The sequence below is a fragment of the Furipterus horrens genome, unplaced genomic scaffold (assembly GCF_987537825.1).
Source record: "Furipterus horrens unplaced genomic scaffold, mFurHor1.1.pri manual_scaffold_2, whole genome shotgun sequence".
NCBI lineage: Eukaryota > Metazoa > Chordata > Mammalia > Chiroptera > Furipteridae > Furipterus > Furipterus horrens.
This window is the reverse complement of record NW_028327172.1, coordinates 73,850,602-73,994,780: the sequence shown is the minus strand read 5'-3', so window position 1 is coordinate 73,994,780 and position 144,179 is coordinate 73,850,602. Positions and strand designations below refer to the sequence as shown.

The following is a 144,179-nucleotide window of genomic DNA, read 5'->3' as shown; positions in this document are numbered from 1 at the left end:
TTACTTATTCAAAGTATGCACTCAGATTAAATTTAAAAAATTTAGCCATATGTAGTCCAGAGAGATGTATATAAGACAAATTATACAGATGCTAAAAATAAAGACATTTAAAGTTGTCAGACTGTGAAAAAAACAAAACCCCAAAGTTATAAATTAAAGATTAATATGAAATAGTCATGATTTCTATTAAAATGGTCTAGAAGAAATAAGAAAAGAAAGAAGGAATGAAGAGGAAACAAAAAGTTAAAATGAAAGGATAAAAAGAAATGTAACAAGATTGGCAAAATATTCATAATTGCTAAAACTTAGAATTTGTTATATTACTTCTTCTATTTTTGTGTAGTTAAAAGTTCTAAAAAGGGAGGAACATAAGAATAAATAAAGGAGAAATTGACAAAAATCTAGGAGAATACAATGAAAAATGGTACTAACAAAGTTATAAAAAGATTAAATGGAAATTTAAAGATTAAATTTTCTTTTTTAAAGTATATTTTATTGATTATGCTATTACAGTTTTCCCAGTTTTGTTTTCTCCTTTGCCCCCCTCTCTTCAGTACTTCCATTTCCTCCAGCAGTCCCCTCTGCTCTTAGTTCATGTCAATGGGTCATGCATATAAGTTCTTTGGCTTCTTCATTCCCTTTACTATTCTTAATGTTCTCTTGTTTACTTTGTACCTACCAGTTATGTTTCTTGATCTCTACACCTTTTCTACCATTCTTCTCCTTCCCTTTCCCCACTGATAACCCTCCCTATGACCTCCATATCTATGGCTCTGTTTCTGTTCTAGTTGTTTGCTTATATTGTTTTTGTTTTATGATTCATTTGTTGATAGTTGTAAGTTTGTTGTCATTTTAATGTTCATAGCTTTGATCTTCTTTTTCCTATATATGTCCCTTTAACATATCACATAATAAGAACTTGGTGATGATGAACTCCTTTAGCTTTGACTTGTCTTGGAAGAACTTTATCTGCCCTTCCATTCTGTTATTCTTGCTTAATAGAGTAATCTTGGTTGTATGTCCTTGCTTTTCATCACTTTGAATACTTCTTACCAGTCCCTTCTTGCCTGCAAAGTTTCTTTTGAGAAATCAGCTGATAGCCTTATAGGCACCCCTTTCCAAGGTAACACTGATTTTCTTTTGCTTTTTTTAAGATTCTCTCTTTATCTTTAGCCTTTGACATTTTCAATGTGATGTATCTTGCTGTGGCCCTCTTCGAGCCCACCTTGTTTGGGACTCTCTGTGCTTCCTGAACTTGTATGTCTATTTTTTTTCACCGAATTAGGGAAGTTTTCCTTCATTATTTTTTCAAGTAAGTTTTCAATTTCTTGCTCTTCCTCTTCTCTTTCTGGCACCCCTATGATTTGGATGCTGGTACGTTTAAAGTTGTCCAAGAGGTTTCTAAGCCTCTCCTTGTTTTTTATTTTTATTTTTTATTCTTGTTTCTTCATTCTCTACTGGTTGATTGTTTATTTCTTTCTTATGTTATAATACATTGATTTGAACCCTGGCTTCCTTTCCTTTCCTATTGGTTTTGTGTGGATTTTTCTTCATTTAACTTAGTGTAGCCTCCACTTCTTCCCTTATGCATTTGCTGTACTCAATCATTTCTGTGAGCATCATAATCACCAGTGTTTTAAACCTTGCATCTGTTAGGTTGACTATCTTCCTGTCACTTAGTTCTCCCACAGGAGTCTTGATCTGTTCCCTCTTTTGGACCATATTTCTCTGTCTTCTCAACTTGACAGCCTCCCAGTGTTTACCTCTGTGTATTAGGTAGAGCTCTCACATGTGTTATACTGTAAGGGATGGAGCCTTAGGTATTCTCAGTGCTGGGCAACCAGTTCCACCACCTTGTTGTGCTGTATGTGAGGGAGGGGTCAGAGAGGGAACAATGCTGCTTGCTCAGCACTCAGCCCTTTTCCAGTCACTTCACCTGCTTCCCATATATGACTGGTGCCCCTCTAGCTCTTGCTTTGGTGATGGTTCCCAGAGTGGGTGTGTTTGCAAACATTCTAGGACCATGAGGGCCCTCTAAGTGAACTCTTCTGAGAGACTGTCAGTTTCTTCTGTCACCCCAACCCCCACTGGTTTTCACAGCCAGAAGCAATGAGGGTCATCTTCCCAGCACTGGAACCATGAGCTGCATGGACTGTCCTGGGGCTGGGATTGCTCCTCAAGTGTCCCTCCTGATTTTTAGTTCTGCTGGAAGGCTGCAGTTGCTACCTTGCCACGTCCACCTCCACTTCACCTCTGCCACACTGTGTCATCTCCGCCCCTCCTACCTGGCTGGGTGAGTCTTAACTTCTTTAAATCTTTGGTTGTTAGACATCCATACAATTTGATTTTCTGGCATTTCTGGCTTTGTTTGTTTGTTTTGTTTTGTTTTGTTATGAGGTAGTTGTACTCCTTATGGTTGTACAAGAAGGCGTGTCTACTAACACCTCCATTGTGGCCCAGGACTCGATAATTTTCTAGTAATATAATAAATTTCCAGGAATGACTTAAGAAGAAATGGAAAACTTATTAAATAAAACCTATAACCATAAAAAGTCATGAAATCAGTAGCCGAAAATGTCCTCCAATACTTCAAAAACATAACCAGGACCACATCCCATAGTTGAATGGACAAGTTGTTGTGAACCTTAAAAAAAAAGGTATCTAGAAACACAGGAGACTTCCAGCCAAGAAGGAGGCCTAGACTGACACGCTTCATCTACCTCCACAACTAAGAAGGACTACAACTACTGCAAAACCAGAAATAACCAGAAGTTCCAGAAAATAAATGGAAGTCCAATGTATGAAGTTATAAAGAAGTGGTGCTTGTCTGAATAGGTAGGAGGGGTGAAGGTAGGGAGGAGAGTTCAAGCTGTGCTGTCCGCGGCAGCAGCAGTGACAGAGGCAGGACAGCGGTAAGCACAGACACCTGTATTTAAGGGGAGGTGAGAAGCACCTGGGGAGCACCCCACGGTTGCAGAACAGACCCATCAGCTTGTGATTCCAAAGTCGGGGAAGGCAGACCTCCATTGCCTTGGACTGTGAGGCCCAGAGTGGGTGGGGACAGAGGAGGAGGTTCCCAGTCTCTCAGTGGAGAGTGAATGGCAGGAATCCATCTTGGACCCCCACCCCAGCAGAAAACGCCACAGCGTGGTGAGAAGGGTCGCCTGGTTGTGATGAGTGCATGGGGCTCTGCCCCCTATAGCATAAGAGGTGTGACAGCCCTGCCCAGGAAGCAAAGGTAAACACAAAATGATCAGGATGGCACAGATCATGATAGAGTTCTGGGTGGCGCAGCTGACCAGACAGCAAATATCTAATCTAATGAAGCAGCATATAGGAAACCTTTCTGAGGCTCAGTTCAGAGGTCTGGTTATAAAAATGCTTACAGACCTAAGAGCAGATCTTAAATGAGATGGGGAAGGGCTGAAGGCTAGTCCTGCTGAAATGAACAAAAACACATACGAAACTAGTGGTGAGGGCAAAAAAACCAGGGATCAAATCAACAAATCGGAACATAGGGAAGGAACAGACCGTCAACCAGTGCAGAAAGAGGAAACGGGAAGTGAGGAAAATGAGGAGAGGCTCAGAAACTTATCGCACAGCTATAAGCGGGCCAACATCTGAATCATAGGGCTGTCAGAAGGTGAAGAAGAAGAACTAGAAATTGAAAAATTATGTAAAATAATAATGAAGCAGAACTTCCCTAACTTGGGGAAGGAAATAGACTTACATGTCCAGGAAGCACAGAGAGTTCCAAAAAAGCTGGACCCAGGGAGAACCACACCAAGACATATTATAATCAAAATGTCAAAAAATAAGGATAAAGAGAGATTCTTAAAAGCATCAAGAGAGAAGAAGAGAATTACACACAAAGGGGTCCTAATAACACTCTCAGCTGATTTCTCAAAAGAAACTCTGCAGGCAAGAAGGGACTGGCAAGAAATATTCAAAGGAATGAAAAGCAAAAACCTACAACCATGATTACTCTATCCAGGGAAGCTGTCATTCAGAATAGAAGGGCAGAGAAAGTGCTTCCAAGACAAAGTAAAACTGAAGGAGTTCATCAGATCCAAACCACTGTTATATGAAATGTTAAAGGGACTTGTTTAGATAAAAGAGGATCAAAACTATGAACATTAAAATGAAAACTGTATCACAACAACCAACAGCAGAAGATAGGGAATCTAAACAAAGGCAAACTAAGAAGGCAACGAGAGTGGGAAAAGAACTATAGGTATGGGGAACATTTTTGGGGGAGGTAAGTAGGGAGGAGGAAGGGGGCAAAGGGTGGGAGATGGTACAGGAATAAAAATCATAGTAGGAGGGAGTGGAGTAGACAGGAAGATGTTGAGAAGAACTATATGCACAACCAATGGGCATGGACTAAGGGCGGGGACAACTGGAGGGAGGGGGATCAATGGGTGCAGGGGAACAAAGGGGAAAGAAAATGGGACAACTGTAATAGCATAAACGATAAAGTATATTAAAAAACATAAAAAATAAAAAAAAATAAAAATGCTTTGACCTATTTAAAAAAAAAGTATCTATTTAACACAAACTGTTTTAGAGGAAAAAATAAAATAAAACCTACCTATCAGTCTAGTATAATCTGGATGCTAAATCTAAAAAGGTTGATTGTAGAACTTGGATCATACACCAAACTTAGATCACCTATTTTATCTGGGGAGGTAAGAAGGAGCACAGAGTTGGAAATTGTGGTTCAATGAGACCTCAGCTTTATCTATAATATTTTAATTCTCTTTTTAAATAAAGACATGAAACAATATTACAAAGATATTAAGGATTGTTAAACTGTGGAAGGAACATGTTATTTTTTTATATTTCTAATTTTTTAAATTTTCTCAAAAAACATCTACAACAAATTAAACTGCTGCTCAACTTCAGCAGCAGAGAAAAATCATCCCTTTAAAGCATATTGTGTGCCAATTGTCAGACTAAGTCAGTTGGGAAGACTGGAGTGTGCTATTCACATTCTATTCACATGAGTGAAATCAGTGGTGTATAGGGCTATATAGATCGCAGAGGTTCATCCATCTCAGCCTTGAGGATCAGGGAGTGTGATGCTTGAATCAAGTATCATTGTGAATCATCAAAAAAAGGTGGGAGGTGTTGAGGTGAAGGGGAAAGAAACTTACAAGCAAAGGGAATGACATATGCACACATGGAGAGAACACCTGAAGAATCACAATTTGGGATTGCTAGAGAGGAGGGCAATGAGTTTAAAAGGGAGATCATGAAAGTCCTTGCCTCTGCAATGGAAGATTTTGAGCCTAATTTCGGAGCTACAGGAAACCATGGAGATAAATTATATGCAGAGTGCAGAGGAGCCAGTTTCTACTATGGCCCCAATGGAAAGATAATTGATAGAAAGGATGACGTGTTGTATTATCTGTCCAAGGACACTGATGGACCAGGGCCTCAGCTTGATCCTCAGCTGTATGTAGTGCTGCATTTTAAGATATGCCAGCACATGCCTTATGTATAGCTGGAGCAGGCCAGATTAAAGTTGATTTTCTCTGGGAACCTAGACACCTCCTGAGAGATACTTCATCCTAAGAAAAGGAAAGTTTGATATAGTATGAAATCTTAGAGGTGGAAGGGAAGAAGTGGATTTGAGATGTCTATTAATTCTATGCATTCCCTTGCTCAACTACCCTATGAACTCATGTCTGGGAATACACTGGTGTGATAACTAAGAAATAATTCTTTGGTACTCCTCACCAGGGTGAGATATACAGAAAGATGCATACTTCCTCACCACCACTCCTCACTTTACTCCAGAGGTAGGTGCAACTTTGGTACCTCCAATGGTCAGAAGCCGTGGTACCCAGCAGAGGAAGCTGCAGAGGAAGGGATGTCTTATGTTGGTACTCAGTGGGAATGATTGATATGTGAGTGCCTGGTGAGTCCTGTAACATCTAGCAAAAGAGGAATAAAATGCAAGAAGAAGAAAATGTTAGCATGTTGGACTTTTTTAACACAAAAGGTGTATCCCCAAAATGACATAGATATAATTGGCTTGAGGTATGAGGGCCCCCTTTTCAATTATACACTGGCAAATGACGGCAGGAACCGGCACAAGGCAAGCTAAAGAGTAGTCCTGAACCACTTCCCCAGATACGGTGCTCAAATCCGTGGACTACTAGCCCTGGCAACTCCATATTCACCTACTGTAAAAGTGTAAAAGGTTAGGTTACTCCTCAGGCTGTAGAACAAGTGTCTAGTTGCCCTCAGAGACAGCACATCTCTCATCGAAAAGGAAACCTAGCCTGTAGCTTGTATCCAGCTAATCTTCCACATTGCTGCATCTAGTCACTTCCATTCTCTTATTACTTTCACAGACAGCAGAGATAGATTTTCATGGTTCTCCATGGCACTGTTCTCTCTGCTTTAATAGCCAAAGGCTAAAGCTAAATGAACTCCACAGAGAATAATAAGCAATTTTGTCTGATTCTTATTATTCTTGCTGAAACTGCAATGGTGTTATTCTGACTGACAGATTTTCAAAAAAGATTCATTGAAAATACCCTCAATCAAATTCACTAAGGAACAGAATGTTTCAAGTGGGTCTGTCTGGCTAGAATCTCCCTGAACGGTTTGGTAACAGCACCTCAAAGGATGGCTGAATTCTTATTTCCCATGAGAAAAGTAAAGCCAATCTGAAATCTGAGAGTGTTTTGAGGACAGATGGTATTAGCCTAGTAGTAAACCTATTTTTGGCTGCTTCTCCCCTCCCTGCCCCCACAATAGCTATGTTTAATGTGCTGAGAGAAAGCTGTTTGCTTGCAGAATTTTATTATAGAGCAGAAATATACTTGTTCCAGAGAAGAGGAATTAAATTAGTTCTAAGTCAAATGATGTTCACAGGTTTCACCTTACCAATCCAAGACTGAAAAGGGTTATTATAAAAAGGACTCATACAATTTTTTCTGGTTCTTGCTGCACCTATTATGCAAAACTGCATGCCCCATCATGTTCATCCTGATTATTTCCCGAGACTTCAGGGTGTGCTGCCCATGTGCTCACCCACAAGTACTGTTGGAGAACACATAGTGCCTGCCATTTTCTTGCTCTTTAGCTCAAGCTCCTCTCTGCTGCTAGTTAAGGCCTGCACAGCTTGAGATAAACATCGAATAAATCTTAATCAGTATTTCTCCTTCTGCCAGGCTATGTGACACTTCAACAGGATGCCATTACATTGCTAGTTCCACGGATGGGCTGAGGTCCATGACAAGGCACAGAGAGAGGAAGGAACTCTCTCTCCTGGTCAGCATTACATCCTGTTGATCGAGGTTAATTTCTGAAAGAGTTATGGAATTTTTACCCATAGCTCTCTCTCCTCCTAGAACCCAGACCCCAAGCTATAGAAAAGTAGGATGGTAATGTGGGGGTACAGTGGCCACAAGAACGCGCCTCTTAGATCTGACTGCATAGTAATTGAGGTGGACCAGGTGCTGTGTTCTGAAATCGTAATCACATTTGAACAGAGGCTATGCTTTCCATGAGTGACTCAATCCTTGGGAGACATAGGACACCTCTGACAGGTGACTCTGACTTGAGTTTTCCTAACATACTTCTCAAACTTTCCTTAGAACTGAACTGCAGTCTACAATGTTTCTACCCAATCATCTTTTTTCCTCTTTTTCTTGTTATTTGATGACTCTCTCAGTTTCTCCCTTCTCTCCATATATTTTCCTCACAAGCATTTCCCCCAATAATACATTTTCCTTTTGCACATTTAGTCCTGTCTTGGCATCTGCTTCTCACAGGACCTGGAATAACACAATGACTTTGTGTTAAGTGTAATGGAAAGACTATCTGTTCTCCCTGTTGCTGAACCGCATGTATCTTCTTGATCAATTTCCTTTTGAGTTTTCTCTCCCAGGGGGCTTCTAGGTCCTTTTATTAGTAGATTTGATATTGACCTCAACTTCCCCTACTCATGTTTACCAGGCACACTCAGACATAGCCAGATCTCAGCAGGAGATGTGAGCAGATGGAGGCTCAAGCCAAGCTCCTTGTTATATACACACTAGAACAATTATTATTATTCTTCGCTGGTTCGATGCACAGCTAGAGAAACAAAAGAAATACAAGAAACTATTCCTCCTTTGAAATTAAAATCCAGTTAGGGAGACAAAAATCACACTTGTGCCACAAGTGGTTAAGGATACCGATAATAATCATTAACTTTTCAAAGAAAGGGAGAGGAGTTCAAGAAATAAGGGTTTCCTCTTTCTCTGGCTTTGTACTTTTGAAATAATGAAAGAGAATACCAGAAAGTTGTTTCTTCCTGAGCAGCTTCATGACCAGCTGGATGTGTCGATGTGAAGGTGAGAAAGGCACCTCGATCATCACACTCATTGCTGTGGTGTACAAGAGCTTATCGCCTTTCCTGAAGGCCTTGCTGAATTCTCTCTCCCACTGCGTCACAGATGTGTAGAATTCATGGACTGACATGAGGTCTTCACTTTGAACTTCCCAAAGAATTATACCTAAGAATATATGTGGTGGTGATGGGAATGGAGGAGATGAATTCCAGTTAGATCTTCAATGCCAATGTCAGTGTAAATGTTTTCTTGACATTTTTGGCCCTTGGCTAAATTCTAGGTTAATAGGCATAGAAATAATGTCAACGATTATTTAGTATGTTCTCTCGATGACGGGCAAAACACCACCTTGAAAGAAAGTTGATATGGAATAAATACTGTTCAGTAATGGGAATTGCTCACAGACAGGAAAGTATCAGCACAATTAAATAAGGTTAATTGACAGGGATGATTTTGCTTTGGCATTGAGGTTTGAAATCTTGTTATTCTTAGTTTCTTAAATGAGAGACAGATATGTTGATATTTTAAAATTTAGATCTTGTTTTTATTTTCTTTTTTATTGTATTTTTTTCATTACCATTTATCCCCCATACCACCCTCTCACTCCTTAATCACCACGCTGTTGTCCATTTCCACGAGTCCTTTTTTTCTCTTTGTTCGATCCCTCCACCCCTGATATATTTTTTAATGGATTGGCAAATCCTCAGGGTTACACTCTCCCTTAGGCCTTTGAATAGGTGTCAGGTGTCTCGGGTGGCTTGCATAGTTTTCTGGAGAGGGTTCTGTCAAATTAATGACAAGCTAAATTACTGATGTAATTCCATTCTCTCATTACATCACTGGCTAAACCACTAATATGCAGAAGCTTCTGAAGTCTCTATCTGGGAATCTGTCAATGTACTGGGCACAATAGCCCCTGGTATAATTTTGGGTAAACTTAAACAGGGCAACCAAAGAGACAAATTGAACTGACTCATGAGTAAGCAACAAGATTTTACTTCCAAGTTACATTGAAATTCACCAATTCAACTAAATTGACAGATTGGTGAACTGTTATGTGATATGTTAATATTTTCATATTATAGTTAATGTTTTAATATTATAGAGCTAATTCCTAGTCCTACATGTACAAAATAAATGCTTGTCCCATAAACCCAACAGAACACATGGTATAGTATAAATAATTTGATTCTACATGAATTAAAAAAAAGGGTTTTGCAAGTATCCAATTCCTTTACCAAAAATATTGATATCTTGGAAATTTGAGATTGTATTCATGTTGCAATTTCCAACATGAATAAAAATGTAACATAAAGGTTTTTTTCCCCCTTTAGGTGGTGAATTAAAGATAATTAAAATTTTATTTAAACTTTATATTTAAATTTTTTTTTACAATACATCTTTTTAATTGGACAAAAAGTAATTTTGAGTGGTTAAAAAAGGGACAGGTGTAGTTTGGTGACTAGGAAAACATTCTTAGCATTTGAAACAATCTGGCAAGGGCTTGGAGGCAAAAGACAGAAATATGACTACATTCAAAGAGTTTGCCAGATGGCAGCAAGTAACTGCCAGTGTTCGATTTGGCTATGATTATTATATACTATTTGTCACTTCAGCAAGCTATCTTTTTACAGGGCATGTGACAACAGAATGTTGTTTTAAGATTACCCATCATTGAACTTATTATATTGAAATGAAGAAATGGAATGGGAAATCTTTCAGTAATGTCTCTGAGGCATGAAAATTTTGTTTGTGCATTCTGGGAATGAAATATTTCGATTGACCCTAACTGGGAATTCAGAAGAGAGAGTTGCTCTGTTACTTATAAAGAAGGCATTTACTGAGCAGACACAATTTTGGCGGTCAGGTTTAAAGTGCTTAACTGATGTGCTTTCAAGTCTAGTTAAACACTTCAGAGGCTCTTTTTACCTCCACATATCTGGAACATTGATTACAAACTCATCTTAACAGTCTCGTTTTAGTCAGTACTTATATTTGAAAGTTACACAATTCTATTTTTTTCCAATATGTATTCTATAATTCATGTTTTTCACTCGTTTTCCTTCTACCTCCAATCTATTCAAATGACTGAGTTTTGCTGTAGGCTCTTGCTGCTGTATTAGTTTACTGACAGTGATATATAAACCATGGCCTTCACAGCTGTTTAGATGAAACTGTATATTAATGTGTAAACTTGCAACATACAGCTTAGCTGCAAAGGTGTGCAAAGCAGGTGACTGAGGAGATAACTTTCAGGGCTTGAACTGAAGTCAGTTTTGAAGGAATTAAAGATGTCTGTTGAATTTTGGTGTGTGTGTGTGCAAGGCAAGAACTCTTCACAGTGTAAATAGCTAAAGATGTGGGTAGTAAAATGAAGCCCCATTTTACACCCTCACAGGCTGAGTATGGGGAGCAGCCAAATGCAGTCCTGTTTGTTAACATTAGTTTCTCATTCTTGCTTTATGATGTTTTAAAACATGTTAGAGATATTCATGAAGATATAAAGATAAAATTAAAATAAAACCTGCATTACTTGTGACAAAAGTCAACTGGAAAGAAAAGATTTTAACTGGCAGCCAAAGAAACAGTTTTAGTCAACATATTCCATGTTCCCCTAAACACAAATAGCCTGAAACCTTTGGAGGTTGTTCCTTTGAGATGTTTCATCAGTGATGTCACAGTGATTGCCACCTCTCTGGGGCTACTTTAGACCCTGCACAGACTCCAGGACTCCACACAGCTCAGCCCAGGAGACGAGCAGGAGTTGGAGCCTGAGTCAGAGCGAGAGAGAGAGAAAGAGAGAGAGAGAGAAAGAAAGAGAAAGAGAGAGAGAGAGAGAAAGAGAGAGAGGGAAAGAGAAGCCTACCACAGCAGGTATGTTCTTGATGCTCATCAGGGAATAGTGTGTGTGTGTGTACAAGCTGCAAATGAAAAAGGCAGAGAATGTTTACATTTCTTAATGAAATAAGCAATGCTTATTGTACGCAGTATTTCTTAAGCTATAAAGGGACTAATATTTACTCTCGTTTTCTTTTTTCACCTCATGATATGCATTTTCTCCCTTCCTCTTTAAGAAAATAATTTTTATATCATGGAGGAAAGTCATCTTCTCAAAGTCTTCATGCAAAGAAAGTCAATGTCAAGCAATTTATTCAGAGTGTTTTTGGTTTTTATTTTATCCATATGACAATCATTTTGGATCATATAGTGTAATCTTGACTCCAGGGAAAATTTAAAATAAAGCCAAAATTGTCTTTGTGGCTTCACAGCAGAAAAATCAAGTTTGCTGATCTGAATTTCTGCCTAACTTTGGTATAGATGTGTGTGAAAGTTAAGTTCAAGTTCACCCCTTACAAAAAGCATGCGTTGATTGAGTTGGATTCATTAGAAATTATCACCTTAACTCTTTGTTTTGTTCATTTAAACTATATAAAACAACAAATATTTAAGTTCACCATCAAAGTACAAGGAAGAATAAGAGGTGAATTACAGGAAATAAAGAAGTGTGATGGGTAGCATTTCAATTCAGAGACTACTAAAAAAATGTAAAGAGTACATAAAATATACCATTTGACAATAATTATAAGGTAACACCTATATAACTATCACCCAGATCAAGAACAAGGTTATTGCCAGCACCCCATAAGTTCATTCCTGGTCATCCCTGCTTCTGCCCCACCATATGTAATCACAGTTTTGATTGTTGAGATAATCTTGTCCATGCTTCTCTTTATATTTTTATCATCTATGTCTGCATTCCTAAACAATATGATTAAGTTTCTTGTTTTTGACTTTATGTATAGATGGAATCATATTCTATGTTTCTTTTGTAAATTCTTCTTTCACCCAACAATTATATTTATGAGATCTACCCATTTTGTTGACTATTGTTACAGTTTATATATTTTCTTAACTCTATAGCATTCAAGTATATGAATATACCACAATTCATCATACATTCTACTGTTGATAAACATTTGAGTTGTTTTCGTCCTGGAGATATTGTGAGAACATTGCTGTGAGGATCCTTGTGGGAGCATCCTGGCACATATGTGCTTGAGTCTCTAGAGTAGAGGTGAAATCGCTGGATAATAGGGAATGAGCATTGTCAACCTTGATTAAAAAATGTCAAATTGTTTTCTCAAAGTGGTTGAAAATTTACACTAACTTTGTTTAGCCAGGGCAGTTAATTTTAGTAATAACTCACTCTTGTAAGTACTCCTATGGACTAATCACAATTCTTGCAACTAGTTCCAGTCCACTAGTTCTACCTCTGCCTCTAACTTATTTTGCATCATTACACAATGTAACCTGTCTCTAAGAGCCAATTTATTAGCTATAATCTAAGAGATAAAAATCACAATAATACTTGCCTGAGTTGTTGTGAAGGTCACAGAGTTGTTATGAAGGTCACATGACCAAAGTGGTGGACAAATTTCAATAACATTTTCCCAGTATGTTCTTGTTGGGACACTCTCCATGATTTCCTTTATTTAAGAGATTAACCTAAAGCAGATTTGCTGGGACAGTTATTTTGCCATCCCTGAATTGTTTTGATCATTAGAAACAGTGTCATATTTTTTGCATATCTCTGATTTCTTCAGAAGTTTCCCAGATAAATGAATGTTTGGACCAGGATTTGATTTTATTAATAAATTCATAAGGAAAAGTCTGTGATTCTCATGCCTATGCCTCCAGGCTCCCTGATTGGATTCATCACCTTCCTGTTCCCTTCTGCTCTTGTGTACTTTTTTACACATCTCTCTACTTCTTCTTTTCCATCTCTTTTCTTCTGTTTACTTTCTACATCAAGCAAGTGTTTGTATAAAGATTTTCATTGGCAATTTACTATATCCTCATGTGGAGGCCCAAAGATGGGTAAGAACAAAAAGGAAATAAAACCTAAATCAATCATCACTGGCCCTATTTTAAATCAAGATGCAACAACCTACTGGTTGACACTCTTTGATTTCAACTTGTATGTTATACAAACAATTAAATGATATGAAAAATGCTTATTCAGCTGGTTTATACAATTAAAAATTTTATCCAATAATAATACAACAAATATAGTAATTTCAATTATAAGTCAGTCAGGTTAGATGGTTAAAAATACTAGTCAGGCTAAAAGCTTGCTAAGAACAGTTTCTGTCCCCTGAACTCCCACCTTTGGCAAACAGAAAAACACCCCTTTCCCCTAAGCTTTTCATTCTATAGGCCACTTTTATCCTCAGTATCTAAACTATTATCTTCATCTTTAAGTTCATTTGCTTTGCATACACAAAGTGTCAATTATGCCACATCACTGAAGGCAATATTTTGATTGACTGCATTGCATATGTTCTCATAGTATGATCTCCTAAGTGTACTATATGTAGAAACTTTAAAGATACCATCCCTGCTCTTTGAAGTGTTTACAATCTAGGCACATCCTAGACCTGACTAAAAATAGCTGGCACAAGCCCTTGTTGAAATAGAAGCAGCCATGTGGTTAACACTTGCTCTTTGGATTGAGTGCTCGTTACATGAGGGACTTTGGTTTGACTCCAGGAGGCTCTGTGCCCAATGCAGTGCTTATAAAATAGCAAACAGATGTTGAAACCACTTCATGCTTCATTAGATAGAGACCTGTAGCAGCCTGAAACCTGTAAAATTATGATATTCTACTTCTATACATAATTCAAAGCAAGAACAATAGTAAAACATAACTTTTTTTTCTGTTTTGGTAACTTTGCTGGCTGGTATTCTGAGTTAGCAGAGCAAGCATACACATACACACAAACACTGAGGTTGGAGAGAGAAAAATGTAATATTTTGTATTTTATCAAAAGTGTCAATACAGTCATTACAGGGAAAATATCAGGACTATATTGGTTTTTTTGACATCAGGCAGAACAGACAGTCTATTTGTACTAGGATTCCTTGGAGAAACAGAACCTATAGGATGTTTGATTATCTATCTATCTATCTATCTATCTATCTATCTATCTATCATCTCTCTCTCTCTCTCTCTCTCTCTCTCTCTCTCTCTCTCTCTCTCTCTCTCATATTTTAAATTGGTTCATGTGATTGTGGAGGCTGGCAAGTCTAAAATCTGCAGGGTGGGTGGGCAGGCTGGAGACCCAGAGAAGAGTTATAGCTGTAGTCCAAAGATATAGTCTGGAGGCTAGAACTCTGAGATCAAGGTGTTGAAGAGTTGATTTCTTCTGAGGCCTCTGTCCTTGGCTTGCAGATGACTGTCTTCTCCCTGTCTGCTCATAGTCTTCCCTCTGCACATACCTGTGTTCTAATCTCATCTACTTATAAGGCTATGGATCATATTGGATTAGGGCCCATTTTAATGACCTCATTTTAACTGAATTACCTCTTGAAAGACCCTATCTCCAAATACAGTCACATTCTGAGATATTGGGGGTTAAGACTTCAACATACAGATTTTGGGGGGACATAGTTCAGGCCATCACACTGTCCTCTTCCACAGTGTTTCTATTTCCTTTGAGGAAGGAATGCTCATTCATTTCCCCATGTGCTCTCTGCTACTTTCTGTTAGGAGGTGAAGACAAGCAGGAGGTCTTTGGTGCGTCCTTAGGAGTCTGCCTTTGGTTCTTGCTGAGCCACTCGGAGAATGGAGCGATCTGGTCGGGAGCTGTGTCTCAACTTCACCATTGTCCTGGTTACGGTCATCATTATGTGGCTCATCGTGAGGTCCTATCAGTGAGACGGCATGCCACTCTCCTGGAATTGACCACCACACTCCAGAGCTGCCTTCCGTATGCCCTGAGGCCCCACTACTGTAATGGGATGCCCCGCGTGGTACCCCAAGGCACTTCTGACCTGCACACACAGTTCTGAGGTGCCTCCCATGTTAGGATCAATGTGTGTTCTCTAAAGATGCTGCTCTCAAGGGCTGCCAAGTGTTTGCCAGTGAACATTAGATTCACTCCCCAACTTAGATAAGCCACAAGGTTAAAATGAAACTGGATTTATGATGATGTAGAATTATAAAAAGCCCCTAATCTGTCTTACCACATATCCCTTCCACCCACTCTGTCTGCAACCAAACTTTAAATCATCCCTCCAGAAGAAAGAAATGTTAGAGGAAGTCCTTGTCAGCCCCTGTCACAGTTATCATGTGAATAAAGTTAAGTCAACCACCAAAATGACTTTTAGAATTTATTTTAGCTTCTGTTTGTGATACTGCATTTGACCCTTGGCTGGGATTGAAGTGACAAATGTTACTGTATTTCTAGCATTTGAGCTAAGCCAAGATGCTCCAACTGCTGAAGATTTGAAACTGAGTCAATTAAGAGTGTCACATTTCAAATAATTCCGTTGGCTCCGTGCTCCTCAAACTTTCCTTCTAAACTAGTCTCAAGGGCAAATGAAGAATAAATCCATTCCACTAAGGGGCCAGGGGCAGAGCCTGAGGTGTCCACTAATAGCACAAAATTTCTTTGAAGTCTGTTATCTTTAAAATTCACAAGAAATGTATATTCTATCCTATAATAGCTCCATGTTTGTTTTAATATAAATACTTAAAATATTTACCACTAAGTAAAAGTAGAATATGAGTCATGTTCCATGTTTGGTTATTGTCATTATGCAAATAGTTAGTCATTAATAAACCACCGTTATAACAAGGAGGAAAATAGAAAATACAAATTTACATGAATGTTTATAAAAGAGACATATGAAATATACATTTCTTAAACATGTTGCTAGAACAGCCCACATAAACAAACTAAATTTGTTTTTTGTGCCAATTCTGAGGTAACCATGGAGAAAGGAAATTTTGTCAACCTTACCTGTCTGAGCACACTCCTGAAGGTATCCCTTGCTGAGAAGCAGCCTATCGTGGTGGCAAAGCCTACCAGGCACTGTGGTTCTCAACTCTGGTGCATAGTTTATGCACTCAGGGGTAATTTTTCAAAATACTTATGCTGGGTCTCACTCAGACCATTTAAATACAAGCTAAGGGAGTAGAATTCAAGTACAATATTCCCTCACTTATCGTGTGTATTATGTTCTAGACCCCCCGCCGCCCACGATAGGTGAAAATTCGCAAGGTAGGAACCTTACATTTATTTTAGTATTTATATATATTTTGAGGCTTTATAAACCCTTCCCACACACTTATAAACCATTCCCAGTCCCTTATTAACCTTTTCCACACTTTTATAAACACTACTAATGTTCTTAAACATATTCCACACCCTTAAACCTATGTAACTTTAACAACATATGTATACAGTACCACAAAATCCTGCAATATAGCAAAAAATCAGAGATAAATAATTAAATATAATACTTTAGAAAATCCCGCGATACAGTGAGGCCGTGATAAGTGAACCACGATATAGAGAGGGATTACTGTATCTGTATTTTTCCAAAGTCCTCTAGACTATTGTATTGTATAGCCAGAGTTGAGAATCACCAGTACCTATCAGTACTTCTCAAATTTTGATGTGAGTGTGAATCACTAGGTTTCTCTCTCTCTTTTTAAAAAATTTTATTTATTTATTTTTAGGGGGGGGAAGGAGGGAGAAAAAGAGGGAGACAAACATGAATGTGTGGTTGCCTCTCATGCACCCTCACATGGGGACTTGGCCTGCAACCCAGGCAGGTGCCCTTACTGGGAATTGAACTAGCAACCTTTTGGTTCGCAGGTTGGTGTTTAATCCACTGAGCCACACCAGCCAGGGCTAGGAGGTCTCTTTTTAAGTGTAGATTCTGATTCATTTCTGATTCTGATTCAGTCTGCACTGGGCCTGAGATTCAGCATTTTAAACAAGCCTCTAAGGCAGCGGTTCTCAACCTGTTGGTCACAACCCCTTTAGGGGGGTTGAACGACCCTTTCACAGGGGTTGCCTAAGACCATCAGAAAGTGCATATATAATTACATATTGTTTTTGTGATTAATCACTATGCTTTAGTTATGGTTGGGGGTCACCATAACATGAGGAACTGTATTAAAGGGTCACGGCATTAGGAAGGTTGAGAACCAGTGCTCTAAGGGATGCCAATGCTGTGGTCCTTTGTCTACCCATGGGTTAGCACATTAGAATCACATGGAACTTTTAGAAACCCAAGCTTGAGCCTTATTCCCAGGAGTTTCTAATTTAATTGGTATGGTGGTGAATCTGAGCATTAGTCTTTTTCAGGAGGACTCCAGGTGATTCTAATGTGCAGCCAAGATTAAGAACCCTGACACTATAGTTAAAGGAAAAAGTGTCATTATTTTGACAGGTTTCCAGCCAAAGTTGGGAAATAGCAGTATACGGTCTTCAATGTCTTGTTCCTAGTTTCAGACCACACATGTGGCTTCAGGTCCTGTGGCAGATGGTATTAATCTTTTCCTCAGAAAAAGACAAAGCAAACAAAAATAAACGTCAGAGAACCTACTGGTGTTTGAGAAGATGTATGTTAGGGAGAGGAATGAACAAAATGAGTGACATTCCTTTCACGTAAGTCAGTTCTCATGCCAACATTTACAGGTGTCATTTATTGAATATACTGCCTATGAAGTACTGTAGTAGGCACTTTCTATACATTATGCCTATTTAGCAGATATGAGAACAGAGGATCATGAACCTCATTTACATAACAAGGTGTAAATGGTGAAGCTAGGATTTAAAAAAGCATCACCTTAATCCCTGTTGGGTACTGCATACAAATTATGCTTTGTTAGAGATCTCCAAACCATTTGATTATGTTTTTACCCTTTAATGCTTCAGCATTCTAAGATAGTCTAATTAGATAAAGGTAACAGTTGTAATTCTCTATGTAATTTCACTTTGTCAGTCCTCACTTCCTTTCTTCTACCTTTCTCTTCCTAACTTCTGTGATCGGATCTTCTGATAGGACCCATTAACAGACCACATTATGAACTACCTTTTCAGGTAGGACATTCATTAGCAATCTCAGTTGTGTGGCTAGCAATGATGCCTAATTTCTTCCACATTCAGGAGTCCTAGTCATGATGGCTAATTTCCAGTCTGACTTATAAATCTTTTATGTATAACTTTCCCTGGGACCTCAGGGAACAGCATGAAGAAAGATCCAAAGGTCAGAGAACATAAGAAATTCAGGAAACCGAAAATATTTCTATAGATGAAGTATGCAGTGCCTCTCCAGCCACTGGCAGAAGTTATGCCACACAAGGGCAGGTGTCAAGATTCTGACTGCATCTGTCTGATTTCCAAGTTGGACCACCTCTGGAATCCCTCGCTATCCTGTCTCACTCACTGGAAGGGACCGCCTGCCATCAACAACTATCCAAATGACATTTGAACTTACACAGAGCTTAGACACTGGGCCTTGGAACACCTGGCCGCCTTTATCCATAGCAGCCATGTCAGTTCCCCCCACTTACTGTGTTACCCTTTGAGCGGCTCTCTGTTGAGTGATGGTCTCTTTTTGCCACAAGCCCTGGGCTGCCAAGATCCCAGTACATCTTAAAGTTGAACTGCTCATACTGTTACAGAAACAGGGGAGTCCAAAAATCCCCAGAGTTTGCTGCTGGGGGATGGGGAGAAGTAAGCAGCTTTTCAAATGCTTCCACATGCCTGAGGCTGGTGGCTACTGTCTTTCTTATGCAAATGGCTTTAATGCATCCAAAGCCTCAGGCAGATGGGAGGAGTCTTGAACCAGGGGACGGTATGGAAAGCACACAGAGCCTACGTAAGGTTCTGTGAATGGTCAGAACTGTTTGCAACGCCCACTGCGTCAGATGACGCAGTCAGGGATATATAAGCAGCTGCAGACATTTTAGCTCAGACTCTCTCAAGCTCTCGTTCAGGCTCTGGCTCTCACTGGCGCTCTGGCTCTCGCTCTGGCTCTCTGGCTCTCGCTCGTGCTCTCACTCTGAGACACTCTCGCTCTCTGACTCGGGTTCTCACTCGCACTCTGGCTCTGGTGCTCTGACTCTCTGGCGCGCTCGCGCGCTTGCTCTCTCGCTCTCGCTCTCTCGTGTGCTCCCTCCACGTGGCTTGGTGAAGGGGCCTTCTCCATGTGGCTTGGAGAAGGGGTCTCCAGGCTGCTTTAAGAGGCTCTTGCCATGCAGTTTTGAGAAGGAGAGAAGATCCACGCGGTTTGCAGGAAGAAGGCAGTTTGCAAGGAGGCTGAGAATCCAGGTGGTTCTGCATTGAGAGCTGGAGGGCACCACAGCACAGAAAGGACCTCCCCAATCAGATTGAATGATTGGCAGCTGCTGGTAAAGCTGAACTGTGTTTGGAAAGTAGGGAAACAGTTTCTCTGACTTTCCTAAAACTAGCCTGGTTTGGAAGGGGGGGAGGCAAGGATATGTGTTTGTGGGTATTTTAAAGAGCATAAGACTTAACAACAGAAATCCGCAAATAACTAAATCTATATAACTGTTAAATAAACAATTCTTTTTCTTTTCACCAAACTCTGGTATTGAGAGTTATAATTTTGGCGGCGGGCAATCGGGCCCCTAACTAAAGAGCCCGTGGGTTTGTTTTCAACTGGAGCAGCCCATGGGTTCTGTAACAATACTGCAATGCCAATAAAACATCAAAATTTTAAAAAGAGGTTATCTTGTATTTCTAGTTTAAGCTTTTCTACCAGTCTTCCCAAAACTCATACTAAATTGGACATCCTTTGGAATATCTATTTTCTTACACTGAGAAAACACACGAGGTTTTACCAGCACCATATCTGGTTACCAACTCCTCTTCCAAGGACCACCCGCCATGTAGTTGGTCTTATAGGCATAAGAAATTATCCAGATAATTCACACCCAAGCCATGAATCTAAGAGCCCCAAAGAACTCCCACCTGCTCAGCTTCCATAACCACATTTCCCTTTCTGCTCCATTGACCCAGACAAGGGTGTGTGAAAATTGTCATAAAATGGTAGTGCTTCCATTGTACTCTTTTAATTTGGGGCTGTCAATCAATCTAGAAGGCATTTTAAGGGGATAGCCCTCTTTCACTTCTATTATCTTCTTATTGCTTAGCTGTCCCTTTTGCTTCTCTGACACAGAGTTCTTTCTGTCATTCTCACTTGCTTCTCCAACCATTTGGGCACATGACACTTGCCATTCTTATTTGGGATCCCAGAGTCTTCCTCAGGAGGTGGGGTGTGTCTGTTACCATCTTGAAATCCCACCCAGAAAGTATTTATGGGCAAAATAAATTAATTGGTTATGCTCCCCTTTCCTCTGAATAATTTATACCTGTCGTTCTCCTAGATATATTTTATTATTTTTCTGCTTTCAGAATCTTTTAAAATAATTTTGGCACAGAAGACCCTTTATAGCTGACCCATGGCTGCCTGTAGCGTCTCTTTTGTTTACTTGTCCCACATGCCTGACCCAACCCATCTTTTCAACCATTTTCTACTATTTTTAGTTTTCAAGTATGCTGTACTGTGACCTTGCACATCTATTCCTTTTGCCCAAACTTTCTTCTCTTTCTTTTTCTGGCCAATTCACTTGCTATTCCCAGAGAATTCCCTTTCTGAGCCTCATGCATAACTTGTTGATAGCACTTGTTATATTGTATAGTGTGTTTGTGTGTCTGTCTCATGTTTGCTTCTTGTCTATGAGGACTCTCTTCAATGCTAAGTTTTAGTTCCTAGCTGGTTTATCATTAGATAAGTATCTATTGAACATATCAATAAATGCTTGGCTAAGTATATGTTTGGAATAGACATGTACTTCTTTTTCTTTTTTCTGTTTTTGAACCCTCACTTGAAGATATATATTTATTGATTTGAGAAGGGGGAGAAGGAGGGAGGGGGAGGGAGAGAGGAAGAGAGAGAGAGAGAGGGAGAGAGAAACAGAAAAACATCTATGTGAGAGAAACATGGGACAGCGTTCCAAACAAGTGAGCCACCTGGCTAGGGCAACATATACTCACTTCTATGATTAGGTACATGATCTATGCTTACCACAATATAATAAAGAGCAGACACAAAATCTGCAGTTCTAAAAGTTCTATTACATTAATGAGCAAGCCAAACCTTGTAAACTTCAGGCAGGAGAAAGAACTTTCCTGAATGCAATTTGCTTCTTTATAAAATATGCATGGTAGTGACTTCTTTTGATCTGTCTCTATCACCACTGTGAACAATTTGACAATGTTTATGAATGACTCATCAAAGCCCAATGTGTAGAGCATATTATTCAGTTCATTTACAAACAAAGTTATACTGGAAAAATTCCCATTTTTCAAGATGCGTAAAGTTAGGATTAAATTTCATTTATAAAAAGACAATTTAAGCCCTGGCTGGGTTGCCCAGCTGTTTGGAACATTGTCCCATATACCAAAAGGTTGTGGGTTTAGTTTTCAGTCAGGGTACATACCTAGGTTGTGGGTTCGATCCCTAGTTGGGGCATGTAAGGAAGGCAACCTATAGATGTTTCTCTCTCTCTCTCTCTCTCTCTCTCTCTCTCTCTCTCTCTCTCTCTCTCTCTCTCTCTCTTCCAAATCAATAAATGTATCCTCTGGTGAGAATTAAAAAAATAAAAAAGATATTTAAACAAACCTTATTACGCTCTTACTATGTGTTACAAAATTATTTTACTTAATTCTCTTTAGTCTTTTGAAGTATTTATTTTTATTCCTACCTTAAAAATGAGAAGACTAAGGCTCAGAAAAGACAAATAACCAGCCCCCAAATACAGAAATAATAAAAGGCAGAGCTGAGAGACACATTCAGTTCTTTCTAACCCAGATAAGGCAGAGCTCTTTCCAATCAGCAAGGCTGCTCCATTATTCTACCAGATAAGTGACTCTGTGGCAGAAGAATATCCCCTTACTTTGGGCCAAAAGTGCCAAAGATATGATCTATATCAGAGGCCTCCAGGCAAATCCATACTTTAATCTCTCTACAGTTCAGTCATTATGGGGTGTGCAGTTTACACAATTCTGTTTCCCAGGAGTTTGAAACAAAGCCCTGGAATCATCTGTTCTTTGTTAGTCAACTGAGCAGTGCTAAGTAGGGACAAGGATATTGATGGTATTAAGCTGTCTTCAATATGTCAGTATTATCGAAAGGGATGGATTAAGTGGAAATAACAGCTCCATCTACAGCTTTGGCTAGCTAGTCATACACGCTTGCAGGAATTTGTCACATGGAGATGTTTTCTTCTCACGTTTGTTAGATCATCTTAAACCATTGAAAGAAAAAGCATAGTCTTTGAATTTATAGACCGTAGTTCGCTTACTAATATGTAACTTCAGACAAGTTATTAAATTTTTGTGAGTCACAATTTCCTTCACTATAAAAATAGAGAATAAGGAACAGAATAGAGAGCCCAGAAATAAACCCAGGTCTATATGGTCAACTAATATTTGACAAAGGGGGAAGGAACAACAAATGGAGTGAGAAGAGTCTCTCCAACAAATGACGTTGGGAGAACTGGACAGGGACATGCAAAAAAATGAAACTAGACCACCAACTTACACCATACACCAGAATAAACTCAAGATGGATCAAAGACTTAAATGTAAGCCGTGATACCATAAAAGTCCTAGAGGAAAAAATAGGCAGGAAAATTTCAGATATCCCACGTAGCAACATTTTCACTGATATATCTCCTAAGGCAAGGGAAATAAAGGAAAGAATAAGCAAATGGGACTACATTAAACTAAAGAGTTCCTGCTCAGCAAAAGAAAACATCAGTGAGATAAAAAGGGAACCAACCATATGCGAAACTGTATTTGCCAATGATACCACAGACAAGGGATTGATCTCCAAAATAAAGAATAAAGAACTTGTATGACTCAACACCAAGACAGACAACCCAATTAAAAAATGAGCAAAAGACCTGAACAAACACTTCTCCAAAGAGGACATACAGAGGGTCCACAGATATATGAAAGAATGCTCAACATCACTAGCCATCAGAGAGATGCAAATAAAAACCACAATGAGATACCACCTCATACCAGTCAGAATGACCATCATCAACAAATCAACAAACAACTTGTGCTGGTGAGGATGCGGAGAAAAGGGAACCCTAGTGCACTGCTGGTGGGAATGCAGACTGGTGCAGCCACTATGAAAAAGAGTTTGGAATTTCCTCAAAAAACTAAAAATGGAACTGCCTTTTGAACCAGCAATTCCATTGCTAGGATCATAGCTGAAAAATCCTGAAACACCAATTCAAAAGAACCTATGCACCCCTATGTTCATAGCAGCACTATTTATAATAGCCAAGTGCTGGGAACACCTAAGTGCCCATCTGTAGATGAGTGGATCAAAAAACTATGGTACATTTGCACAATGGAGTACTATGTAGCAGAAAGAAAGGAAGAACTTCTACCATTTGCAGCAACATGGATGGAAGTAGAGAGAATTATGCTTGACGAAATAAGCCAGGCAATGAAAGAAAAATACCTTATAATATCACCTATTACAGGAGACTAATGAACAACACATACAAATGAGCAAAATTGAACCAGAGGTATGTAAACAAGGAGTAGACTAACAGTAACAATGGGGGAGGTGGGAGAGAGAGAAGGGGGTAAGAAGGGAAGGGTCTAGTCAAAGAACATGTATAAATGACCCACAGACATGGACAACTAACTGGGTGGGGACTGACTGTGGGAGAAGGGGTGGGCAGGGTGCAGGGAAGCAATAGGGAAAAAAGTGGGACAACTGTAATGGAAAAACAAAAAAAAAAATTTTTAGAGGGGGGAAAAATGAAAATATAAAGAATGGAAATGCAAGTTCAGTGAATATTAGAAGGACAAGGATTTTCCTTCACTCTGTATATTTTTCTCCCTATCTGATCCCTCCAGAATTTGGCATTCTGAAGAAGTAAGTAATGACATAAGTTTCTTTGCATAAAACTAATAAGACCAGTTGTTAATAGAGGTTTTTTTGATCAAGACTTTGACTGGAATGTTATGCCTAAGGGAGATATGCTTGGGCTCTGGTTGTTACCAAAAAGCCTTGAGGAACTAGCATTGACTTTCTTTTTATTTTATTTTATTTATTTATTTTTAATGTATTTTATTGATTATATTGTTACAATAGTTCCAATTTTCTCCCCCTTACTCCCCTCCACCTAGCATCTCCCTCCCCCAGCAATCCCCCCCCAAGTCCATATCCATGGTTCGTAAAAAATAACTATCCCTCCCTCTCAGATATTAAGACCCTTTATAATCTTGTAAAGGACAATGGGCGAAGGTCTCTGGCTCCTCTAGCTGCTTCAAGCTGGACATGGTCATCGTCCTACCTACCCTTGGGTCCAGAAATCCCTAATAAGAGTTGGGGTGTGGAGGGGAGGGTGGCCTTCCCACATGGAGCATTGACTTTCGAAGGTAATAAAAGACCATGCGTAAAAAGGCCTGGTACCTGGGTTGGTTGTGCGGTCCACAGCAATCTTTCCAGGAAAGGAATGAAGGTTCCTTTCCTGAAAGATGGCTAGAAGGGACTTTAAGGCACAATGGAAAACCTGAAGGACTTAGAAAAGACAGGTGTTTACAGGCAAGGCTGAATGGCAGGTATGTGGCTCAGCTTCTGTGCCCTGAAGGGCAGACTGAAGGTCACCCTAAATGTTCCTTGTGTAAGTTCCAGCAAAGCAGAACTAAAGATTATAAGTGATCATTTGCTGCTCTTGTTGTGTTTATGCAAGTGAACAGAATAAGTTAAAAATGGACTTAATGCAGTCCCTTTAATGACAAGGAGGGTAATCTTAAGGAGAAAAATTGTGATTCAAAGAAAATCACAATGCTTAGTGGTAGACTATAAAATAGTGCAGCTAACCGTCTTTAAAGTTTCTTTTCATTTAAAGTTTGTTTTCATTTGAAAGTTAAACTATGTCTGTGGCATCAGTAAAGATGTTTAACTTACAGGCAAGAAGAATGTCAAATGCCTTGCAACTGGATGTCTTCCCAATAAGACAGTTTTGTAGGTTTAGAGACTGGTTTGTGGGTTATGTTGCATAAATTAACATGTGTGGCCCTGGCTGCTATGGCTCAGTGGATTGAGCATTGGCCTGCGAGCCAAGTGTTGCTGGTTCGATTCCCTGTCAGGGCACATTACTGGGTTGCACATCAGGTCCCCAGTTGGGGGTGCGAGTGAGAGGCAACCACACAGTAAAAAAAAAAAAAAAAAAAAAATTAACATGTGTGTTCTGTTTTCAAAGGGCAAAAGCCTATGATCTCATTACTTAAGTGATTGTCTGTATGTATAGGCCTCACTTAATCCTGTCTGCATTGTTGCCTCCTGAGACTCAACAGTTTGGCTGAACTAAGTGGTTGGGTTGGTAAAGAATGGGGTGGTTTGTGGGCTTCACTTTGAAACTGGTTTCTCTTTCCTATCCTAATGGATTGGACAGAAAGGGCCCAGAGGTCTGAGAGGGGGGAAACCTAAAATATTTCCCTCAGCCCAAACTAAGTATAATGGGCAAAAGGGTTTTGGACAGGTGAGATGTGCCTGGCACACCTTCTTCCAAAGAAGCCATTCTTTTTCCTAATGTGGGACATTGAAAAATTAATACCTGCCTTTTGTCATCTAGTGGTTATGGATTAAATGTCTTTTAACCCTGTTGCCAAATCTGTTGACCTCAGATTACAACAAGGATTCCAGTCTATTAAACCAAGCATGCCGTTGTTCGGAGACAGCCAATTGACCTGGAGTCTGCAAGACTTTTTTCTTCCCCATGTGGGAAGGCCACCCTCCCCTCCACACCCCCACTCTTATTAGGCATTTCTAAACCCAAAGGTAGGTAGGATGATGACCATGTGCAGCTTGAAGCAGCTAGAGGAGCTTGAGACCTTTGCCCATTGTCCTTTATAAGATTATAAAGGATCTTTATTTTATATTGTTACTTAACAATAACAATATTGTTAAATATTTTTTATTTTTTATTATTAAAAATTATTTAAAAGAAAAAGAAAAAGAATAATATAGAAAAGAGTGAAGCCAGAGAACTTGTATGTGTGATCCATGAGCATGGACTGGAAGGTGAGGTGGGGAGTGGGATTGCTGGGGGAGGGGTGGTCCTGGGCAGAGGGGAGCAAAGGGGAAAAAATTGGAACTATTGTAACAATATAATCAATAAAATATACTTAAAAAAAAGAAGAGAGAATAAGCCCTCGCTGGGTAGCTTAGTGGGTTGGAGTATCATCCTGTACACCAAAAGGTTGTGTTCAATTCCCAGTCAGGGCACATACCTAAGTTACCAGTTTGATCCCTGGTTGGGGCACATAAGGGGGGCAACCAACTGATCAATATCTCTCTCCCCCTTCCTCTCTCTCTAAAATCAATAAACATATCCAGAGAGAGAGAGAGGGAGAGAGAAAAAGAGAGAGAGAGAGAGAGAGAGAGAGAGAGAGAGAGAGAGAATGAATAATACTTTCTTTGTAGGAAGAAAGTTAGATAGATTAGATACTATTTAAATAGCCTGTGTTTAATTACATAACAGTGCCCAGCAAGTAGTAAATACTCAACAAATGGTAGTTAATATTACTATAACATAAATAAAGTGTCTATGATGCTCAGAACATAATAGGCCCTAAAAAGTTAAGGATTGTGGGTAATACTGTACCAGAACCTATGGGCTGCCCCGACTGAAACAGAACCCATGGGCTGTTCGTTAATAGCGACCTATTGCCTGCTGCTAGAAGCATAACTCTCAATACCAGAGTTTGGTCAAAAGAAAAAGAATTGTTTATTTAATAGCTATATAGAGTTAGATTATTTGCTGATTTCTGCCATTAAATCTTATTTTCTTTAAAACACCCACAAAGACACAGTTCTACCTCCCCCTACCAAACCAGGCTAGTTTTTGAAAAGTGAGAGATAGAGTATTCCTACTTCCCAGGCACAGTTCAGTTTTACCAGCAGCTCCCAATCATTGGATCCTGATCCGGGAGGTTTTGCCTGTGTTGACATGCCTTCCAGCTCTTAATGCAGAACCACGTGGAGTTTCCAGCCTCCTTGTAAACTGCATGGAGTTCTCCCTTTTCTTTCCAAGCTTCATGGAGTTCTCCCCCTTCCTTGCAAACTGAGTGGATCTCCTCTCTCCTTTCTCAAAGCTGCATGGAGGTCTTCTCCTTCCTGTAAACTGCGTGGATCTCCTCTCCTCTTCTCAAAACCGCATGGAGGTCCTAGCTAAAATGTCTGCCGCCTATTTTTAAACCCCTGACTGAGTCCTCTGACACAGTGGGTGTGGTAACCAGTTCTGACCATTCACAGAACCTTGCATAGGTTCCGTATGCTCTTTCTGCACCATTCCATGGTCAAAATCCCTCCCATCTTCTTGGGGCCTTGGAAGAACCAAAGCATTTGCATAGCTGAGACACTAGTTACTATCCATAGATATGCAAAGGCATCTTAAAAGCTGTTTCCTTTTCCCCATCCCCCATCCCGCAGGCTCTGGGGATTTTTGGAGACCCCCCACTCTGTAACAATACTGTTGCTGATTTTTCAACGCTACCCTCTTTTAAGAGGAAAAATAAAATGCTGCGTAAGTTGTGGGTTCCTTTTTCCTTTTTTGAAAGCAGGGGGAAGAGATAGGAAAATCACATTCTTTTACTCCTGAAGAGAACAGTGTGTTTCTCAAAATGCAAGGACCACTTGAATTACAACATTCAAAACATTTATTCAATTGCAGATTCCTGTATCAACCACAGACCTACTGAAATGGAATCTCTTTAAGAGTGGGTCTGGCTTACCACATTATAAACCAGCTCCCCTGATGATTCTTATGCTCACCAATGTTTGAGAACCATTACTCTATAGCATCCTCCAATACCAGCCCTGGGATTTGCATTTCTAACATTATCAAGGATTCTGACACAGGTTGGACTAAGTTCACATATTTTCACTTTCTTGAAGGGATCACAGAGTTCTCACCCCTCTCTCTTGAACTACAAATTTATATTCTTCTACTTTCTCATCTCTCCAGAGAAAGCCCTCCTTGTACTCTCCCCGCCACCCTTATTTCTGGTCAGTTTCCACCCTGAATCCATAGATTCTCTCCCAAACAAGTTTGCTTCTTTGTACAAGGACATTCAGACCTTATCTATAGCTACACTTGATAAATTTTCTTAAACGTGAGGTTATATAGTGTTATTAGTTTGCATCCAAGAGTTCTATTTTGATAGATTTGCAAAGAAAATGTTGGAACTGTCATTCAAATTTAATAGTTTTAAAAACATTAAATATTAACAGGCCTTTCCAAATTAGGTTCCCATTTGACTCTCACCTTTTCCTAGCAGCCAGGCTGCACCCCAATATTGAAAATCAGCATAAAGCAGTCTTTACTTTAGACCTCATTTAAAAAAAATTCAGAACTTGACTACTTTCTCCCTGGGTAGGTGAAGTGAAAATGAGTTTTCTCAGCAGCAGCCAGTCCGCGGGTCTGCACCACGTGACAGCGTCCGGCAGCCACGCTTCCAGGCTCCAGCCCATTTGGTCTGACCCGGATCCAGCTGTGAATTGCTTCTCTTCCAAGCACTTAGCCACTTTACATTCCTCTGACATAGACTCAAAAAGGCCATGGAGGAAAAACAAGTGTCTATTTTCAATACATGCTGTGTCTGCAATGATGGCAAGCATCGAGATACCCACCACCCACACACGCACATACATCTTGCCAAGTCCCAAGTTAATTTATCTTCACAATGGCAAACTTTTCAACTGTTCAGAGGTTTCATGTGGTTATCTGACAATTTAACATGAAAACTCCGTCTGTCCTTTTCTGCATCCCCCTTGAATTTTCTATCTTCATCGAAAATGACAAGGTATTCAGAGTATTTTAAAATAAATTTTGAGATTGCTTGTGAGTGGAAGGGCTCCACTTGGAACCAGGTGATATTGCACAGCCCCTTTTGTGAGTCAGCACCCCCGCCCCCATCCTGTCAGAATGACTGGATCACAGCCATATTGCGGAGTACTAGAGTAAGCAGGAAGCTAAGCTTGTGAGATTTGATTTTGTCACATGTGATAATGGCACAAAACCTTGATTTTGAAGATGAGTGACAGCCGTATGCCATCTAAGAGACTTCCAACCTGAGATACGTAAGGCATTGTACTGTATGTCACTGACTTTAATGGTGGATTTGGACTAGTTCATTTTGAATGTCACTTATGAAAGGTTATACCTGACATTTAGTATTATTGATGATTGGTCTCTGAGTCATAAAACATTCTCTTGTTGAAAAAGATACATATAGTAAAATATATTTTTCTTAAAGATCTCTGTGTTTGGTTCCATATTCTCTTTTTCCTGGTATTTTTAATGTCCCAAATATGCTTATTCTGATACCATAATGATTAATATAAACTTTCAGTTGAGGCTGTATTTAGCCTGCAAATTAATCCCCCAACATAAAAGGGCATTACTTCCATATATAGAAAAAAGGTAAAGCAAGCCCTGTGCTTCAAACCTAGCTTCACAAACCTCATGACCACTCATCTATGGAGTTGAGAACAAAGGTATATCTGCTGGGTAAAGCTAATGTAATGGTACCTAATGGAAAGGCATATATTTGATAAGCACTATTTTTTATTTGCAGTCCAAAACTGGCAACTGTTCTGAATATTAGGTATGATGACTTGAAAAAAGATACCAGGGGAACTTCCAGTCAAGATGGAAGCTTAGGCAGACATGGCTTGCCTTCTCCAATAACCACATCAAAATTACAACTAAAATATAGAACAGCCATCACTCAGAACTGTCAGAAACCGAGTTGAATGGAAGTATAACAACTACAGAATTAAAGAAACCACATCCATCCAGACTGGTTGGGGTGGGGTGGGGAGCACGCAGATGTGGAACGGGCTGGTCCCTCACCCATGTGTGGTGGATAAAAATTCTGGAGGGACATCTCAGGAGAAAGGAGTCCCAGTCCCACACCAGACCCCCAGCCCAGGGTTTCAGTACCAAGAAGGTAAGTCCCTACAACTTCTGGCTGCAAAAACCAGTGGGGATTGAGTTGATGGAAGAAACTTCTAGAGCCCTAAGCAGTTCCTCTTAAAGAACCCACACATGGGACTTATCTACTCAGACTCACTCCCTGAGCTCCAGCACCAGGTTAGCAGCTTGAAAGGCACCAGTGGCATACAGTGAGGAACTGAAGTGTCTGGCATCAAAGCAAGCAGAGGTCATTTTCCCTTTTCTAAATCATCCCCTCCAATAGAGCTGGCAAGCTGGGGACATATCTAAGACTCTACCAACTTGGCTAACACTGTTTGCCCCACCCTGGAGATACCCAGAGACTCTGCCCCACCCAACTTATGGACCCACCCAAGTTGCTTTTCCATATGAATGACTGGTGTTGGCTCATGATTCACAACTTCCTAAATCCTCTCAAGCAGCAGTTGGCCTCAGCAAGCCCCAGGGCCAGCATTAGTAGAAGCCAGTCTAGAGTCACAACTTGGCTTTGCCTGGGAATCTCCAAGCCCAGCACAACTAGCAGTCATCTCAGATTGCTTTATAGCTCAGACAGAGTGGCTCCAGGTAAAACACAGCTGGGGACTGATCTTGCCCTGCACCACCCAGGAAACCCCAGAGCCTGCACACTAGGTAGATGGCTACAGACCATATCAGAGCACCATCACCCTGCCTCTGCCCAGCTGATCCTCCACAGAGGGTGAAAGTTGGTGGTCAATGGTCACAGCCAGTCCTTGTAGCTGACTTGCTGGGGTAAATCCCTCCCGTTGACCTGGCAACAGCAACCACGGCTAAACTACAAGAGGAGGGTGTACTCAGCCCACATGAAGGGTGCACCTCAAGTACCCAGCTTGGGCAACAGGGGAGGCTGTGCCACTGGACCCTATAAAACACTTACTACATTAGGCTACACTACCGAGGCACAGAGTCAAAGCAGCTCTACCTAATACATAGAAACAAACACAGGGAGGCTGCCAAAATGAGGAAACAAAGAAACATGGCCCAAAGGAAAGAAGAGATCAGAACTCCAGAAAATAAGCTAAATGAAATGGAGATAAGCAATATCCATTTAGCCCCTGTAGCTCTAGCTGTGTGGTTAAGGTTCATGGAGTAATACAAGGAAGGAGTTTGGGAGTAGTTCAGTCTATATGTTTTAATATGGTGAAAACCTTTGACTTACAGAAAATGTAGAATCCTTTCAGATGAAAACTTCACATTGGATGGCACCCAGTGATGGTTCATAAACTTGACCACATACTGTAGGCACAGGGTTCAAAAGAAAGGCAGGAGAGATAGCCCTACAATAATTTGGAGCTGATTTCAAATGGAAGATATAATTGTCTTTACTACCAGACCTCCAGTAAGGTTTCTGGAATGTTTCAGCTAGAGGAAACTTCAAAGACACTTGATTCAACAGTGAAGTTTTATAGATGGGAAACAGGCTCAGAAAAGTTAAGCAACTACTCATGATTTTTAGTGGTAATGCCAGGGTGAGGGGCCAGATCCCCGAATGTTTAGGCCAACATTTTTCAACAGGCAACTCTGAATAAATGGATTCCTTTACTGGAATCTCTCGTCAAAGCTCTCAGATGGCAAGAGAAGGGCAAAATCTAATTATTTTAGGCTGTGGCCCAAAGAGTTTATTTTATTTCACTTGTATACAACTGAAAGTGCATGATTGTGTGGCTCCTCGTGTCCAGGTTTCTCTGGCTATGGGCTGCAAAATATGTTGGCACTTCATTTTGGGTAGATGTCAGGCACCTCTACTTCAGATTCAGCTTTCTAATTAATAGTGCAGTTATCTGCAACAGGGGTTTCAGGGGTGCTGGAATCAGACACCTGTGGAACCTTTCAGAATCCTTCTTATGGTTATTTAACAATAAACACTTTAGCCTTCAAGGCTGAAAGTGGAAAGAAAATTTCAGCAGGGGTTAAAATTTCAGCTGTGAGGAAGAATAAATAACACCTATGACCTCTGGGATTTCCTGCAATATCTTTGGATGGTTTCCCTGAGACTTTCTTTATAACTCTCAGATGCTAAAACCAGCTGCTTACAGATAACTTTCCCTACTCTCAAGGAACATGATCTAAATATGAATCATCATAGGCACAAAGATCTTGGCTAGAAAATCTTCCTAGTGACACAGTGTCCTATTCCCTGAGAGGTGCCAAGGGAATTCTTTCCAAAGTGTCTTCCTCAGAAGAGAGGCAACAGGGTGTAGTTGAAAAAGCATTGGCTTTGGTAACCATTAGACTTAATCCTGACTGAAACATTTATTAACTGTTTGACCTATGACAAGTAAAGTCTCTGAGCCAGTTTTCTAATCTAAAATTGGAGATAGTGTTACTTACTTCAGAAGGTAGTGGAAAAAGTAGGAACAGTGCATATAAAGTATGCAAACATAGTAGATTCTAGATAAATTATAACTTGCAATTATGATTTTTAGATTGAATCTGATTACTAGAATGGAGCACCATCACCTCTCTCTCTAAGGTGAGTTTTGAGAGTGTAATGTCTCATCAAGTCTCACACACTGATTAGTGCATGTGTGTGTTGGGAGCTAGGAGTTTGGTTGAGAGACAGCAAGAATAGTTGTCATGAATATTCCTCCTTATTCTGTTAAAAACATCTTTATGATCTAAACAAGGTATAAAATCTAAGCTAAAATATTTTGTTTCTTCTGAAAACAAATAACATGATGGTGGCATCTATAAAACAAATAACCCCATGTATAACAAAGGGGAGGGGACAGTACCCTTGGTTAAGGAGGTGGCCTGGAATAAGCCTTTGGGTAAACGTTCTAGCTTTATCCAGACTGTTTGACCCAGATGTGTGAACAGACTCATACACAGCAGAGGGCGCTCCAGTATAACACAAGAACCCAGGACCACTGAACCCCTCAGATCATTGGATTTGTGCTTAATTCTTACACATCCGGTGATATCTGTTTAACACACATCTGGTGAGTGTTTACTATCTGCTAGGCACATGTAAGCATTAAGCACTTCAGGCATAATGATGAATTTGGCTCAGTTCCTGCTAACAAGAACTTATATGCAGTTAAGTAGGGGGAGAGGCCAGTTTGTGCTAATTGGAAGTAACAACTGCTGACATTTATTTCCCACTTACATGTCAAGGGTTTTCCTTGATAATTTCATCTTTCTTCATAAGATTTCTTCAAGTTAGTTACTGTTATCATGGCTGGTGTGAGAAGTGCTGTAATTGAGGAGTGACAATGGTTAGAAGAAATAGAAAAGGCTTAACTCTATCTAAGGGAGCTAGGGAAAGAAATAAGGTGACATTAGCTATTAACTTGTTTGCCTTTCCTCAAGTGTGAACTGACTGAGTGCTGATTGTTTTGCTCAGTTTCGAAACTTCAGTGCCTAGTTTTAATTAATATCTCATTAATGAAAGAATGATGTTTGAACTAAATCTGGAGTGATGAGTAGATTTAAAAAAAAAACAGGAAAGAGAAAAGGGCCTTCTAGGACTGACAAAGGCAGTGAGACATGATTGTGAGACACTCAGGCAATGTCAAGTAATTTGGGTGAAGGAATATCAGGGTACAAGGTGGGGAGTGGGAGAAAAAGCTGGAAAGCAAGTTGATGTCTCAGTTAGCTAGTGCTTTGTGATAAATCATGCTAAATGGAGTGGCTTAAAAAATAACTATTTGTGATTGCTTGTGGGTGTATAGGCCAGTTGTGGGAATCTGCTGATCTGGGCCAGACTTGGCTGATTTCACCTTATCTTGGTCATATCTCTGCGGTGACCTGATGGGTAGGTTGGGGGTTGGCTTGCCTAGGATGGTTTTGTCCATACATGTGGTGTTGGATGGATGCTGGCCAGCTGGGTAGAGGTGATTGGGCCATGTGTCTCCCACCATTTAGTAGCCTAGCTTGGGTTTGTTCATGAGTAAGGGGCAGGATTCTAAGAAAGTGAGTGGAAAAGTGGGCAAGGCCTCTTGAGACCTAGTTTTGGTATTGTTACTCTGGTACTTCTGCTACACTCTATTGACCAGAGAAAGTCACTAGGCCAGTATGAATCCAAAGAGGGGGGCAGACTCTACCCTTTGCTGGGAGGAGCTGCAAAGTCAAATTGCAAAACCTGGGGAAACAGGGATGAAGAATTGAAGACATATTTGCACTCAATCTATTGCAGTTGATGTCATATAACGAAAGGTTATCATCATATGAATACCAAGTATGGACTTTATTTTGTAAGGATGGAAAGCTTTAGAAGGCATGGCATAGATTTGGGTTTTAGAAAGATATCTCTGGTATTGGCATGATACAAAGTTTGGAGGGAGGAGCAATTAAAGGCAAGGTGCCTCTGAGGCAGCTAGTGCAACAGTCTAAGATGTGGGCTTAAGTAGAAACGGCAATATTTCTTTACTTTAGTCTGCCAAGTTAGATCAAGACCACCTCTTTTATTCTCTGCCCTCATCAATTCATTTTGCCTAGAGATTTAAGGATTTGAATTTAAATATATGGGCTTATAAATTAACTTAGATGGCCTCTAAATTTCTTTCCTATGTTAAGTTCCCATTCTTCCAATAAGAGGCTCATTTATGATTGTGCCAAATGCCTTGAAGACAAAAATATTATCTAAAAGTTGTTATATATACATATATTTGCATAAAGGAAATATGGGTAGTGAGGGATCAAGGAAAATTTTTAAACAATGGAAAAACATGATGATAGTTTTCCATTGGGAAGTTAAATTTCACAATGAAGAGTAGGATAGATTGATGGGAGAAGGTTGTGGTGGTGGAACCATTTGGAACCCATAGAAATAGTTCATATCTGAATTCATAAGGCCTGAACTAGAAAGGGCAAGGAGACCAGCACTGGGAGTGGGAGAGGTGGATTGTTTCTATTAAGATTGGAAGGAACTTGGAGATTAACTGGATGTGGAAGTGGGACAAAAGAGAGGAAGAGTTGAAGATAAGTTAATTGATTAATGTCAATCTTCAATCTGAGTCATTATATCTCCAAGATCATATTTTATAAAAATTAAATTTTGTTTATAAAAGGAAGACCTATTCATGGAAAATACATTTATTTATTTATTATTTACTTATAAATTCCTCCGATGAGGATATTTTTATTGATTTTAGGGGGGAGAGAGAGAGAGAGAGAGAGAAACATCAATGTAAGGAAGAAACATCAATCACACTCCAAACAGGGATTGAACTTACAACCTAGCCATGTGCCCTGACTGGGGATCAAATCTGCAACCTTTTGGTGTATGGGACAATGCTTCAACCCACGGAGCCACCCATCCAGAGCTTGTATTCATTTACTGAACAAATATCTAAGGAGTGTCTCCTTTGTACCAGTCACTGTTCTGGGCACTAGGAATATAGTAAAAAACAAAATGAAACAAATTTCTGCCCTTATTGAACTTACATAGAGAAAAGGAAGGAGGAAAACTAAGGAAAATCACCCAGGTCCTCCATCCTGCTTCAACTTAAATTTTTGGAGTGTCTTCATTGTTTTATTCCTTCGCCTTCTTTCTCTCTTTTTCTCCTTCTCTCACTATCTGTGTGTATGTGCCTGTATATATGTTATTTGTTTAGCAGCCTTTGATCACTAAGTAAACATACTGCTTTTCTCATTTAAATTATAGTATAATATTTTTCTTTCTCATGTTAGTGTCTATTTTTCTCACTGTTCATACTACCTGTGAATCTAGGCAATGTCTGTGCTTCAGTTGTAGAAATAAGATAATGGTAATACTTCCCTCATAGAATTGTTGTGAGGGCTGAGGTAGTACATTTAAAATGCATATTGTAGTGTAAGCATTTAATAAGTTTAGCTATAAATATTTTTGTCGTTAATATTTTAAAACATTATTATTTACCACTACACTGCTTTTAATTATTTACACTACTTTCATTTTAAAGTAACACTAAATGAACATCTCTTTATATGAAGCTCCCCTCCCCCCCTACCCCCCAGATTACATCCTAAGAACTGATTCTTAGAAGGTGAGCTACCTGGTTAAAAGTCACAAATGTTTTTTGGGTTCAGTGGCCTCCTGATTTGATTTTTGGGGGTTGATTGCCTACACAGAGTAAGCTGACTACTTGTGAATCTCTGCATTACTCTGTGTGAAATCACAGAGATTCTGGCACGACTCTAGAGATGCTGAGGTGAAGATGAAAATTATTTAATTTCCTTTCTATACTCTTTTCATACTCTTTCCTTCATTCATTCAACTATTTTGCAGAGAACTTGTGTAGTAGACACTGTGTGGGGTACTGACTAGGTGAGAAAGCCCAGCTCCTGCCTGGAGTAAGCTTGAAACTCAGAAGCACAATTATAATTCAGTGAAACCGTGATGGCAGGACAGGACATGAGCTGAACTGTGGGAGCACCAGAAAGCCCCCACAATCCAGATGTGTGGTTTCAAGGCTTTCTGGAGGAGATAAAACTTAAGTTGAGGCAGGTAGGAGAGTTAGTAAGATACAGACATGAAATTGATTCTGCCATTGTTACTGCAGTGCAATCCAAGCAAACTTTGACTTCTCGGAGGCTCAGTTTCCTTATGTATAAAATGTGAATGATTTGGCTGCTTGATAAATTGTTGTGAAAGGCATAAAGAATTTATTGTAAAGTACTTGAGTATATAATGACAATAGCAAACAATTATGTAGCTCTTATTAGACATTTTTCTCTTTCAATATATTATTGCATTTCTCAGGCAATTATCCTCAGGCAAATAACTCATTGAATCCTCATAACAACGTTATGATATGGATGCTTCTATTACATTCATTTTCCAAATGAAGAAACTGAAGCCAAAAGTTTTAGCAACTAGCTTGTTATATACTTTATAAGTAGATGGACTGGAATTTTAACCTGTGCTTTAAGCTGCTACCCTATATGCTCTCCATAAAAAGTGCAAAAAATAGTCAATTATTATTGAAGGAGGAAGAGCACATGATGCAGAGGAAACAGTATGTAAAGGGACAGGAAGTAAAAGACAGTATAACACCGACTTACATGTAAGACTGGTTCTGGTCGAATATTGTATCAGTTAGGATTCTCAGTTACCAACAACAGACACTGACTCAGAATAGCTTAAACTAAAGGGAATTTATTAGTACGATGTCAGGGAGCTCACATAGTAAATGGGAGGCTGAAGGACTGGCTTGGAAACATGTAGAATCTATGAAAACCCAGGGAAAACTCAGTAGGCATGTGGGAAAGGAACAGTTAGTTGAGCAAGACCTAGAAGGAATAGCACCCCACCCTCACCCAGCTGACTCAGATTCAAAGTTCTCAATGAATGCCTTCCCAGCTAAGCTTAGTAACCTGCATCAGCTTTGCAGCCACCCCCCTGGCCAGGAGAAGGAGGATCTGAGTCCTTCATCTTCTATTATGGAAAATGGTTTCCAAGCATGTCCCTCTTTCCAAACCTGCATGTGGGTGAGAGTTATTTTCCTGCAAGAAAATTGGGGTGTGTTTAGGTTGGGGATGGGTGTTGGGAGCTAAATAATGTGGTCTACTATATGTGTTAAGAGAGCAATAACAGGTGATATTGAGGTAGCATTTCTTACATCAACAAACATTGAGGTATTTATTTGAACACCAAGGCTTTGCATTCCAAGGAGAAAGTAAAGCCATTTTATTATTTTCGCACTTTCAGAAAGGTAGAGAGAGGCCTCATTACACTTAGGAGATTCAAAACATATCTGGAAAAAGATAACAGCCAAAGATTATTCTTTTTCATCCTACATTTGAAGCCTAACATGTATCTCTCCCTCACTCTCAGCTTTTAGAAGACTGCTTGCTAGTTTTTGCTCTCCTCTTCAAGCTTCCTGGTGAAGAGCTGATTCTTGGACCAAAATTAAGGTAGATGAAGTATTGTAGAAATCATATTTTCTGTTTTACAGTTGAGTTCTTCTCATATAGAGTTGGAGAATTTTAGAAGAGAAGAAAATGTTAGAGATTACCTGATTTATTCATTTTATAAAAGATGAGGAAATTAAGATGCAAAGACATTTAGTGGCCTGCCCAATGCCAAGTGGAAGGAAGCAAACCCCATGTCCCCTGATCTCAACTCTGCTTTTCTATTCTAGCACACAGTCATTAAATAATTTTTTTCAGAGAAAAAAAAATGGTTTGCAATGTAACTGCAATTTTGTAATGTAAATTTGAGCTTCTAAATTACTGGGGATTATACTCTTCTCATTTCATGGAAAAAAACAGCTCAGTTTTTCTCCTCCCTTTTCCAGTTTCTACCATGCTGAGCTCCTGCAGCTTGCCAGTGTGTACTTGATCACATCACAAGGATCATTGTGTTCTGCTCATTTCACAGATATGAATCTCCTCTCCTCAGCTCCTTTCTCTTTGCCTAAGGGCCCAGACCACTGCACCACCTAGTAATATTTACATAAATGTGCGAATGGAAACTTGGAGGTTGATTGGTTTGATTTGTCAACCACTGTTTTTTGCAACTTCTGCCTTTCAGTACTTCTTGCCTTTGCTTCCCAGGACCTCAGGCTGCCAGCATGCCCACTGTAGCAACCTACTCAGGCCACAGTCAGGTGTCCATCTCTTTCCTGTTATCTCCCTAAATACCCAAATTAACCCATTAGTGTCTTGGACTTTGTTGCCTTTACTAACTTTGATGATCATAGTAGACATAAGTGGAGCACGTGTGATATTGTGATTTATGAGAAATACATGTGGTTATTATGTAATCAAAATATATTTCTTGTATATATTTGGTCTTCCTCCACAATTCCTGGCTCACAGCTGGGGGGACTCTTGGAATTTCATAAGTGTAGAGCAAAAAAGGTGTCTTTTGTTATGTTAATAAGTTGACTTTTGGAAAGCCTCTAAGGATGGGAGCTGGTTGCCAATAGAACCAAGCAGGTGATTGAAGTTCAGTCCCACTCCTGACCTATGGGGAGGGAAGAGAGGCTGGAGATTGAATCAATTGCCAGTGCCAATGATTCAATCAATCATGACTATGTAACAGAGCCTCCATAAAAATCTAAGAGGGTAGGTTTCAGAGAACTTCCAGATTAGTGAAGATGGGGGGGAGAGTGGTGCACCTGGAGAGGACATGAAGCTCTGCACTCCTTTCCCCATGCCTTGCCCTATGCTCCTTTTTCATCTGGCTGTTCTTGAGTTATAGCTTCTAACAATAAACCGGTGATCTAGTAAGTAACATGTTTCTCAGAGTTCTGAGAGCCTTTCTAGCAAATTAAACCCAAGGAGGGGGCTGTGGGAATCTCTGATTGATAGCCACCTGGTCAGAAACACAGGTGCCTTGGGTTTGAGGCCGACATCTGAAACGTGTGTGTGAGTGTATGTGTGTGTGTGTTCAGGGGTGGGGGCAGTCTTGTAGGATTGAACCCCCTAACCTGTAGAATCTGATGCTATCTCTGGGTAGACAGTGTCATAATTAAGTGTCCTAGAATTGTTTGATGGTGTCAGGTAAACCCTCCCACCCATATTGGAATTGGGTCCAGGAACCTTAATTTAGATTGTTTCAAATACTATTGCTGCATTATAAACCGCCACAAAACTTACCGGCTTAAAACAACAACCACTTATTATTTCTCATGAAGCCATGGCTCGATTGTTTTGCTGATCTGGCTAATCTTGGCTGGGCTTGCTCATGTATCTGCTGTCAACTGGCTGATCAGCTGGGGCTGATTGGTCTAGGATAGCTTTAGCTAGGACATCTTGACTTTGCTCCACATGGTCTTTGGCCCTCCAGCAGGCTATCCCAAGCTTGTGTCAAGTTTGATATTTTCTCATTAGCAAAAGCAAGGCACAAGGCCAAGCCCAGTGTCAATGGGGAGGGCAGAGAGATCAGATTCAGGAAAGTAAGAAAATTGCAGCTCCTAGTACAATCAATCTAGGACAACACCCAAGTTAAAATAACTTTGAAACTATCCATTCTGGTTAGTTTTTATATATATAAATAAATATATGTGTATGTGTGTGTAGCTTTAATCCAAGGTAATAATAGTAATCGACAGAATAATAACCAATGGAGTGAACACTGACACTTCTTTGCTACCCTGCCTCCACATTTCTCCTCCTTGTAAAATTACCTGATTTCTATGGGAGTGAATGACTCCTCCCCAGTTCTCCGTTTACGTAGTTTTAGGAGAGAGGCACATGACCATGTTTAGCGAACCAAACACCACTTCCCCTACTAACAGTGACGGGAACATGTCTCAAGTTGGGCTAGTAAGAGACTCAATATCAGGTCTTTTATTTGAAGCAGGTTCCTGCTAAGCTCCTTGTTAGATCCTGATTCTGGAAGTATACAGTGTGGGAGCTGTTTCAGTCATGGCCACTGTGGAGCCAAGAGATGCAGATAAATTCAATCCCAGTGATGATTTTTGAGCTGCTGAATCCATCAGTAGCTGAAGCCAGATATATGACTCATTTTTTCACTTACATGAGCCAATAAATCTTCTAAATGAGTTAGAGTAATTCATATATAGTATTTAGATCAGCATCTAGTAATAATAAGCACTCAATATGTGCTACTATTATTTGTTTATGACAGTCTCAGTTAGATTTTCTGTCAAATGCAACCAAATAAATCTTAACTGATGCAACCAATGAGAATATATCATGTAAAAAAGAGCCAATTTACAATAGCAACAGGGAAAAAGAAAACAAATCTCTATGTATAAACTTAGTAAGAAATAAGTGAGATCCATATGAAGGAAATAAAATGTTATTGAGGGGACAGAAAAAGATTTGAATATTTGAAAAGTTACAAGAACCTAGATGGGAAGATTTCATAGATACAATTTCTATAACATAGTCTACACATTTTTCTATTTTTTGGTTCCTTTTCCTCCCACTCGCATACTCTGATACTCCTATCCCAACTTTTCCAAATGCATACTCTTCCTCCTGTAATCATGTACTGATTCCTTCTCAGTTAATATTTGGAATAGTTTCTGGATCTGTTTTCTCTTTTACATACCTACCCCCACAATTCCAGTTTGTTCCCCTCAAATGTGTTGCCTGGATTGCATACCAGTCTCCCAGTGATCTGCCTGTCCTACTTTTGATCCCTGAAGTTCACCCTCAAGTCTCAGCTCTTTAATAAAGCCTTCCTGGTCATTCTTACCCCATGTCCACTGCTCTCTGACAACACTGAACTGCTTGTGATGCTCTTCCCAGACTGAGTTCTTTTCACCTTCACTCATGTTCTTTGTTAGTGGTATCTTCCATAGCACCTAAGACTTAGTGCCAACCATCGAATTCACCTCACTGTTAGGAGGTAGACTGTCAAGAGGATGAGACTTGCAGGCAAGGAGCATGCCTTATTCTTTGTTGTATCTTAGCACTTAGCACAGTGTATAGCAGGTTGTCAGTGAATATTTGCTGATGGGTGGATGAATGAATGCATGGTTCTCTAGCCTTCTAATTGTACAGAAAAGGAAAATGAATACATTTTTGAGGGGTATTCCACCTGTGGAACAGGACCACAAGCAAATCTACTGCAGGGTGTGTGGAGCTGCTGAGTTGGAGGGAAAAAAAAGCAGTATATTCAAGGTTGAGCAGTGAGAAGAAAATGAATATGGTCACTTGTGCTGGAACTGTAATTCCTCGCAGCAGTGATAATAAGACATAAATATTCATGGTGCCATTATTCAGAGAGTTATGAAGTGTTGGCAGAGGATATGCTGTCTGGAATTTTTGCTTCAGTGCTTGAAATTATTAATGATAAAAATTAAAAGAAAAAGAAGAAACAACAAAACTAGTGGTGTGTGAGAACCAGGGAGATGATGAGAAACTCTAAGGTAATGGCTAAAAGTAAAAGGAGAGTCACAGCCAGCACCAGCTCAGGGAGCTGCTATCTGACAAGAAATTTATTGGGAATATGGTTAGGATTGGCTCTCACTCCTAGTGGCAAACTGGGCCTGATTATTCGAGACAGTCTCCTCTGTCCTGCCACAGAACACTCATGAATTTAGATTCCTAAGGCCATTCTTTCTGTCTCATAGGGTGTTATTTTATTATTTAAATAGAAAACATTTATTATTCTCTTCAGATTATGTAATAGCTGTCATGCATACTCACGGGAGTAAATCTAGAAAACAGAGATACATATAAAATAAAAATAACATAATTCTGCTACCTAATACATTTTGGTATGTTTTGTTTTAGTTTCTTTTCTGAAAAACAGAATTTAGTACTGAACTGGGGGGCTATAGTACAGGGTTGTATAATAGAGACCTGGATTGTCTCTTGTGTCTTTTCTTATATGGGCTCTAAACCCATTCATGAGGATTCTACTCTCATCACCTAATCACCCTCAAAGGCCCCACCTCCTAAAGCCCATGAGATGCGGGTGGGGTGGGATTTCAATGTATGAATTTTGGGGGTCACAAACATCTGGTCCATAGTAGCCCTCTAACTCTTGTTTGCTCCTCTGGGTGGATGACAACAGAACATGCTGGAAATGGTTACAGGGTCAAGTTATACATACTGACAAAGTAAGTTGAGGGAAAACAAAGGAATGTTTGATTTATTTCTAATCCACTAACAGCTGAGACTAACCCTTATCAGGCTTCAGTGGAGAGTCACCATATCAGCATCCCCTAGAGTACTGTTTCTCAAACTTTAGTGTGCCCACAAATCATCTAGAGAGAGTGTTGAAATGAAGACTCTTCTTCAGCAAGTCTGGGATGGGGCTGTGGTGATTCATTTCTAACAATGTTGGAAGACAAAGACCAGACTTCGAGAAGCAAGGCAGATTTATATTATGAGGTCCAGGACAAAAGGACACTGTCTTCTTCCCACATTTCATCCTCAGACTTGGCATGATGCCTGGCACAAAAATAATTCTCAATAAATATTTGCTGAATTGCACTGATGAGGAACATGGGCTATAAGGACAAATATTGTAGCTAAATTTTCTATTCAAGTAAGATCATAGCCAAACACCAAATGGATAAAAAACAATCATAATCAAACATGTGTTTAGTACTCTGGAGTTTCCTAAGTGCTTTAATTAATGATTGCTTATTTGATTTTTACTCTTACAATATTCCTCTGAAGAGGAGCTGTCATTATTATTTTTCTGTTATGGATGATAAAAACAAAGTCAAAGTGAAATCATTTACCTAAGGAACACTAGCAGCATTTACCCTGGAACATGTGCCACCAGACTGCTGGCTGTTTTCTCCTGTACTCTAAAGAAACAATAATAAGTTGACCAAAAGTGAGTTATATAACTCTTTGCATCAAGTTGCTTGAGGCTGTTGATGTGCCTATTCCTCTGTAATTGCTACACACTTGGCACAGAAAAACTACTACATCTAAAATCTAAGTGTATGGGGTGGAGGATCCAAGATGGCTGCAGAGTAGCTGGAAGCTCTGTCCAGTTGCCCCCAAATCCAGACTGGTCTTGCAGCTAAACCACAGAGAAACCAACTTGAAAATCCAGTGGAGAGTGAGTGGAAGTGTGTGAGTACATATGTGGGCGAGCGTGGAGGGAGTGTGCGTGAGTGGGCAGGAGTCTGCCCCCTGCAGGGCACTCAGGAGTGGGTGGCCCAGGCTCTCCTAGTGCAGCAACCGCTTCCACCGCAGCGCAACCCGCCGCTTCTGGCTGCGCAGATTCAGGGCAGCTCTGGAGCACCTCAGGAGCACAGAGACCTGGGAGTGGAGAGGGACCACTGGGGAAGTGCTGTCTGCAGATACAGCATGGCAGGAGCAGGCCTGCCTGAGGCTGAGAACCACTGGAGGGAGTGGCAAGTGCACCTGGTGTTATAGTATTGCTGCAGGACTTTTCCCAACACTATCTGGGAGAGGTCCAGAGAGAAACTCTAAAGTTGTCAGAGGACCTGAGAGGCTGTGGTGAGCCCTTACTGAGAGAGACTTTGTGATTTTGGGGGAGGGGGAGGAGGAAGGTTAAGGTTAGGGCTCAGTGCTGCATTGTGGGGGCAACAAAGAAACTTTCAAAAGAGGAACTGAGGTGATACTGAAAACTCAACAGGGACCTAGTGCTTGCGTGTGCAAGTGCAGCAAGCCCTGTAAACAATGAACTCAGAGGGATAGAGTCACACTGAAGTGACTGTGAGGCCCAACCCAGTGGATAGTTGGGACCTGAGTCTCCAGTGAGAGAGCAGCAGGCTGGGGACTGGATGACCAGGAGCTGAATGCCTGAGATTTGCTGTAGCCAGTCAGTTTCCCTCACAAACAGGTGAGCCCAACCCCTCCCTGTGGGATTACAGACTCTGCAGATCAGTGAAGCCAGGCTCAGGAGCCCCCTGCTTGGCACATTTCCACAGGGAAAAGAAGAAAAATCTCTGAAAAGGCACTTTACTAGACACTATGAGCTACACTGTTCCTCCGATGAGGGCTGAGAGATTAGAGACAGGTGCAACAAGGGATGTTCTAGGCCCTGCCCAGCCTCAGTGCCTAGACAGAACTGTTATCTGCACTAAGCAGGAAAGAGTTGCCCCTTTTACATAGATTGGCCCCTCATAGGAAACAGACAGCTAATTCACCAGAAACCATACATAATTGGAAAGAAGCTGGGACAGACAAAGATGTGTTGTGAGGGGGCAGGGAAACACTCCCACCATCTTCCCTGAAGACTGAACAGTGCTCCCTGGGGGTGACGCTGGTTTACCATTCTCCTGATAGCACCAGAGGCCTCCTCTGGAGATGGGTGACCAAGGTACTAGTAGTCCCCTTGGGTCATTAAATGAATCACTCCTGGGCCGTGGGCTGGTGGAAAGCCAGCAAGGCAGAACAGTGGGAACAGTCAAATCTGAAGCAGACAGCCGCAGACTGTGGATTGCTTGTAGTCTTGAACAGGCTACCTAGGGCCAGTCTAGGATACCATCTGATATTACCAGGGGCAGATCCAGAAAGAGAAAACAGTGCTAAACACTGGATTCTACTGAGACGAATTCCACCACAGTCTTCTTCACGATTTGCGTTATTTCCTCTCCTTCAAAGCTTTTTAACATTCATTTCATTCAGTTTGTGACTATTGTTTCACTAGCTTTTATATCATATTTTAGTTTATTTCAAATCTCATAATTTGCTCCTCCCTTCTCTTATTCCATTATAACTTATTCCTTCCTCTTCTTGTTTTTTACCCCGAAGTTCTAAAAGATTTATACCTATGACCTCTTCTTATTTTTGTTTTAAATTTTATTTTTTCTCTTGCTACAACTTGTTTCTGTTCCACACTCGTACTATTTATTCCCCCTCCAGCCTCTCAAAACCATTTTTTTTGGTCATTAGTCATCTGACATTCTTTTTCCCTTTCTTAAAATAGCATTATTCTCTCTCCACCTTTATCAATATTTGCTTGTTGGGTGTGATGTTGTTGTTGTTGCATTTCTTTTATCTTATTTCTAGGTCTTCACTATTTTTCTATTTGAAATTTAAAAATTTAACATTCTCCTCCCTTATTTCATTTTGCCTCCCTCCTGCCCTCCTTTTTTTGTTTTAAATTTAAATTTTTCCCAATCTTAGTCTGGTTTTCATTCCTCACTCTTAGTATTTCTTCACCTTCAATCCTCTCAAAATCACTTTTCTTTTCTCCAGACATTTCATACGCTTTTCTTTCTTTTGTTCTTCTTATTCCCATGCCACCTATATTAATCTTTGCTCATTTGTTGTTGATATTACTGTGGTGGATCTTTTTCTCCAATTTGGTTCCTATTTCTTTTCACTATATTTTTTTCAATTTTCTCTTTAAACCTAATACTATGCTCTTTTCTTACTCCATTCTGCCTTTTCTCCTCCCCTTTTTTATTACTATGTAAATTTTCTTTCTTTCTTTGCCTTGTTTCTATTCCCTACTCTTATTATTTCTCCTCCCTCGACTCTCTTAAAATTGTTTTTCTTTCAGTTAGTCATTTCATATTCATTTTTCCTTTCTTATAATTCGTCGGCAGCCGTCCGTCTCGAGAGACGATGGTATAGCTTCTTTTTTTTTTTTTTTAGAATAAAATTTTCATATTTAGAATTAGCCAGCTGGACTCAGTTTAGATGATCCCAATTTTGTTGGCAACGTCCAAAGCATCATAGTCTGGAGCCAGTCGAACATATGCCTTCTTCTCTCCATTAGGCCTAATCAGGGTGTTGACCTTGGCCACATCAATGTCATAGAGCTTCTTCACAGCCTGTTTGATCTGGTGCTTGTTGGCCTTGACATCCACAATGAACACGAGTGTATTGTTGTCTTCTATCTTCTTCATGGCTGACTCAGTAGTCAGGGGGAACTTGATGATAGCATAGTGGTCAAGCTTGTTTCTCCTTGGAGCACTCTTGCGAGGATATTTAGGCTGCCTTCGGAGCCGCAGTGTCTTAGGCCTCCGGAAGGTAGGTGACGTGCGGATCTTCTTTTTTTTGTGGCTGTGGACGCCTTTTAGCACTGCTTTCTTTGCCTTCAAAGCCTTTGCCTTGGCTTCGGCTTTGGGAGGGGCAGGAGCTTCCTTCTTCGCTTTGGGCGCCATCTTCGTGGAAAGGGTTTGGTATAGCTTCTTAAGAATCTATCTGCACCGCCGAGAATGGCTGTGCAGTCCGACTTGGGAGTGACACGGTATCTGTCTCCTCCCGTGTTGAATCGACATCTTGCGATGACGCTGGAGTGTCCTCTCCAGTGAAGCTGAAGCTACAGAGCCTGGGCAGGGTGATATGGAGGGTCTGCTGTTGCCCATGCAGCAGACCCCCCCTCTCTTCGCAGCTGAAGGGTCCAAGGGAAAGACGGAGTCAATACAGCTTGGCTTCAGGTGCGAGGCAGGAGTTGCCGGTGTTGACTACAACGTCAAACCGCCTTAGGGACTCCTTTCTTATAATAGTCTCAATCTATTTACACCTTTATAAACAATTGCACTCTTCCTGTTGATTGTGTGGTTGTGAATGGGGGTTATTTTTGCAGGTTCAGGTTTGTTACCTGGGTTGTTTGATTTTGTTCTGGCAGAACCTGCACAACAGCATACAAGACTGTCAGTCACTCAGCAGGAGGGAAGGAGCACCAAAGAATGACCCAACAACAACCAAAATCCAGTTACCACCAGAGAGCCCACATAAATGGCATAAAGGGCATCCTAAGAGCATGCAGCTCAGAAGATCAAAGAGACTGCACCACTGAGTCCCACAGGTCTCCTACAAAAGAAGGTCACACTATGAAGACACGGAGTCAAAGAAGATCAATCTATTATGCAGAAACAAACAAGAAGAGTCACCTAAAATGGGGAGACAAAAAACAACCCCCAATTGGAAGGAAAGGAGGAATCCACAGAAACAATGCTAAATGAAATTGAGGCCAGCAAACTATCAGACAATGAGTCCAAAATAATGGTTATAAGAAAATTCCAGGAGCTCAGTGAGAACTAAAAGGATCCTTAGGGAAGCTATAAGGAACTTACTGGGAACTACATGAGCATGAAAAAAAGACATAGAAACCATCAGTAAGAGCCAGGAGGAAATGAAGAATACATTAGAAGGAATTAAAACCAGAGTAGATGAAGCAGAGGATTGAATCAGCGAGCTGGAGGACAGAGCAAAAAAACCCAAAACTCCCAGAGAGAGCAACAAAACAAAAAAGTGACTCAAAAAGAACAAAGAGAGCTTGAGGGAGCTAGAGGACATCATAGGGCTGCCAGAAGGAGAAGAAGAGAAAACCTGTTTGAAAAATAATGACAGAAAACATCTGTAACTTGATGAGGAAAAAAAGCCATGCAATTTCAGGAAGCACAGAAGGTTCCAATCAAGATAAAGCAAAAGAAGCCAACTCCAAAACACATTATAATTAAAATGGCAAAATTTAAAGACAAAGAGAGAATCTTAAAGGCAGCGAGGGATAAACAGCTAGTAATATACAAGGAAGATACAATAAGGCTATCAGATAATTTCTCAAGAGAAACACTAAAAGCCAGAAGGAAATAACAAGAAATATTCCAAGTAATGAAAAGCAAAGGCCTGCAATGAAGAACAGTCTACCCAGCAAGGCTCTCATTTAAAATGGAAGACAAAATAAGGAGTTTCCCAGACCAAAAAGAAGAAGAAGAAGAAAAACGAATAAATGTGTACATCCTCACCAAACCATCATTCCAAGAGACGCTAAAGGGACTGCTTTAAGAAGCTGAAGGGGTGGGGTGGGGTTACACAGTTGTAAAGGGAAAAAATGTCAATGAATAAATATCAATAATAACCTTAGACATAAATGGATTAAATTATCCAATCAAAAGACATAGGGTAGCTGAATGGATAAGAAAACATGACCCACAACTATGCTGTCTACAAGAGACCCACCATAGAACAAAAGATTTACGCAGACTGAAAATGAAGGGATGGAAAAAAAGATTCTAAGTAAACAGACATGAAAAAACCCTGGGATAGTAATACTTATATCAGACAAAATAGATTTCACAACAAAGGCCATAAAAGAGACAAAGAAGGACACTACATAATACGTAAGGGAGTAATCCATCAAGAAGATATAACCCTTGGACTTCCGATGAAGATGGAAGCCTAGACTGACACACTCCATCTCCCTCCACAACTAAGAAGGACTACAACTACTGAAAAATCAGAAATAACCAGAAGTTCCAGAAAATAAGTGGAAGTCAACATATGAAGTTATAAAGAAGCGGTGCTCATCTGGACAGGTAGGAGGGGCAAAGTTGGGACAGAGAGGTCAAGCTGTCTTGGTAGCAGTGGCAGCAGTAGCAATAGTGGTGGGATGGCAGTAAGCACAGACACTCGTATTTAAGGGGAGGTGAGAAGTGTCTGGGGAGCATCCCTGGCAGACCAGACCCGTCAGTTTGCGATTCCAATGCCGGGGAAGGCATACCCTCATTGCCTTGGACTGTGAGGCCTGGAGGGGGTGGGGATGGAGGAGGAGGCTCCCAGTCTCCCAGCAGAGAGCGAACAGCAGGAATCCATCTTGGACCCCGCACCCCCACAGAAAATGCCACAATGTGGTGAGAAGGGTTGCTCAGTTGTGACGAGTCCATGGGGCTCCACACTCTATAGCATAGGAGGTATGACAGCCCTGCTCAGGAAGCAGAGATAAACATAAAACTGTCAGGATGGCACAGATCATGATAGATATCCCAGCGGCGCAACTGATCAGACAGCAAATATCTAATCTAACAAAGCAGCAGATAGGAAATCTTTCTGAGGCACAGTTCAGAGCTTTGGTTATATGAATGCTTACAGACCTAACAGTAGATCTTAAACAAGACGGGGAAGGAATGGAGGCTAGTCCTGCTGAAATGAACAAAAACACATATGAAACTAGTGGTGAAGGAAAGAAAACCAGGGATCAATCAACAAATCAGAACATAAGGAAGGAGCAAACAGTCAGCCAGTGCAGACGAGGAAACAGAAAATGAAGAAAATGAGGAGAGGCTCAGAAACTTATCAGACAGCTATAAGCAGGCCAACATCCGAATCATAGGGTTGCCAGAAGGTGAAGAAGAAGAACTAGAAATTGAAAAATTACGTGAAAAAATAATGAAGCAGAACTTCCCTAACTTGGGGGAGGAAATAGACTTACAGGTCCAGGAAACACAGAGAGTTCCAAAAAAACTGGACCCAGCGAGAAACACACCAAGACACATTATAATCAAAATTAAAAAATTAAGGATTAAAAGCAGCAGAAAAGAAAAAGAGAATTATGTACAAAGGGCTCCCAATAAGACTATCAGCTGGTTTCTCAAAAGAAACTCTGCAGGCAAGAAGGGACTAGCAAGAAATATTCAAAGGAATGAAAAGCAAAAACCTACAACCATGATTACTCTATCCAGTGAAGCTGTCATTCAGAATAGAGGGGCAGAGAAAGTGCTTCCAGGACAAAGTAAACTGAAGAAGTTCATCAGATCCAAACCACTGTTATATGAAATGTAAAGGGACTTCTTTAGGAGAAAGAGGATCAAAACTATGAACATTAAAATGAAAACTGTACCACAACAACCAACAACAAAAGCTAGGGAATCAAAACAAAGGCAAACTAAGTAGGCAGTGAGAGTGGAAAAAGAATTATAGGTATGGGGAACATTACGGGGGAGGTCATCAGAGAAGGGGAAGGGGAGAAAGGGAGAGAGATGATACAGGAAGTAAGAAGCATTGTAGGAGGGAATGGAGTAGACAGGAAGATGTTGAGAAGACCTATATGCACCACCAGTGGGCATAGACTAAGGGGCGGGGGGCAACTGGAAGGAGGGGAGTCACTGGGTGGAGGGGAACAAAGGAAAATAAAATTGGGAGAACTGTAACAGCATAATCAATAAAGCATGTTAAAAAGAAGAAGAAGATATAACCCTTGTAAACACATATACATCTAACATAGGAGCACCTAAATATATAAGGAAAATCTTGGAGGACTTCAAGAAATATATCAACAGCAACATACTCATTGTAAAGGATTATAACACTCCATGTTAACTTTGGATAGATATTCCAAGCTAAGAATCAACAAGAACATTAAGGCATTGAACAACACTCTAGATCAAATGGACTTAATTGATATGTACAGAACCCTTCATCCCAAAGAAGCAAAATATACATTCTTTTCAAATGGACATGGAACATTTTGAAAGACAGGCTACATGGTAGGACACAAAAGAAGTCTTAACAAATTCAAGAAAATTGAAATCATATCAAACATCTCAGATCACAATGGCTTGAAACTAGACTGTGCAGCTTCTGACTGTGCAAAGCAGTGGGGGTTAGAGTGGAGGCAGGAACCAGGGGTCTCAGCAAAGTCTGCTTGTTTAAAGGACCCCTACTGTCCTAGAACATCTGCAGACCCACCCACTCTGGGAACGATGGCTACGGCAGTAGCTAGAGGGGTGCCAGTCTGGTGCGGAAGTGGAAGAGGTGCCTAGAAAAGGGGCGAGTGCTGGGCAGGTGGCATTGTTCCCTCTCAGACCCCTCCCCCACATACAGCACCACAATGTGGTTAAATAGGTCGCCCTATGCTGACAATCCCTAAGGCTCCGCCCTTTACAATGTAACAGGAGTGACAGCTCTACCTGGGACGCAGAGGCAAACAAACACAGGAGCCTGTCAGAATGAGGAGACAGAGAAGTATGGCTCAAAAGGGGAAACGGATCAAAGTTTCAGTGGGAGAACTTAGCAATGAGGAGAGAGCCAACCTCACAGATGAGGAGGTAGCCAACCTAACAGATGTAGAATTCAAAACACTGGTAATAAAGATGCTCACAGGTTTGACAGATATGCTTGAGTATGGCAAACGCAAAAGAGAAGAAGTGAAGGCTATGCTAAGTGAAACGAAGGAAAATCCACACAAAACCAATGGTGAAGGAAAGGAAACCGGGGTTCAAATCAATAATTTGAAACATAAGGAAGAAAAGAACAGTAAACCAGTGCAGAATGAGAAAGCAAGAATTGAAAAAAATGAGGAAGACTTCCCAAATTTTGCGACTGAGATGGACATACAGGTCTGGAAAGCACGGAGGATCCTGGGCGAGCTGGACCCAGAGGGGACCATGCCAGGACACATCATGACTGAGATGGCAAAGGTGAAAGATAAAGACAGAGTCCTGGGGGCAGTAAGAGAGAGAAGTGGAGAGTTGCCTACAGGTGGGTGCCTACAGGACTATCAGCTGATTTCTCAGAGGACACTTTGCAGGCAGGAAGGGACTGGCAACCAGGATTCAATGCGATGAAAGGCAACCTACAACCAGGATTACTCTATCCAGCAAAGCTAACATTTGAAATGGAAAGGCAGATGAAGTGCTTCCCAGACAAGGTGAAGCTAAAGGAGTTCATCATCACCAAGCCATTATTACATGAAATGTCAAAGGGACTTACTTAAGAAAAAGAAGATCAAAACTATGAACACTAAAATGACAACAAACTCACAACTATCAACAACTGAATCTAAAAAGTAAAAACAAAATCCAACTAAGCAAACTAGAATAGGAACAGAATCATAGGTATGGGGATCATTTGAAGGGTATCAGCTGGGATAGGGGAGGGGGAGAAATGGGGATATGGTGCAGGGACTAAGAAGCATAATTGGTTGGTACGAAATAGACAGGGGGATGTTAAGAATAATATAGGAAAGGGTGAAGCCAAAGAACTTATATGTACGACCCATGGACATAAACTAAGTGGGGTGGGATTGCTGGAAGGAAGGGGTGTACTGGGCAGAGGGGAGCAAAGGGGAAAAGAATTGGAACTACTGTATCAACATAATCAATAAAATATACTTAAAAAGAAAAAAGAAAAAAAGAGAGACAGAACCAAAATAAATAAAATCAGATATGAAAGAGGAGAAATTACAACTGATACCACAGAAATACAAAGGCTTATAAAAGTGAGGCTCTGCTGCCTCCAATGCCCTGGCTCAGTTGGAAACTTCTCTATCCAGCAGAGGTTTCCCAACCATGGCAGAATAAATTTATCTAGGACAGTGTATTTTGTCTGGGGGTGGCTGTTCCCTCTCATGGAGAAAGCACAAGACCTCCGTTCCTCATGCTTTTTATTCAGAAGGGTATGCGTGGGAGAATCAAGGTCAAAATTCATAAATCATCAATAACTTTTAGGCGCCTGGACTACAGTTTACAGTTTTAGATTACAAGTATCAATATAGAAGGCACAGTGACCAGTCTGTGTCAGGGTCGATTAAACATCTTGATGCCACACTGGCATATGGTGCAAAGTTTCGTACATTCCTTGCTAGAGATTGTTTGTAGTTAACTGAGAGATAAGAAAAGCAGAGTGAGCTCTAAAGCATAATAAGCATCCTTTAAATTCAATTCCCATGGAAACCCTCTGAGTGGCCTTTGGTCCTGTCTGCCTCCACTGTCCAGTTTTCTGTTGAGACTTAGAGGCTTCCTGAAGGGAGGCGTCTTGGCTCACAGGTTGGGCTACAATTCCCGAAACCACAAAGAGCGGTTCCCCACATAAAAGATACTACAAACAACTCTATGTCAAGAAACTGGACATCCTGGCCAAAATGGGTAAATTTCTAGAAAAATACAAGCTTCCAGAACTGAATCAAGAAGAGGCAGAAAGCCTGAATAGACCGATATCAACTAGTGAAATTGAAGTAGTAATCAAAAAGCTCTCAGCACACAAAAACCCTGGCCTGGGACAGCTTCACAGGTGAATTTTACCAAATATTTAGGGAAGAACTAACTCCTATCTTCCTCAAGCTATTCCAAAAAATTCAAGGAGAGGGAAGACTCCAAAACTCTTTATAAGGTCAGTATTATTCTAATTCCAAAACTAGATCAAGACACAACAAAGAAAGAAAACTATAGGCCAATATCTCTGATGAACTTAGATGCTAAAATCCTCAACAAAATATGGGAAATCCAGATCCAGCAATAAATAAAAAATATCATATGCACTGATCAAGTGGGATTCATCCCAGGGATGCAAGGATGGTACAATATTTGGCAAATCAATAAGTATAAACAGAATAAAAGGTAAAAACCACATGATCACATCAATAGATGCTGAAAAAGCATTAGGTAAAGTACAGCACCCATGTATGATAAAAACACTCAGCAAAGTGGGACTAGAGGGAGCATACCTCAACATAATAAAAGCCATATGAGAAACCTACTCCCAACATCATACTCAATGAGCAAAACCTAAAAGCTTTCCCCTTAAGATCAGGAACAAGACAAGGGTGTCTGCTTTCACCACTTTTATTTAACATAGTATTGGAAGTTCAGGCCACAGTGATCAGACAAGAAAAAGAAATAAGAAGCAAACAAATTGGAAAGGAAGAAGCAAAATTGTCATTATTTGCGGAAGACATGATAGTGTACATAGAAAACACTATAAACTCCACCAAAAATCTACTTGACCTAAAAAGTGACTTTGGTAAAATAGCAGGATATAAAGTCAATATTCAGAAATCAAAGGCATTTTTGTACACCAACAATGAAATATCAGAAACAGAAACTTGGGGGGAAAATCCCATTTACTATAGCAACAAGAAAAATAAAATGCTTAGAAATAAACTTAACCAAGGAGGTAAAAGACCTGAGAACTACAGAACACTGAAGGATGAAATTAAGGAAGATACAAATACATGGAGTATATAATGTGTTCACATATTGGAAGAATTAACATCATTAAAATGTCCATAATACCCAAAACAATCTATAGATTCAATGCAATCCCTATTAAAATACCAATGGCATATATCACAGGTATAGAACAAATGTTTCAAAAATATATATGGAAGCAAAGATGACTCTGAATAGCCTTGGCAATCTTGAGAAAGAAGAACAAAGTAGGAGGGATCACAATACACAATATCAAATTATACTGCAAGGCCACTGTAATGAAAACATTAATCAGTGGAACAGAATAGAGAGCCCAGAAACAAAGTCAGAGATCTATGGTCAATTAATATTTGACAAAGGGGGAAGGAGCATAAAGTGGAGTGAAAATAGCCTCTTCAACAAATGGTATTGGGAGAGCTGGACAGGGACATACAAAAAATGAAACTAGACCACCAACTTACACAATACACCAGAATAAACTCAAGATGGATAAAAGACTTAAATATAAGTTGTGACACCGTCACAGTCCTAGAGGAAAACATAGGCAGTAAAGTTTCACATATCCCACACAGCAGTATTCCACTGATATATCACCTAGGGCAAGGGAGATAAAGGAAAAGTTAAACAAATGGGATTACATCAAATTAAAAACTTCTGCATGACAACATCAGCAAAATGAGAAGGGATCCAACTGTATGGGAAAACATTTTTTTTCCAATGATACCTTGGACATAGGTATGATATCAAAAATATATAAAGAACCCATATGACTCAACACCAGGAAAACAAACTATCAAATTAAAAAATGAGCAAAGGCCCTGAACAGCCACTTCTCCAAGGAGGACATACAGAGGGCCTCTAGACATATGAAAGGATGCCCAACATTACTAAGCATCAGAGATGTAAATTAAAACCACAATGAGATATCACCTCACACTTGTCAAAGTGGCCATCATTAACAAATCAACAAACAAGTGCTGATGAGGATGTGAAAAAAGGGAACCGTAGTGCACAGTTGGTGGGAATGCAGACTGGCGCAGCACTTTGGAAAACAGTATAGAATTTCATAAAATAATTAAAATTCAATTGCCTTTTGACCCAGTAATTCCACTGCTGGGATTATATCTGAAGAATCCTGAAACACAAATTGAAAAGAACCTATGCACCCCTATGTTCATAGCACTGCTATTTACAATAGCCAAGTGCTGGAAACAGCCTAAATGCCCATCAGTAAATGAGTGGATCAAAAATCCATGGTACATTTACACAATGGAATACTACGCAGCAGAAAGAAAGAATCCTTACCTTTTGTGACAGCATGGCTGGAACTGGAGAGTTTTATGCTAAGTGGAATAAGCCAGATGGTGAAAGACAAATACCACATGATCTCACCTATAAGACGAACCTAATGACTAAAACAAACCAATGAGCAAAATAGAACCGAGGCATGGAAACAAGGAACAGACTGATAGAGACCTGAGGGGATGGGGAAAGGGAGAAGTGGGGAAAGACAGGGAAAGGTCTAGTGAAGGGACATGTATGAGTGACCCATGGACATGGACAACAAGGTGGGGATTGACTGTGGGAGTGGGGCACTGGCTGGGCAGAGGAGAGCAAAAGGGGAATAATTGGGACAACTGTAATAGAACAATAAAATATTTATAAAAAATAAATAAAATATAAGTGTATGGGTGTGATATGAGATTTGTTAAAAAATAACTCACAAGCTTTCTCTGGACTGCTAGGACAAACCAGTTACACCTGAAGGTTCATCTCTTTCCCAGCAGAAGGTGTTACATCCAAGCCCAGTTTCCCTTAGGACCAGAGATTTCTTCCCCTTGGCAATATCCCTCAGACCCAAGATCTGTAAGGGTAAGGCAGTGGGAGCTCCCACATGGCTGCCAACTGTTATGATGCATTTGCAAGAATGGAGAGTCTGAGACAATTTGAATTTCAAATTGTGGAGTTTATTTTAGCTGGCCAGCGACTGTCCACCTGTCCACAAGCCGGACTTAGGTGAACAGCCCCGACCCTAGGGATTGGGGGCTTATAAAGCATTTCAGGTGCATTCCTGTTCCTGCAGGTGCAGGAACTTGGACAGAAATACAGCTTGTATAAACAAAAAATTTTCTACTATTCCCCAGGTCATTGTTCAAAGGAACAGGTCACTGCTCAAAGGAATAACAGGTTAAGTTTCTTGTTCTGCTTGGTTGGAGCATGCAACCGTGGGGGTCTGGTTTCCAGGACCCAAGTCCAGCTAATTACCCTACTGGCTGGACATCTGAAAAATACCCTCTCACACCAACCAGCAGATAACGAGGTCCAGATTGCCTGGCTACAGTGTGGGCCTTTCAGATCATCACCTCTCTGCTAAGTTTTCTTTCAGGCTTGCCTTAAAAGAAGGGAGAACAATAATGGGCTGGGACTCTCCACCTGAACTCAGACCTACCATGTGTTTGGGACAGCACACCTTCTCTTCTCTTGCTGATCCTTGCTTTAGAAATTTCCCTAGTAAATTCTATTCCAAGACCCATGCCTCGTGATGCTGTGGAATTCGTTCAGGCCCTTGTATGGTAGATGGCAATCTTGAAGGGATGGCCTTGACTCACCTTGGATTACAGAGGGGGTTTAGCTCTGGTTTTACAAGTTTAATTTCAGCTTTCTCTTCTCTTTGCCACACTGTCCTAGTTGCCATAAACTTTTCTGCCGTGGCCTGTTTCCGAAAGCAGACCACATAAGAGATGAAATACGTAAGAGAGAGAATAACAGAAAGGTACCAAATCAATATTTTCTTTTCTGTAACCCTGTCCTGACCCCTCTTCTTATCACTTATCTGGGGTTTCTGTGGAGCATTCAGGCTTGTTAATGGATGACATCATACCTGTTGGTGTGTCTGTGAGTAGCAGCATCCTGGAGGCTAGGTCTGGTAAATGGGGCACAAGAACCTCAACCGTGAAAAGAATGTTTTATTTATGAAGAGTTCACATGTCCAAAGTCTGACATGTTTCTCTTTCTACCAAAATGCCCTAAAGCTTCTGGCATGAGCAGAACTCCAAGCAGGCTCTTGAAGCCCACCTCCTTGAGGTTTCCTAAAGCCAGTGGGGAGGGGGAAGATAGACCTCCAATGCTCCTGGGGAAGGCAAGAGTCAGGAGAAAGAGCTCACAATTCTGTCAGAATTGTTCTTTATGTATCAAGGAAACAGTGACCAAAAATGTGGGAAGACCTGAGGGACAGTATGGTAGCATTTGTGATGGGCAGGCATAAATTCATCCCACAGAAATCTGGGCAAGAAATGTAATTCACACATATATTCTCACTAGGGGGTTTGATGTATATGTGTGTTTATAATCCACCAGTTTCTTGTACAGTAGAGAATAATAATTCCAATTAGGTAGGGCAGAATAATGATCAAAAGTCTGGGCTTAAGAACCTGGTTTCAAGGTATAGCTATATCATTTAATTTGGGGGGGTACATTTTGACCATTTTAAGCCATTTCATTGCCCCCTCCCCATCTATGGCAACCACCAATCTGTTCTCTGTATCTATGAATTAGTGACTTTTAAAAAAGATTCTACATATAAGTAAGATCATATGGTATCTGTCTTCCTCTATTTCACTTAACTTAATGACCTCAAGGTCCATTCATGTTGTTGCAAATAGCAGGATTTTCTTCTCTTTATGGATGAATAACATTCCATTATATATATCACATTATCATTATCAATTCATCCAATAATAGACACTTAGGTTGCTTCCATGTATTGGCTATTGTAAATAATACTGCAATGAACATGAGGGTGCAGATATCTTTTCAAGTTAGTGTTTTTATTTTTCTTTGAATAAATACCCAGAAGTGGAGTTGGTAGTTCTATGTTTAATTTTTTGAGGAATCTCCATCTTGTTTTCCACAGTAGCTGCACCAATCTGCATTCCTACAAACAGTGCACAAGAGTTCTTTTTTCTCCATACCCTTGCCAGCACTTGTTTCTTGCTTTTTTGGTAATAGCCATTCTAACGGGTGTAAGGTAATAGATCTCTCATTAAAGTTTGTGCTCTTCCTTCTCTTGACACCTTTAGTAAGGTATTTAAATTCTCTAATCCCATTTGTCTAGAATGATAAGTAAGCAAACAATTTCACTCTGTATGTTGTTGAGGAGATGAAATAAAGTGAAGGACTAGCATAACCCTGGCAAATAGCACCAACACTTGCTAAAGGTTAGCTCTTGAAATGCAATCCATACCAGAATGTCTTTCATCTTCTAGGACTTGATGTTATATTTGCTTCTGCTTTTTAGTCACTTTTTCTAGATTATAACAGTTACTTCTATTAAATACTCAGGTATTTGCTCTGATAGAGCACATGGCTCAAAGTTTTCTGGATGTGGTTATGGGCCTAGATGACATATCTTTTTTGTTTGTTCCCTTTTGCTTCTTTTTACCTCCCATCCCCTGTCCCCACACTCCACCAACTCTGGTCCCCTCCTCATCCCATATAGTTTGTATATGGACCCATATGTTTACAGATCAAGATAATTTGTAGCTATGAAGTTTGATTGCCAGGTTTTATTTACCCATTGCTGACTTGCTATAAGTCCAGCCAATTCAGCTGACCTTCCCACTCAGACCAAGCCCACTTTCTGATGGGCATTTAAGATTTTGGGGGATTTTTTAAGATGGCAGAGGAGTAAGTGAAAATGACTCTAACCTCATCCCAGGATCAAACTGGAATTACAACTAAATTGGAGAAAAATCATCTTGAATAACCAACTGAACACTAGCTGAAGGGAACCCTTATAACCAAGGACAGATGGAAGAAACCACATCACCACAACGAGACTAGTAGGAAGTTCAGAGGAGGTGAAACAAGGCTGGCTGGGTTCCCACAGGTGGCAGCCGAAGTCCTGGAGGGATATTTCCATGGCTGGGAAGTTCCTCCTGAGAAGTGTGGGGTCTGAACCCCAAGCTAGGCTCCCCAGCCTATAGCACCAGAACCAGGAAAGGAACCCAGGTAACACCTGGCTGTGAAAAGCAGCAGAGTTTCTGTCCATGACAGAGAGATGGCTAGAAATGCAGATAGCCTCTTAAAGGGCCAATACACAAAATCTTTTTTGCAGCCACTTACCCTGAGCTCTGGCAGGGGGAGGGCAGAGTGGGCTAGAGACGTCCAAGGAGAGTCTGGGGTTTGTGGCTCTGGGGAGAGAGCTGAAGGTCAGCAGCCAAGGAACCCTATGCTGAATCATTCCCCATACTGAAGAAGCCATCTTTCTCAGGCAAAGAACTCCTTTCCAAGTGGGATCAGCTTGAGGAGAAGCAATAGCTCTGCCCACAGGAAACACTCTTGCCCCACCCTGTGGCACTTATGTTTGGCTTCTAAAGAGTAGAGCTGGAGGCTGTTTCAGAGACAAAGTCTAACAGAAAGCCTTCAGACAGAGGTAGATCTCTAGGGCTTCTGAGGCTTTAGGTGACCCTCCCCTAAGCCTGGTGCCAGTAAAAGCCAGCCTTGGTGCACAACCTAGTTCCTTCTGCACACACCCAGGCATAGGAGAGAGAGTCACAAACATTGATAGCCCCAAACAGGTTGCCCAGGGCCAGTCACAGGAAGTGTCTGACAGGGGACTGTACCAGAGTCTTTGCAGATCTACCTAATACATAGAATCAAATGCAAAGAGGCAGCCAATATGGGAAGACAAAGAAACAGGCCCTGAATGAAAAAACAAGAGAATTCTCCAGAAGAAATAAATGAAATGGAGGCAAGCAATTGATCAGATATAGAGTTTAAAGTAATGATTATAAGGATACTCAACATCATGAAAAAAGACACAGAAACAATAAAAAAGGACCAGTCAGAAATAAAGAATGCCATATATGACATAAATAATACACTGGAAGGAATAAACAGTAGGTTAGGTGAAGCAGAAGATCGAATCAGCAATTTGGAAGACAAAGTAGGAAAAAAACACCCAAGGAGAGCAACAAAAATAAAAATAATTTTTAAAAAATGAGGAGAAAGATAGTGTGGAGACTTCCAGCCAAGATGGAGGCCTAGACTGACACGCTCCATCTCCCCCCACAACTAAGAAGGACTACAATTACCACAAACCCAGAAATAACCTGAAGTTCCAGAAAATAAAGCTACATGGAAGCCCAACACATGAAGTTATAAACAAGTGGTGCTTGTCTGGATGGGTAGGAGGGGTAAAGCAGGGGCTGAGAGGTCGAGCTGTGCTGCCAGCAGCAGCTACAGCGACAGGTAGCGGGACTGTGATAAGCACAGACCCTGTATTTAAGGGGAGGCGAGAAGTGCCTGGGGAGCATCCCCACCTGCAGTCCAGACCCATCAGCTCGAGATTCCAATGCTGAGCAAGGCAGATCCCCATTGTCTTGGACTGTAAGGCTCAGAGCGATGGAGGAGGAGGCCCCTGGTCTCTCAGCGGACAGTGAACGGCAGGAATCCATCTTGGACTCCCGCCCCCACACAAAGCGCCACAGAGTGGTGAGAAGGGTCACCTAGTAGTGATGAGTGCACAGGGCTCCGCACCCTATAGCGTAGGAAGTGTGACAGCCCCGCCCAGGAAGGAAAGGTAAACAAACCTGTCAAGATGGCAGGAATAATTATAGAGATACCAATCATGCAGCTGACCAGACAGCAAATACAGAAATTAATGGACGAACAGATATTCTTTCTGAGACTCAGTTCAGAACTATAGTTATAAGACAGCTTACAGAAATAACAGCGGGACTTAATCATGATGAGGAAGGAATGAAGGCTACCCCTGCTGAAATGAATGAAAACACATACAAAATAAGTAGTGAGGGAAGGAAAACCAGGGATAAAATCAACAAATCGGAACATAAGGAAGGAACAGTCAACCAGTGCAGAAAGGGGAAACAAAAAGTGAGGAAAATGAGGAGGAGCTCAGAAATCTCTGGGACAACTATAAGAGAGTGAATATCTAAATTATAGAGTTGCCAGAAGGTGAAGAAGAAGAACTAGAAATTGAAAAATTATGTGAAAAAATAATGAAGCAGAACTTCCCTAACTTGGGAAAGAAAATAGACTTTCAGGTCCAGGAATCACAGAGAGTTCCAAATAAACTGGACCCAGGGAGAACCACACCAAGATACATTATAATCAAAATGCCAAAAATTGAAGATAAAGAGTTTTAAAAGCAGCAAGAGAGAAGAGAATTATGTACAAAGGGGTCCCAATAAGACTATCAGTTGATTTCTCAAAGGAGACTCTGCAGGCAAGAAGGGACTTGCAAGATATATTCAAAGGAATGAAAAGCAAAAACCTACAACCATGATTATTCTATCCAGTGAAGCTGTCATTCAGAATAGAAGGGCAGCGAAAGTGCTTCCAGGACAAAGTAAAACTGAAGGAGTTCATCAGATCCAAACCACTGTTATATGAGATGTTAAAGGGACTTGTTTAGAAGAAGGAGGGTCAAAACTATGAACATTAAAATGAAAACTGTATTACAACCAACAACAGAACCTAGGGAATCTAAACAAAGGCAAACTAAGTAGGCAACGAGAGTGGAAAAAGAATTATAGGTATGGGGGACATATTGGGGGGAGGTCAGCGGGGAAGGGAAAGGGGGGAAAGGGAGGGAGATAATCCAGAAATTAAGAAGCATAGTAGGAGGGAGTGGAGTAGACAGGAAGGTGTTGAAAAGAACTATATGCACAACCAATGGGCATGGACTAAGGGGGGGACAATCGGAGGGAGGGGGTCACTGGGTGGAGGGGAGAAGAGGGAAAAGAAATTGGGACAACTATAACAGCATCATCAATAAAACATATTTTAAAAAATGAGGAGAGCTTTAAGAAACTTCTGGAACAACATGAAGCATAACAACATCTGCCTCATGGGCATACCAGAAGGAGAAGAGAGTGAGCAAGGGACTGAGAACCTATTTGAAGAAATAATGACTGAAAACTTCACTAGTCTAGTGAAGGAAAAAGACAAACAAATCCAGGAAGCTCAGAGTCGCAAACAAGAGAGACCCCAAGAGGCCTACACCAATGCACATAATAATTGAAATGGCAAAACCTAAAGACAAGGAGGGAATCCTAAAAGTCACAAGAGAAAAGCAGATAGTTACCTACAAGAGAGCTCTAATTAGACAGTCATCTGATTTCTCAACAGAAACATTTCAGGCCTGAAAGGACTGGCATGAAACTTTCAAGGTAATGAAAAGCAAGGACCTATAACCAAGGCTACTTTACCCAGAAAGGCTATTATTTAAAATTGAAGGAGAAATAAGAAGCTTCCCAGACAAGAAAAAGCTAAAGGAGTTTTTTTTTTTTTTTTTAACCACCAAACCAGTATTGCAACAAATGTTAAAGGGCTTGCTTTAAGAAGAAGAAAAGAAAAAAGGGGGGGGGGGATAGTTTAAAAATAAAATAGCAATATACATATCTACCGATAATGAGCTTAAATGTTAATGGCTTAAATGCTCCAACCGAAAGACACAGGATAGCTAAACAGATAATGTCAGACCCATAAATATGCTGTCTCCAAGAGACCCACCTCAGATCAAAAGATACACACAGACTAAAAGTAAAGGGATGGAAAAAGATATCCCATGCAAATGGAAAGAAAAAATAAGCTAGGGTAGCAATACTTATATCTGATAAAATAGACTTTAAAACCAAGGATATAGTAAGAGACAAAGAAGGACACTACATAATGATAAAGGGAGCAATCCAACAAGAAAATGTATCCCTAGTAAACATTTATGATCCCACATAGGAGCATCTAAGTAAGTAAAGCAAATTTTTTAAATAATTTATTTATTTGTTTGTTTATTTATTTTTAGAGAGAGGGGAAAGGAGAAAGAGAGGGAGAGAAACATCACTGCGTGGTTGCCTCTCACTCGCGCCCCCAACTGGGGACCTGACATGCAACCTAGTCATGTGCCCTGACTGGGAATTGAACCAGTGACACTTGGCTCACAGGCCGATGCTCAATCCACTAAGCCACAGCAGCCAGGGCTAGTAAAGCAGATTTTGATGTATATAAAGGGAGAGATCGACAGAAATACAGTCATAGTAGGGGATTTTAACACACCATTGACTCTGATGGATAGATCTTCCAGACAGAACATCAACAAGGAGACAGTGGTCTTAAATGGCACACTAGATCAAGTGGATTTAATTGATATCATCAGAGCATTTCACTCCAAAGCAGCAAAATATATATACTTTTCAAGTGCACATGGAATGTTTTCTAGGATGGACCACATGTTAGGACACAAAAAAAGTCTCAATAAATTTAAGAAGATTGAAATTATATCAAGCATCTTCTCTGACCACAATGATATGAAACTAGAAGTCAATTATGAGGACATTGAAAAACACATGAAGACATTGAAGCTAAATAACATGTTATTAAACAATGAATGAGTCAACAGTGAGTTCAAGGAAGAAATCAAAAGATAACTTGAAACAAATGAAAATAAGGACACAACAACCTAAAATCTGTGGGACACTGGGAGAGCGATCCCAAGAGGAAAATTCATAGTATTACACGCCTATATCTCAAGAAACAATGAAAAGGTCAAATAAGCAATCTAACTTTGCACTCAAAGGAACTTAAAAAAGAAAAACAAACAAAGCCCAAAGTGAATAGAAGGAAGAAAATAATAAAGAGCATAGCAGAAATAAATGAAAAAGTTTAAAAAATGACACAGAAGATCAATGAATCCAAGAGCCAGTTCTTTGAAAATATAAGACTGACAAACCTTTAACCAGACTCATCAAGAAAAAAAAAAGAGAGGACCTAAATAAATAAAATCAGAAATGAAAGAGGAGAAATGACAACAGACACCAAAGAAATAGTAAGGGTTGTAAGACAATATTATGAACAACTATATGCTGACAAATTGGACAACTTGGATGGAATGGGTAAATTCCTAGAAACATACAATATTCCAAAAATAAATCAGGAAGAATCAGAAAATCTGAACAGATTACACCTAGTGAGATTGAGGCAGTTAAAAACAAAAACAAAAACAAACCTCCCAACAAACAAAAGCCCTTGACTGGATGGCTTCACAGAGAATTTTATCAAACATACTTTTCTTTTTCCCAGCTTTTCTTTATTGATTATATTGTTACAATAGTTTTTATCAAACATTCTGAGAAGAACTAACACCCCTTCTCAAAGTTTTCAAAATATTCAGGTGGAGGGAAGTCTCTCAAGTCCATTTTACAAGACCAGCATTATCCTAATCCTAATTCTAGGACCAGTTAAAGACACCACAAAAAAAAAAAAAAAAAAAAAAAAAAAAAAGAATTATAAGCCAATATCCCTGGTGAATATGGATGCTAAAATCCTCAACAAAATATTTGCAAACTGGATACAGCAATACATCAAAAAGATCACACACTATGATCAAATGGGATTTATTCTGGGAATGCAAGGTTGGTGCAACATTCTCAAATCAATAAAATGTAAGACAGCACATAAACAAAATGAAGGATAAAAATATGATCATACTAATAGATGCAGAAAGAGCATTTGATAAAATCCAGCACCCATTTATGATTAAAAAAAACCTCCTAGCTAAGTGGGAATAAAGAGAACATAACTAAACATAATAAAGGCCATATATGACAAACCACTGCCAGAATCATACTCAATGGGCAAAAACTACAAGCTTTCTCTTTAAGACCGGGAACAAGACAGGGATGCCTGCTTTCACCTCTTTTATTCAAAATAGTACTGGAAGACCTAGGAATAGCAGTCAGACAAAAATAAGATATAAAAGGCATCCAGATTGGAAAGGAAGAACTAAAACCATCTTAATTTGCAGATGACATAATACTGTATATAAAGAACCCCAAAGATTACACCAAGAAATTGCTAGAACTGATAAATGAATTCAGCAAAGTAAAAGGATACAAAACTAATATCCAGAAATCAGTTGCATTTTTATATGACAATAAAAAAGGAAATTAAGAAAACAATCCCATTCACAATTGCTTCAAAAAGAATAAAATACCCAGGAATAAATCTAATCAATGATGTAGAAGACCTCTACTAGGAAAATTAAAAGACACTGAAGAAAGAAATTGGAGAAGATAAAAACAAGTGGAAACACATACCGTTTTCCTGGATAGGAAGAAATTAACATCATTAAAATGTCCATGCTACCCAAAGCAATCTATAGATTCAACACAATTCCTATCAAGATTCCAATGACATATTTCAGAGAACTAGAACAAAACTTACAAAAATATATATGGAACCATAAAAAGCCTGCATTGCAACAGCAATCCTGAGAAAGAAGAACGAAGGTGGAGAAACCACACTACCTAATATCAAACTATACTATAAGGCCATATACTAAAAGGCAGGTATTTCTGCAGCCAAAGGCAGTGATCACTAAAGAACAGCCTCTCTGTATCACACATGCCTCCCAACAGAACCGCAGCACTGGCCTACCGTCCTGGGGAAAGATGTCTCTTTCTTTCATTTCCTGAGGTAATTTGAACTGTACAGGTTTAGCTTTGGGGGTTTGGGGCCCGAGGGGCCTGGAGAGGGGCCCTGCAGCTTCCTGGAGGTGCTGCTGCTGGTTGTGATTTCTTCCAGGGAGAGGAGGTTGATTTGGCATTCCTGGCACTGCCCACACCTCTCATGTCCTTCTCAGAGCTGACCGCTAGGTCCCCAGGAACCCTGCATGACTTGCTGGAGAGCGGTCATTTGTTTTTGTCCTATTAACTTCTTAAAAGGACAGAAATGGATTGCTGGACTGGAGGGGTGGCCTGGGAAGCATACGGATGAGGAGCTGGCTGTGTGAGGCCAGCAGGGAGGTTGGGATGAGGGGGCAAAGGGGCTGAGAAGGAAATAGAATCTCTAACTCTTTACTCACATCTACTAAAATAAACCCTGCAGAAATGCAGTTGTTTGGGGAGCTCTCTCTCTTTCCCTTTCCCTCCTCCCTGTCCCCCAACTTGGCACATGCTATTCTCTCTGTCTGGAAAACATATTCTATCATCTCCTCCACTCCTTTTATTCACAATTACATGCATTCATTCATGAATCAATGAATGTGTTGAGCATCTACTATGTACCTATCATTGTGTTAGATTCGGAGTGCACCACAGTGACAAAAGAAGATAAATTTCACTCCCCACCCACAAAATCTGGAAAGCAGGGAGAAAGCTTAGGTACTAATCAATGAACTACCTAAAAAAGGTCCCTGGCTGGTTTGGCTCAGTGGATTGAGCGTCGGCCTGCGAGCTAAGTGTCGCTGGTTCGATCTTCCAGTCAGGGCACATCAGAGAAGGAAAACTCTGACTCCAAAAAACCTCCGCTGCCTTGTGGCATACCTCTTCAGGGGAAAGGCTAAGGGAGTAAACCCCGACAGAAAATCCGGAGCCGGAGTCCCTAAGGCGGTTTGACGTTGTAGTCAACACCGGCAACTCCTGCGGCGCACCTGAAGCCAAGCTGTATTGACTCCGTCTTTCCCTTGGACCCTTCAGCTGCGAAGAGAGGGGGGGTCTGCTGCATGGGCAACAGCAGACCCTCCATATCACTCTGCCCAGGCTCTGTAGCTACAGCTTCACTGGAGAGGACACTCCAGCGTCATCGCAAGATGTCGATTCAACACGGGAGGAGACAGATACCGTGTCACTCCCGAGTCGGACTGCACAGCCATTTTCGGCGGTGCAGATAGACTCTTAAGAAGCTACACCATCGTCTCTCGAGACGGACGGCTGCCGACGACTATAAGGCCATAGTAATCGAAACATCATGGTATTGGCGTAAAAGCAGACACGTAGATCAATGGAATAGACTAGAGAGCCCAGAAATACTACCATGTCTTTACAGTCAGTTGATATTTGACAGAGGAAGTAAGCTCATACAATGGGCTTATCTTTAGATAGTTTATTCAATAAATGGTGTTGGGAAAATTGGACAGATATGCACAGAAAAATGAAAGGAGACCACCTTCTTACAACACACACACAAAACACACAAGAATAAATTCAAAATAGATTAAAGATTTAAATGTTAGGCCCCAAACCATAATAATTCTAGAAGAAAACATAGGCAGACATTGCTCATAGCAATATTTTATCGGATATATCTCCCTAGGCAAGGAATACAAAAGAAAAACAAATGGGACTACATCAGACTAAAATGTTTTTGCACAGCAATGGAAACCATCAACAAAATAAAAAGACAACCTATGGAACGAGAGAACATATTTGCCAGTACATCTGATAAGGGGTTAAAATCCAAAATTTATAAATAACTTAAAAAACTAAAAATGAACAAACAATTTAATTTAAAAAATAGGCAAAGGATCTGAATAGACACTTGTTTAAAGAAGAATTACAACGGCCAATAGACATATGAAAAGATGCTCAATGTCATTAATTATAAGAGAAATGCAAATTAGGCTATCATCAAAAAATTGACAATAGCAAGTGTTGGTGGGGATGTGGAGAAAAGGGAGCCCCTTTGCACTGTTGGTGGGAATGCAGACTGGTGCAGCCACTGTGGAAAGCAGTATGGAGATACCTCAAAAATTAAAAATGACCCAGTGATCCCACTTCTGGGAATATATCTGAAGAAACCCCCTAGGTTCGTTGCAGTGTTATTCATAATCACCAAGATATGGAAACAGCCCAAGTGTCAGTCAGTAGATGAATGGATAAAACAACTAAGGGACATTTACACAATGGAATACTACTCAGCTGTTACAACCCTATGTGACAGCATGGATGGACCTGGAGAGCATTCTGCTAAGTGAAATAAGCCAGTCAGAGAAAGATAAATACTATCTGATTTCACTCATATGTGTAATCTAATGAACAAACTGAACTAACAAGCAAAATAGAGACAGACTCACAGATAGAGGGTAAGCTAACAGTTGTGTGTGTGTGTGTGTGTGTGTGTGTGTGTGTAGGGGCCATTAGGGAGTGGAGGGATCCAACAAAAAGGAAAAATGACTCATGGCCATGGACAACAGTGTGGTGATTGTGGGGCATATAAGGGGGCTAAATGGAATGGAAAAAATACAAAAAAATTTTTTTTTTCTGCCATGACCTATTTTTTAAAAGTATATTTTACTGATTATGTTGTTAAAGCAGTTCCAATTTTTTCCCCTTTGCTTCTCTCCACCCAGTACCTACCTTTTCTCCAGCATTCCCACCCCCTTAGTTCATGTCCTTGTATCATGCACATAAGTTCTTTGCCTTCACCCTTTCCTATATTATTATTAACATCCCCCTGTCTATTTTGTACCAGCCGATTATGCTTCTTAATCCCTGCACCATATCCCCATTTCTCCCCTCCACCCTCCCAGCTGATAACCCTTCAAATGATCCCCATACCTATGATTCTGTTCCTATTCTGGTTTGCTTAGTTGGATTTAGTTTTTAGTTTTTAGATTCAGTTGTTGATAGTTGTAAGTTTGTTGTCATTTTAGTGTTCATAGTTTTGATCTTCTTTTTCTTAAGTAAGTCCCTTTGGCATTTCGTATAATAATGGCTTGATGATGATGAACTCCTTTAGCATTACCTTGTCTGGGAAGCACTTCATCTGCCCTTCCATTCCAAATGATAGCATTGCTGGATACAGTAATCCTGGTTGCAGGTTGCCTTTCATCACATTGAATACTGCTTCCCAGTCCCTTCCTGCCTGCAAAGTGTCAGCTGATAGTCCTATAGGCAACCCCCTGTAGGTAATTCTCCACCTCTCTCTTGCTGCCCTCAGGACTCTGTCTTTATCTTTCACCTTTGGCATCTCAGTCATGATGCATCCTGGTGTGGTCCCCTCTGGGTCCAGCTCACCTGGAACCCTCTGTGCTTCCTGGACCTGTATGTCCATCTCCTTCGCAAAAATTGGGAAGTTTTTCTAATTTTTTCAATTCTAGCGTCCTTATTCTGCACTGGTTGACTGTTCTTTTCTTCCTTATGTTCCAAATCATTGATTTGAACCCCAGTTTCCTTCCCTTCACCATTGGTTTTATGTGGATTTTCCTTCGTTTTACTTAGCATAGCCTTCACTTCTTCTCTTTTGCGTTTGCCATACTCAAGCATATCTGTCAAGCCTGTGAGCATCTTTATCACCAGTGTTTTAAATTCTGCATCTGTTAGGTTGGCTATCTCCTTATCTCTTAGGTTGGCTATCTCCTTGTCTCTTAGTTCTCCCACTGGAACCTTGATCCATTTCTCCTTTTGGGCCATACTTCTCTGTTTCCTCTTTTTGACAGGCTCCTGTGTTTGTTTGCCCCTACATCCCAGGTAGAGTTGTCGTTCCTGTTACATTGTAAGGAGCGGAGCCTTACGGATTGTCAGTATAGGGCGACCTGTTGCACCACATTGTGGTGCTGTATGTGGGGGAGGAGTCCAAGAGGGAACAATGCCCCCTGCTCAGCACTCGCCCCTTTTTCAGGCACCTTTCCCACTTCTGCACCAGACTGGCGCCCCTCTAGCTGCTGCCCTGGCTGTTGTTCCCAGACTGGGTGGGTCTTCGAACATTCTAGAACTGTAGGGGGCCTTTAAACAAATGGACTCTGCTGAGAGACTGGCAGTTTCTGCCTCCACTCCAACTCCCACTGGTCTGCACAGTCAGAAGCAATGAAGCTTGATTTTCCATGGTGCTGGAACCTTGAGCTGCTAGGTCCGGTAAGGAGCTGGGAGTGCTCCCCAGATGTCCCTGCTGACTTTTTAAAACATGTGACTGCGCTTTCCGCTGGCCTGCTGCTGCTGCCACAGCTGCCGCCACCACACTGTGTCCTCTCCGCCCCTGCTCCTCCTCTCCTACCTGTCTGGATGAATATATATTTTTTATATCTTTGTTTGCTGGACTTCCGTGTAGTTTGATTTCCTAGAACTTCTGGTTGTTTCTAGTTTTGAGGTAGTTGTATTCCTTCTTAGTTGTGGAGGGAGATGCAGCGTGTCTGTCTATGCCTCCATCTTGGCCAGAAAGCCCAATAGAAATTTTTAAAAAGATTTTGGGTAGTATTCTGGATATCAGAATGTCTATGTCCCTATGATGTACTCCTGCATAATTTATAAAATGAAGAAATTGGATTGTGTTTGTCTAATTGAGTTGTGGGTAGGTGATCCCTACTTATGTATGTCTCTTGGTCTCTCTAATCACCTAACATCTCAGTTTCCTCAAACTGTCCTAGTTTACCCTATCGTCCTAAAAAATTTTAATAATATCCTCTTCCTTTCTCAATAGTGTCCTGGTTTGGAGGATACTTTGTAAGATCATCCTATCATTTGGAATTGGCATATGCAGGGGTGGGCCAAAGCAAGTTTACAGTTGTGAGTATGCATAACACAGTTTATTTGTGTATTATTATATATTAATCATTGTATTATTTGTATTACAACTGTAAGCTTGCTTTTTCCCACTCCGTATTTAAGCTTTTTTTCAAGTAGAAAAGATGGTGGTTTATCAGGGAAATGATATTTTTTCAATACAATAATAAGAATTGTAACAAGGTAAGTCATTGAAGGTGTAATTTTCAGAAATGGTGCTTCAAAGAGGTGTTCTTTCTGTAATGTGAACTGGAATGTGTTTTTATCATAGCAAGTAGTGTTTCAGAAAACTTGGAAGAGGCTTGCTATATCATTTAAATTTTATGTGGTCAACTGTTGTTTAATGGACTAAGCAAAAGCAAGCTAAGAATGCTCAAAGGAAACACATCACACATTTTTAATGCTTTTCAAACCTGCTTTTTCTTTTCTCATCTCATTTCATGTTACTGAGTAGAATGCATTTTCCACAAAGAGGTGTGAATGATAAATCTAATGATACTCTCAACTAGAAGGAACTGGCAGAGTTCTTTTATCCTAAAATTGTGCAGACACAACAGAGAGCAATCACTCAAGCAGCTGGAAGGGAAAACTCCCTGCACTGTTACCATCAACTATGTCTACATGGAAAGGAGAACCCTGTGCTGGTGTAACTGCCACATACTATGAAGCCATGTCAGTGACGCAGGGCCACAGTGGATAGAAAGAGACAACACATGCATATGTGGCTGACAAAGGCTGTATTGCATATGCAATAATGCTTTCTTCTATAGCAGCTGCAGCTGCAGTAGAAATTTAGGCTCCCAAGATGGGGCCATTTATCTGGTTCACAAGTTCTCACCTCCTCTAGAGAGGAATATTCTTGTCATTCCTCATAGTGCACATCATGCATTACCAACCTCTTCCCTTCCCTGTTCTGAGGAAGGGCACAGGGCTGTCATGGATGTGTGATGCAAAATGCTGCCACCTGTTAAAGAGCTGAGAGGGAAAGGGTAGCAAAATCCCAGAGGAGCCAGAATGGACAAGGAAATGACAGGCAGATTAATGTTTCCTTTATCAGCTGCCTAGCAGCAGACAAACCAGTCTTTATAAGAAGCTACCAAAAAAAGGTGGGTCTTATTCTTTCATTAAAGCAGCACTGGGCCTCATGATCAATTAAATAAAAAGTTTCTCAGACATGACATATTCTAATTTATTTCTGGTTACTCTGAATGATGGCATGATTTATATTCAACCCCAGTTGTCTGTCTTTGATATTCTACCCACTCACATATTTGCATATTCATAAGCTGGATGAGCACCAAGATATTAAAATGGAATCCACTATACGTTAACAGTAGAATGACATGTAATTTATTCATATAACTGACAGGTAGTACTCAAAATTCATTTAAATAAGCAAGTGATTACACAAACATCTAATAATACTAAAATTGATAGAAGGTATAAAATACCATGGGTATGAAATGCCATGGTAAATACTGTTCAACAGACTACAATCATAATTCCAAACAAGTCATGGTTTCTTAGATTTTTTTTTAGCAGTTTTGGAATGATTTGGTTTTATCCCCCTTTCAAGCAATTTACCTCTTCTATCAATACAAGACAAGGTCATTATTTCCAAGAAATATTGCAGAATGACAGAGCTTAGATTCCTCTCTTGCAACATATTTTCCTGCAAATTGTTTTTTTTTTAATATCGCCTCTTGTCAGAGAAAACAAACCAGTTAGTTCCCCAAGCAAAGATGCTTGGATCAGAACAGTGGCAGGGTATAACTCTGTGTTAGCAAGAGGCAGGCAGTGAAAATCCTTTTGCAGCCTTTGAAGTATATATGCATACTTCTTTTCTGAGGCTCTAAGCATCATAAACATATTTGGGCATCCAAGCCTGTGAAATTATGGGAATAAAGTAATTTGATATCTAAATGACTATGACAGATTTGGGGGTAAGTTACAATGTAATTCAAACAAAAAACACCTATCTAAGTTTGCTCCTTGTAAGCCTCGTTACATTTTTGTGAAGCGCAGCTATGGTTACAGGAACAGTTTGGCTTATCATGTGTCTGTCTGTCTGTACTATTTTAAAGTCTTATACTTTATTGGAATGAGTTCCAAGCATGAACCTGGCTTGAAAAGCTAGCAGCAGTGGTCATGAAACATATCAATAAATTAAAAGGCTTCCACAGAACAAGATTTAGCTAAATCTCTTACATACAAAATACAGCTACAGAAATACAGTTTCCAATGCTGAATAATGAGAGGAAGGAAAACAATCTAAAAAAATGGAAAACTCTCTCCATACCTGGCGTCAAGGCAGGATTTAACACTGCATAATGCCACAATATGAGCAGTCACTGGATGACAGATATTCCAGAAAGAGTGGTATCTGAGGAGCTGGTAATTACAACCAAGAGATGAAAATACCAAAAGGCATGCATACAATCACTGTGTGCATTCAGTGTGTGAGCTGAGACAAGGCAGAGATCTAACATGACAATGAGGCAGTGTTCCAGGGTATCCATTAAAATCAGCGTGGGCGACTACATGTTGATTAAACCTTCCGAGGCAGCAAAGTGTGGGCATAACGCCATGTCTGGGTTCTGCAGCTGTTTTACGATCCTCTTGCGGAATTTCTCCCGCACACGATTAAATTCCATTATGTCTATGGGGTCCTCTTCAATCCAGAACTTATGAAACTCGTGCATCAAATAGCCTGTTAGAGATAAGACAGTGATAAGAATGCAGGAGGAAAAAAAAATCTTAATCACATTCAAAATCATTCTGAATGGCTCAAAGAGATGTGAGACCAAAAAACAGCAATATGGAGCTCGAAGAGATCAGAGTATTTAAATAAAAGTATTTTACTTCAAATACTACTGTCAAAAATTATCCTTTAAAACCAGTGCAGTAGGAGCTACTAATCTGCAAGATTTTTGCAATTAGTTCTGGAATTATTCTCACTCTTTTAAAGCAGGAATACAAATCCATTCTGCATATTTTGAATATGAATCACATCTGGAACATATTCTGAAAGGCCGACAGCAACTACTTCATCCTTCCCCTCTTGATTACATTAACATAATGGTCAAATTTTTCAAAATTATTCCACTCAGCCTTTTTTTCCTTTGATATTTGATTTGAGTAAAGTTTTAAATTACCCTGACAAATTAAACGAATACATTCTGACAATCTATTATGAGAAAATAAAAATTGTAAATCAACTCTAAACAACACAGACTGATCATTAAACAACATGAAATTGTTAACAAGACTTCTTTGAGCTGAATCATAATTTCATATTCAAATACTTTTATGTCTCATAAATGTTATCTATGAATGGCCTGGATTGGGAAAATTTTTGGAATAAATGTCAAGTGTTTGATATGAGAATCTATTTATTGTATTCTGTTTCCCACTGTGCTCCCTCCTTCTGTCACATTCAGAATGGATATGTGAACAGCTTTTTAAAAAGATAATAATAAATATCTGTATGTAGTAAACCTATTACAAGCTCGTGTCTCTATATATTACAAAAAATAGCTGAGGAAATAATCCTAGTTAAAAACAAAAACCAAACATTACACAAGCTTTTCTTTGTATTAACATTAGAAGGCAGCAGAAAGTAGGAACAAGAATTCTGAAGCCAGAAACCTGGCTTGAATCCTAGCTTTTTCACCTTCATGGGAAAGGGGTGAGCAGCAGAGATGTTAGGGAACATGGGAAGAGAATTTTGGAACAAACGTACTCAACTGTAATTGTAAAAAAAAAAAACCTTTTGTTTTTCTGGTAACTTACATGAAAGCCTTTAACATAGTTTCATAAACAGAATTTTAAAAATCTTTATTCATATCTTACTATAATACAAAATTAGAAGTGACCTTTGCCCCCATTTATCCCAACACACACTGTTAGATGTTGGTCCTCTTCCACACTCACCTGATAACCCATTCATTACATTGTTAGGTGTTTTCATACATCTTAGGTGTTTTCATACATCTTTAAGGATATGGTCTCTCCATAACTATAGGAGAAAGGGTACTGGGGAGAGTGAATTTATATTGCTTTTTTTGTGGGGGTTGACTACTCTTTCTTTTAGGATTGGACTATCTTTGGTCCCTCTGCACACATTAACATGTTATGTTAATTTGTGTTAACACAAGTTAATATAACCATCTCTGATGGCAACACACACTAACACTTATCCAAATGCCTCTGGGCTGCACAAGACACTGTCATGAGAACCTGACACCATCTCTCAGGGACCTCGATCAGGGTTATCAGTAACCCCAGGACCCATCCATCCATCTCTGTTCCACGTGATGCTTGGATTCACCAAGGCATCATCCAACCTTGAGCTCTTCTGGAGGCAACACTGACAGTCTGTTCCATGGATCAGGAACCTGTTTCTTTCTTTCTTTTCACAATTGATATGAGGAATTTATTTTCAGAAAAAAATATTCAGATGAAAGAGAAGTTATTTGAAACCTACCAGTTCCATCCAGGTATATTATCTCTCTCTGTGGACGCTAAACAGAGACCTTTAGGATGGGACTTTATTTTTTCTTTATTTATTTTAATTGAATTTAATTGGGGTGACATTGGTTAATAAAATTATATAGGTATCAGGTGAACAATTCTATAACACATCATTTGCATACTGTATTGCATGTTCACCACCCCAAGTCAGGTCTCCTTTCATCACCAGTTGTCCCTTTTATACCCTCTTCTACCTCTCCCCACTCTCCTTTCCCTCTGGTAAACACCATATGTTGTCTGTGTCTGTGAGTTTTCACCCAGCCTCCCAGCCCCCCTCCCCTCTGACAACTGTCAGTCTGTTCTATGTATCTATGAGTCTGTCTCTGTTTTTTTTGTTAGTTTTGTTCATTAGATTCCACTTATGAGTGAAATCATATGGTACTTGTCTTTCTCTGACTGGCTTATTTCACTTAGCATAAGGCTCTTCAGGTTCATCCATGTTGTCACAAAAGGAAAAATTCCCTTCTTTTTTATGGTTGAGTAGTATTCCAAGAATATGGTTCTTAAAATGTTCTTCCTCTCATGGAGCCAAATGATATTGCCTTGTATTTCTTGCAGCAAATTTAATGCTTCTCCAATTCAAGTATCTGAAGTGCCCTTTATGCCCCGAGCTACTTCTTTGCCAGGTTAAGCATCCCCATTTCTCCTCATCATTTCTTGCATGCCATGACTTGGTGACTGTTCCAGTGCACGCCAACAGAAACTTGTTTCCTCTAATCTCAGTATCTTATTTATCCCCCAAAATGCAATTATTTGTCCATATCATGGACCAGGCAAATTCCTAAAAGTATCCCAAGGATGGTATGGGGGTCTCTTTTAAAAATGTAGACCCTCCCAGATTCAACCACATATCACAGTTCAGTAAAATGAGTCTCATTCATATTATTAAAGTCTGAGAACCACTGGTCTAAAAGACACTTTTTAAGAAAGTTCCCTTGGTTTTTAAAAAAATTATCTTTTTTTCTGGTTCTAAATGAAATCTATAATCATTAATAATTTCTTATTTCCTTGCTATATAAATACACACATAATTTTCTTAACTTGGCGTCTGAGCTCAGATAAAAACACCTGAGCTGTTTTGTATATGAGTCAGGTTTCCAACATTATGAATTAAAATAATCCATGATGAATTAAAGGCATTTCATTAGTATCTCATGAGTTCTATTCTTATGGACATTAATAAACAAGTACTGTGAGAAGTTCTTTTAACGAAGGACTTTTTCACAGTGTACAGAAAAATGTCCACTCCTCCACAATGTGCAGGTAAATTGGCAACTCACTCTAAAGGTGATATAGTGTAGTACAGAGTTTTAGAAGAATGCAGATCCATTTTGTTTCCCTAATTTTTACTTTACATGCAAAAATATGCACACAGAAAAACACTTTGAAAAGTTTAAAAGACAGACTAGGATAAGAGTAGAGGTGAGAGTAATTAATAATCTGACACCATTATCAGGATCCTTCCTGTTCAAGCTACAAAAGTCAAGCTGTAGAGCTTATAGATTGATTTCCTGGGACTCTCTCTACCACATCAGGAAAATAATTAGACTATATGACATGATTTTAAACAAATGCAGAAATAGTGGCATGGCTTCCAGGGCACATATTACAATCATAAACCTCCACTCATTTATACAACATTACAGAGTGTTCATTAATCTGTTTGGTCATTTGGTCATTGGCCCACCTTTCAATGAACAAATATGTAAAGATACAAGAACAAGGTAGAATTCTTATGCTCCCTAATTCTTGGTCTTTTGGAGCCAGGGAGCCAGGTAGAAAATTTCAGATCATTATTGATTAGCTAAGGAAGCTAAATAAAATAGTGTGAAAAGCAGAGAGAGGAAATAGGCCAGGCTATTGTTTATAGTCTCTTATTTAATTCTCTAAACAGTTTTATGGAGTAGGCAATACTGACATATCTTCATTTTATCGATGAGGATGCTGGGCTTAGAAAAAATACTTGGATGGGGTACAATTACACAGTTATAGATGGAGGCTGGGAGCCAGGACCTGATATCAGCTGACTTTCCATGGCTGTGACAGCTTTTCCAGTTTATTCTCTTCCTCTGGTTCTTATTCCTACTGAATAGTTCCTTCTTTTGAAGGTCAAAGAAAAGATAATTCTTCTCCCTCTTCTGGCCATTATAGTTTTCTTCTGCTCATTACAACTAACCTTACTTCATTTCAGTGGAGCTGCGTGTTTAGTGGAGATTTAAATTAAATGCAATTTTTGTAGAACACTGCCTTGGTTGTGCAGTGTTCACTGAATAATACTGTAAAGGCAGACTAATAGAGCTATTACCTTCTTGCATTCTTCCACCTAGATAAAATACCTGTTTTGAATACTAATTTGGTCTTCAAATCCAAGTTTGCAGTATATTTGACATTGCTTGAGTGAGTCTTGATTTTGTTTCACTGCATTCAGTTAGTAGACAGCAGAGACATATGCAAGGACACAGGTAATTGCAAGAATATTACAGAAGAAATGGGCAGAACTGATCACGTCTGATGGAGAAACAATGAATTCAGAGCACCACTTTCTTCCTCTATAAAGGCCCGAGTCCTTCTGCCTACACTCCAATCTATAGGGGGATTTCTGTTCTTTCTAAAACCTGATGAGGGGCTTAGGAAAAGTAATGCTATTGCATGCTTACTTACCTGGGCTAGGGCTCTCTAGGAAACATATCAATTAGGCCAACATTAATTTTTTTTCCAGAAAATTAGACTCATTTTATCCCACAAAGGACATCATCATTTAATACATTAGTCTTCCATCCATCTGTCCATCCACCCATCAAACAAATTTTATGGAGGACCTTCCCTGTAGCAGGTTCTGTGCTTAGTACAGAGCAGTGAACAAAGCAAGCATTCCTGTCCTTAAATGCCAGTTGCTCTGATTCTAACTTTGATTCTCTCCTGTGAGAGCTCCCCACTGTGTGGCTCTGATTTTCTCCTTGATGCTGATGAATCAAAAACCCACCCTTGTAATCCTTCAGAGCCCCAGAGCTGCACACTAGAATGCCCACTGTACAGCTCCATGTGGATTTCCCAAAAAGAACTCACCCTGGTATGCCTCAAACCAAACTCATTCTATTATCTCTCAGAGCTGCTTCCCTAAAGAGCATGGTAAACAGAACAGGTAAGTACAAGGGGTCTTACTTATGTACATATTCTTTCAAATAGCTTAAAAGCTCTCCCAGATAAATTTCCCCCATTCTTGCTCTTACTACTGTCAGCTCTAGTCCCCCATTGCAAACCCAATGCTCTATTCCTTGAACCGACCATACTCTCTTGCCTTGTAGCCTTTCCCCATGCCATTCCTTCCACCTGCCACTCAGCCAGCATTGCTTTATTTCTGGCCACTCATCCTTCAGGTCTTACAGAGAGTAGCATTTGCTTTGGGAGGTTTTCCGTGATTCCCAGCCTGAGTGAGCTATACCAGACAGCCTTTTAAGATTTTATAAACAGGGGACTTCCGGCCAAGATGGAGGCCTAGACAGACACGCTGTGTCTCCCTCCACGACTAAGAAGGACTGCAACTACCTCAAAATTAGAGACAACCAGAAGTTCCAAGAAATCAAGCTGCATGGAAATCCAGCAAACAAAGATATAAAGAAGAAATACTCATCCGGACAGGTGGGAGGGGTGGAGAGGATGTGGTGTGGTGGCAGCAGCAGCAGCAGCGGTGCAGGCTGGCTGAGAGCACAGTCACCCATTTTCAAAAGTAGGGAGGGACATCTGGGGAGCATTCCCAGCAACAGACCAGACCATGTAGCTCACAGTTCTAGTGCTGGGGAAAATCAAGCCTCATTGCTTCTGACTGTGCAAACGAATGGGGGTTGGGGCAGAGGAAGAAACTGCGGGTCTCTCAGCAGAGTCCACTTGTTTAAAGGACCCTCACTGTCCTAGAACAACCACAGACCCATTCACTCTGGGAACCATGGCCAGGGCAACAGCTAGAGAGCTGCTGGTCCCATACAAAAGTGGGAGAAGTACCTGGAAAAGGGGCGAGCTTTGAGCAAGGGGCATTGTTCTCTCTCAGACCCCTCCCCCACATACAGCGCCACAACGTGGTGAAATGGGTCACCCATACTGACGAATACCTAAGGCTCTGCCCCTTACAATGTAACAGGTGCGACAGCTCTACCTAAGACACAGAGGCAAACAAACACAGGAGCCTGTCAAGATGAGGAGACAGAGAAGTATGGCCCAAAAGAGGGAATGGATCAAGGTTCCAGTGGGATAACTAAGCGGTGAGGAGATAGCCAACCTAACAGATGTAGTGTTCAAAACATTGGTGATAAAGATGCTCACAGGCTTGACAGATATGCTTAAGTGCAGCAAATGCATAAGGAAAGAAGTGAAGGCTATGCTAAATAAAATGAAGAAAAATCCACACAGAACCAGTGGTGAAGGGAAGGAAACTAGGGTTCATATCAATTATTTGGAACATAAGGAAGAAATAAACAGTTAATCAGCACAGAATGAGAAAACAAGACTTGAAAAAAAATGAGGAGAGGTTTATAAGCCTCTAGGACAACTTTAATTATGCCAACATCCAAATCACAAGGGTGCCAGAAGGAGAAGAGCAAGAGCAAGAAATTGAAAACTTATGTGAAAAAAAAAATGAAGGAAAACTTCCCAAATTTGGCAAAAGAAATAGACATACAAGTCCAGGAAGCACAGAGAGTCTCAAACAAGATAGACCCAAAGAGGATCACACCAAGACACATCATAATTAAAATGCCAAAGGTTCAAGATAAAGAGAGAATCTTAAAAGCAGCAAGAGAAAAGCAGAGATTTAATTACAAAGGGGTGCCTATGAGACTATTAGCTGATTTCTCAAAAGAAACTGCAGGCAAGGAGAGGCTGGCAAGAAGTATTCAATGTGATGAAAAGCAAGAACCTACAACCAAGATTGCTCTATCCAGCAAAGCTATCATTTAGAATGGAAGGGCAGAGAAAGTGCTTCCCAGACAAAGTAAAGCTAAAGGAGTTCATTATCACCAAGCCATTATTATATGAAATGTTAAGAGGACTTATTTAAGAAAAAGAATATCAAAACAATGAACATTAAAATGACAACAAAGTCGCAACTACCAACAAGTGAATCTAAAATATAAAAACAAAATCCAACTAAACAAACCAGAATAGGAACAGAATCATAGGTATGGGGATCATTTGGAGGGTTATCAGCTGGGAGGGGGAAGGGGCAAAAGGGGAAATGGTGCAGGGAATAAGAAGCATAATTGGTTGGTACAAAATAGACAGGGGAAGTTAAGAATAATATTGGAAAGGGTGAAGCTGAAGAAATTATATGCATGACCCATGGACATAAACTAAGTTGGGTGGGACTGCTGGAGGGAAGGGGTGTACTGAGTGGAGGGAAGCAAAGGAAATAAAAAATTGGGACAACTGTAAGAACATAATCAATAAAATATACTTAAAAAATTAAAAAAAATTATAAACAATATCTTTACTTCCTTAATCACAAAATTCTTTCAACTATGTTTTATTTGTTTACATGTCTGTCTTCCATAGTCAGAACCTGATCTGTAGTGAAATTCAATAATATTTATAGGAAATGGTCAGAGTTGTTACAAGAGTAAGTATCACCATCTAGTTGTCAGAGTAGGAACAGTAATCACATATGCGAGGGACTTCCATTTTCCATTAAAATGTCATAAAGTGTATATATTTTAAAATTTGTTTTGTACTTTTATTTAAGATACACATGCACATGGTTTAACAAATCTTGGACAAAAAACAAACAAAATACCTGCACCTCATCATGCCCCAATTCTATCTTTCCTAAAGCAATGTTTCAACTCTTTCAACTGATTTGTTTGATTTTTCACCTCCATAGCTCTAAGTAACATACTTAAAGATATTTTTTCATTCATTTTTATTCCTGTTTATTTATTTATTATTTATTTTTAGAGAGAGGGGGAAGGAAGGAGAAAAAGAAGGAGAGAAACATCTATACATCAATGCACCCCTACTGGGGATGTGGCCCGCAACCCATGCATGTGCCATGACAGGGACTCAAACTGATGACCTTTCAGTTCACAGGGCAGTGCTTATTCCACTGAGCCTCACCAGCCAGGGCCACATACTTTCTGCTGCTTGATTTTTTTTCACTTTCCTTTATAGAAGATGAAGATTTAGCTCCTTTTTAGCTATTCCAACCACATTACCACATATTTTCTAACAATTTTCTTACCTAGTATTAATAACTGCCCTCTTTGCTTATTTGCTTAGTTTCCATTTACTTAATTTAATCCTAAACTATCCTGTAAGTATGTCAGCATCCTCTCAATGTGTTTAAACTTGGTAGATAGTCATCAATTTCATATTCTTCAGAGTCTCTCCTAGAGACTTCTGACCTCCTAAGATCTGGATTTATTATTCTCAGAGTTATCGGCAGCCGTCCGTCTCGAGAGACGATGGTGTAGCTTCTTAAGAGTCTATCTGCACCGCCGAGAATGGCTGTGCAGTCCGACTCGGGAGTGACACGGTATCTGTCTCCTCCCGTGTTGAATCAACATCTTGCGATGACGCTGGAGTGTCCTCTCCAGTGAAGCTGAAGCTACAGAGCCTGGGCAGGGTGATATGGAGGGTCTGCTGTTGCCCATGCAGCAGACCCCCCCTCTCTTCGCAGCTGAAGGGTCCAAGGGAAAGACGGAGTCAATACAGCTTGGCTTCAGGTGCGCCGCAGGAGTTGCCGGTGTTGACTACAACGTCAAACCGCCTTAGGGACTCCGGCTCCGGATTTTCTGTCGGGGTTTACTCCCTTAGCCTTTCCCTTGAAGAGGTATGCCGCAAGGCAGCGGAGGTTTTTTGGAGTCAGAGTTTTCCTTCTCTGATGTACCCTGACTGGAAGATCGAACCAGCGACACTTAGCTCGCAGGCCGACGCTCAATCCACTGAGCCAAACCAGCCAGGGTAATATTCTCAGAGTATTGCATAGATATTATCTTGAGATTTCCCTTCACCTTCATCCTGAAGATTCTCTCCATTTCTCTTCTATGACAGATTTTATGCTTTCTGGACCTAATTAATTTCTTTTAGGATTACACTTTTATTTTGTGGAAACATATTTTAGGACCTTCCTGATAAAGTTACAAAGTAAAATGTTTAAGATTTTGCATTAAAAATATGTCTTCATTATACTCCTATACTTAATTGGTAAGTTAGATTGGGTATAGAATTTTAAATTGGAAATCATATTCCCTTAGGTTTTAAAAAATAGTCTCTTAAATTATGTATTTTACTGTCCTCTAGAATACAATGTTGCTGTTTCTTTATGTAATAGCTTTGGAGATTTTTAGATTCATCTCTTTTCAGTGTCATAAAATTTTACAATGATATTGATCTTGGTGTGATACTCTTTTAATTTATTATGCTAGTGCTTATTAGTTTAAATATAAAAACTCATCCTTTATTTCTGAAAAATTTTCTTTGATTTATTTGATTCCTTCCCTTTAGTTTCACTGTTCTTTTTCTGGCACTCCTATCACTCAGTTATAAGACTTCCTAGAATGGTCCTTTAATTTCTCAACCTTTATTTTTCATCTATACTGTTCTATTACATTCTGGGAGAGTTTCAAGCTTTATTTTCTAATCCTTTCTGATGATTTCATTTCTGTTATGTGATTTTTAATTTCTAAGTGTATTCTTTTGTTCTCGGTGTGTTCTTTCTATAGCACCTTGTTCTTGTTTCATAGTTGCAATTTCTTATCTCTTTGGGAATATTAGTGACATGGATTTTTGATGTTTTCTTCTCTCTCTATAGTTTCTATTTCCTTCTAGTGGCTTTTTTTCCTGCTTGTTTTGCACTATTTTTCATGCTTGAGGCTTTCATTACTGTTCTTGTTATCAAGTGCTGCTTAAGATGTTTTGCACTATTTTTCATGCTTGAGGCTTTTATTATTGTTCATGTTATCAAGTGCTGCTTAAGAAATTATCTCAAAATCCAGTGGTTTAAAAAAACCATTTAATATACTCACGAATTCAGTGGGTTAGGAATTCAGAGAGTATCAGAGGGATGGTTCCACAATGTTTGGAGTCTCAACTGGGAAGACCCGAAGGTTGGGGTGACTTAACAGCAGGTGGCAGGAACTATTTTGAGACATATTTACTCACATGTCTGATGGAAGATTCTGGATACCAGTTGGGACCTCATCTGATGCTGTCAGTGAGATCACCTACATATGGCTGCTCCATGGGTCCTGGACTTCCTCACAATAGGAGGAATCAGATCCCTTACATAGTGATTCCTGCCCCCAAAGGCAGCTCAGTCCCACAGAACCAGGCAAAAGCCTTTTCCGACCTAGTCTCAGTAGTCATACAGTGTCAATTCTGCTGTACTCTATTGGTCAACCAACCAGTCATCCCAGATTCAAAGGGTGAGAGGGACAAATAAACTTTACTTCTTAGTGGGAGAAGTGTCAAAGAATTTGAGGATATGTGTTTAACCACCACAGTCAGACATCTGATAATCCTTGGCTGCCTGTAAATATTTTTGACTGAATAAAAAGCTAGTTGGATTAAAAGCTGATTGGGAAGCTCTGAGCACATAGGTTGGGCTTGGTGACTCTGAGCATGACTATAGAGTGATATGGCTGGACAATTTTATTGGTAAGACCTAGATGAATATCATCCACTAAATCAATACCTCCTCTTTCTAATATTAACTGAGCACTAACTATGGGGCTAGCTAATAAAAACATTTTATTCATCATCTCATTTCATCTTCATAGCAGTTCTGTAAGGAAAAGACTCATTTTATAAATGAGATAATAAGGCCTAGAGAGGTTAGTAAACATTGACCTGGGAGTCAAATCAAGTTGTCTTCCAAGTCTGCACTCTTTAAGTGCTGTGCTATGCTAGATCAAAGGGAGGGAGACACCCATAATGTCTTTAAGTCAGACCAGAAGTAGATATCATTCAAGGGCTGGGAAAGATGATAAATCTACAATGCTTGAAACTATAAGTATAGGTTTTCAAATGAGAAAAACAACAACAAAAAAATCAAAATTCTAAGAGCAAATTCAAAGTCTCCAAAGCAGCTAAATCACAAAGATATTTCAGCTTCAACCCTTGTCTAGAGTGTTCTATAAAAAACTACATTGATAATTAAGCAACAGGACACTTACAGAATGTTTGTTGGAAGTGAGACAATGTTGGAGCTTCTGGGGCGATGTTATAGAAATGAGTTTTTAGAGATCCGCTCACCAGTAGGTTATATGCCATATCAGTTATATTGATGCCCACGATTGCAAAGGAGTACCTGTAAGGTGTAAACCACAAAACCAATTTTGTGTCACATATGGGAAATAAGATTTAAAAATATAATAATCTGATTCTTAAATGATTACTAAATTATTAGAGTGGCAGGGTTCCCTTCCCTCTCCATCTTATTGAAACCCAGAATTTTGTAATTTACCAGAAAGAGAGTTGAGGGTTCATATTTTGACCTGGTAATTCCATTTCCAAATATATGAGAGAAAAAAAAACTGACTAGCTTATATGCAAGGATATACATTACAGTACTATATATAATGGCAAAGACATAGGAACTATTCTAATATCCTAAAAAATGTGGTTGGTGAAATAAATTATGGTAATTCCATGTAACATATTTAGCCAATAAAACTATATTTCTAAAGGCTATTTAAGCAGAACATAGCACATTATGAATTGAACAAATCAAGTTTTATTATATATATATACAAATATGCACAGAAAGCTAGAATGAAATGCCACAAAATATTAATATGAGTATGTTAGAGTAACAAGGGGTGATTTTTTGGTTTACTTTCCTATATTTTCTAAATTATCTATAATAAATCATCTATTACTTTTAGATTTTATTTATTTATTCTTAGAGGGGGCAAGGGAAGGAGAAAGAGAGGGGGACAAACATTGATGTGAGAGAGAAACATTGATTGGTTGCTTCTTGTATGTTCTCCAACAACCCAGGCATGTGCCCTGACTAGGAATCAACTGATGACCTTTTGCTTTGCAGGACAACGCCCACCCAACTGAGTCACACTGGTCAGGGCATAAATCATATATTACTTTTAAAATGAGGAAAAATAGAAATAAGTATCTTAATGATCAGGGTCTATCTTCTAGTTCCTTTTCTATATATCTATCAAAAATAAAATGAAACAGTTCTTAAATCCTGTCTGGTAACATATATCTAGTACATTTAAAAAAAGGAGTTCTCTGTTCAAAATACTTTTAGGTGAAATGGACATTATTAAAAAACTTGTTAAGCCTGATACTTGATAGAAATCTTTAAAAGAAAACTACCAAATACAATTCTAAATGACGATTTTTGAAAATGATTTCCATACAGTTATAACTTTCTAAACCTTGCAGTTGGTGACAGCCAAAGTAATATTATATAATCATAAAAATACAAATACATCCATAAACATAAATGGGTCCTTTTAAAAATTTAATTGCATTATATATTTTCATCAGGACAAGTAGATTTTCATCCTTGTCACCTTTCACAGTGCTCTTGGGACATTTTTGTTCTGGTTCAGACCAACAATCTTTATTATGAAATCCCACACTCACCCAATTGCTTTGTCCATCCTTTTCTGCTCCCATTCTCCTTTGCTGAATTTGCTGAATGAAGAACAAATAAATAAGGTTTAATCTCTAATTGGCACTTGTTCTCTTTTAATGTTCATGTTAAAACTGTTGAGTAGATGCAGAGATGTTTGTAACTCACTTATCAAACACAAACCAATGAAAATGTTATTAATTAAAAAGCTGCAATGCAATTTATATGGAGCTCAGAATTGGAATTATTTAAAGCCATGCTACTTATTCCCTATTCATTTTAGTTTAGCTGTGGGAGGCAGTCCTAAAGGCCAAATATTAAGATATTCTTTTATACTATCATTAATTATCAAACAACATTGCTTTCATGAAACTTCTGGTATCTCTCTCTTCTAACTAGGTGCTACCTCACTCTCGATTCCCCACGTTGGGTTTTATCACATGCCATTTATCTTACTCAGCCTTGTTTGTGATGTCTGGTGCAGAGTAGATGACAAATATATATTTATTAATAAATAGATAATTGAGTTAGTGAAGAAAAGGAAGAAACAAAAGAAGGAAAAGAAGAAGGAAGGGAGGGAGGGAGGAATACTACATAGGATTAAAAAATTCTGTTTCAACAAGTGCTATGGCATTTCCTCTAGTTAAGCTAGGACAGGTAAATCACAGCAGTTCCACTTTCATTCCATTTTATAATTTGAGCTTCTGAATAAGACTCTTTAGAAAAAGGGTTGTATCACAGAAATACTCTGAAAATACTGCCTTGCATTTTATTATTGCGTGTACTTGCTCACCCCCCAATTCACATCCCCCTCTGTAGTGCTAATATCAGGCACAAACCATGCTCCATTCTTTGTTTGGCTAATGGGACCTTTATTCAGTGTAACCACACTAAAAAATGTGGTTATCATTTGAACTAAAAAAAAGTTTAAAACCAGAGTTATTATGAACTTTTAGCTTCCATCCAAGTAGGAGAGAATTTTCTATAGTATACTGCAAACACTATATTAAAAGACAAACATGTAATACAGCACAAGACCACAAAAAAACAATGCAAAGCTTATACTTAACTTGTGTACTTTCTACTCTGTAAATGACTACCTATAAATCAAAGTAACTGTCTTTAACTCATGTTAAAACATGCCACCTCTTTTTAAAGTGTGACTGCCAACCAACAAACCAACCAGACAAAGAGGCATCAGGAGATTTTTACTTTAAAAAACTCATATTCAAATTAAAATGAGTTGTGTGTGAAATTTAAGAAACTATATAAATGAATTTATAAACACCTATTTTTTCTTCAACAAAGCTTTGTAAATAGAAAATTTCTCCATATTTGTTAAATCTCTATTTGCATTGAAAGGATAAGAAAAGACCAAATGAACTCCACTTATTTGATCACCTATATAATATCCTGGCCCCAAAAGAATGAAATATTCTCTTCAGGAAAACACACACATACAAAAGCAAACAAACAACCTAATAGTCAAAATTCTCCTTTTAAACTTGAGCCTATTTTTATCTCTCAAATTACTTCAGGACTCAATTGGATAGATATTCGAAAGAGCAATAATGTATAATGCTTTCTGAAGGACAGATAGGAAAGAGTTTTCCTTAGTATATATGGGCTTCTTCCTATTGAACACCTGAACTATTCAGGGCCTGACGGAACCTGTGTTTGTATCACAATCGGTCAATATATACTTCTTTCAGATGTTAGTGAAGGACAGTAACATTTAAAAAACATTCTGATTTGTATTCAGTGACATTTACCAACAATTTGAAGTGATCAGTATTTGAACTCCATCTAGTCAATTTTATTGTAGCTTGAGGGACAAAGCATGGTAGTTTTATCTACATGGCTTGTGTGCATGCACACACACATGCAAATACTAGTCTCTTCTTAAATAGGAGTAATCACACAAACCATCAAATACTTCCTCTCTGATGGCTAACACAGGAGATAAAACTATAAAGCCTTTCTCTGAGAATGGCTGATAGACAAAATTAATCCCTTTCCAATGCTTAATCAAAAAATACTTTAAGCTTATTGTTTCTTCCCAGGGACCATGGAGGAGTCAGGTCTCTGGCTGATGCTCCTCCAGGAAATGCCTCCTGATGGTGCACACAGACCGCACAGTCAGTTTTAATTAGAGGGAGTTCAGAGTCTCTGCATTACAGAAACATGCAATTCAGAAAACCTAGTTAAAAAATTAAAATAGCTTGATTTTAACCATGCAATATATCAAGAAAGAGCTAAATGGTTTTAGTGTTTTCCTAAAGTAAATAAAAGATAAATATAATAATAAAATCTTATGAAAGATTATAAATATAAATTTGAGAAGTATAGTATAATTAAATAAACCTTAGTCAATAGAAGCTAGAATAAATATAATATTAAGGTAGGAGGGAGAACCCAGTCAATCTGCTTCTGAATTTTGAGAATGGTATAATAAAACTTAGGACTTATTTAGAAAACATGAACACTAACAAGAAATTTGCCATGCTGAGGAGAAAAAAGTGATACAAAATAGCAGAACTCCCTATAATAAGAATGGCTAAAGCATATATAACTACTATGTGTAATGAAATAAGATATACAGTAATAGAATAGCATATTTGCTCTGTGCTATTGTTTCCAAATAAAATGTCCCTCTCTGGGGTTAGAGCATGTGTGGAGATATGGTTAGCTTTTAGATGAAGTGTTCAAATGCTTTTCCAACAAGTTAGAGCCATGCTTGTAGAAAAGGCTTTTGACTTTTTCTATCAGGTTGATCTAATCTGGTTTTTTTTTCTCCCTAAAACAGGGTCCAAATATAATAAACTATATTAAATCAAAAGATAGGAAATGTTTGCTTTTGGAAAAATTTTCATGAATATATATTTCTTTAAAAATTATTGCCTGTACATATTTTAAAAGAAAATAAAAGCAACAAACACAAAACAAAGAAAAAAAATACCTTATTTCCTCTTTAGTGATATCCCTTCAGGTAATGAGTTAAAGAAAAAAAATTTTTTTTAAGTAAATGAAAATGCAAATTATTTAGAATCTAGAATTTTATTTTTAAAAAAGCCTCAGCAACTCCAGACTTTTTCAGTGAGCCCCTGACTTCATGACTTTCATCCTCTCCTCTATTCTCCCACCATGCTCCCTTGTCTCCAAACATTTTCTTCCAGACTCTACTGTCTCCTTCTACGCCCACCTCCTCAATCTTCCTGGACACCAGTAATGTTATCAGTCCCTTTAAATACATATCTCATACTAACAGTTTCATTTTATATCCTCAGTCCCTTAAGTACCTGTTTTATTTTGTTTTTGCAGGTTATATAAGTTTAGGTCACAAAGAACAACGTGTTTCAGTCTTTTGATTTCCATTTAATATCAACAAAAAAATCTGTACAGAGAACCCTAAGGCAACCATATAGCATAATGTGTAAATGTGCGAATATACTTTAAAATACATAGTATTTACAAGACATAACTTTATAGTAATTAAGGAATCTACCTCATGCTAGCTAAATTAATAATCCTTGCATGTATAGCCAATGCAAATAAGTACTTAAAGTTTTAACCATCCTATTCCAAATTGGTCAGAGGATTTGTTTGGAAGAGCTATAGGCCTCACTTCTGGTAGGCTGAATCCTAAGAATCTCATCAGCAGATCCATGTAGAAGATGAAGTTAATTTTACCTCATTCACAAAGCCCAATCCACCTTTTATTTTAAACAATTACCTGCATTTTGGATGAAGAGAGTCAGAGAGGACCTGCTGAGCTGCTGTAGTGTCCCTTTCTGCAAAATACCTGCAGTTGGAGGGAAAGAAAATCGTAGCTCCATACCTGTTGAATGCATCCATTTTAATCCAATTTGTGGCCATCTGGATTCAGAGATGAACACTAGCATAAGATTATCACGTGTTTCAGCACCTCCAGAGAACAGCTTTCCCTAATAGAATTTTCCAAATATAATGACAGTATAACAGGGTAGTTGTAAAACTCATATAGATTTAGGAATGATTCTAGCAGTTTGAAAATTTAACTATAAACTTTGCCATTCCCGAGAGAGCCAAAGATATCATTATTAAGAGGGGTTATCAGTGAGGGTACAGAAAGAGATCCTTCAGAAGGCAGAAAAGACTGGGTAAAGGAACATGGTGAGGGGCTGTCACAGCCAGGGGCACAGAAAGGAGACTAGAGGATAGAGGAGTGTTTCAAATACATTTTTCTTGGAGAATATTCATGGGGCATTTAAATATAGAGCTTACAGATGTTATAAATAAAATTTTATTCTGGGGAAAAGGGGGGAAATGAAGTTTCCTAGAAAATAAAACTATAACATGTTATTTAATTTGATGTGAATATATTTCCTGCATAAATATAAACAATAAAATAAGCTCTTGAATTTTGTTTCAGAACTTTTTAAATCAAAGCCAGCAAATTTAATACACATGGCCATGATTATTAATGAAACTGTCTCTTTTCATACTTCTGTTGGTCACCTAGGTTTCCTCTTTTATGTCTTGTCTGTTCAAATTTCTTGGTCCAGTGTATCTAAGAATGTCCACAAATAAAGACAAATAACCCTGTAGAGAATAATATAGTCCTGGATATGGATTCTTGATAATTTATATGAGTATCAGTCTTGGCTTGTCTTGAAACTTTATTTATGGTAGTCTCTCTTATGGAAGTTTTCAATTTTAATATGTGAAATTTACTGATTTATTGATTTTTCTCTTATAGTTTATGTCACAGAAGTGAGGTAGAGATTTAATTTTATTTTTCCAAATGGAAGGCTAAATGTCCCAGCTCTAGTTATTCAAAACCGTCTTTCAACCATTAATTTGTAATACCACATTTGTCATCAAAATTTATTGATACTTTTAATTTACATTACATAATAATGTAGTATTTATATATATACATATATATTTATTTAAATCCTCACCCAAAGGTATGTTTATTGATTTTAGAGAGAGAAGTGGGGAAGAGTGAGAAATATTAATCAGTTGCCTCCCGTAAGAACACAAACCAGGGGTCAAACCTGAAATGTAGGTATATGCCCTGACCAGGGATTGAACTTGCAACATTAGGGTATACAAGACAATGGTCCAACCAAGTTACATGGCCAGGGCTCTAATAGTGTAGTATTTAAAACATTTCATAAAATAATGAAAAATTATAAAACTTCTTAAATTTAAAATAAAAGCAAAGATCTAAGAGGAAAATGGGGTGCCATAAAAAATGACTGAGTAAGGCTTAATTTCTTTTAAAAAGTAACATCTGTATTCTCACTAATAGGGTGTATCAAAGGATACAAGAACCAACCTGTAAGGATTTCCTTTAGCTTGAAAAATAATGACCACAAATGGTTCAATTTAAGCATGAAAAAATAATGAGTGAAATTAGTTGAATCACAATAAAATGTAAAAACCAGGATTAAAAATAATATTTAAAACATAGAGAGATAAAGCCTAAAAATTTTTTTTGATCACTAACATTGGAACTAGGGCACCAAGTCCTCATACTAAAAAATGGCAACTTATATTCCAGCAAAGCAGAACTAAAGATCATAAGTGATCATTTGCTGCTCTTGTTATGTTTATGCAAATGAACAGGATAAATTAAAAATGGACTTAATGTAGTCCCTTTAAAGACAAGGAGGGTAACCTTAGGGAGAAAAATCATTATTCAAGGAAAATCACAATGATCAGTAGTAGAGTATAAAATAGGGCAACTAACCATCTTAAAAGTTTCTTCTCATTTAAAATATGGTTTCACTTGAAAATTAAACCATGTCTGTGATATCATCAAAGATATTCAAGTTGCAGGCAAATAGAATGTCAAGTGCCTTGAAACTGGATGTCTTCCCAATAAGACAGTCTTACAGATTTAGAGACTTGTTTGTGGGTTATGTTACATAAATTAACACGTGTTTTCTGTTTTCAAAGGACATAAGCCTATGATCGCATTACCTGAGTGATTGTCCGTATGCATAAGCCTCACTTAATCCTCTCTGCAGCGCTGCCTCCTGAGACTCAATGGTTTGGCTGAACTAAATGGCTGGGTTGGTGAAGAATGGGGTGGTCTGTGGGCTTCACTTTAAAACTGGTTTCTCTTTTCTATCCTAATGGCTTGGACAGAAAAGGCCAGAGGTCTGAGAGGGGGAAAACCTAAACTATTTCCCTCAGCCCAAACTAAGTATAATGGGGAAAAGGGTTTTGGACAGGTGAGATGTGCCTAGCACACCTTCCTACAAAGAAGCCCCCCCCCTTTTTTTTCTCTTTCTCCTAATACGGAACATTGAAAAATTAATCCCTGCCATTTGTCATCTAGTAGTTATGGATTGAATGATGTCTTTTAACCCTTTTCGCCAAATCTGTTGCCCCCAGAACACAACAAGGATGCCAGCCTGTTAAACCAAGCACGCCATTGACCGGAGACAGCCAACTGACCTGGAGTCTGCATGATCCTTCCCCATGTGGGAAGGCCACCCTCCCCTCCACACTCCCACTCTTATTAGGGTTTTCTGGACCCAAGGGTAGGTAGGACGATGACCATGTCCAGCTTGAAGCAGCTAGAGGAGCTTGAGACCTTCGCCCATTGTCCTTTACAAGATTACAAAGGGTCTTAATATTTTAGAGGGAGGGGGATAGTTATTTTTTACGAACCAGGGGTATGGACTTGGGGGGGGAATGCTGGGGGAGGGAGATGCTGGGTGGAGGGGAGCAAAGGGGAGAAAATTGGAACTGTTGTAACAATATAATGAATAAAAAACATTTAAAAAAATGGCAACTTATTTAGTGAACATATGTCCTGCTTATATTTTAGAGAAACCAAATAACTATGGTTGAGAAAGAAAACTGAATCTCTACAGAATTCCAGCCAATAACTATGGGAAGAATAACAGAATTGGAAAAACAGTTTTTGTACAATTAAGTAATTGGTTCAGTGAAGACCATTGAAGGAAGAAATGATTAAATAAAGGGCTAATGGGAACTTTACGATGCAGCCACCAGACTGTGATACGTCTGATCCATCTCAGCGTAGGCATCGGAGTGGGGACAAGGCAGGCCTCTCACTGTCATGTCAACCTGACTCAAGTCTTTCTGAATACTTACTATTTTCAGGACACAAGGGATGGGTATAAATGCAAAGAGATACAACTAGTCCATGGGACATTTTACAGGACAATTGACTGGGAATCTTGAACAAGTCAACGACAGGGCAGAGGGGGCAGAGAGAGAGAAACTGCTTGAATTAAAAAAGTCTGAGAGACATAATAACTAAGTACAACGGGGAGATCTCATTTAAATTGGATTAGAACAAACGAGATATAAAAAGAGATTTTGAGAGAACTGGTAATTTGAATGTGGACTGAATACAGGGGACACCAAGGAATATTGTTAATTTTGTTAGGTGTGATGGCATTTGGGTCAATGTAAGGTAATATTGATGTTTTTTACACTTTAAGGGTGAAATGAAAAACAGTATAAGGTTTTCATTAACATGCTTCTACCTCCCCAAAACAAACATGGCAAGTATTTCAAAACCTTGATAATTACTGAATCTGGGTGATTAGTAAAAGAGGACTTCTTTATAATCTCTCTGTTTTTTTTTTTTTTTTGTATACAGTAGTCCCTCTCTATGTCGTGGTTCACTTATCGTGGCCTCACTGTATCACGGGATTTTTAAAAATATTATATTTAATTATTTATCATGGATTTTTCGCTATATCATGGGATTTTGCGGTACTCTATACATATGTTGTTAAAGTTACGTAGGTTTAAGAGTGTAGAATATGTTTAAGAACATAACTGGTGTTTATAAAAGTGTGGAAAAGGTTAATAAGGGAGTGGGAAAGGTTAATAAGGGACTGGAACAGTTTATAAGTGTGTGGGAAGGGTTTATAAAGCCTTAAGTATATATAAATACTAAAATAAATGTAAGGTTCTTACTTCATGAATTTTCACCTATCGCAGGGGGTCTAGAACGTAATACCTGTGATAGTGAGGGAATACTGTATACTTAAAAAATTTTATAATAACAGATTAAATAAATAACTTTGAGATTTGCTTAAAAAATCCATGAAGTTTGCCAGACAAAAGTAAGATGATTGTTGCTTTTTAAATTTTCTGAACCTGAGTTATGTCTCAGAGGACCTGAATGTTTTCTTGGAGTCTTCTTAGAAGTGGTTTTTGGAACTAATAACTCAATTTTGTCATTTCAATACAAGGAGACCAGAGCATCACCTTTAATACTTACCCATTCTTCATTTTACTTACTGTAAATTGTACAGTCCCAGAAGTCCCATTCCTCGAAAATCTGTTTTAGGATCATCACCTTGGAAACCAATTTCACACCACTGCTTAGAAATCCGCGATTCCAGTGGAGTATTGGGCTTCAAGAATTTCCATAACTGGAAACAAAAAAGAAAATTAGCCTGTTGATATGCACACATAAGGCATCCTTTTGCCTCAGATTTTGTAAATGACATCATTAGGAGGAGCTTTGCAAAAGTTGAATACATGCAAACATATTACAAGTAAAGATTTGATCATCTTTCTATTATCCATAACAGCAGTTCTCAAAGTATTGTCTGAACACTCCTGGAGGGACCCCAAGACCTTTTTAGAAGGCCTGGGAAGTAAAAACTATTTCATAATAAAACTAATAAATTATTTGTTTTTTCATTCTTGTCTTCTCATGAGTATACAGTGGAATTTTCCAGAGGCTGCATGACATGTGACTATATCACCCCTCTGAAAGCAATGAACTGTGTACTTCTATATTTTAGTGTTTTAATTTCTAATCAGATATTTATCCCCTACGAAAGCTATTAGATGGGTCCTCCAAAAATATATACAAGAGTAAAGGAAAAGAGAGAACAGGGAAAATTTTGAGGCCATGCATAATTCAAATTCTCAGAAAATGCTTATTTGACTTTACAGCAAAATTTTTAGCAGAATTACTAACAAAAAGAAAAATGGACAGACTTGAGTTTTATTTCTTAGGAATCATCTACAATGAGGTGAGAGTAAACATCATATAGCTAAATAAAAGAGGATTGGTGATGTAAATGAATAACCTTAAAATATATTATCTTTAAGAGTTACCTAAAATGTTTCAATTATAATCAATTTTATATTAATGAACAAATATAAATTCAAAGCACCATGTTCTTCACTGCTTAAGAAACTAGTTCTATTTTCCTAACTTTTCTATAGAAATAAACATTTAACACATATCATTACTTGAGAGAGAAAGTGAGACAATGACAGCTGTATAAATATGTAAAAATATGTAATGCTCTATTAGTTATTTCCAATAGATAAGAGCATGTAAGCAAATTTGTCTTTAAGTATGTTAATAGTATTTTATATTTTCACTATAGAGACAAAAATACATGTAAAATTTCCTTACTATTTTGACATAATTCAATGTCTAAATTGCTTTTTCTATGTTATATAGATTTTAAACTTTAAGCACAACAGGAATACACAAACACTTTATAGTGAACTGTCACATAGCTGACACAGTATAAAACAATGTTCAATGACAGGAAATACTAACAAAAAAGAGTTGTAATTCATCAAAGTTATTTTAGGTATAATCCCAAATTCCATGTTATTCAAATGATACAATATTTTATCTTAGTGGTACAACTGGCAAATTCAATCTAAAGAGTGAAAGAAAAATTTCAGAGGGAAGAAAGTAAATTATGTCATACTTGAAAGCAAAATATGAAACATGGGCATAAGAAATCTCTTTTTATATTATCCATGTAAGACTCTGCCAGTGCTCTGCATTAATCAAAACAGGAAATGTTTCTGAGTTCGTCAAAAGAGTACTACAAAAATGAGAGAAAAGGTCCCTTTTAAAAATTCCTTTAGGAAATAATTTGGTTACTGCCACAATAAAAACATAAATAAAAACAAAAGGAAACATTGTAAATCCCATCACATTCATGTGGATAAAAATTTGAAGTAAACTCAGAGCCCTACACAGTTTAAATATATCTGGTTTTATCAAGTGAGTGAAATAAAAGAGCAAAAGGAAGTATTTTATTTCTACAGGTAAGTTATAGAACTCATTCACTGGGGGAATACTTACTTTGTGGGAGTAAAAAGTTTAAATAATAAAATGATTTTAAAAGAAATTTTATGTATTAAGACAGACTAAACTAATGGCAAAAGAGTGTCCTTTATTAAATTTTTAATCCTAACTGCTTTAATAAGGGTCACTTTCTTGGTAAATGGAAGTTGATTATGCTAAAATACTCATACGAAGTGCTGCTGTGTAATTCCTATAAGAATGCTTGAATTACTGGATTCTCTTCCGATAGGCTCATCCCTGAAAAAAACTAAGGGTAAGAGTCAAGGTATCCCTGAAGTGTGAGGTGTTTTGCACATTGGAAGCCAACTGGAAATCTGAACTTAGGTGGTGGGCTTCTGGCGGGGCCTCTGAGGAGTACAGCCATCTAAGACTGCTATGGGAGTAGAGAGTTATTACAAAGCCACCTGCCAAGTACAGGAGACCAGAGCTAAAAAGGGTGATTCCTGTGGCAGATGACAAGATATGGGAGCAGCATGCTCTGTTTAATTCTGTTCTCTGCGCTGAGCCTTTACTGAAAGCTTATTTGAACGCTTCTGCCTTGTCTCGGGTCTGACACAGAACAGAATGGGCAAGGCCATTCATCCACTCAGTCGTTCAAAAGCAGCTTTTCACTGAAGTCTGCATGAGACTATCTCTTCCCATTAGGAGAACATCTTTTAATTCTGGATTATATTTTTTCTATTAAATCATGAATCCCCATAAAACTTTTCCTTTATTATCAATTTTTAATAGAAATGTTTAATAGAAATGTCCATTTGAATAACTTACATGGATAGTGTTACATGAATATAAAGTGATATTATTCAGTTTCATTCCAACCTATGTTTAAATGATCATGAAATCCAAATTTTTTATGCTTTAGGTAGAGCACTAATAATGGTCTCCTATGTTTACAAATCAAAGCACTTAAACATTATAGCAATATATGAAAGCTCCTAAACCAGGAGTCAGCAAACTTTGTAAAGGGCCAGATAGTAAATACTTTATGCTTCGCTGGTTGTAAGATCATTTCTACAACTACTTACTTTTGCCGTTGTAGTACAAAAGTGGCCATAGACAATACATGAATGAATGGATGTGTTCCAACAAAACTGTATTTACAAAAATGGAGGCTGGCCAGATTTGGCTCACAGACCGTATTTTATTTTATTTGTTAAATAAATGATTGATTTTTGTGAGAGAGAGAGAGGGAGGGGGAAGAGGGAAAGAGAGGGAAAGAGAGAAGTAGAGGGAGTGGGAGAAAAACAGTGAGAGAGAAACATTGATGAGAGAGAGAAATGTCTATTGGTTGCCTCCTGTACACACCCTGACCACAGATTGAACCCGTAACCTAGGTTATGTGCCTTGATAGGGATTGAACCTGCAACCCTTTGGTGCATGAGACAACACACCAACTGAGGCACCCAGCCAGGCTGGCTCACAGAATTTAATTTGCTGACCCTTGCTCTAAACAATTTTATAAAGTAGGTAACAAGGGGTATTATTAGCCATTTTAAAGATGAAGAACCCTAAGCCCAGAAAGTTAAAGACAAACCATGGGCCAGACTCAGAGACATGGTGTCTCCCTCAAAACGTAGTGCAGTAGTGTAGGGTAGTCACATAACCACCCAGCCTCACTTTCCTCATCTGAACATGTGGGTAATACCAATATCTCACCATAAGGCTATTGTGACATTTACTGGTATGAGTGGCACATACCGAACACTCAATTATGTTTTATTATTACTGATTTTATTGTTATCATACTTGCGATTTAGATAAGCTGAAGAGGAGAATAGAGACCCCCCTACTAAGTCTGCTTGGGGAGGATAGAAAAGACTTCTAAATTCAATAAATAAGGACTTAAAAAAATTGAGCAGCTTCTGCTGTGAAAATAATGGATAACAGAGGCAACAGCATGAGCAAATACCTGGGCACAGGGGATGGCACAGCCTGTTCTGGGCCAGGGTAAATGACAGAGCAGGGTTGAAATGTGCTGTACATGATGGGAATGCAGGAAGTATAGCCTAAAGAAATAAATTGGAAAGGGTCCAAAATGTGTGCTAAGATGCATGGGTTTTCTATTATATAGACAGAGGGAACCTGAAGTTTTTAACCTTGAGAATGACGTAACTAGGTAATCCCTCCAACAGTATTTAAGGAGTCAGGAGGGAGGAAGCGTTAGTGGCCCAAGTTGGAGATGATGCCTAGAACAAGGCAGTTGGCATGGAAAACATTCGCAAGGTATTTGGGGGAGCTCCATAGTAAGATTTAGTGATTTCTGTAAATGGATAGTATCTTTCTAACTAGATTATAAACCACTAAGAGTAGGAAAGATGCTCTTTCTCAATGTGCCTAACACAGTGGTTGACAGTCCTGGCTTATAATTCACTGTGTGAATCAGAGCCTGGACTAAAATGATCATTGTTTGCTCATCTCTGAAGTAAAGGTGACAACCATCACTTTCCCTACATCTTTCAGCAGTGACAATAAAAAATGATCACACATATATACTCAAATCATGACCACAGATAAGTCATGTCACAAAAGTTCTTGATGTGTATCTAATGAACTATAATAATTCATGCATTCACCCACACTTGTTAAAAACATACTATGTGCAAGCACACAAACAACAGATCAATTAAGATGGCACATAGCAAGTACCCAAATGTCGTCGATTCAGTGGGCATCTCAGCCATTCTAACAAATTGTTCAGGTGCTTGTGGTTAGTCTGTTAATTATACCACCTTCTCTTTCTTTCACCTCTTTAAAAAAATTTATTTATTTACTTTTAGAGAGGGGGGAAGCGAGGGAGAAAGAAAGGGAGAGAAACATTGATCAGTTGCCTCTTGTACATGCCCCAACTGGGGACCGAACTTGAAACCCAGACATGTGACCTGACTGGGACTCAAACCATGGACCTTTTGCTTTGTGGGAAAACACCCAACCAACTGAGCCACATGGGTTAGGGCTCTTCCTTTCACCTCCTAATTCTAACCTTGAGATTATTTTATTGAACTCAACTACCTGTATTATAAATGGAAAAATAAGATAATAAAAGGAGATGAAGCTCTGTCAGTGGCTTAGCTGAAATTAAGCAGAAGAGAAAGGGAAGGAGAAAAGCTATTCCTAAGAATGAAGCTTCTGTAATTTGTAATGCTTTACATCAGATCTAGCACCAATTAGTAGAGACAAATGAGTCACCTGCTCAAGTACTTACATACACAAAAGCACATACTCCTTCACACAAAAACACAACATGATACATTTTTAAAGTTACATCTTCTATGACATTTTTCAATAAAATAAAGTTAAGTTTTCTTCTAATTTTGTTACTGCCTTTTTGAATTTTAGGCACTGCTCTGGACATGGGGTCACAAAGATGAATAAGACATGGGCACTGAACTGGTTGGTTAAGCCTACTTTTCTTGCCGGTTCAGATGTTGGAGGTAAAGTATTCAGTAGAAAATTCATGTGAGACTATAGATTCAATGTCAATTTTCTTTTGTAATCTGAGAAAGCATCAGACGTGATTTCTTTGGGCTTTCACATTTGGCTCAAGTTTAGATTGTTTAACTGTGTTGGAAGCCATAGGAGAACCAGCATTTCTCAAAGAGTGACCTGGGATTTCCATTTATGACTTTTAATAGACGTCGAAGGAGATGAAGTTGGTTTCTGCATCAGCAATAGCCCTCTTGGGAAATTACCCAAGATCTTAATGATGATTATTTATTCATGTAACTTGGAGAGTATTAGAAGAGGAGGTAAAGGTTTATATCTGGTGTATTTAAACTGTTGGAAGACTAATATGCAATTACAAATACTCCTTCTGGCTATCAAAACAAGACCATAGGAATCTTCTATGATCTGATGGTATATTATGAAACATTAATAAAACATTACGTCAAAGCACTGAATTTTGAATTAAAAAATTAAGACAAAAATTTAAATCAACCTTTATAACTAAACTACTAATCTAAAGTGTTTTCTAAATTCATTTCTGAAAATAGGTGCTTTTTAGGATGGAGTGACTGTCACACAGCAGGTGCTTGGCAGACATTAGCTGACCTAAGTGAAGGCCTGAAATGTGTTCGAGGACTAACCTTCAGAAGCATTTCCTCATGTTGTGGATTATCAGAATCATAGGGTTCTCTGCGCAGTTTTTCCACATCTGCAATAAGGTTTCTGTACCCAACAATCTGCAGAAGGCAAGCCTGAAGAGAGATTCCCAACCTAGGGTGTTCAAAAAAAGAAGGAACACACATGTAGAAAAACAAAACATACTTTGGCATTTGTTCACTTAATGTATGCAATACAGGACTTCTCCTGTTCATCTAATACTTAGGAAATTGTTCAAACAGGATCTAATAAAGCACAATTTCTTACTGAATCTCATGGGCTTAGGAGTAAAACAGCTTTCAAAACAGCAACAAAATCACCTCTGTTTGGGAGCATTACTGAATAGATGAGGCAATACCAAGAGAAAGAATTCACTACTTTACAAGATGTTACATTCCATTCCAACTTCTCCAGTTGTCTGAACACATTTTTTTAGGCTGAAACAAAATCTGCTTTTCTTATCACAAAGTCATTCAAATTCTGTTCTCTGAGCAAATAAATGTATTTCCAATTTTCCCATGTCTCTTTATTTTAGGATAGTGAATCTTTCTTCTAATCTCATCTCCAGGGTTAAAAAAAATCCTCTGATCTTCAATTCCTTCTCATAAGACATGGTTTTGAGATTGTTTTACTATCTTGTTCAGACTTCTCTGAAGGTACACTGTTTAGCAGTCCCATTACAACATATGACTGGAACAGAAAGCAATCTGGCAAGCGTGACACACAGAGGATCATTACTTCCTGTGGTCTACATACTGTTTCTCTCCTATAGTTTAGAAGGTAAAATAGGGTCTCTTTAAGTAGTCACATAACAAGTTTATAAGACAGCTAACAAATCACCAAGATTCTTTTTTCACATAAACTATTGTCACATAAATTAATCTCCTACATTCCTTTGTTGGTATTTTTAAATCTAATGGTAGTACTAGTTCACATTTATTTATTCCTGCTTAATTCTTTACAGTCATTAGCTTCTGTGGTTCAAAATAGTTGAATGTTGGCAATTTCGTATGATTTAACCCAGAAGTTACCCTCCCATGTACTTCTATCCTTAATTTACTCACTAAATTTGAATATTTTTGTTGTCATGATGGTCTTTATTATCATGATGACAGTGTCATTATCATCTTTTTTTTTTTTTTGTGGGTGGGGAGGGGAATACAATGTATAGAAAATTAAGACTAAAGTTGGGGTCAATACAAAATTATGTCTTAGGATGTGTACTTACTCCAAATGTAGAGGGCAGTGTCAGATAACCCAGAGTATTAAACTTAAATAAAATTGAGTGCTCAATTAAATGGCCCTTATCATTATTTGTTACCATAGCATCAAAAACCTAAATCAGATATTTTAATATAGGAAAAGTGAACATTGGCATTGGTCACCCAGGAAACCAATGCAGGACTAAAAAAAGTTAATTCTGAGGAAAAGAAGAGAACGAAAGAAATGAAAGAAGAACAAGAGAATCCAATTAAAATTTTACTGTGGCAATTCTTACCAGCAGTGTAAACAGCACTTGAAAAAAATGTAATTAAAACAAAGTGAGGTTAATAGTAGTAATGGCTTGATAAATTATAAAATTTTCCCCTTGCGCTCTCTATTTCTTGATTTTTCCCCCAGAAAATTTTTTAAATTGAAAAAAAATCACATTTTGTCAATGTCAGTATGGAAAAAAGAAGTATCATAACATAATTTATTACCTATAAGGGTCCCCCCTCAAAAGGAAATCAAAAGAACAGATGGCAAGGAAATGCTCTTGACTAAAACATATAACTTTCATAGAAGGGACAGAAAAGACTTGCTATTAAATCTAATCCAATCTCTAAATGTGATTCTAGGTCTAATATATCCTTCATGTCTAATGTTAGTCTTAAATTTTTCATTCAACTTAATTTAAAATAAGTTGTCTTATCATCACCTCCCCAGAGAAATAAAATATATGTGAAAAGGTTTCAAAAAGACACTTACTGCATAATTAAATCACCTTTCATGGCTGAATAAGAAAAAAGCAGCTAATTAGCTGGTGTTGGCAGAAGAATGCTAGGGAGACCACAGAGAAATGGAGTTTTGTGTTGAGCCCCAATTAGCCAGTACCTAGAATCCTTCCAAGAGACAGACATATGCCAAGTGAACTCTGAAATCCCCTTCACCTACAGCTCCCAGTCTTTGGCAATTAAAAGCCTTTCTCAGTGACAACATCTTAAGTCCTCATGCATATCTAAAAGAGAGTTTGATTGTTACCCACCTAAACTGTCTCTAAATATATCTGCATGCAGAATTTATTCTACCCAATATCTTAGCCTAATTCTTTTACTGAAAAATTCCTCTTTCCAATGGAAAATATAAAGCTAATTTTAAATGTCATGTAAATTGCCAAGTGCATTTTAATACTTCCAACATGAGATGAATAAATTACAAAGTTCTAAAGTCTTCATATAAAAACCATCTCTCCCTCCCACACATGCCTGTCTTCTTGACAGGCAGGTAGGAACTGTCTCCAAGATTTTCAGCCTGTCATGAACTGATGGAGCAGAATCAGCCTCTACACATTTACAATTTGAACTTGTACTGTAAGGTAAAACACAGGTAATGCATAGAGTGACTATTGATGAAATGGGCTCCCTTTATTTTACCTGATACCAGAGGCATCCATCATATTTCTTACATTCATTGTATCTCAAAGCACAAACATAAATCACAACAAAGTACAAAGTTGCTGCTATTTACAAACATGAAAAAGGCACTGATTTTACTTTTCATCTGAAAGTCAAAACATTGAAGATGATTTGAGAGTAAGAATGAGAGAGACAGACAGACTGAGAGACATCAAGTGCGTCATATAAGTAAGAAATATGTAGCCATGACTTGTGTTCTAGATTTACAAAATAATAAACATAATTCTTACTGTGGATTTATGTCAGGGTTAATTTTTTTCAGTTCCATGATGTCTTCTATAGTTTTTTCAATAGCATCAGGGTGAACACTCACTGAAGTCTGCAACAGCTGGAAAACATGTTTCAATCATTTTCCTTGTCATGATACCAGCAGCTAAGTGGGGCCTATTTAGATGGGTGCTTCAAGTGTTTGTTTAAAGCTTCTCTATGAAGATACTAAACTAAACTAAGAGCAAAAATTGATTTAGTGTTTTAATTCTAGTAAATTTGACATTTTCATGATGACGGTAATACAATTTTCCTGATTAAGGTAATAACATAAAACAGAAAGTCTCCCTCTCTCTCTCTCTCTCTTTTTTTTTTTTTTTTACCATTTTCATCTGTTTTAAACTATTTATATTAAAATATTATACTTTCTTTTTTCTCACTCAACATACCTGGTTTCCATTGTTACTGGGCATTATGTCTATGATTGAGTGAAGTACATGGGATGTAGTCTTAAGGGTGAGAAAATAATATAATAATATTCAAGACTCTTGAAAAAAAAACGGATTTTCTCTCTTATGTGGATGTTTAACTATGCGCTATAAAAACTAGAGTAGTGGTTTCTTTGATTTTCTTGGAAAATCTTGAGTATAAAATTAAATGATTTGGATATTAAGGAAACACCAGAGAGTTAATGTTGCTCTTATTTTCAAGGAATATTTATTTTATGATTTGGGAAGAAGTATAAAAAATGATGATTCAACAGTGAAGTAATAAGTACACCTTACATCTGCCTAAAAATCCACATTCAGTGGCTACTTTCATGTTAAAAGCAAAGGCATTTTTTTCTTTTAGGAAGGAGGGAGGGAGGGAGGAAGAGAGAGAGAGAGAGAGAGAGAGAGAGAGAGAGAGAGAGAGAGAGAGAGAGAGAGAGAGAGAGAGAGAGAAGGCCTAGGGGAAAGAAGCGGGGTAGGGAAAGGTGTGGGTGTACTCCATAGAGAAAGCCACCTCATTTTTTATAGCAAATGGTATATTTTGTTTCTTGAAATTTTTAATTTTTGTTAATGGAGGTAAGCTTCCAAGTAAAAAGTTGCTGAAAAATATAGAATCAATTTTACTTACCTTACTTTTTGAATCCCTCAGTGATGTTTCTATAAAAGAGATAGTTTTAAAAATCATTTGAAAATTATCCTTTACATGTGGTTTAAAATTGGTATACTGAATTATAACACTGTATCCTCAGTGCCACCAAGCCTACATTTTGCTTACTTCCTCGTTTCATGCTTACCGATCTTCATGGTTCTAGAAGCTCCAGGCTTGGTATTATAACAGATCCGCTGCAGTTCACATCTCCCGGTCAGCTTCCTCATTACAAATTTCAGGCAGCGCCACAAAAATTTACAGTAAAAATACAGGAACACCTGGATCAACATTCTGTCAAAAACAAAAGACAGCACCCTTCCACTAGAACTCTGGAAGAGAACAGAAAGCAGCCACCACCAGCAAGAGAAGAAGCCCAGAAGAAAACCAGCCATTAGACTTCTGGTTTACACGCCTATTTCATTTTCCTAACCCCATGTTACTTTATTAGAGGTAGCTACCAACCCAGCATTGGGAGGGAAGCCCAGGTCTGGGAGGATACACTTACTATGACTGCAAGCAGCTCCAGATGCCCTGTTCTAGTAAATATGATATTCCAATAAAATGAGCGCAAGGCATGGGAACCCTTCGCTTTCCTATCTTTGCCTAAAAACAATTTTAAAATAAATCAGTACCTTTAAAACAGCACATAGAAGTTATTGTTCCCTTAGACATTGGGAAAGACCATGCCACAGCAACTGTCCTCTTTCTGCCTCTGTGGACAGCCTCTCAACTCACCTTGGTTCATTCCCAGAGCATCCTTAGTGGCCACTCCTCCTTGGCCATCGTTTTACTTCTTATTTCCAAATTCCACCTTTTGACAGTTTGTTCTTGGTTCTTGCTAAACAAAGTTTGCTTAATTGCATACCCTATCTCACTCTAATAATTCCTCATCAGACTATGAAGTATAACATCACCAATCATGCATATTTTCACAATGTCTCTGGTACGTGAATTTGTGTTTTTTGTTGATTTTTATTTTTAATGTCAGTGCCTACTACTTCACAGTACTGTTCAAAGTCTCAAAATGACTCAAGCTATAGAAATAAAGAGAACTTAACAGCCAGAAACTTATATTCAACCGATGTTCTCTTAATATTATGCATTCTTAGTAGGCAGAATTATTTATATTACTTCCTAATCATGTCATTTCTAAAAGACATTTCTTCTTCTGATATATTCACTAATTTCCTCTAGCTATAACATAAGGTGATCCAGGGTCATTCAGATGAATTAGGGTAGTTAATCAATAGCCTCAATGATGTGATCCACCCCTGAATATAAACCAACACCTTGATAGTTTCCCTTTGTTCAAATTGCTTTGGCTGCAATACCTTGAACAGCCTGTGTTAAAGATTAAAATTCCCAAAACCTAAGTTGAACAAATGCATTAAGATCTGTATCATGTCAATGCAAATGGAATGGACGAAACAGTATAAGTAACCAAACTGCTACACTAAGATAACACAATGAAATCCCTTGTAGGCAATAAAATTATGTTCTAGAATATGTAATAACATGAAAAAATGTCCATAATATGCTTATCAAATAAAAAGAAGTCAGAAAGAAATTAATATGGGATGATTTACATTTTCTTTAAAAATTAAACAAAAAATTTTAATAGTGATGTAAAAACACTAGTTTTCTTAGTTCTGATGGCAGATTCTCAACTCACTACTGAAAAGATGTGCTACATTTTGTAAGAATAACAATAAAAATTTCAATACAATGAGTAGAAAATACTGATTACCATCTCCTATTTTTAATAACTACATGCTTAGACAAGTTTTTTGTATTTGTTTCTGTATTTTTATCATAGTTTTTTTGGATAGTGTTTCAAAAGGAGTTACTGCAAGAGGAACTTATCATTTAGTAAGAAAAATGATAATAAGTTGAATGACTTGCTTAAGCACTGTGAGAATCTGATGTAATAATAAGAACTACTTACACATTTTCTATTTCCAATATTATCTCTAACTTCCATTTACTAGTAAGCTGCAGAGTGAAGTCTATAGCTGAGTTCACAGCAGTATCCTTCTTAAAGACAATATGATCATTTTTAATATTTAACATTCATTCTCTAGCTTGAACCAGAATAGTCACCCAATGTAAATTACTCAAAATGGATCACATCTCTGCTACCCAATAGAAATGAGTCCCTGTCTTATGCTTTGTTAGAAGAATCCATTCAGCTGTGATGGTCCCTCTGAAACAGGAGATGCACCTAGAACTATGTGGCTCCTGCCTGTGGGGTGAAGGGGTGTGGATACCTGTAATGCAACACTACTCCATCATCTTAAATTTGTGACTCTGATGTCTTCTTTTGGGATAATAAGAGAAAAGTGGTTTATTTTGAATAGTTTCAATGAATTTGCTAATGAAAGTTAATTCTTGCTTGAAGAAATCCTGTAATAAATAAGAAATGTACTATTGGTGAGGAAGGGAAAGTACAAAATAATCACAGTTGTTCAAACCACAGGTTCCTAAACAAAACACTTTTCATCCAAATGGCCATAAAGAACAACAGCAATTTGCTCAACACTTCCAGCATTTGATTCACTTTGTAAAATGACATTTAAAAATTTCAGTTGCTTTTGATGAGAGCCCATTTTTGTTTTGTGGTCAAATATGTTAAAATTTTACTTTAAAAATTTCAGTTTTCTCTATTAAAGTTTCTAATCAGGGGCACTGGCCATTGAGTGGAAATAACTTGCCAATTGGCCTAGTAAATGGGACCCTCTCTATAATGAACTTCCTACTAGAAAGAGAGGCTGCAGAAGACTTGATACATGAACTAGTAATGTGAAATCACACACAAAAAAAACCCATTTGTGGGCCTCTGGAAAGATGAGTGTATTTTCTCCATTATATCCAGTGCCTAGAATTCTGGGGGCCCTGTGGTCTTTTCCATCATTCTTTATCTGAAGAGACTATACAGCCTTTGAAAAGTGGGGGTGTCATGGATATGATTCCAAATTTTATTGCTTTAGCAAAGGGCACTATTTTTACATTCCAGGCAAATTTTATTTGGGGAATTAGAGAACACTAGCTGACTGTAGGATAATTAAAAATCTAATTAATGGCTTATCTTTTTTCTTTCAAAGAAAAGGAGACCCATGTTTATGTTAATTTATTAATGACAACACAATTCAATTTGATGCTTGAGAATTCTGGCCAAGATGGAGGCGTAGACAGACACACTGCATCTCCCTCCACAACTAAGAAGGAATACAACTACCTCAAAACTAGAAACAACCAGAAGTTCCAGAAAATCAAACTACATGGGAGTCCAGCAAATAAAGGTATTAAGAAGAAATACTCATTAGATTGGCAGAAGGAGCGGAGCCAGGGAGGAGAGGATACCGTGTGGTGGTGGCAGTGGCAGCAGCAGAGGCAGGCCAGCGGAAAACGCAGTCACACATTTTAAAAAGTCAAGAGGGACATCTGGGGAGTGTTCCCAGCTCCTCACTGGACCTCACAGCTCACAGTCCAGGACCGGGGAAAATCAAGCCTCATTGCTTCTGACTGTGCAGACCAGTGGAGGTTGAGGTGGAGGCAGAAACTGCCAGTCTCTCAACAGAGTCTGCTTGTTTAAAGGGCCCCCACAGTCTGAGAACATCTGCAGACCCACTCACTCTGGGAATGACGGTCAGGGAAGCAGCTAGAGGGGCGCCAGCCAGAGCAGAAGTGGGAGAGGTGCCTGGAAAAGGGGCGAGTGCTGGGCAGGTCGCATTGTTCCCTGTCGGGCCCCTCCCCCACATAAAGTACCACAATGTGGTGAAATAAGTCACCGTCTACTGACAATCCCTAAGGCTCCACCCCTTACAATGTAACAGGAGCGATAACTCTACCTGGGACGCAGAGGCAAACAAACACAGGAGCCTTTCAGAATGAGGAGACAGAGAAGTATGGCCCAAAAGGGGAAACGGATCAATGTTCCAATGGGAGAACTAAGCAACGAGGAAATAGCCAACTTAAGAGATGAGGAGATAGACAACCTAACAGATGCAGAAGTCAAAACAGTGGTGATAAAGATGCTCACAGGCTTGAAAGATATGCTTGAGTATGGCAAATGCATAAGAGAAGAAGTGAAGGATATGCTAAGTGAAATGAAGGAAAATCCACATAAAACTAATGGGGAAGGGAAGGAAACCAGGGTTCAAATCAATGATTTGGAACATGAGGAAGAAAAGAACAACTAGTGCAGAATGAGGAAGCAAGAATTGTAAAAAATTAGGAAAACTTCCCAAATTTTATGAAGGAGATGGACATACAAGTCCAGGAAGCACGGAGGGTCCTTGGTGAGCTGGACCCAGAGGGGACCACACCAGGACGCATTATGACTGAGATGCCAAAGGTGAAAGATAAAGACAGAGTCCTGGGGGCAGCAAGAGAGAGGCAGAGAGTTGCCTACAGGGGGGTGCCTATAGGATTATCAGTTGACTTCTCAGAGGACACTTTGCAGGCAGGAAGGGACCGGCAAGCAGTATTCAATGTGATGAAAGGCAACCTGTAACCAGTATTACTCTATCCAGCAAAACTAACATTTGGAATGGAAGGGCAGATGAAGTGCTTCCCAGACAAGGTGAAGCTAAAGGAGTTCATCATCACCAAGCCATTATTATATGAAATGTCAAAGGCACTTACTTAAGAAAAAGAAGATCAAAACTATGAACACTAAAATGACAACAAACTCACAACTATCAACAACTGAATCTAAAAATTAAAAACAAAATCCAACTAAGCAAACCAGTATAGGAACAGGTATGGGGATCATTTGGAGGGTTATCAGCTGGGGGGTGGGTGGGTGGGAGGGGGAGAAATGGAGAAATGGTGCAGGGACTAAGAAGTATAATTGGTTGGTATTAAATAGACAGGGGGAATGTTAAGAATAATATAGGGAAGGGTGAAGCCAAAGAACTTATATGCACGATCCATGCATATGAATTAAGAGGGGTGGGATTGCTGGAGGGAAGGGTGGTACTGGGCAGAGGGGAGCAAAGGGGAAAAAGATTGGGACTACTGTAACAACATAATCAATAAGATATACTTTAAAATACTTGATGCTTAAATACATATATTTTAGAAGTTTTATTTTAAAAATCAGATTGTTTGGTATTTGGATAATATTTTTATTGAGTTATTTATAAAGGAAGCAGCAAACACATTACATTTAGTTTAAATGTAATCTAAAATACAAACTTTTATTATAACTAAAAATAGTTTTTAAAGAACCAAAATTAAATAAGTCTATAAATAAAAGAAAGTAATCATACATAATGAGCTCTAAAATCTTTTATAGGGGATGAGGAAAGGGCCTTTTAGTATTATAGATACACTACATAATATAATTAAAAAATACATATATGCACACAGATATATACACCATGAGGACCAGGTTAGAGGATATTCTCCGTATTATGAATAAATTAATTTCTGTTGAGTTGAAGACCTAGAATAGTTGAAGGAGATAGATTTTAAATGCACTGTGGGAAAAATTAAAAGTGATCACTGAAAAGTACTTTACTTATTCCTTCACTAAACTGAATGAATACAAGATGAAGAGACTGGCTGTGTAGTATATAGCAGGAAAAAGTGTGGGGATTATGATGAGGAAAAAAGCAAAACTGAGTCAATATCTTAATTTTACTGCAACCACATGCCATCTCTGTCCACAAGAAACTTAGAGTCTAGTAAGAAAAATGACAATAAAAACAAAAAGTAAATACTGTAATAATTGAATAAAAGAAACTGCTTCGAGTGTTAGAATGGCAGAGGAGAGATTACCTTCCTTTGAGACTGGTCAGTAAAGCCAATTCTTGATTATCCTTACAAGAAGTCAAGAACAACAGGAAATCAGCATGCCTTACTCAGTTCAGAACAAAAGTTAAAAATACAATAGTTAAATGAATGAAATTCAAACCAACATTTATTGACTGTCTAGGACTTCCATTTATTTCATGCTCTGCAGGAGGGGCTGAATGATCAGCAAAGTGTCAAGGGGTTGCCCCTGAAAAGCTGAGGGAAGCAGAAGAGCTGGTGTGCCGATGATCAATCTCTGAATATATCAATTTCTGATGGCAATGGGCAGGCTATGGTGAGGTCACCTACAGAATATTGCCTAGAAAATTATTCAGGTTAACCTGTTTCAACAAGAGTATGCCAAGTTTTTGTTTAAATGCATGGGACAAAATAAGTTAAAATATGTGTATGTGTAGATATATGTGTATTGTGTGTATACAGTATGTATACATATACATGATATGTGTGTGTGTATCCTAAAAAAGAAAAAAAACAATGGCAAAATGCACCAGTGTAGAGTGAGAGTGATATTTGTTTTTATGTTTTTTAAAAAAACATTTTTATTTTCTTTTTTAAATTATATTTTATTGATTATGCTATTACAATTGTCCTAATATTTCCTCCTCTGTACCCCTTCATCCCAGCATACCCCATTCCCTCAGGCAATCCCCTCACCATTGTTCCTGTCCATGAGTCATGCATATAAGTTCTTTGGCTACTCCATTTCCAGTACTGTACTTTATATCCTGATGGCTATTCTGTAACTACCTATTTGAACTTCTTAATCCCTCCACCTCTTCACTCATTCCCCCACACTTCCTCCCATCTGGCAACCATCAAAATGCTTTCCGTATTGATGATTCTGTCTCTGTTCTTCTTGTTTGCTTAGTTTGTTTATTAGATTCAATTGTTGATAGATTTGTATTTTATTCCCATTTTATTGTTCATAGTTTTGATTTTCCTTTTCTTAAGTAAGTCCCTTTAACAGCTCATATAATAATGGTTTGGTGATGATGAACTCCTTTAGTTTTTTTCTTGTCTGGGAAGCTCTTTATTTGCCCTTTGATCTAAATGATAGCTTTGCTGGGTAGAGCAGTCTTGGCTATAGGTTCCTGCTTTTCATGACTTTGAATATTTCTTGCTAGTCCTTCTAGTCTGCAAAGTTTCTTTTGACAAATCAGCTGACAGTCTTATGGGAACTCCCCTGTAGGTCACTAACTGCTTTTCTCTTGTTGCTTATAAGATCCTCTCTTTATCTTTAACCTTTGGCATTTTAATTATGATGTGTCTTGGAGTGGGCATCTTCGCATCCATCTTATTTGTGACTCTCTGTGCTTCTTAGACTTGCATGTCTATTTCCTTCACCAAATTAGGGAAGTTTTCTTTCATTATTTTTTTCAAATAGAATTCCAATTTCTTGTTCTTTCTCTTCTCCTGGCACCTCTATGATGCAAATGTTGGAACGCTTGAAGTTGTCTCAGAGGCCTCTACATTATGCTCTTTTTTGGGTTCTTTTTTCTTCTTGTTCTGATTAGTTGTTTTTTGCTTCCTTATGTTCCAAATCATTGATTTGATTCTTGGCTTCACCTACTCTACAGTTGTTTCTCTGTAAATTGTTCTTTATTTCAATTAATATATCGTTCATTTCTGACTGGATCTTTTTTATGCTGTTGAGGTTCTCACTAAGTTTCTTGAGCATCCTTATAACAAGTGTTTTAAACTCTGCATCTGATAGCTTGCATAACTACATTTTGTTCGGCTTTTTTTCTGGAGTTTCGATCTGTTCTTTCATTTGGGACGTGTTTCTTTGTCTCCTTGTTTTGGCAGCCTCCCTGTGTTTGTTTCTATGTATTAGGTAGAGTCGCTTTGACTCCGTGTCTTGGTAGTGTGGCCTAATGCAGTAGGTGTCCTGTAGGGTCCAGTGGCACAGCCTCCCCTGTCACCGAAGCTGGGTGCTTGAGGTGTACCCTTAGTGTGAGCTGAGTATACTCTTCTCTTATAGTTAAGCCTTGGTTGCTGTTGGCAGATCAATGGGAGGGATTTACCCAGGCCAGTCAGCTGCAAGGACTGGTTATAATCACTGACCACCAACCTCCACCCTCCATGAAGAATCAGCTATGCAGCGGCAGGGTGGTGATGCTGTGATGTGGTCTGTAGCTGTCCACTGGGTGCACTGACCCTGGGGTTTCCTGGGTGGTGTAGACCAAGGTCAGTCCCCACCTGTGTTTTGGCCAAGGCACCCTGCTTGAGCTATAAGCAATCTGAGATGGCTACTACTTGTGCTGGGCTTGGTGATTCCCATGTGAAGCCAAGCTGTGAATTTAGGCTGGTTGCTGCTAGTGCCAGCCCTGGGGCTCACTGAGGCCAGCTGTTGCTTCTTTGACAGGATTTAAGAAGTTGTGAAGCATGAGCCAAGACCAGCAATTTATATGGAAAAGCAGCTTGGGTGGGCCCGTAAATTGGGTGGGGCAGAGTCTCTGAGGATCTCCAAGGAGGGGTCAAATAGTGTTAGCCAAGTTGATGGAGTCTCAGAAATGGCACAAGCTTGCCAGCTCTGTGGGGGGAGGGTTTAGAAAAGGGTAATGGCCTCTGCTCCTCTTGATGCCAGACACTTCAGGTTCTCCCTCTAATGTCACTGGTGCCTTTCAAGTGCTACCCTGGTGTTGGAGCTCAGAGGGAGTGAGTCTGAGTAGGTGAGGCCATGTGTGGGTTCTTTAAGAGGAGCTGCTTGGGGCTCCAGAAATTTCTTCCACTGACTCAGTCTCCACTGGTTTTTGCAGCCAGAAGTTGTGAGAACTTCTATTCCTGGTTTTGGACCCCTGGCCTGGGGTTCCTGTTGTGGGGCTGAGAATCCTTGCTCTTGAGATCTCCCTCCCAAATTTTTATCCACCACACATGGACGTGGACCAGCCCATTCTGCATCTGCATCCCTCCTACCAGTCTGGATGAATGTGGTTTCTTTAATTCCATAGTTGTGAGACTTCTATTAAACTCAATTTCTGATGGTTCTGAGTGATGGTATTCTATATTTTAGTTGTAGTTTTCATGTGGTTGTTCAAAGAGGCAAGCCATGTCTGCCTATGCTGCCATCTTGACTGGAATTCGAGTGTGGTACTTGGATGTTTGGATCATAAACCCCTTTTCAGAATTTAGCTTCTACATCTCACAAGTTCAGTCAATGCCTCAAGCAATGCTAATAAAATTCTGGAAATATATGACCCTGCACCTTCTTCCCCTCAGAAGTAACGGAAATTTCTGGGTGCTGACTGGAAATACTGCCTAACTAAAAAGGGAAGTGTCTGAAAGTCTGACTTAAGTCTAGTGCCAACTTGCCACTATGAGCTGTATGACTTTAGACACACTTCTTGGCTTCTCTGGGCCTCTGCCTTTCCATTTGTAAGGTGAAGGGAATGGACTAGATTTCTAGAAGCTCTGGGGGAAGGCTAGATATATGTTGCAAGGGAAAAAGACTTTTCATCTGATTCTCCCTTCTCTTAAAGGTCTTCTTTATGTTTGCCATGCTTACAAGTACTGTCCAAGAACAGTGTTAACTTTACCTTCACATCTTATCTTCTACTCACCCTAACAGGGTCTATGACCAACAAACCTGGACCACTTGCTGCTTATGGCAGCTGGTCAAACTTTCTCAGGCTTTGTTCACAGCATCCTCCACCTCCCACACCCTTTATCCTTATTGAAAAATATGAACATCTTAGTCCTCCTTTCCCCTCAATATCACCTCAGTTTAGCCTTCCCTGAATATTCCTGTCACAAAATGCCTGTAGGCTGTCACTAATCACATTCCTTTTTGTATCTTAGTTTTATATGTGTGTGCCTCATCTCCTTACCAGGTGGTATGTTACTTTGGAGCAGAGATCACCTCATGTTCACTTTTGTATCACCCTCTACAGCTCGCAGTAGACATACACTGAAGGAGTAACACAATGCAGGAAAAATGAGAAACATCTTTGAAGTCGGACAGCCCTGCATTCAAATATTAGTGTGTCTCTGGGTGAGTAACTTAACTTTGCTAAGCCTTTGTGCCCTGCACTGTAAGAAGAGATATTAATTCCTACCCTATTACAATTGTTATTGAGAGAAAATATGGCAATAATTTAAAATGTGGCATAGTACTGCAGTTGTTAGCAGTAAGTGCTTACTAACTGAGTCGGTGGACTAAGATATTGATCCAGGGTGAATGACTTATAAAACCCAATTTACAGATATTTTTGCTCATTGGAAGCCTTTATTTACCTAATTATAAGAGTAAAATACTTTTTCCTTTCAACTGCTTTACAGTCAGAACTTAGGTACAAGTTGCTGTATTGCTCAAAGTGTCTTCCATGGAGGTTTGAGTCTGGCAGATGTTTTCCTTTCCTCTCTTCTGTCTCAGGAAGAAAAATAGGCAGTGAGGTCCATGGCCAAGAAACCATGATCCAGAAGCCAGGATTGTTGGAAGCAGTTATTTACATGGGGTGACTTAAAAGGTTCGCTGAATTAGAAATTTTCAAAATTAATAATGTCTGATGACTTTAAAAATATAACCTCAATAAGTAAATCCTAGCAAGGGAAAAGATCTTCAGTACAAGTCTTAGGCCTTCTTATTATATACATCAACTGCGTTAAAATTAATAAAATGTATTATACAAACTAAACCCTCAGCCTCAGTTCTATTTGAGGCTAAAAAAGTTCCCCTTCTTTTTCTGCCAACACATAGATACATTTCTTCTCCATTTAGACCCTGGTTTTCTTTTAATGCAGACCCTGGCTAAAGTCATACTGGATAACTATGGTGTACTTATCTAATACCCCATATCTACTCTCAATGTAAAACACACCCTTCAGCAGGGTGTACTAATCTATAGCATTTATTTCTAATATCTCATGCAATAAAAACAAACAAACAAATATTTTCTCACTTTTTTGTACTCTGAGTAGGTACATCATTAATATAGTTGTTGGTAACACTAAGCTGGAAAGAGCAGAATGTGGGTACCATGTACCACAAAAGTGGATTAAAATTCATTCTTTCCCATAACCTGGATTATTTATGATTAACCTAATTTCTTCTGTAGCTGTACATGGAGCATTTCATTCTGGAGTAACTCAGAAGATGACAGATTAATCACTCTGTGGGCTTTTATATAATGCTTAATTTTTCTCAGTGAAAGTCAATTCCTTATTCTGCATAATATATTTGCTGAGTTCAGTAATTAACACCTGATTTATCCAAGCTATGCTTGCATAACCTTAGCTTTGGTTCAAATAAAAAGACTGCCAAATTGTCCAACATCTGTTAGAACAGACTACAGGGAATAAAAGTCTTATAATGCAGGATTATTACTCCTTGCCCTCTTAACTTTCCAAATTCCCTATAATGTATAATGAACACACAGACATTATAACTTAATTAAAAGCATTAAAAACAAAATCTAGAGCCAAAAATAATAATCAACCAATGCTCAATGAAAATCCTAGGGTTTCAGTTTCACGTAAACAATCAATGTCAAGTAATATTTATAAAATATATGTGCCAAGTTAAAAGAGAAAAATTTGCATCAGAACACATAACTGACAGATGTGCTAGTTCCATTATTCTTGATGCTAGTCTGTGTGAAATTAAAGTAGAAAATTTTCCCCATGCCAGTTCTAAATCATTAAGTACAACTTAATTTTAAAATGTCATATTCTGTTACATTAGAATGAGTAGCAGAGGGGAAATAAAGGCAGGACCCTCACCATTGCAATCTAACAAAGAACTTAATAGAGGAGGCTAGAAGCAGAGGAAGACATGTCTCACCCGCTGACCCAGTAGTCTTGAGCCTGGTACAATAAGGCTGCCAGGCATTCGAAACAACACAGGTAAACAAGATAGTGTGTTGGGGGGAGCCCTTGAAAGTCTGTGTGTATCCTCTCCAGGCCTGGGAGGGAAGGAGGACTACAGTAACCAAAACCCCTAAAACAACTTTGGTTAACTCCCTCCCTGCCTCCTGTGACATGCAAAGTGAACAAATAAGAGTCTAGAGCAAGATAGGGATTTGGGCTAACAGACCCTCACCCATACCTATGTTTGGGTAGTCACATCTCCCCAAGAAAGCTGGCACCATCTTTACCCACCAATCAGTATGTAACTCCCTCACCCCCATCCCACCAGCTATATAAGTCCTCAAAACAAAAGACTTGCTCCCTTCTCTTGACCCCTTCTTGCCACACAGGGGGATCTCTGGCCACCGGGCCTCTGGGAACCCAGGTTCTGGCCACATGGGTGTTGATCACCTGGCCTTTGGCCACCCTTGCTTTTGCCACCCTTGCTCTAGCCACCCTTGCTTTTGCTCTCCCACTCACTAATAAACTTTGCTTGCATGCTAACAGGCTCGCTGATCTATAATTCTTTACTGTGTCGGTGAGAAGAACCAGGGTTTCTCTGGTAACACATCTGCACCAAACAAAGTGTTACACCTATTCAATTTAACAAAAAGCTAACAGAAATAAATGCTCCTATTCCTCCTAAAATGGCTGGTTTTGAGGCTACTCAAATTTTTCTAAAATCAGTAAGACACTGAAGACATCCAGTAGCACACGTCTTAAAACAAACCTGACCACTACCATCTCCCCTTTCACCAAAGGAGCTCCTGATGTCTAAGCTTCATCTAACAGTAAAGCTCTTGGTTAACATGATTCTACAACTAAAAGACACTACATTTATATGCAGGAGGGATTCATACATACCAATTTTTCATGAATGTGTCAACGGATGGTTTTATTACCATGGCAACCAAAAACATATTAGATCAAATACTTTGCTGGCAAATATCCTAGTGATTTTTCAAATGCTATCCTTTTACTCAGCTGAGATAAACAGGCTAAAGAGTATGCTTATACATGCTAAAGCCTGTAAATAGTTCAATAGCGACCTCCAGGGAGGTTTTCACAATTATAAGATCCAGTAAACATCAGCAGCTGCACCAAAACATTGTGGATCCCACACAAATTGATCTAGGTGCTCCAGAAATAATAGTGCAAGAAAACAACAACAACAAAAGCTGCGGGGAAAAGAAAATCTTAAATTGCAGCCACTGAAAGAATTAAATCATTGCCTAAAAGAAGCAAGCGCACTAATTATTTGCTTAGAGAAAACATGCCAGAGCAAGGGACAAGAATGGGTAATAGAGGTATGCCACCGTCTTGAGGGAAAGAAACTCAATATTCTGGAAAGTGAGTGGTGTTTTTTTTCTAACTATCAGGGCTAAACTAACTTTATTTTTGTCATATTTTAATATGATGTAAAATTTCTTCAACAATTTCATTCATATATTGTGAATGGTGGTGACTACCCTTGAAATAATTAAAATTACAGGTCCAGCCAAATGGCTTACAAAACAAAACAAGATCACCCCAACATGTAACAATGTACACAGTACTCTATACAGCAGTCTTCAGGGCGTCAACAATTAATGCAGATTTCAGGGAAATCACAAAGGCAGGAAGAGCAGAAGCTTGGAATATCTATGCTTACCCAAAAGGAACATTTGAAAATGCTTGTATGAATTGGCTGGCCAACCAAAATCTAAATTAAGGGATATTTAAAATGATTTATTTTAGGAAAATGCTTCTACACATGTTATATTAATTCTTTGACTACTAATCCTCAGACATCAACTTTAAGGCCAGCAACATACCACTCTTCAAAGACACATAACATCGAGGTTGTCTGAAGTACTACTCCCTGCCCGCACTTTTGTGCCCATAGACTTTTGTAATTGCCTATGATCTATCACTTATAAGTGTTCTCTTTTAGCATCAATGCACACACAGTTAGCAGAGGAACCTGTGCCCAAATCATTCTTAGCCAAAATACAATGTGAGATTTGGTTACTGGATCACAAATGATGAACAGAAATATTATCCTAATTGGCAAGGCAGTTTCTCCATTTTTGAGGGCTCGTTCAGGGAACTAAAAACACTTACCTCAGGAAGTGCTTCATTGTGCCTCTTTTGATTATCCAGATGTTATCCAAACTGTCCTCAAGTAATTACTTTCAAGTTTGCCTTTGTCAAAATAAATGTAAGCTGTGGAAAAAAATTAGATATATTTACTTTATTAAGAGGGCTGGAAACTCCAAATTTCTGTTTACCTTAGTAAGTGGACAATGTTATATATGTGGCATTATCAACCAAACTGCCCATGAAGCAAACTCAATTATATGAATGGAGACTAGAGCTAAAGCCTTTCACTTCATCATTAACTATTGGCCTTTCATTTTAAGTCACTTGCTGGAGAAATTATTAGTTTCATGAGCAAGCTCTTCAATGGTGAGATTTTTCTCTATTTTGGGTATTCCTACGTTTGGAAGAACAGTATTTTACAAAAATAAAATAAAAATGAAGAACCATAAAATTAAAGATCCCAATTTCCAGATATCCAAAGGCCTTAAATCTGGCAGCCCCAACCTTTCAGAAGTACAACTCAAAAATAACTAGAAGCAGCTGCTAATGTCTTTAAGCTAAAAAAACAGCTGTTAAAGACCTAACTGCTTCAAAAAAATGAACAATATGCTCCGCCACCCCATTTTTTAGCACTGTGAATAGAACAGTGAGGTTTTATATTTGTTTAGCACTTTTCAGTTTACCATTTGCTTTCAAAAAGTCTATAATATTAGGTTATTTGTCTTTTCCCTTTTGATGAGGAGGACACCAGAAGCTGCCTTCAAAGCTGGGATGAAACAGACTAGAGAAGAGAGAGGCTGGAAACAATAGTGGAGAGAAGTTACCACAGAGAGAAATGATAAATGGAACACCAGCTGCAATGGCAATGCAAGGGACTGAGTTGTATGGACAAATGGCTGAGGGGAGAGACACAATTATCAACTAGAACAGCCCAGAAAATGTTGGCAACTCAACTGAAAAGTCAGCCTTTTCTTTAATACATATTTGTTTCTGAAATACTCCATGAATGCTTGAAAAAGAAGTGTACCCATCAATTTAAGACAGTAGTTCCTCTGGGGGGACAGGGAGAGGTTTAAGATTGAGGAAGGGAAACTGACCTTCAACTTGATAAGTATTTTATTTCTTAAAATATATCTTAAGCAAAATAAAGGGGAAAAAATCAACATTTGTTTATTTTCAGTGGTGAGAATACATATTCTTTGTACTTTTGTGGCTTTTAAAGATAAATCCAAATTTTAACTAAAAACTGCCAGTGTCCCCCAAAGCCAGATTATAGGTTCTAAGTATTATGAAATATAAGGAACCAGAGCTCCTTGGAGAAATGGCTGATTATAGGGCAGAGAATATACAAAGTGACCCTGAAATGTCTTTTGTGCCAGAAGTAAGAAAGTGCTCAAAAGATAATCAGTAAAGTATATGTCCAATAAACACAGTGGCAAAATGAAGAAACTCCTAATGGTCAAAGCGGGAACAATTTGAGACTCCCAGCCAAGATAGAGGCCTAGTTAGGTACGCTGGGTCTCCCTCCACAACTAAGAAGGAACACAACTACCTCAAAACTAGAGACAACCAGAAATTTCAAAAAATCAAGTTGCATGGAAGTCCAACAAAGATATAAAGAAGAAATACTCATCCAGACAAGTAGGAGGGGCAAAGCCAGGGCTGAGAGGACATGGTGTGGTGGTGGCAGCAGCGGTGGCAGCAGCAGATCGGCAGAAAGCACAGTTACATGTTTTAAGAAGTTGGGAGGGACACCTGGGGAGTATTCCCAGCTCCTCACCAGACCGCATAGCTCATGGTCCCTGTGCTGGAAAAAATCAAGCTTCATTGCTTCTGATTGTGCAAACCAGTGGGGGTTGGGCCAGAGGAAGAAACAGCTGGTCTTTCAGCAGAGTCCACTTGTTTAAAGGGCCCCCATGGTTCTAGAACATCCACAGACCCACCCACTCTGGGAACGACAGCCAGGGCATCAGCTAGAGAGGTGCCAGTCCCATATGGAAGTGGGAGAAGTGCCTTGAAAAGGGGCGAGTGCTGAGCAAGGGGCATTGTTCCCTCTCAGACCCCTCACCCACATACAGAGCCACAACGTGGTGAAATGGGTCATCCTGTACTGACAAATCCCTAAGGCTCCACCCCTTACAATGTAACAGGTGTGACAGCTCTACGTAAGACACAGAGGCAAACAAACACAGGAGTCTGTCAAATGAGGAGACAGAAGATAGCCCAAAAGAGGGAATGGATCAAGGTTCCAGTGGGAGAACTAAGCGACGAGGAGATAGCCAACCTAACAGACGCAGAAGTCAAAATATTGGTGGTAATAATGCTCATAGGCTTGAAAGATATGCTTAAATACGGCAAACACAAAAGGGAAGAAGGGAGGAAGTGAAGGCTATGCTAAATGAAATGAAGAAAAATCCACACAAAACCAATGGTGAAGGGAAGCAAACTGGGGTTCAAATCAATGATTTGGAACATATGGAAGAAAAACACAGTCAACCAGTACAGAATGAGGAAACGAGAATTGAAAAACATGAGGAGAGGCTTAGGAACCTCTGGGACAACTTTAAATGTGCCAACATCCCAATCATAGGGATGCCAGAAGGAGAAGAGAAAGAGCAAGAAATTGAAAACTTATGTGAAAAAATAATGAAGGTAAACTCCCCAAATTTGGTGAAGGAAATAGACATACAAGTCCAGGAAGCACAGAGTCCCAAACAAGTCAGACCCAAAGAGGACCACACCAAGACACATCATACTTAAAATGCCAAAGGTGAAAGATAAAGAGAGAATCTTAAAAGCAGCAAGAGAAAAGTGGAGAGTTACCTACAAAGGGGTGCCTATAAGGCTATCAGCTGATTTCTCAAAAGAAACTTTGCAGGCAAGAAGGGACTGGCAAGCAGTATTCAATGTGATGAAAAGCAAGGACCTACAACCAAGATTACTCTATCCAGCAAAGCTATCATTTAGAATGGAAGGGCAGATGAAGTGCTTCCCAGATAAGGTAAAGCTATAAGAGTTCATCATCACCAAGCCATTATTATATGAAATACTAAAGGGACTTATTTTAAAAAAAGAAGATAAAAACTATGAACACTAAAATGACAACAAAGTCACAACTATCAACAACTGAATCTAAAAAGTAAAAACAAAATCCAACTAAGCAAACAAGAATAGGAAAAGAATCATAGGTATGGGGATCATTTGGAGGATTATCAGCTGGGAGGGGGTTGGGGGAGAGATGGCAAAATGGTGCAGGGATAAAGAAGCATAATTGTTTGGCACAAAATAGACAGGGGGAAATTAAGAATCATACAGGAAAGGGTGAAGTCAAAGAACTTATATGCACGACCCATGTACATGAACTAAGGGTGGTGAGATTGCTAGAGGGAAGTGGGTACTGGGCCAAGGGGAGCAAAGTGGCAAAAAGAATTGGAACTGCTGTAACAACATAATCAATAAAACGTACTTAAAAAAATAAAAAATAAAAACCTTAAAAAAAGCTGGAAGAATTTGAGTAACAAATAAAGTAGTATGGGTTGATAATTAAAAGTATAAAATAAGTACCTATGATTCCATACTAATATAAATGTCTGAATAAATAAATAAGTAAACAAAGATAGTGGTGTAAGTGGTCAAGATAGTGGTGTAAGGCAGACATGTCTCGCCTCTTTGAACACCACAAAAAATTACCACTAAAATATAGAAAGATCACTCAGAACCACCAGTAATTGAACTGAATGGAAGTCTGACAACTGTGGAATTAAAGAAATCACATCCATCCACACTGATGGAAGAGGCACAAAGGCAGAATGGGCTGATCCCATACCCACAAGTTGTGGATAAAAATTTGGGATATCTCAGGAGCAAAGAGTCCCAGCCCAACACCAGGTCCCCCAGTCCAGGGTTCCAGATCCAGGAAGGTAATCCCCCCCAACTTCTGACTGCAAAAAGTAGCGGGGATTGAGTCAGTGGAAGAAACTGCTGGAACCCCAAGCAGCTCCTCAAAGAACCCACACATAGCCTCACCTACTCAGACTCACTCCCTCTGAACTCCAGCATCAGGGTATAAGCTTGAAAGGAACCAGTGGTATACAGGAAGACTAAAATATCTGGCATCAGCGAGGCCATTGTCTCTTTTCTAAACCCTACCCCCACAGAGCTGACAAGCTATGACATATCTGAGACTCCATCAACTTGGCTAAAACTGCTTGACCCCCTTGAGGAGGTCTCCAGACTCTGCCCCACCCAACTTATGGGTTCACCCAAGCTGCTTTTCCATATGAATGACTGGTCTTGGCTCATGCTCCACAACTTCCTAAATCCTAACAAACAAGGCACAGCTGGTTTCAGTGAGGCTGGGACCCAGCACTAGCAGCAGTCAACTTATATTCACAGCCTGGCTTCACATGGGAATCTACAAGCCCAGCACAAGTAGCAGCCATCTCAGATTGCTTTATAGCTCAGGCAGTGTGCCCCAGGAAAAATAAAGGTGGGGACTGACTTTGGCCTATACCACTCAGGATACCCCAGGGCCAGTGCTATGGGGCAGTCAAAGCACTACCACCCTGCCCCTCCATGCACAGCTGATGCTCCATGGAGGGCAGAGGTTAGTAACAGTGGTCACAGCTGGTCATTGCAGCTGACTGGCCTGGGTAAATCCCTCCCATTGATCTGCCAACAGCAACCAAGGCTCAACTATAAGAGGAGGGTGTACTCAGCCCATAAGAAGGGTGCATCTCAAGTACCCAGCATGGGTATTAGGGGAGGCTGTGCCACTGGACTAATAGGACACCTACTACATTAGGCCATACTACTAAGACATGGAGTCAAAGAAGCTCTACCTCATATGTAAAAACAAACATGGGAGGCTGCCAAAAGGAGAAGACAAAGAAACATGTCCCAAATGAAAGAACAGTTCAAAATTCCAGAAAAAATGGCAATTGAGATGGAGATAAGCAATCTATCAGACGCAGAGTTCAAAGCAGTGGTCATAAGGATGCTCAAGGAACTTAGTGAGGACCTTAACAGAATAAAAAAAAAATCCAGTCAGAAATGAAGGCTACACAATTGAAATAAAGATCAAGTTACAGGGAAACAACAGTAGAATCGGTGAAGCTGAGAATCAAATCAATGATTTGGAATGTAAGAAAGCAAAAACAACAAATCAGAACAAGAAGAAAAGAATTAAAAAAAAATATGAGAATAGTGTAATGGGCCCCTGGGACAATTTCAAGTGTTCCAATATTTGCATCATAGGGGCGCCAGAAGGAGAAGAGAAACAGCAAGAAATTGGAACTCTATTTGAAAAAGTAATGAAAGAAAACTTCCCTAATTTGGTGAAGGAAATAGACATGCAACTCCAGGAAGCACAGAGAGTCCCAAACAAGATGGATGCAAAGAGGCCCGCTCCAAGACACATAATAATTAAAATGCTAAAGGTTAAAGAGAAAATCTTAAAAGTAGCAAGAGAAAAGCAGTTGGTTACCTACAGGGGAGTTCCTATAAGACTGTCAGCTGGTTTCTCAAAAGAAACTTTGCAGGCTAGATGGATTGGTAAAAAAAAATATTCAGTCATGAAAAGCAGGAGACTACAGCCAAGACTGCTCTACCCAACAAAGTTATCATTTAGAATCAAAGGGCAGATAAAGAGCTTCCCAGACAAGAAAAAAAAAAAACTAAAGGAGTTCATCATCACCAAACCATTATTGTATGAACTGTTAAAAGGACTTATTTAATAAAAAGAAGATCAAAACTATGAACAATGAAATGGCAAAAAATACATATCTTAAAATCCAACTAAAGAAACAAGAAGAACAGAGACAGAATCATGGATATGGAGAGCATTTTGATGGTTGCCAGATGAGAACAGGAGGGGAAGAATGGGTGAAGAGGTGAGGTGATTAAGAAGTACAAATAGGTAGTTACAGAATAGCTGTGGGGATGTAAAGTACAGTATAGGAAGTGGAGTAGCCAAAGAACTTATATGCATGACCCATGGACATAAACAATGGTGGGGGGTTGCCTGAGTTAATGGAAATTGCTGGGTAGAGGGGTGCATAGGGGAAAAATCAGGACAATTGTAATAACATAATATCATATAAATAAATAACTAAATGGAGAATAATATATTACATATAAATCTTCTGTACAAAAGACTTCCAAATAATTTATGTAGATACTCTGCCCTCATAAAGGTGAAGCATAATTTTTAATCCCTTAAATGGAATCTGGACATAGTGACTTTCTGAGTAGAGTATGGAAGAAGGGAGGAAAATGAGTGACTTTACAGTAGAGAAACCTGACAAATACTATATCAATTACGAGATCAAGGACAACATCACAGTGCTAAGTCATGGTGAGAGAATGTATTCTTTACATGCTGTGATGAAAATAACACTTTATCTCTATGGTCTTCCTCCTCTAAACCAATTATTCCAGTCTAATCATGATAAAACCATCAGATAAACTATTGAGGGATACTCCATGAAATACGTAACCAGGACTCTTCAAAATTCTCAAGATGATCAAAAACAAGAACAGTCTCAGAAACTATCACAGCTTAGAGGTGCCTAAAGATATATGACTACTAAATGTAATGTGGTATCCTGCGTTGGATTTTGGAATAGAAAAAGAACATTAGGTAAAAACTAAGGAAATCTGAATAAGCATGGATTTTAGTTAATTAGGTATCAACATCGGTCCATTAGTTGTGACAAATGCATCATATTAACATAAGAAACTATATGCCAATAAAGAAGCACTCTGTATCAATTTTGTAACTTTTCTGTAAATCTAAAACTATTGAAAAATTCAACATTTATTCCAATATGTTAATAACTATTATACTCTACACACAAAGTTAGGCTAATTAGGGATACAGGGTGAATAAGAGAGGTATTGGTTCCACTCTCCAGATGCAAAAGTCTTGAGTAAGGATTGTAGAGAAGATGATATAGAGTAACAAATAGGTACTTAAACACAGTTTTACAAGTGGAAATGGGTACTGTAATAGTGAGTATAAGAGATACTTATCTTAGATGTAGGGGTTAGGGTGTTCCCTAGTACATGCAGAGTCCTAGAAGCAAGAGAATACAGAATGTGTAGAGTGAAAAATGTTCAGCATGACCTAGTGACCTCGTGCTTGGTAAGAGGGACAAGAAAAAACAGGGATGGCACAACATGGAAAAGCAAGAAATGGTCAGATCATAAAAAGCTTTGTAAGCAATATTAAAGAAGTCTGAACAATGAGAAACTATTGAAAGTTTTCACACTGAGATGTGAGATGATCTAATTTCTAGTTTTAAAAATGCACTCTGCCCTGGCATACCATATATCAAAAGATTTTGGATTTGATTCCCAGTCAGGGCACATGCCTAGGTTGCAGGTTCCATCTCTGGCCGGGGTGCCTGTGGAAGGCAACCAATCAATGTTTCTCTCTCACATTGGTTGATGTTTCTCTCTCCCTCTTTCCCCAACCCTCCCTCTCTCCCTCTCTCCTCTTCTCCCTCTCCCTTAGTCTCTCTCTCAAATCAATAAACATACCCTTGGGTGAAAATTTTAAAAATGCACTTTTATTGTATGATAGTATAAAGAATAAATTGGATTGTGGTAAAATTATTGGGAGGGACATCATTTAGAAGGTCGTTACAATAGTTTAGGCAAATATAATAATGGCAGGATAAGGCAATTGGCAGAGAAGTGTGATGGGATTAGAGATATATTTAGAAAGTAAAATTAATAGGACTTTTGTTGATTGATTGGGAATGGGTTGGTGAAGGTAAAGAAAGAATCAAACATTATGCCCATGTTTATTGCTGGCACAGATAGATGGAGTGACAGTAGACTCTTTCACTAAAACACAGAATTCTGGAGGAACAGAGTTGAAGTTTGATGTACATATTTGGTGGTCTTTGGGAGCATTTTGAATTTTCAGGGTCAAGTGATAGTATGGATATACATGGATCTAAAGGTCAGGAGAGAAATTCCCATTGCAGACAAGGATTTGGCTTCATTGGCATATAGATGGTGATCAAAACCATAGCCCTAGGAAATAAAAAGAAAAAATAAACAAATGGGACTATATCAAATTAGAAAGTTTCTGCATGGCTAAAGAAACCATCATCAAAATCAAAAGGGAACCAACTCTATGGGAGAACATATTTGCCAGTGATACATCGAACAAGGGTTTAATCTCCAAAATATAAAAAGAACTCATATGACTCAACACCAGGAAGACAAACAACCCAATTGAAAAATGGAGAAAGGACCTCAACAGACACTTCTCCAAGGAGGACATACAGAGGACCTATAGGCATACGAAAGAATGCTCAATATCATTAGCCATCAGAGTGTTGCATATTAAAACCACAATGAGATATTACTTCACATCTGTCAGAATGGCCATTATTAATAAATCAACAAACAACAAGTGCTGGTGAGGATGTGACGAAAAGGGAACCCTAGTACACTGTTGGTGGGAATGCAGACTGGTACAGCCACTGCGGAAAACAGTATGGAATTTCCTCAAAAAATTAAAAATGGATCTCTCTTATGATCTAGCAATTTCACTACTGCAAATATACCCTAAGAATCCTGAAACACTGATTCAAAAAAACTTATGCACCCCTATGTTCATAGCAGTGCTATTTATAATAGCCAAATGTTGCAAATAGCCCAAGTGCCCATCAGTAGATGAGTGGATTAAAAAATTGTGGTACATTTACACAATGGAATACTATGCAGCAGAAAGAAAAAAGGACCTCCTACCTTTTGCAACAGCATGGATAGAACTGGAGACTATTATACTAAGTGAAAGAAGCCAGTTGGTGAAAGACAAATACCATATGACCTTATTTGTAACTGGAATCTAATGAACAAAATAAACTAACGAGAAAAATAGAACCAGAGACAATGGAGACAGGGAACAGACTGACAGCTGTAGGAGGGGAGGTGGGGGATGGTTGAAGGTAGGGGAAGGGATTAGTCAAAGAACATGTATGAATAGCTCATGGACATGGACAACGGAGAGAGGATTGACTGTGGGAGAGAGGGGTGGGCTGGATCGAGGGGAGCAAAAGGGAAAAAAATAATTGGGACTACTGTAATAGAATAAACAATAAAAAATAAAGTTAAAAAAAAAACCCAACAACCCCATAGCCCAGAAAGAAATACTTAAGAAGTAGCATATATAACACTTATTGTTCATAATACCAGTTCTTTGTCATTAGGATAATATTAAATTAAAATTGTCATACTAAGGCAATAAAGAACGGGCTGTGGGTGGTGTGGCTCAGTGGATTGAGTGCCAGCCTGTAAACCAAAGGGTTACCGGTTCAATTACCAGTCAGGGCCAGGTCCCCAGCTGGGGGCATGCAAGAGGTAACCACACATTGATGTTTCTCTTTCCCTTTCTCTAAAAACAAATAAATAAAAAATTTAAAATAATGGATTGTGGGAGAAGTGGTGGGCTGGGTGAGGGAGAGCAATGGGGGAAAAATGGGACAACTGTAATTGAAAAACAAAAAAATAAAAAGAATAAAAAAATTTTTAAAAAATGGAATGCATTTCAGGAAGACTTTACCAATATTTTAAGAGAAATCTTTAAATGATTTAATTTTAGTTAAATAGAATACTGGTTTACCTTAAAAAAACCCACAAAATTCATTTCATAATGATGTGGGATAAATGAAGTAATATAATACTTCAGCTTTTTGTCCTCTACATAGAGGTTCCTGAGTCTATATATTAAAAAGAAAAAACAAAAATAAAAACTTATTTTCTTGACTGCTATTGTGCACAGCATTATGTTGAGTAATGCAATATAGTTTCATACACAGGGGAGTCTGACAATTTAAGGGAAAATTGGGCAAATATGGCAGAAATTATGCATGGTGGTTAAGAGCACAAGCTTTGGAAACAGAAAGTTCATACCTGAGATCTAGTACTAGCTAAGTGGCTTTAGACAACTTGCTTAACCTCTCTAGGGTTTTGTTTTCTCCATTAAATGGGGGGTACTATAATTATAACCACCTTGTAGGGTTGCTCAAAGAATTGCAGGTATGTAATACGCATTCAATGACTGGCACTCATTATTAGTATTTCTATTTTGCCATTCTTATTATATCCTCCTCTAAAGTAAAAGGTCATTTTGTTAAGTGAAGAATCACTTAGAAAACTTAAAATAAATTCCAGCAAGTTGTGACTTAAAATGGGACAATGATAGTGGTGATGGAGAGAAGTGAATAGAGGTGGAAAATATTTGGAAAGTAGAATCACTTGGACTTACTGATTGGATGGAAATAGTGAAGGGAAACAAAATAACAATTAGTTCCAATTCACTCTCCCCAAACAGGAAACAGATAACACTTAGTTCTAATTGTCTGTCCCCTAATAAGACACACCACAAATAGCTTTGGGTGGTAGACCAAAGCCTGTGCAGATACTGTTTAACTCATTGCTCACTGGCTATTAAATAACTTCTCTAAATGTCTTCTATAGAAAAACAAAAAGAATTACCACTTACTTTATTTTATGAGGCAGAGGTGCCTCACACACCTAGGCTCGGTTGGAAGCTGCTCTGTCCAGCAGTGTCTTTGTGACCATGACAGAACAAACTCTTACCTAGTACACTTTATTATGTCCGATGAAATAACTCTTACCCAGGACACTTTTTTATGTCTGGGGGAAGGAAGGTGACTGCCTCTCTAGTGGAGAACAGCCGCTAGACCTTCGTCCCTCATGCTTTTTATTGAGAAGGATACCATGGGAGATAGCCCTGGCTGGTTTAGCTCAGTGGATTGAGCGTCGGCCTGCGAGCTAGGTGTCGCTGGTTCGATCTTCCAGTCAGGGCACATCAGAGAAGGAAAACTCTGACTCCAAAAAACCTCCGCTGCCTTGCGGCATACCTCTTCAGGGGAAAGGCTAAGGGAGTAAACCCCGACAGAAAATCCGGAGCCGGAGTCCCTAAGGCGGTTTGACGTTGTGGTCAACACCGGCAACTCCTGCGGCGCACCTGAACCCAAGCTGTATCGACTCCGTCTTTCCCTTGGACACTTCAGCTGCGAAGAGAGGGGGGGGTCTGCTGCATGGGCAACAGCAGACCCTCCATATTACCCTGCCCAGGCTCTGTAGCTTCAGCGTCATCGCAAGATGTCGATTCAACACGGGAGGAGACAGATACCGTGTCACTCCCGAGTTGGACTGCACAGCCATTCTCGGCGGTGCAGATAGACTCTTAAGAAGCTACACCATCGTCTCTCGAGACGGACGGCTGCCGACGACCATGGGAGATACAAGATCAACATTCATAAATCATCAATAGCTTTCAGGTACCTAGGTTACAATCAACAATAACTGATTGCAAGTTCCAGTACAGTGGGTACAATGAATAGTCTGTGCCAGGGTCTATCAAACATCCTGACCCCACACTGGCACTAGGTACAAGGTTTCAAATACTCCCTGCTAGAGATTATTTATATTTAATTATAAGATAAAGGAAAGCAGAGCAAGTTCTAAAGCATATTAATATTCTTTGAATTCAATCTCCACGGAAACCCTCTGAATGGTTTTCGGGTATGTCTCCCACGCAGCCATTGTTGAGACTTAAAGACAAGCACGGCCTGGGTGCCGGTGGCAGGTCATGCTCAGGCTGGGGATACAATTCCCTAAACCACAAGGAGCGGTGCCCCACAACTTTATTTTATTTTTTTAATACAAGAAAGAGGGTTTTTAAAAAAGATTTTATTTATTTATTTTCAGAGAGAGGGGAAGGAAGAGAGAAAGAGGGGGAGAGAAACATCAATGTGTGGGTTGCCTCTCACACACACCCAAGTGGGGACCCAACCTGCAACCCAGGCATGCACCCTGACTGGGAACCGAACCGGTGACCCCTTAGATCACAGGTCAGTGCTCAATCCACTGAGCCACCCCAGCCAGGGCAGCTTACTTTATTTTTAAAATATAGCTTTGTTTTAAAAGAGGCACATTTGTGCCCTGGCTGATGTGGCTCAGTTGTTTAGAGTGTTGTCCCATAACCGAAAGGTCACGGGTTCCATTCCTGGTCAAGGAACACGCCCAGGTTGTGGGTTCAATCCCTGGTTGGGGTGCATACAAGAAGGCAGCCAGTCAATGTTTTTCTCACATTGATGTTTTCTATCACTCTCTCTTCCCCTTTCTCTCTCCCTTCATTTCTCTTTAAAAGCAATGAAAAAATGTTCTCAGGTGAGAATGAAAAAATAAAAATAAAAAGAAGCACACTTGTTAATGTTGTATTTACAGTAGTCCCTCTCTCTATCGCGGTTCACTTATCGCGGCCTCACTGTATCGCAGGATTTTTTAAAATATTATATTTAATTATTTACCGTGGATTTTTCACTATATCACGGGATTTTGCGGCCCTGTATACATATGTTGTTAAATTTACATAGGTTTAAGAGTGTAGAATATGTTTAAGAACATAAGTAGTGTTTATAAAAGTGTGGTAAAGGTTAATAAGGGAGTGGGAAAGGTTAATAAGGGACTGGGGATGGTTTATAAGTGTGTGGGAAGGGTTTATAAATCTTAAAATATATATAAATACTAAAATAAATGTAAGGTTCCTAGTTTGCGATTTTCACCTATCACGAGGGTGGTGGTGGTGGTCTGGAATGTAATACCCGCGATAAGTGAGGGAATACATACTGCTAACTAGATAGTAAATGAGAGGGACATGCAAAAAAGCGTAGTTGGTGTGCTACGAGTGAGTCTGAGTCACTCACTACTTGTGAGAAATGGCCTTTGAGTTGTTCTTCCATGAGTGGTACTGAGTTCATCTACTCTTTGTGTTAGACCTCCTTCGTAGCCAAAGCAGCATTTCTCAAGTGGCTGGGCATGGCCTAAGGTCAGGGAAAATTTGAGTTTTCTTCTTGCCTGCCCAATGCTCTAACAAAATAGCCCTGATAGAGTGCTCAGGTATTTTACACATGCCTGTTGACAATAACTGGATTAAATGTAAGTTACTTGTCTTGTTTATATCTGTCTCAGTAATTGAAAAATGTAAATATTAACTTTGAGTTTAATTCAGATTTATTGAGGTATTATTTATATAAAGTTTAGCTTTTTTTTGTGGTCAGACATTAACTTTAATGCCACCTGTTTCCACAGCATGCAAGGAAAGAATGAAAACCCGCTGAGGGCTGTCCCTTCCTTATAACTACCTCTGTCAAGGGGTCTATAACCATGTGAACATTGAAGTTACCTGCTGTATTTAAAATCTCTCCTACTGTTCTCAAGTGATCTGTTTCATGTTTCTTTCCCCTCTACACTGCAATCTCCACAGGGCACCAGGGAAGCCCCAGGGACTTTACAATATCCAGCACATTGAGGGCTCAATTCAGATTTGTTGAACTCTGCACACTTTTAGAGAAATGTGCTTGTTTAACAGCACTAACAAAGCAAACGAAACATTTCTCCACTGAAAGAAAAAGAAAAAGCTATGTAGATTTCCATTTTAACCAAAATAAAGAATCTCGTTATAAGTAAATTTCCTAACACTTTCAGCCTATCAGCACTAATTTCTCTCTATGTGTAAGGGGACACTGCCCTGACCTATCCCCAAGGGAAGGATCAAATGATTGTGCTTAATGGATCAAACACCTCCAGAGATCAATGGACACTTCAGTGTTGCATGTGGGAGGAAAGGGGCAGCAGGGAGTGGTCTGCTACTTCTGAAAACTTCCTCTGTCTGGCATCAAGGAAGTTGCCCTGCCTCCTTTGAGCAAGAGGTCCCCTGCAGCTCTTCTGTAAAGTACCACAGGGTGAACTTATGTCTTAGAAGCTGACCTATCTGTTGAGCATCCATAGGAATGAATTAGAGACTCAGTTAGAGAGGACAGAACTAATTTCTTTAAAATCTTAATCCCTACAGGAGATGAGAAAAGCTATTTTCTATGTAGCCCTTCAAATTCTAAATGGCTACATCCCTTGTACTAAGCAAAATGCTTGTGGACTCATAATGTTAATACATAACTAAAAGACAACCCACAAAGTAAATTCTATTCCACTTTTACAATTTGCCTAATTTGAAATTATCCCAGTTTTTAAAAAAAATGTTTTATAGAGCATATTTAAAAATAAAATTTAATTCTAAAATTAGCCTCAGCTTAATATAACAGCTAATATTTACAAACTGCTTATTATGTGCCAGGCAATATTCTATGGCCTTTATTTATAACTAACTTAACAGTAATCCTATGCAGTGAATAAAACTTATCTCCATATTATAGCTGAGAAAACTGAGCAAGCTTCCAAGGTCACACAGCTAGCAGTTGGCAGAACTGGGATTCAAATCCTTGAAGACTGGCTCCTGTGGCAGTGTTATTATTTACTCTCCTGTGCTGCCTCTGGAAACCACAGAGGTAAAATTCTGAATTAACTTAAGGATAAAGGGGATAAATTGTGTATTCAATTCAAAAGAAACTGCAGTGCTGGGAATAATCGAGGCCTGGGTGTATATATGCCCTTCAAAACTTAGGAGTGTTCTTCTGGGAGGGAGCTGGAAGACTTGTGTAACTAACAAGGGTTACTATGTCACTGAAGATTAACCTCTTTCCTCTCCCGAAGCAAATGTACTAGAGATCTGAAGTTTTCTAGAAAATAAAATTTCATGGGAAGAAGTTACATAACAGAGCCCAAAAGTGAGGGTTTTAAATGTTCTTATTGAGGTCACATTTCCAAGGAGATAAGAATCCTTGGCAATGTAATTCTGAAATAACTTAACAGTAAAAATATTATCACTCTGCCCCATGTAAATCTAGTGCTCCCTCGGGTTTAGAAAATCTAATGAAACTCAAGCTTCTGGTCCACTCTGCTATTTGTGCGGTGCTTTCTTTCTCCCCAAATTACTCTGAGTCATTGGTCAGTGATAGGGTCTTCAAATCAGCATTTTCCCCTGTTTTTCTTTCATTTTACCTCTGTGTTTTAATTTTCATAATACATTACACCTTTCTCTTTGTAGATAAAAATATTTGCTTACCTTATTTTAATCAAATATAAAATATATCTATTTGGAAAATATTCCAAATCTACTTAGAAGACATATACTACCTTGAATTAGTTTTCTTGAATTCACGAAAAGCAAAGTAAGTTCCACTTTCTCTTAGATTTCCCCAAGCTTTGATTGATCAAAGCTTTTTTCAGTATCAGAAGAAAACCTGTGGCTAATTTGCTTTGATTCCATTTATCATGTGTCTTTACTATACTACGACACTTTAAATATTTTCTAAAGGTAACTGAGAAAATTTCCTGATGACAATAATAAGCACCAAGTAAATTATCTTAATCTATGTGGAAATCTCAGTTTTCCTTTTGAATGGTTTCACTGTCTGTACTTGTGCCCTGCTAGAGTCTAATGAACTTGTAATGGTGACATCTCTCAGTCAGTCAGGTAGAGATTTAGAACTATTGAAAAAACTGCTTCTCTTTTTCCACCCTTATTTCAGCCATGGCTATATCTAGGTGGAGAAGGTAGAATGGAGGACAAAGGCAACTATTCTGACCAAGGCCAAAACTTACTGATAACTGAAGCCAAGATGGTTTAGGATGTGATTAATTTATCTTACAGCTCCCATCAATTTGCTATTATGCTCTGCATGTATGCATGCCCGTGGATGGTTTTCAAGAAATCAGAGAAAGTTCTCTAGAACAAATTTGAGATTTCATCAGCAAGCATGTCACTGTGGGAACACCAGGCAAGAGCACAGGTGGCTTGTGCATAAGAAGTAGTCAACTACATAAGGGGCTGGGCTCTGGCTGAGTTGGCCCACAAAATAACACAAAGAGATCACTCTTCTTAAATCAGGTGGGCCAAGTATTCAAGATAGAAAAACAAGTAAATCTGAATTAGTAAATTCAGATAATGGTTAACTGTGAATCATGTTTCATATTTTGTCAAGTCCTAAGGACCACAGAGTGAGTGTAAGGGACTCAGTCTTCAAATGACATTATACAGTCAGACTTACCACATGAAACAAGGAGTGAATAAGAAAGGAATGGAAGGGGAGGGAAGAGAAGGGAAAGAAAAGTTTCTAAGACATTTTATGAGTATTTGAAACAAGTATAAAATAAAATTTTGACTTTATACAGCAGTGATTTTCAACCAGTGTGCTGCAAAAATTTTAAAACATGCAGGGGCACTGACCTCTTGTCCCATAGATTGTCAAAGAAAAAAATGACAACAGCCAGTACAATAGCCATCTCATATAAATGAATGAAAATTATACCTTTTTAAAATCAGATCAGCAAAAACACATTTTTTGGTGTGCCGCAGAGTTTTTTTTTTTAATATGCTTTATTGATTATGTTGTTACAGTTGTTCTGCTTTCTTTTCCCTTTGTTCCCCTCCACCCATTGACGCGCCCTCCTTTCAGTTGTCCCCACCCCTTAGTCCATGCCCATTGGTTGTGCATATAGTTCTTCTCAACATCTTCCTGTCTGCTCCACTCCCTCCTACTATGCTTCTTAATTCCTGTACCATCTCTCTCCCTTTCCCCCATCTCCGCTCCCAGCTGACCTCCCCCCAATATGTTCCCCATACCTATAATTATTTTTCCACTCTAGTTGCCTACTTAGTTTGCCTTTGTTTCGATTCCCTAGTTTCTGTTGTTGGTTGTCGTGATACAGTTTTCATTTTAATGTTCATAGTTTTGATCCTCCTTCTCCTAAACAAGTCCCTTTAACATCTCTTATAACAGTGGTTTGGATCTGATGAACTCCTTCAGTTTTACTTTGTCCTGGAAGCACTTTCTCTGTCCTTCTATTCTGAATGACAGCTTTGCTGGATAGAGTAATCATGGTTGTAGGTTTTTGCTTTTCATTCCTTTGAATATTTCTTGCTAGTCCCTTCTTGCCTGCAGAGTTTCTTTTGAGAAATCAGCTGATAGTCTTATTGGGACCCCTTTATACGTGATTCTCTTTTCTTTCTTGCTGCTTTTAAGATTCTCTCTTTATCCTTAATTTTTGACATTTTGATTATAATGTGTCTTGGTGTGGTTCTCCCTAGGTCCAGTTTTTTTTGGAACTCTCTGTGCTTCCTAGGCCTGTAATTCTATTCCTTTCCCCAAGTTAGGGAAGTTCTGCTTCATTATTTTTTCACATAATTTTTTAATTTCTAGTTCTTCTTCACCTTCTGGCAACCCTATGATTCGGATGTTGGCCTACTTATAGCTGTCCCATAGGTTTCTGAGCCTCTCCTCATTTTCTTCACTTTTTGTTTCCTCTTTCTGCATTGGTCGATTGTTTGTTCCTTTCCTATGTGGTTGACTGTTTGTTCCTTCCCTATGTTCTGATTTGTTGTTTTCATCCCTGGTTTTCCTTCCCTCACCACTTGTTTCATATGTGTTTTTGTTCATTTCAGCAGGACTAGCCTTTATTCCTTCCCCGTCTTGTTTAAGATCTGCTGTTAGGTCTGTAAGCATTCGTATAACCAAAGCTCTGAACTATGCCTCAGAAAGATTTCCTATCTGCTGGTCTGTTAGATCATGTATTTGCTGTCTGGTCAGCTGCGTGACTGGGATCTCTATCACCATCCCTGCCATCCTGACAGTTTTGTGTTTACCTTTGCTTCCTGGGTGGGGCTGTCAAAACTCCTATGCTATAGGGGGTGGAGTCCTGTGCACTCCTCACTACCAGGCAATCCTTCTCACCATGCTGTGGCATTCTGTGTGTGGGGGTGGTGTCCAAGATGGATTCTTGCTGTTTACTCTCTGCTTAGAAATCGGGAGCTTCTTCTTCCATCCCCACCCCCTCTGGCCTTCACAGTCTGAGGCAATGGGGGTCTGCCTTCCCTGGTGTTGGAATCTCGAGCTGACAGGTCTAGTCTGCAGCCAGGGGTGCTCCCCAGGTGTTTCTCACCTCTTTTAAAATACAGGTGTCTGTGCTTATCGCAGTCCCGCTGCCGTGGCTGCCACTACCTCCGCCAGCACATCTTGACCTCTCCACCCAACTTTGCTCCTCCTACTCGTCTGGATGAGCACCACTTGTTTATAACTTCATGCATTGGACTTTTATGTAGCTTTATTTTCCGGAACTTCTGGTTATTTCTGGTTTTTTGGTAGATGTATTCCTTCTTTGTTGTGATAGGAGACAGAGCCTGTCAGTCTAGGTCTCCATCTTGGCCGGAAGTCTCAGAATTTTTAGTAATTAGTTTGTGTGCAATGAGATGAAAAAGGTTGAAAATTGCCATTATAAAGGTATGGGAAGCTGGGGTGCTTGGTAGTGGCAAATGTAGCTATGCACCAGATTGGAAAACCACTGGGAGTGTGGCAGCACACAGGACCCAATCCACACACCAGTTTTCCCATGGGGAACCAGGCCTGCATTTCTATAATAACTAAAAGTTTGCTTTCTGCTAAAGAACCCCCTCATCCTGGGCTGAGAACAACAGATGTTCAGCGTGTAACCTTGAAGCAGTTTCTTAGGGCCTATTCTGGGCCAATTTCTAAGAACAGGATGTGGCTAGACAAGTTACCCTTACCATCCATGCATGTGTAACATTCTTTTCTCTGTTATATAAAAGTAATAATTATATAAGGCAATGATTGGCACTATGATTCACAATTTTCTTGGACGTAATCCACCTAAGAAATCAATAAAAGCCTCTTAAGGCAGGGGCAAACTGCGCTTTCTCCTCTAGAAAGTGGCCAGTTCTGTCCCCTCTTCTCCATAGGATTCTTGCAGTCACTGTGCATTTATTCACTTCATCCACAATGCCCTGGACTCTGCTGGTTGGAGGTCCGTGACATAAAGGTATGTACATGAGGGGAGAGAACAAGCAATATGTAAATTTACTATTCCAGAGAAATAAAAAATCTTGCAAACTATGTATTTACATTTCACACATGCTATCCAGCATGTCATATCAGAAATATAATGCTCATGTATAACAATCTCCCTGAGGCCACATTCCAGAACTTTCCTTTCTTCCTTCTCTGGTGATTAGTTTGAACAATTCTCTGTTGACACGCACAAAAATGACAACCAAGAGGGTTTTATTCCCCTTCTTTAGGAATAAAATACTCATCCGGGGTTTGTTTTTGTGATTTATAGCAATGGAGGTCCATGCCAGCCACAGAACTCAGGGCTGCCTGCAAATGTGTTTATGATCTGCTTTAAAAGTACAGTAATTTTATGGCTTTCACTATGTTCACCTGCATGAATGTACTATTTTTATGGAAGGAACAAAGATGGGGAGAATAGGATTGATGAAATTTGACTTTATAAATGAATAAGAAAATTTCAAAAATCTAAATATTAATCCTTTTCCACAAAAATACTCAATCTAATTTTGTACATTCTCAATTATATATTTTAGTTAAAAATGGTAAACTTATGTTTGCATGATCATTAAATGAATATGGTTTTACCAATCTAAACTGAATCTTCCTGCAAAATTTCCACTTTCACAGAATCAGAAGGCTGTGAGAGGATCTAACTCTGAATATTTGACAGGAAAGTCCAAGCAAATTTGTGCATTCCTAGGAGCCTGGAGGCAAGCAGGGTACCCTGCTCATAAGTTAACTACTGACTCTGACCTCTCAGATGAGATAGTAGCATTCACTTATGAGAAGTAGACAATTTAGGTTGGGCTTCTACAACAACTCATACTGTAAAAAAAACAAGAAATAGTTTTAAACTGAGTGAATACTATTTTATTCTTTCCAATGGTATTCCATCAGTGTCATCAATGGTAAAATGGACCCTTATGGCATGTGCCCTTAAGGAAAAATAAAATGTTTCTAATTAAACTATGATGTATCCTGTTTCAGCGATGTTAAAAAAAAGAGCATCTTAGAATTCATGAAATGTAGTAAGACTGAAGCCTACTCACTTCTAAATTCCAGGCTATAATGTTTCTGCAGAAGAACCTAATGGTTGATGACAAAGAGAACTGAAGGACTGCAGCAAATCACACTAGAAGATTCTTATTCCCTGATTCAAACATTCAGGTCAAACTAGGTTAATTAAGTAATTCCATGATACGTTGTAGATTTATTATTCCCTCACTTATCATGGGCATTATGTTCCAGACTCCCCCGTGAAGTAGGAACCTTACATTTATTCTACACTCTTAAACCTATGTAACTTTAACAACATACGTATACAGTACTGCAAAATCTTGCGATATAGTGAAAAATCCGCGGTAAATAATTAAATATAATATTTTTAAAAATCCCGCAATACAGTGAGGCCGCAATAAGTGAACCGCGATATAGTGAGGGACTACTATTTACTTCATGGTCTCTGGACTCTGGCTTCCTTCCCCTATCACAATGTCTCCACTATACACACAACACACAATTCAGACACATACACATTCTCACATATACATAGGACTCAAGACAACTTCCTTATACTACAAAGACAGCTCTAAAAATAAACATCTCAGGAGTGGTAAGTACTCATTACACAAAGAATAAGTATGTAAATGCTTGGTTGAAAGCACAGTATGATCTAGTCCAAGGGGCATTTTCCTGTCCTTATCTTTTTAAAATTCTATCTGAGGATATTTTATTGGTTTTAAAGAGGAAGAGGGAGAGAGAGAGAGAGACTCAGTGTAAGAAAGAAACATTGATCCATTGGTTGGTTGCCTCCTGTACACACCCCAGCTGGGGAAAGAACCTGCAATCTAGGTATGTGCCCTGACCAGAAACCCACAACCTTTTTGTTGTATGGGACAATGCTCCAACCAATCAAGTCACCCAGCCAGGACCCTGTCCTTACCTTATTTGACATGATTTCATGTGATGCTGCTCCTGGAAAGGCCCATTTTTGTCTTCCACGATTCCATGTTCCCCAAGTTTTCCATCTATCTCCCATTCTTCCTTTTCCTGCCTTTTTAGTGTGGTCATTCCACAATGTTTCATTCTTGACCCTTTTCTTCCTCTACACCTTGCCTAATTGAACTTCTCTCTTGGGGCTGTCTAGCTCAACTTTTTCCAACAAATGAGTTGTCTAAGGCTAGACAGCCAGTTGGTAGGAAAAGACCTCGGCTCCTAATTCTAGTCAATAAACATTTATTGTGCATTTACTATGTTCAGTTCTTTTTAGGCACTGGAGACACAAAATAAGTAACACATAGTTTTTGCTCTCAAGAAGTGGGGAACCTTGCAGATCTAATACATGGACTCTAGTGCCATTCTGAAGCCAGTGTGGAAGGTCTGAGCTGTCTCAAATGAAAATAAATTTTAACTATGTCATATTGAAACAGGCTATTCTCTAAGGCAAGGGTTCCTAACCAACATGTCACAGTTGTGTGACAAAATTTTGATTATTGATTATATGGAACTCTCTTCATCTCTATTTTTTTTACAACTGAAGGTACGTATTATTTATAGTAGCATATATTAGGTAAAATGTTTTGCTAAGAACGTCATATGATTAGAATATACTAGAAACTTCAAGAACTAAAGAACATGAGTTTCTAGATCTAAAGGGCCCACAGATACCCAGCTCCTTAAATAACAAAACATTCTCACCAAAGTATGTCATCAAGAAATTTCACAATGTAGATGTTTCCAGAGGGAGAAAGAAAACAAACAGGTTACATTCAAAGGGCATCAGAAGCATCCACTTTGTCAATAGGAACATGGAAGCAAGACTAAAGAGTGAGAAAAATTCTTGCAATTTAGGTTTACATGCCCAGCCAAAATATCAAGGTAAAGGGACAATGATGAAAATTAAAAACATAAAAAGACTTCCATATACCTTCCAATCCTACCTTTTCAGGAGCTTCTGAGAGAAGCATTCCACCAAAATGAAAATGGAAAATGAGAAAGACATTGGACCGAGGAATCAGAACATTTGGTATTGGAGAAAGGTGAAAGAAATTCTCAGAATGATGGTGAATAAACCTTAAGGAAAAACCTCCCCATGAAAAAAACTGGCACTGACATTATATGTCATATATAAACACATGAAGAAAATATTTACAGTTCAATTGGTTTGGGGATAATTTTGTGATATACATAATAGAAAAATAAGCAAATAAAAACAGACCAATTACTAATTATTGGGGAGACAAAAATAGTGCAAAAAAGAAAATATAACCAATTGTAAATAAAATATACATCATCAAATTAAACATTGAATAATTATTTAATAAAAAGCAGTGATATTAGGGGAATTGAGGAAAGAGAAGTATACATGTATAAGGGAGATTAGGTATAGAGTTAAATTTTCACTTCTATAGTAGAAAAATTAATGGATCTGATTCTTAAACATATTGAGAAATAGCAGTATAAGCAGATTATTTGGAAGGAAGGTAGAAAAAACAAGAAGAAGCAGGTAAAAGAATTAAAGTGGGTGTTTCTCAGAAACAAATCTGGAATGGAGATAATTAAGGCAAGAGGACTGATATTTTTCATTGCAATGTTTTTCAATTATATGCTTTCTTAAATGTTTGACTTGCCGTACATCTCACTTCTCCAAAAAGCCAAGAGTCTCTCAGAGTTACAGCTGGCCACAGCCAGCCTCCTCCATCTGACTCAGGTGCAGATAGAATCCCTCTCTCTCTGGCACTCTCTCAGTTTGTATTTGCTGCTGCAGATATGGGTGTGCTGCTTGCTGTATGTGTGTGTAGCCTTGATCTCCCAGATTTTGTGTTTCCAAGTGACCTGGGAGTGGAGGGACCTGAAAAGCTGAGATCTCTAATCAGGCTCTCCATGGCTACAGGCACCACACTGAGGTATTTCCTCTTTCACCTATAAAATCTTCTTACCACCCATTGTGAAGACTCTTCCATACTCCTTGGTTTCCAAACTTCATATCAGTAAAGATTCTGTTGAATGTTCAGGTTTTTTTTTTTTTTTTTTCCAGAAGATCAGCCAGTGTCGGAGTTGGGTGCTAGAGCAAGTGTACTTAGCTTCCACCTACTTGGCTGGCATCTCTAAAAACCCCTCTCAGCTCTTCTTGTTTGCTTAGTTTGTTTTTTAGATGTAATTGTTGATAGATATATATTTATTGCCATTTTATTGTTCATATTTTTGATCTTTTTTTTCTTAAATAAGTCCCTTTAACATTTCATATAATAATGGTTTGATGAGGATAACCTCCTTTAGTTTTTTCTTGTCTGGGAAGAACTTCATCTGCCCTTCCATTCTAAAAGATAGCTTTGCTGGATAGAGTAATCTTGGTTGTAGGTCCTTGCTTTTCATCACTTTGAATACTTCTTGCCAGTCCCTTCTAGCCTGCAAAGTTTCTTTTGAGAAATCAGTTGATAATCTTATGCGAACTCCCCTGGAGGTGACTAACTGCTTTTCTCTTGCTGCTTTTAAGATTTCTTTCTCTTTATCCTTTGGCATTTTAATTATGATGCGCCTTGGAGTGGGCCTCTTTGCATCCATCTTGTTTGGGACCCTAAGTGCTTCCTGGACTTGCATGTATATTTCCTTTACCAAATTAGGGAAGTTTTCTTTCATTACTTTTCCAAATAGACTTCCAGTTTCTTGCTCTTTTTCTTCTCCTTCTGGCACCCCTATGATGTGAATATTATACCTCCTGAAGTTGTCCCAGAGGCTGCTTACACTATTCTCATTTTTCTTGGATTCTTTGTTCTTCTTCTTGTTCTGATTGGTTGCTTTTTATTTATTTTTTGCTTCCTTGTGCTCTATATCATCAGTTTGATTCTTGGCTTCATTCATTCTGCTGTTGTTTCCCTGTAAATTGTTCTTTATTTCAATTAGTGTATACTTCATTTCTGACAATTATTTTTTTATGCTGTTGAGGTCCTCACTAAGTTCCCATAGCACTAATTTGAAAACACAAGCTTTGTGTGCCTCTCCCTCTGTCCAATGCCAAGGAAAGTGACCTGTTCCAGAAATACTCAGATAATGAATAAACATTTCCTTTTGTGCCTCTCCAAGTGCTTTGTACTCAATAGTTGCTAGTGACTAACATGCCAACATGAGCATGGACTTGCACCTTGTACCAGTAAGGGTTTATAATAATAAAAACAAAACAAAACAGAAACTATTTCTGCCTATTTAAGCAGTAAACAGACTTTGTTCTAAAGGTAACCCACAGAATCTCCAGGAGCACTAGAGAAGTGGGTTTAGAAGTTACATAACCAAAAACAACTCTTGGAATGATGACACAGAGTTGGTCTTGTACAGATACATCTCCTGCTGCCATCAGGTCCAGACTCTAAAGATGGACCCATTTATTACATCCCTGCATCCAGCACTGGTCAAGGGGCATTGTTGACTTGAACATCTGAGGCAGAGTCTGGGTCATGGGTCCATGCCTATGAAGCTAGGATGTCTAGGAAAGAAAGCATCTGGCAATTTTATCTCCTATTGTGAAGAGTGAGCTCTGTCTCATAATGTGGGAGAGCACCCAACATGGGAAAGGGGTTTAGAAGGCAGTGTTTGAAAGGAATGACAAATGTCTACTCAATACTATAAACAAATAAGTTTGAAAGCCAAAACACAATGCAGAGTAATGAGGGAATAGAGTACACATAGAGTACACAGAGTGAACACGTTTGCCTTTTATCTTTGTCTAATTTGATTAGGTGTACTATGCAAGTTTATTCTAAAACCTGCACACCTGCCTATCTTATGGCTATTCAAAAAATATGTAGTTTTGTGTAGGGGATCACCCCATGTGGTTTTGGGAATTGTAGCCTAGCCTCAAGCTAGGCCCCTCTGGGAGGCCTATAAGTCTTGACTGGAAGACTGGGAAGGCTGGTGACGGACATGACCGGAAAGCCCATTCAGGAGGTGGGAATTGGATTTAAAGAATGAATATTCTGCTTTGAAGTTTGCTCTGTTTTCCTTAAGTTAGCTATAGACTCTATGTAACATCAAGTACCTGGAAGGTGTATGCACTTGATGCCCATATAGTGCCAGGATGACTAATAGACTGTGACCCAGAATGCTCACTGTGTTCCTTACATTGTTATTAGTAACCAGAAATTGTTAGAAGTAATCCAACCATTTGAAATTGATTGATGGTTTGTGTATCCTGACTCTGTATCCCCTGGATACCTTTCTCAATAAAAGGAGCTTGGAAGGCTTGATTGGGGCTTTTTTCCCCTAGAGAGATCAGCCACCTTTCCTCCTCTTAGACAAAATACAGTGTGTAGGTTATTTATTTTCTCTTATTTGTGATCCTGAGATCACTTCTGGACAGTGAGTGAGTTTCTGCCAAGCTGAGGGCGTTGGGGGCGACCCACCTCAGTTTTGAACTAAAAACTTCAAGTATGATCTTAGATAAAGAATAACTTGAAATTGCTTGTTTAATTTAACCCAGTGATATACAAGGAGTAGATGCATTTATTTTAATTGATGATTAATTATCTGGGGAATAATCATTAAGTAAATCAAGAATAGGATGTAAAATAGTTATATGTTCCATAAATGTTACTAAGCTGAATTAGACATTGGCAGAGTCATGTATAAGCCTGATAGCTCAACTTAAACTGCATAATGAGATAAAGGAGGTAATTTTAAGGTCATGTGAGCCAACTTCCTATCCAGTAAAAGCATTCTCTCATTATATTCCTGACAGGTGGCCCAAAATGGGTCATGTTCAGTACAGTTTGTTATACTGTTTATTTCTGACCTTTTTGATATGGACTCTATTCATCTATGAATCTAAAGATAGCATTAATTTCTTTTGTACTGTTGGTTAAAACTCAAGTGAACTAAAATTATTTTTTACAACCCACACTGTTTTTAAGCTAGGACTTCTACTTCCTATCATTGGGAGTGGATCTAAATGAAGCCAACATCTATTCTTTTTAAAATATAATCTTGGTTTTAGCCCTTGCTTTGGGATAAGGAATGGAATATCAAGTTGAATCACAATTGTCATCCAAATTCACTAGTACTTTGAGCTTTGCAATATCAACAAACCTGATATATGTATGATCTAAGTATACCTGAATTGTTAAAAAAATTGTAGAAATGTTAAGGTCAAGGGAAAGCTATGATGCAGGCCAACAGAAAACACCATCTATATTGGCTTCCACACCTATGAACATCCTTTGGGTACAGTTGATCAACCTAGCTATTAGAGCACATCACAGACCTCATTTCTGCATCTCACCCACAAAGATTACCCAAGAGCCTAGTTGACAGATGTTTCCCAGCAGAATTGTGTAGATATAAAAATTTGATGAGTTTGGCTCTATTTTAAATACCCTAAGTATTTAATTTAAAGGAATAGTAGAAGAAATTTTTGCTACAACATACACTTCTTTAGTGAAGCAAATGCCATAATCCAATCCTTTTGTTTTGTAAGTCTTGACTTTCATATACTGGGTTCCCTTATTGGGCTACGTATATAATATACATGAGACAGAATATGAAAATAAAAATTCTATGCTAGGTATTTTAATATTGGCTTTAAAATTATGACTAATAATGTGCATAATATACAGTTTAATTAAAGCAGTTTTGAGAATGTTTACCATTTTAAGAAATATATAATTAAATTTCTTGATTAGAAACAATTGTTTTAAATTTCTTTCTAATTTAAATGGATTCTAGGGCCTAAGAA

General features: G+C 39.0%; 2 protein-coding genes and 1 pseudogene across 8 annotated transcripts; 1 reads left to right on the top strand and 2 right to left on the bottom strand.

Moving 5' to 3' along the window:
- Nucleotides 1-11,069: 11,069 nt before the first annotated feature.
- Nucleotides 11,070-15,511, top strand: SLN (sarcolipin). Its single transcript, XM_090267859.1, has 2 exons — nt 11,070-11,225; nt 14,902-15,511. Exon 2 carries the CDS (start codon nt 14,977-14,979, stop codon nt 15,067-15,069), a length of 93 nt encoding a protein of 30 aa, XP_090123985.1. The 5' UTR covers nt 11,070-11,225; nt 14,902-14,976; the 3' UTR covers nt 15,070-15,511.
- A 30,698-nt stretch (nt 15,512-46,209) lies between these two features.
- On the bottom strand, nt 46,210-46,714 carry LOC150018823 (large ribosomal subunit protein uL23 pseudogene; annotated as a pseudogene).
- A 25,159-nt stretch (nt 46,715-71,873) lies between these two features.
- Nucleotides 71,874-117,764, bottom strand: ELMOD1 (ELMO domain containing 1). 7 transcript variants are annotated; one of them, XM_090265876.1, is made up of 13 exons: nt 117,666-117,764; nt 106,166-106,301; nt 104,404-104,501; nt 104,044-104,227; nt 103,878-103,906; nt 102,782-102,879; nt 99,861-99,990; nt 93,945-94,078; nt 89,398-89,466; nt 88,624-88,647; nt 85,676-85,726; nt 84,241-84,374; nt 71,874-73,256 (listed from the first exon to the last, which is right to left on the bottom strand). In XM_090265876.1, exons 4-13 carry the CDS (start codon nt 104,186-104,188, stop codon nt 73,084-73,086), a joined length of 987 nt encoding a protein of 328 aa, XP_090122002.1. In that variant the 5' UTR covers nt 104,189-104,227; nt 104,404-104,501; nt 106,166-106,301; nt 117,666-117,764; the 3' UTR covers nt 71,874-73,083. The 7 variants fall into 7 exon arrangements, with proteins under 7 accessions (XP_090122002.1, XP_090121998.1, XP_090122001.1 ...); XM_090265872.1 differs by having other exon boundaries at nt 104,044-104,501; XM_090265875.1 differs by lacking the exon at nt 104,404-104,501.
- Nucleotides 117,765-144,179: the final 26,415 nt, after the last annotated feature.

Bases quoted from the DNA above. Each gene is read 5' to 3' on its own strand.
- SLN (XM_090267859.1), top strand. From the start codon at position 14,977: ATGGAGCGATCTGGTCGGGAGCTGTGTCTCAACTTCACCATTGTCCTG.
- ELMOD1 (XM_090265872.1), bottom strand. From the start codon at position 104,290: ATGGCTGGTTTTCTTCTGGGCTTCTTCTCTTGCTGGTGGTGGCTGCTT. The intron at 103,907-104,043 runs GTAAGCATGAAA...TCTCTTTTATAG, and splicing joins TTCTAGAACCATGAAGATCG to AAACATCACTGAGGGATTCA. The intron at 88,648-89,397 runs GTAATTGTTTAA...CATTACCTGAAG, and splicing joins TCTCTTCATCCAAAATGCAG to GGATATCACTAAAGAGGAAA.